At 44.7% G+C, this 144,179-nt stretch overlaps 2 protein-coding genes and 1 long non-coding RNA gene across 3 annotated transcripts; 1 reads left to right on the top strand and 2 right to left on the bottom strand.

Moving 5' to 3' along the window:
* Nucleotides 1-46,474: 46,474 nt before the first annotated feature.
* On the bottom strand, nucleotides 46,475-74,631 carry Mmd (monocyte to macrophage differentiation-associated). The gene is given in 7 exon segments (NM_001007673.1): nucleotides 46,475-48,413; nucleotides 57,490-57,559; nucleotides 58,921-59,022; nucleotides 60,520-60,594; nucleotides 64,854-65,014; nucleotides 67,046-67,127; nucleotides 74,417-74,631. Coding segments are annotated over 7 exon segments (717 nt in total). The 5' UTR covers nucleotides 74,443-74,631; the 3' UTR covers nucleotides 46,475-48,212.
* On the top strand, nucleotides 67,060-72,859 carry LOC148003039 (uncharacterized). Its single transcript, XR_015631278.1, has 3 exons — nucleotides 67,060-67,448; nucleotides 68,525-68,649; nucleotides 71,273-72,859. It is a non-coding gene; the product is annotated as an uncharacterized LOC148003039 (long non-coding RNA).
* Nucleotides 74,632-139,870: 65,239 nt separating the features above from the next.
* On the bottom strand, nucleotides 139,871-140,416 carry Smim36 (small integral membrane protein 36). The gene is given in 1 exon segment (NM_001447385.1): nucleotides 139,871-140,416. A coding segment is annotated over 1 exon segment (282 nt). The 5' UTR covers nucleotides 140,325-140,416; the 3' UTR covers nucleotides 139,871-140,042.
* Between the last annotated feature and the right edge of the window lie 3,763 nt (nucleotides 140,417-144,179).

Here is a 144,179-nt window from a genome sequence, read left to right as displayed (position 1 = left end):
AACCAAACAACCAACCAACCAACCAAACAACCAAACAACCAAACAAACAAAGTAGGTTAGACCTAAGGAACAACAGCTGAAGTTACCTGCTAATCTCTAAATCCATTCATACACATGTGCTTGTATACATGTGAACACACACACACACACACACACACACACAAACACACACACGAAACACAACAACAAACTTGGAAAAGAATCTAATCTTAGAGCACAGTTAGTTATGGACACCTTCTTGGCATGTATAGCCTAACCCTAATGAAACATCTCCTCAAGGGATCACACGTAGTAGGTGCCTACCAAGGATCACACTTAGTAGGTGCACACCAAAGGCTGGTGGTAGGATGGGTCAGCCCTGAGTATAGGTTGTAAGAAGCCTATTATTCAGAAGTGATTTATGGTTCATTCTGTCTTGTTGAAATAGGATTTCATATATCCCAGACTGGCTCTTAACTGACTGTGTAGCTCATCATGACACCAAGTTCTTCATAGTCCTGCATCCACATTCCAAGAGCTGGGAGTACAGGAGTATGTCACCATGCACAACTGGAAGTGATCTGAAATGAGATAATTTTTTATTATTATCCAACCGTCTCATCTTTTTTTTCTCAGAATAAATTTATCTAAGTATTTGCAGAATACAATCGGAATTATGACATGTCTACTGAAGGTATTTTAGTGGAAAATTTTAGTTGTCAAAACTTGGAATGCTGCTAGACTAGACCCCAAAGGAAAACAGAGACATCAGGAGTGTTGTAATTTGGAGGACTCTCCTGGGAAATGGGATTTTTAAAAATGAATCACTATTGATCGTGGAGACACATGATTATTCAAATTCTCTTTGGAAAATTCCTATTTGTAAACCTGTTGCTTTAGGTGAAAGAAAATTTTTAGAAATTAGTTTATTGAACATTCTCCAATTGCTCACACATGGAGAGAGCTTGTGAAAAAAGCCATCCTGGCCATCAACTGAATACCCTAAAAAGTGTGATTTTGACAGCCAATAATTAACACATTTACCAATATTAAAGTATAAACATAAATCTATAATAACATGGTTTTGAAACAGGACGGTATGCAAGTGTGAGTTTTTCCCTTTAAAAATAGACTGAGAGATTGGGAAGCTGAATCAGTAATGTGCACGCTGTGCGAGCTGTGTGAGCATCAGGACCTGAGTGCTTTCCCCGTGTCCATTAAAGCGCAAGTGTTGGGGTGTGCATCTGTGATCTTAGCAATGGGGAAACAGACAGGAGGACCTTTGGGTTCAATGGTCAGCCAGCCTCATCAGTGAGCCCCCAGTACCAGTGAGAGGCTGTCTCAAAAACCAAGGTGTTTGGTTCCTGAGGAATGAATGGTACTGAACGTAGGCCTCTGGCCATGCCATATGCACCCATATGTCTACAAACATAGTAACACATACATACAAAATACACTGATAAGAAAGTTCTGGTAGTATCACATGCCTGTAATCTCGGTTCCCCAAGAGTCTGAGGCAAAAGGATCATGAAGAATTCCAACCACCATCTGCCTTAAATACAATGAACAAATAAAAATTAATGAAAATTTAAAAAACACGACTTTTCTTTTTTCTGATTTATTATATTTATTTATTTTACTGCCCTGACTTTTTAGATGACATTTGCTAGAAGAAGCAAATCATGGTTTTCTAGCCAATAATAATACTTTTTAAAAGTTGCATCATTACTAGAAATAATTACACAAGACAGAGGAGAGGTTGAAAGCTAGCTGCTTCCCATACAACGCTGGGTACTCCCCTGCTGTCGGATCCACTTTTCGACAAGAGCTCCAACACCCCCACAGAAGTTTGGAAACAAAGTTCAAATAAGGCCATATCTCTGGCAAGGAGGTGTATTGCTTGAGGCTTTTTATTAAATTTTAAGTTCACTAGCTCTGGTCCTCATCCATTTTTCCTGAGTCTGAAATGAGAGAGACATTTTCTGTGCTTAGAATTTCCTGTCACACGGGAGACGATGTCTCCACGTTGACACTATTGACATTTCAGGCCAAACCAATTTATTAGGAAGACTGCCTTGAGCGTCATAGAATGTTCAGTTACATCCCTGGTGTTTACCCACTAAATACCGGTAGTGCTTCCCCATGTCTGTGACAATAGGATTTCCCACCAATCACCCAGTTGAAACCCACTATATGAAACTGAGTTCTAGCATTGTTTTGCTGACATGGTTTTTTTCCACATTGTTGAAGTTGGCTGGTGTTCCAACCGTGGCTGAGCACTCCCTCTGCTCTATCCCTTCATTCTCCAGAGTCCCCCAAACTAGAAATAACTACTTCTATTCTGATTCGATATAAAGTTCACAAAAGATAACACACATGGAGAGGGCGTAAGGTTAGTATGACAGACACTAGGTCAAGAATTGTGTGTAACCACTCAGTTGTGGGAGCAAATGACTCTCTTCCGACTACCTATGCTTGGTTTCCTCTTTATTTCAGTCTCTCAAAACTTAATTGTCCAATTATAGGTATTTTCTTCCTTTCTAAATTAAAATAGGTTCTTCCGGTCAACACAGTCCCCCTGAAGATCAACTCAAAAGACAAATGTTCGTGATCTTTCCCTCTCCTCAGCTTCTTTCTCAAGGTTGTATAATGGGGTCAGATGTAACTTGTCAGTCCTACGGTAGTGAGGGGTGGAGTTTCAAGGCACATATTGGCCTGAGGGCTGTGCTAATTTCTGGGATATTTGAGGCCGAGTTCATGGTGTTCATCTGTTCCTTGGATTTTCATGGATCTTCCCAGACGTGGTCTCTGGGAGTAGGCTCTCTGCATCCTGAAGTCACCTTATTGATCACCCAGCCTGTTCTTGTCCTTCACTTCCTCCAGCTTCTGTGTTCCCCTTTATCAGCTGGTATCTGTACCTGTTAGCATACAGGGCTTCAAGCCAACTTATCTGGATGGCTTCCAGCCCTCAGCCTGCTGCCTTGGAGCTTTCTTGTTGGTTAACCTGGATGGACCAAGGACCCTCTTTAGCTCAGGTATAAGTGATTCTACTTCCTTACCCATGTGGTCCCCATTCATCATTATTTCTCCCTTCCCGTTTGGAACAATCTAGTTGTTCTAAACCTCCCCAGAACTACATACACCACCATCACCCCTTTCCCTGTTGGGGAAATATAAAGCAATAGGGAATTGTTTTATATTTTTATTCTGAGAGGTCTCCCTGTACAGACCTGGATGACCTTGAACTCACGATGCTCCTGCCTCTACCTCCCAAATGCTGGAAACACAGCACCATGCAGCACCATGTTTTTCTCTCTATTCTACTCTCTCTCTCTCTCTCTCTCTCTCTCTCTCTCTCTCTCTCTCTCTCTCTCTCTTTGTTGTGATAAAACACTCTAACCAAGAACAATTTAGGGAAGGAAAGAGTTTATTTGGCTTATACTTCTTGGTCTTGGTACATGATTGAGAAATTTGGAGCAGAACTCAAGCAGGAACTTGAGGCAGAAACCATTGGAGAAATACTGCTTGCTGGTTCATGCCACCCACTTGTTGGCTAGTTTTTCTGATTATAACCCAGGATGACATGCCTAAGGAATGGGGCTGTTCACAGTGGGCTGGGCTCCCCTACACCTGTCAAAAAATCAAGATAATCCTTCACAGGCCAATCTGATCTGGGCACTCCCTCAGCTGAGACGCCTCTCTTAGGTGATTCTAGGCTATGTAAAGTTGATACCTGTAGTATTAAGTAGGACACTCCCTCAACTGTTTATCTAATGTACGTAACTTTTCCCTCCTTTCCAGTGGCAATATGGTGGAAGGGATACCAGATTTAACAAAACATTGATGTCCATTTCAAAAACACTCATAGAGTCAGAGCAAGGGTTCATGGTCAGGTGATGGGAAGAATTCTGTGAAAATAAAAAGCATGTTCCAAATTATCTTTAGACTTCCGCCAACTGTCCTCCCACACGGAAATAATCTGTTGCCCTTGAAAAGCCAAACCCACCCTCAGAGAGAATGTGGCTTGAGCTTTGAAAAATGCCTTGATTTTCTGAGTTGTCCTTTCTCTTCTTTCTCTCCTTATTCCATGTCATCAGCCTTCTCTCTGGATTGGTTCCCTGTGTGGAAGGAAGCCCTTGGGTGAGCAGAGGGCTTGCTGACTGCCTTCCATCTTTTCTGGGGAAGCCAGACTGATACAGCTGTGCTGGCGACCAGCTTTTCCAAGGAGGATCGCCAAGCATGTGGGGCCTCTCCAGAGAGAGCTCAGACAGCATTCCCTCATGGAAAAACCATTCAAGTGTGTTTCTTCAGAACCACCAGAGAAGGCCAGGGCAGACTTCAGGATTCTTTTCCAGATACAGGAACCTCAAAAGCAACTCCCCAATGGCTTTGTCAGCAGTTGCTTTTTGGAAATTCAGATCCTTTAGCCTGTTCAGGGCCAACTATTCATTCCTGGTAGCACCCCAAATTTATGCTACATGCATGTGATACACACATGCATGGGCAAACCTCCCCTTGGACTTGGTTTAGAACCCTGGATTTATATAATGGAACTTCTTCTGCCACACAGACTAAAATAACTTTGGAATCCCTTTTGGGGTGGATTTTAATTAGGAAAGACATAGCACTTAAATTATGCTTATTACTTTCAGTTGCGCGTACAGGCTGCAGATTAGGAAAAGACCACAGGAGTCATGCGAACTACATTTTTTTTAATGGGATGGATCTGCTTGGGGAAACTCTCTACTTCATGCCAGAACCCTAGGTAAGGTCATCACAGTATCTTACTTAGTTAAGAGGAGAGTTTGAGCGACCAAACTAGTTGGGAAGTAAACATTTTAAGAGAGAGCAGGAGCCAGGATTCATCTGTTACGGTGCCTGGCTGTTAGCAATGCAGACAGAATGGGGCCCACGTGTAACTAAATGAATTGTGAGTGTGGTGGAGCAATTTGCAGAATCAGATGCATATGAAGTGTGTGTGTGTGTGTGTGTGTGTGTGTGTGTGTGTGTGTATGCATGCACACAAGTGGAAACGAGAGATCAACACTGGGTGTCTCCCTCAATTGCTTTCCATTTTATTATTTTTTTAATCGGGTCTCTCACGGAACACCCGGAGCTTCCTGAAGTAGCTAGACTGGCTGGCCACCAAGTCCTCGGGATCTTCCCGTCTCAGCCTCCTCAGGGCTGGAACTGCAGGTTTGTGGCCCATGCCTAGCTTTTAAATGGGTGCCCGAGGTTGGAACTCTGGTCCTCACATCTGTGGTCTGAGCACCTTACCAACTGAACTGTGTCACCAGCCCCCAACCTTGCATTTCTTTAACACTCTGTAACGATAACTGCAGCATCGGCTTGGTTCTCTAAGGATCGTAGACGGTTACACGTGCAGCCATTTTTTCCCTTCTCTGTGTTTCTGCTAAAGACCAGTGGGGCCTCAGATGTATCACATGCCCTTCGGTGTAATCACTCAGCGAGTGTTAATTAAACATCTCCTGCCAGCTAGTCTGTATTCTAGATGATAGGGAAGCTGCAGCTACTGGGCAGGACAGACAGGTAAGGTAATGAACAGGGTTGTTTCAGATTATAATAGAAACTGTGGACTGAAAGAGAGCAAGAGCTAAAGAACTATGATGGTGATGACCGATGGGGTATACAGTGGGGTCGGGGTGCGAGGGGATGTAGGTAGGCAGAAGAGCCTCTCTGGAAGAAAGTCTCTTAAACTGAGTCTTGATCATGCATACATCTGAGGAAAGAGGAGAGAGAGTTAATGATGACAGCAGGTGGAAAGACCTTTGAGGTGGGGATGGACAGGTCAGTGGGCGTCTGGGTTTGGTGGGATGTAGATGGGTCCAGGCCCACGGACACAGAGGAAAACATGCAAGTGGCTACAGGGCATGCTACGAAGCTTGGGTTTTCTTCTAAAAGCAATGAAAATAGTTGGAAAGTTTTAGCAGAGGGGAGGCTTGCTCTGGTTTGCATTTTAAAACCATCCCTCTGGCTGCCATATGGGGAAAGAGTTATAAAGAGGTATGTGTGCAAGTTAAGTGGAGTATTCCATGATGGTGGCCTCGACTACAGGTAGGGATGTTATGAAAAGGTCTGGATCCGATGGGTAGGTATGAGAACAGAAACTGGTGCTCAAGCCCACTGAACCATCTATCCCAGACCTACTATGTGCCAGTGTAACTGTGCCTAAATCCCCTTCCCCCACCAACACTGCTTTCTGCAGGGTGACCTAGTCAATAGGGACTACTAATGTCCCCCCTGGAACTAGAGACACATGGCATGAGCCATCATCATGCATCAGCATCAGTGGTATCTACTTTCCTGGAATGCTGGTCATAGAACAGGACATAGGAAGCCACCAGGCAAGCCCAGGGTGGGGGTGGGGTGGGGAAGAGGTGACTGATAGGAAAGAAGAGGCCCACTTCCGTCAAAGATCAACAATGTTGCTGGAAGTGCAAGGAAAGAGGTCGGGGACAAAAGGTGCTGGGAAGGACAAGGCCAATGGCTTAGACTTTTAGATGAACTTGGCAGAGGCAGACAGTGGGGGAAGAAGGCCAGGGGGTGTCAGGGAGCATGCCTCCTGCAGTGAGACCCTGTGGCAAAGGCCTCAAAATCCCCCTTTTCCCAACAATTTGATTAGAATTTTCAAACATTTCTAGAAGTCCTGTATTCCCCATAAGTCCTGTGGGCACCATCATCCTTCTGCCAAGGGCATCACTAATATATCATGTGGTATTATATATTACATCCTATTGGGATGCTTTCTCTGTAGGTCTGTCTTCTCCATGGGAGAATGGGCTCCTTGAAAAGGGTCTTCCTTGCTTTTGCAGCCTTGGGTCATCCCCAAGAACCTTGTTTGCAATCATCAACCCATAAAATACCACTCAGTAGTTAGCCATACAACATTCCTGAAGAGCCAAAGATTGTTCTTGGTTATTAATCTCTCTTGGTTACTGCTGCTTTCAAGAAAAACGATGATACTCAGAAACCCTTTCCTCAGGAAGAACACATGTGGAAGAGAATGTTTCCTTCCATGGATGCAGAAGAGAATGTTTCCTTCCACAGATCCCATCACTCAGAAGGCTGAGGCAGGGGATATCAAGTTTGAGACCAGCCTAGGGTGTATAGGAAGAATCTTTCTCACAATGGATGGCAATTAATGCAGAAACCCATTACTGATCAGGGTATAAAGAATATGAGACCATAGAGTGCCAACCCTAAATGGAATGTCTCCAAGACTCAGGGGTCAGCTCGGAAGAGGGAGCAGAAAGATTGAAAGATCCCAAGAGGCAGTAGATGGCTACAAGGAAAGACAGTTTTCTAGATACTACAGGACAGTTGCACGTATGAACTCAAGGTGATTGTGACAGTACACACAAGACCACTGCAACCTCAAGCCAGAAGAAATCCTGACATAGAGAGAGGAGGTGGTCACCAAGTCCCATCTCTAACTGAGCAGCATTTGATAACTGCTAGGAGAAGAAGCAACTGTTTCCTTTAAAGGTTGTGACCCCCTGGTTGGTCCATCATGCTTTAGGGCAGACCCCATATCCAAGAGTGTTTGGGGAACAAAAATTGGAATGGATAAGTTTCAAAGAAAGATAAGAGAGAAGAGAAGACAGAAAGTGAAGTTGATGGGAGGCTTAGGATCTGGTAAGAGTTGGAAATGATCAAAATACACTGTCTGAAATTCTTAAGGAATTGGTAAAGTATTATTTAAAAATAATTTCAACTTGTATTTAAAGCCTCTGTCTCCTCATACATGGACTATTTATTTACACTGTCCCAACATCTTTGAGTTCTGCTGCCTTTTGGGGTCATTTCTTTCTAAATTGTTGCTATTATGAGTCGCAGATAAGTGAACTTGTAACAGAAATTGGCAGGTTCCTTCTGTGAATAATATGATACTTAAGATAGTTCTCTTTGCTAGCAAGTCAAATTATTAAAATATGAAATGTCAAAATAATTAAATACACAGGATTTCTATGTGAGCACCTGTCCCCGTGTAGGGGGGAGCAGATGTCCACGTGTGTATGCAGGGGAAAGGCTTGGGTGCTGTGTCTCCAGTTTCACCCACCTTATTTTGAGACAAGACCTTCTCACTGGCCCTGAACTCACCATGAAGGGTAGAGTGGCTATTGATGGAGCCCCAGAGCCCACCTGCCTTCACCTCTCAAGCACTGGATTCTTACAGATTTTTTTTTCGTGAGTTCTGAGACTGAACTCAAATTCTCACGCTTACAAAGCAAGCATTTTTCCACTGAAATCTCAGACCTGTACATTATATTTTTAATCTTTCATAGCTGGCTAACATTGAATACCAAAAACCAGAAGTGACTTATTCAAAGGGTATATAAATATATATCTCTTCAGAACCCAGCTAGCCAGACCCTCCAATCCCTTCTCCCCTCTATCCTCTATGACTTCTGATCAGACTACACATATCATACTCACTGAAGATTCAAAGATAACAGTCAGAGCTCTACCAAGAACCAGTCCTTGAGCCGGTTCTTAGGCAATGACTGAGATAAGGGCTCCTACCCTGAGCTGTTGTAACCCGTCCTGTATGTCAGTCCTGGGCACGTGAGCCCAAAGGATGCTGAAGTCCTGAAAACGAGTGACTATTCACTCCCCTGTCCCTGGGAGCAAGGGCATAATGCTAAGTGTTGTATTTAAGTATTCACGCCCAACTGAGATTACTAATTTAGCTTATTTTAACCTCCTAGACACCAGCAGCTCCAAGCAGCAGCTCTGTGTCCTTGCAACAGAATTGGTTTAAGACAAGGTCCCGAGGGGAAGGAAGACTTGAATGGTCCTTCAGCCTTCCCTGGTCCAGAATAGAAGGAAGCAGATCCTATGAAGTTTATTCCACGTTCTTTCTGCTTAAGAGAGAGAGAGAGAGAGAGAGAGAGAGAGAGAGAGAGAGAGAGAGAGACAGAGACAGAGAGAGACAGAGACAGAGACAGAGAGACAGAGAGAGAGAGACAGAGAGAGAGAGAGAGACACACACACACACACACACAGAGAGAGAGGGGGGGGGGAGTGGGAGATAGAGGGAGAAGAGGATGGAGAGAGAGAGAGACAGAGAGAGAGACAGAGAGAGAGACAGAGAGAGAGACAGAGAGAGAGAGATCTCAAAGAACTGAAGATTGAAAATGAAAACGGAAGGAGGACAGAGTCTGAAAGCTGGTGGGAACGGTAAGAAGAGCACTGTTCCCTACAGCGGTGAGGTCTTTTACAGCCTGAAAGACACAGCCTCAGTTGCTCAGACTGATCGCTTGTCCTCCAGCAGCTCCGGAAATGGGCTGGGCAAAGGAGCAAAGAGACCTCTTCCAGCCATTTCCCAGTTCCCGTCTCCACTTGTTGATCGGGCACGTTTTGGTGAAGGGTCCTCAGAAGCTCAGAAGTGATACCAGCTAGGAAGTGATACCAGCCCTTGCTCATATTGGCTTGTGGGGCTTAGGAGCTGGGTGACAGCACGTGGGTTACAACGAACAATGATTCCTGTCCTTCTCCCAAATCAAATTTTACCTAGGCAATGATTCAAGATTTTTGCATCAGGGATCTTTCTTTAAAAATTAATAAAGACGATGGATTTTCTCTCTGGAATCTCCCCAGAAGCCCAGAATCCTGTCTTATGTAGAAACACGGTTCCTGAAGATATGATTTGCTAAGAAAAGGTGAAACTGAATTGGAGTGGGGTCTGAATTTGGTGGCTGCTGTCCTTGGAGGAAACGCACAGACAAAGCACCAAGAGTTCAGGGTGGAGAATCCAGGGATGATGGAGACAGAAGCTAGTGACACAGGGACAGCCCATGGGGTGCCAGGGCTTGCTGCAAAGCCACCAGAAGTCAGAAAGAGATCAGAAAGGAGCCTCAGCTTCAGAGAGTAAAGAGGACCACTTTGGAACTCTGATCTCTAGAAGGATGAGCTTTCCTTGTCTTGGGTACCAGTTGAAGTATTTTTATTCCACCAGCCCTAGGAACTTGGTATTAACTATGTCCTCTACAGACTACTCAGGGAAAACAAAGCATCCGTAGTTTTCTGAACACATCTTTGGTCCCAGGCACCACACTTTTATCCCGGGACTCCCTATCTCCTTTGTTCTAGTCCTTCTCGGGTTCAGGGCCTCCTTCACCCTTAGGCTCCCTGGTAGCTTTTGTTTGCTGGAACTTCCATGACCCCTTCTCTCCCAGGCTGGTTAAATACTCTTGCTCTATGCTCACAGAGACTTTTCCTGTATTGTCATTGTTACACTCACCTTGTCTATTGATTAAACTAGGATGCTCATGGAGGTATTCTGTCTGAGCCCCAGAGTTGATGGACTAGCTTGCTTCTACAGGACAGTTAAAACGTGACTCATAGACAACGGGCCTATTAAAGACAAGGCAGATTGCTATAGTAGGCCAGCAGTGAGAGTTCCATTGGCTGTATAGCTGGTTGTGACCAGTGCAGCACTAGGACTCATACACATGTCAATCAGATTCTGCAAAGGCCCCTAGGTGGGTCCCTATAGCTATTTCATATGTGATTTATTGACTGTGGAATGAGACCAATTTTCTCCTTCCTATCTCTTCTCCTGATCACAGCTCATGCTCTGGAACAACTGTGTTCTTCCAAAGCATTGGCCCTTGCTCTGATGGAGGTTACCCGTGTCGCCTACGCCATCTGAACATTACAACCTTACTCTTCATCTGCAGACCCAGGATCTAGAAATTGACATTGCAACCCTGAGAATCCCCTCTGTGAGGTACCACAGAGGAAACGAACAAAATGATGTGGGTGTCCTGTTAAGGTGATGTGCCTTCTCCCCACCCCCACCCAACTCTTTGAGTTCTTCCAAGCTTCTTTTTGCACCGTGACTATATGTCTACTGGTTAGAACCAAGTAGAAAGCATGGCTCCTCTCTCTTTCCTCTCGTTATTTTCTTCTTTCAAGAGGCGCTTGTCCTCAGTCCTGAACAAAAGAAAACTTGCTTTACAAAACAATAAAGGACAGCTAACTTTCCACTAAGCATTGCCATTAAGTACCAGATGTCCTGTAGGGAAAAGCAGCTGTTTGGACACTGCTCCCGAGGCCTCCCTTCTCCCGGGGCCTCATACCACATCCTGGGCCTTTGAGACTGAAGGGAGCTTCTACGCCTTTGCGTCTGGCCCTGTACTTTAAAACACCTGCTCAATGTGTGGGACCCAACAGACCCTGACGCACTCGTTTCTTATAGAAAGATTCCTTTCCCTTCTCAGGCTCTCTAGGCTTCTAGAACTCTCTCATACTCAGCCTGATTCGGCTCCGAGGTTACCTCTTCATTGCTTTTATTCTTAGATTGGCTTTTTCCTCTGTGCTCGAAGTCGAGGACAGATAACATTTGTGCGTGTTCCACGTGCTACCGTGTCTTAAGTGTCGGGACCAGGAATAGCTAGGTTTCTTCTTCCGAACTTCTCTGCCTTTATCTCGGCACCGTGAGTGAGTCATCCAACCAACCATATTTCCTTTGCTTTATTGCCTTGGATGTTCAGAAGCGCCAGAGGCGGGGGTGTCCCTGACCCCACCCTTGCATATTTACCGAATCCCGCGTAGCAATCCAAAATTCTAATCTCACCTCTACTAACCCTTCACTTGTTTTTGTCTCTGCTTTTCTTCCGTCTCGATCCTGACCATTGAATGAAATTATTTATTTGGGTGGCTTTCTCTTCGGGCCAGAAAGCTCAAATCCTGGCTTAAGGTAAACAGCATTAAACAAGTGAGATGTATAGTATATAAAACTGTAATTCTCCCAATACTTCTGCCGCCAACAAGGAAGCTGGGGCTTTGTTTGTTGTTTATTTTGTTTGATTGACCCAAACCTTGACAGTGCTGGGAAGCCCGACTCTTAATTGAGAAAAAAAAAAAAAAAAGTCTCCATAGTATTGGCCTGTAGGCAATGTCCTTAGGCCATTTTCTTAATTACTGATTGGTTAGGAGGGCCCAGCCCATTGTGGGCGTGGCCACCCTGTCAGGTGATTCGAGGGTGTTTACTGAAGCAGGCTGAGCAAGCCTTGGGGGTGCAAGCTTGTAAACAGCACTCTTCTACAGCTTCTCTATCGGCTCGTGCCTTCAGGCTCCTGCCCTGTGTGAGTTTCTGTCCTGACATCCCTTCAGGATAGAATGTGATGTGGAAAGTGTAAGCCGAAAGAAACCCTTTCCTCCCCAGTTGCTTTTAGTCACGGTGTTTTATCACGGCAATGGAAACCGTACCGGAGACAGGGGTTACCTAACATTTTTAAGACCCCCAAAGCTCACTCCAGTAGGTGTTGGCACTTACATTGTGGGAATGCTTAGTAAGAATCTGGGCTTGTGCTGAGTGTCACGTGTAGATTATCTCATTTGTCATTATCACATCACAACAACGCTGCAAAATCGAGGCTCAGAGAGACCAAACCGCTTGGGCAAGCTAACACTGATTCTGCCATGCAAACACACACGGCCTGGACTTGAATCGCCAGACTCTTTGCAGCCTTCCCAGTGTATAATAGAGATATGCTTACAGACACAAGACTCAAATGACTCATTAAGTGTCCTCTGGCTTCTTTTGAATGCCCAGCTGCATAGCTAGCTATCACCAAGTTTTATCATCTAAAAACTGCTATGGCTGTCTGGCTAGGAATAGGTATTTCTGAGTTTCACAGTTCTCCATGAAACAGATGGATTTAAAAAAAAATGTCTGTGTGCGGCACTGGATTTTCAAATGCCAGCTTGAGCACCGGCAGAGAGGAAGATCACCCAGCATCTAGGGTGAAAAAAGAAAAGCCTGGGGGAACGGCGGCTCTGCTCGTTGGCGCCACCTACCAGTGAATGTTGGTAATTGCTTGCAGAAAGAAAATAAAATTCCAAACTTCTTGGTCTTGGGTGTCGAGCGTTGCCTGCTTATCTTTTCCTCTCCTACAAATCTTCAAGGAGAGGTGCCTCTATTTTAGAAATTAGAAACCTAGAGTTCACAGGCAACTTGCCAAATAATTTGACCCCAACCTGTGCTCTTGGAACCTTTATACCAGTTCTCAAAAGTACTATTTCTTGTTATCCTGTGCCTTCTGCCTCCTCTTGCATTTGGACTCACAGATACTCCACACTTCATTAAAACTATGGTGAGACTGTAAGAAAGCTTACAGCAGTGGGGAATCCACAGGCTGGAGCTCTCTACCCCCACAGTGTTGCCCAACTCTTGGGGCTGGGCTTCTGGCTAAGGTAGAATCTTAGAAGCTCACACGGATGGATGGAGAAGTGGCAACTCCTTATGATAAGGACCATTCTTTACCGATTAGATGCTGGCCTGGAGCACACTAGAGCACTCTGAATGGGGTTAGGAGCTCCGATGAGCTGTGTGCATGTTAGCTTACCCCAATGACTAGTGCTATCCGACAGTTTGACAGCATCTAGGATCACCTGGGAGATGGGCCTCTGGGCACGTGTGTCAGGATTACCTTGATTGAGACAGTTAAGGTGGAAAGACCCATTCCCTTCAGGTGGCATGGTTTCCTGTCTGGGACCTCAGACTCGGTAAGCAGGAGGAAAGGGCTGAGCATCAGGGAGCACGCACCCATTGCTCTGTGTCTCTTGGTTGTAGACATGGTGATGAGGCGTGACCAGCTGCTTCACGCTCCTGTTGCTATGGTTTCTGTACTGGGGTGGGTTAAACCCTTGAACTGCAGGCCAGAATAAATCCGGTCCCTCTTAAGTAGATTCTATCAGTGTGTTCAACCATACCATCAGGAAAAGCAACGAGGATGTCCATCTACCTCACCCCCATTCCTCATTTTCCAACATCATGATAGCCACACAGAAGCCTCACAAAACCTCAGTGGCTTTGAAAATTGATGTCCAGCAGCCCAGGGAGAGCAGAGCACGTGTGCATCGTCACCCAGACTCTAACTGCAGGGTCTGATGCTTATTTGACCTAACTGGGAGCTCCCTTAAGAGCTCCAGGCCTAGATTATTGTCTTAAATAAAAACCAGTGGTAAGTTTAGTGTATAAATAGGTTTCATTATGATGTATATCATAATATATACCATGACGAATATATATAATGATATATACCATAATGAATATATAATGATATAGCATAATGAATATATAATGATGTATATATCACAGTATATATCATAATGAATATACGATATCATTGTTCTTTGCTCTCGTTTATGCTTCCCCCACGTTGCCCGGTCCCTTCTCCTCACTCCTCCTGGTCCTCTTCTTTTCCTAAATGGTAGCATCCTTTCTACTTCCATGGATGGATGGATGGATGGATGGACAGGTAGATATAGTATGAGTGCATATGTGTATATAGGTAAACCCAGATTTCATATCTGAGAAAATAAACCATGATATTTGCCTTTCTTTCCCCCCACTCCTCTCTTGTTCTTTCTGCCCCTCTCTCTCCATCCTCAAAGTTTTTCTTTATTTCCATGTCATATGCGGATCTGGCAGGCATTGTCATGCCACGTGTATCCGAGTATAGATTCCACGCAGGAGAGAAAGCGTGTCATATTTGTTGAGTCTGGTTTATTCTACTGAGTATCACGGCCTCCAAATCCTTCGTTTGTTTTAAAACAAATGGGGTGACTTTAGTCTTCTCAATGAAACCCTACTGTGTATATAGACTGCATTTTCCTTATCCACTCATCTGTTGGTGGACATCTAGGCTGGCCCCACAGCTTGACTACTGTGAATAGCGCAGCCACAAACCTGGCTGTGCAAGCTTCTCTGGTCTATGCTGCCTGGGGTACTTATTTTCATAGCGGCTGCCTGCCCCAGTTTGTATATCCACTGACAGTGTATGAGGGGTCATCTTTCTACATATCCTCCCTGACGTTTGCTACTGTTCGTTTCGATATGGTTTTGTGGGTTTTTAATTTTATAAATACATTTTAATATATATTAATATATAATTGCATCACTTCTTCCCTTTTCTCCCTCTAACCCTTTCTATGTATTCTCCTTTTTTCTTCTCAAATTCATGGTGTGTGTGTGTGTGTGTGTGTGTGTGTGTGACAGATAATATATATATATATATATATATATATATATATATAGAGAGAGAGAGAGAGAGAGAGAGAATACATGTATAAGTATGCAGATGAAACCCGATAAGTCCATTTAATAAGTCCATTGCTTGTATAAGATTTGAGGATTGGCCATCTGGAATTGAATAGACAATCACAAGGCTCATCCTTGGAAGTAATTTAGTCTTTAGCTGCCTACAGTTCTTTGTCTAGGGCTGGGACTTTGTGAGATTCCCCCCTTTGCACATTAGCATGTCTATGGGTGTTGCCATGGTTCAGGTCTTTTTTAGGAAGTCATATCGTTGAAATATCGTGGGTGTAGCTTCTCTCTCATTTTTTGGGAGACAATCTCACTGCAGACTTTCTGTTCCTCTAGCTCTAACACTCTTTCTGTCCCCTCTTCCTCCATGTTCCCTGACCCTAAGACTCAGGGGTTGTATTATAGATGTATTCGTTGGGTCTGGCACCCTCTGATGATAAGTTATCTTTGCATTATGGCCAGTTGTGAGGGTTTTTCTAATGGTCTTCATTCACTGCAAAGAGACTCTCCTTTAGTGAGGGGTGAGAGCTGTGCTTATCTGTGGGTCTGAGGGTGCATTTTGGAATATGCTTGGGCACCTAGTAAAGTGGAGGTAGTAGTGGTTCTCTTCTAAGATCCTTGACCTCCCTGTGCAGCTTTCTGTTGCATTTGCCTTACAACAAAGGAGAGCAAACAGTTTTTCAAGTATTTATTAGCAATTTGCAAGACCTCCTAGAACTGTCGGTTCCATCCATTTTCTCACTTTGGGATTGGATGACTCATCTGAAGTCTTTAAAGATTCTATGCATTACCCTGTCAGACGAATAGTTGGCTAATGTTGTAGCCCATTCCCCGGGCTGCCTCTTCACTCTGCTGATTGTTTCCTTTGGCATGCAGAAGCCTTCTTTGGGTTTCCGTCCTTGCTATTATTCTGTGAGCTATAGGGACTCCTTTCCCCACAGTCCTTACGTGTGCCTGTGTGCTGGGGAGCCAGAGTTCACACGGTTCGCTCTTACTCAGAATTCTGTTGCTAGGAAAAGTGTGGGGCATCTGTTGGAAACAATCATGAGCAATGTTTAAAACTGAGGCTGCTTAAAGCAGAGGTCACCTTTGGGAAAGAGAAGACACTGAGAAGATCTAATAGGAAAAACCCAAGACTAATGTGCTCATGGGAGAGTTTGAAAAACTGGAGCATCTTTATAGAGACCCAGAAGGCCGTGCTTGTGTGCAAAGGCCTAAGGATGTCCCGACTTCTTACCTTGACCTCCAGGCTTCACGTTAACAGGAGGTAAAGGCTAAAAAGACAGAGTTGTAAACTCTGCCAGGGCAGCGAAGGCAGACTACAAACCCCACAGAGAGATCCTTGACTAAATTAATGAGTTTGTTAGTTTACCGGATTTAAGATCATTTCTATTTAGTCATTAGCAGACTGACCACTGAGTGGACACTTCTCAGAAACAGTGCTAGAGAAGCAAACAATGACTCAATGATAACAAAGTCTCAAGAGCTGGTCACATCTGATTTCCATGCTTGCCCTATTGTACCAGGTAAATCATCCTGTTTTCAACAACATCAATAGCTTGGTAGGCATGGAAATGCAGAGCACGCCCTGTGTTCAGAGGACGAAGGGTTCCACGGAAACTGCCTGTGAGGAAACAGACTCCAAATCCATTATCATTTCTATTCCCAAAGAAGGGAAATCCTAAGAACAAGGCTGGCCGCATGAAGACTCTTAATACAGGGCCAGAGGTCAGAAGGAAGGATCAATCGGGAGTTGTAGAGTTGAGAAGGATATAATAATGAATGGACAGAGAAGCCTGCAACACAGGAGAGCTGGAGAGTGGGTCGACTGTGCTTATGTAGTCTGGGGGGAAGAAAATAACTAAGATAAACAGAGAGCATCAGAGACCCGTGAGACATCACCAAGCACACAACATGAATATATGTATGTATGCATATATGTGTATATATCAATAATGATATATCTAAAAGGAGAGGGGAGGAGATGCGCATATATATGTGTACATATGTATATATGTATGTATGTATGTATGTGTGTATATATGAATAGTGACATATCTAAAAGGAGAGGGGAGGACTGTTGTTGTAAAATTATAAAAATGGGCTGTCGTTTACCCCACACACACACTAGGTCTGGCACCGCAGTGCTCCAAGATATCTGATAGATACCTTAATTTCAGTCAGCAAAGCCTCTCACCCGCTCTGCTCCGTCCCATATCACACTGCCAATGGCCTCTCTCTGAGCCTGGCAACAATCTCTCTATCCATCCATGCCAGATCTATACATCTCAATTCCATGGCGGCTTAGTGACCCAGCTGCCACATACTCTCTCAAACTTAATTCACCACAAGAAAGAACACACAACCCAATAACCTCTGATCCAACTGACAAGATATAAAAGCCCTGTACACATCCATCCCTTAAGAACGTTCATAACAACCTGTAAATACACAGAGTGGAATCTTAATGTCAGCCTCCTTGTTCTTTCTGCGGCTTCCTCTGCCTCCCTGCTCCAGTCTCCTCCTCTTCCCTCAACCTTTTCTCCCGCCCATCCTTCCTTCTCGTCCAATGACAGGCCTTGTTCTACCTTGTACCTGCCTTCCCTTGTGTAACGACAGCATCCCACAGAGGACAAAGGAAACTTTGAAGAACTAGTAACGGACGAATAAAGGTATGTCTCGGTCATAAAGCATGTGGTGACAAACATCTAAAATTTAATGATAAATACCGAGCCAGGTGCAGAGAGTCCTGCCTACAATCCCGGCCCTTAGGAGGCGGAGGCCGTAAGACGCTGTGTTTATCATGGTCGCCGCACAAGCTACTGTGCTAGTTACTTTCTCACGGTTGGAACAAAGCACTTGAAATTAATGACGCATTGATGTCCTTTCCTTGGAGTCCTGGGGGTTGAATTTAGGGCCCTGCGTGTGCTAGACAAGTCCTCTACTACTGAGTCATAACCCCACCCGACCTCACAAAGCGACTTAAAAGGAAGAACGGTTTGTCTTTCCCGATTGAATGGGTATCAGTGGCTCTCCTCACTGTCTGCCCCTTCCCTCAGCAGCCATCCCATACCCGTGGCCTCTCTGTATCGTCACTGCTGCCTCATACCTTGTGCTATCAGGGGCTGTCTGCAGGGATCTTATCCCCATCACACTCTGTCTGACCTTATGTCTGTGAGTCAAAAGGTGACCTGTCAGTTCTCCTACTGGTGGGAAAAGCTTAAGGATTGTCTTTCTGTCTACATTTGTAAAAATAAACAGACAAAACCAAAACAACAGTCCATAAAAATCACTGCTTCAGTTGGGGACCGGGAAACCGCCAGTAGTACTGACAGAAAGCAAACCGAATGACCGTAAGCCCGCAGTGACTTTTGTTTTTAGAGAAAACTTAGGGAAGGAGCTTTATTGGACCTGGATGACCTGGTAAGGTTTGTTTAGTATGAGGCAGTCGATTCGAGGTTAGGTCCATCATCAGAGGGAGAAGGATAATCATGCCTGTCACACCTGCCACATGAGGGTCTCTGCAGTTGTAAGGAGACAGGTTATGCTTGACATTCAGTGTCTGTCTACTTTTCTTGTATCCAGTCTCTGACGGGTATAGCTATCACTAAGTAAGCATTTATTAAACAACAAAATAAACTGGAGTCTGGAATCTGAGATATTTAGGGGATAAACTGCAGGGATGTTATTATGCGAAAAGCCTGCCTGTGGTCATGTCAACAGATACCTTTTGGCTAAAGTATGGAAACATGCTCGGATTTTTGGAGTAGGATTAAATATGGATGATTTGCCCAAGTAGGCAAAGAAGTTTAGAATCTACAGAACACCGAGTCTAAGAGGTTTGAAGTCCAGTGTGAGTTTGAGTCTCACTTTACTACACTTGCATGTGTGTGTGCATGAGTACATGTGTGTGCGCATGTGTGCGTGCATGCTCCTATTTGTGTCATGCATGCATGCATGTACATGTGTGTATGTATGTGTGGGTATGTGTAGGATTGGATTTGAAGCCTACTTTTAGTAAGGGTTCTCAAATGCTTCTACTCCCTTCTAGCCCTCTGTCCAGAGGTAGGCAATAAAAGATGGACAAGGGAGTATGGACCCGTTTAGAAGTAATTTCTTGGGGGGCAACTGAATCTCTGTTTGTCAGGATCCCAGCAGTCCAGGTCAGTAATGTCAGGGTAGCTAACAAGAATCAGCAGTGGTGCCATTATCCAGCAGAAACAGCCAGGCCTCCTCCGAATCAGCACAGGTCAACAGGAACAAACAGGACCAGCCAGGATGCCAGGAGGAGGTCTCTGCTTTGCCGCTGTCAATGAAGTGAAGAACTGTGAAGATGAAAATTTGAGACCACTGAAGCCTTGCAAAGCTAGCTATGTAAGCCCAGCATCAGTGTCCATGGAGTCCTATTTATACTCTCTCCAAACACCATGTGTCCTCCTGTGGGACTTGTCTTGGCAAAACACCACTGAGTCTATCTTAGCCAAACACCATTGAGTCCTTATCATCTGACATATCCAGAAACTTCCACTTGAGGCATGTGGTATCCCACACACACACACTGTCATTTAATGTTAGCTTACCAATGATGCTCCCATCGTTCATTCCTTCCTCCCTTTGTTCTAACTCTGCATAGGTGCATGACGCTTGTCATCTACCCCTCCTCTTTCTCACAGAAGCTAGAATACCCTTGCAGAACGAGTTACTGTACTCGCTGGTTTTTTTGTGTCAACTTGACACAAGCTAGAGTTATCAAGAAAAGAGCCTCCCTTGAGGAAATGCCTCCATGAGATCCAGCTGTAAGGCATTTTCTCACTAGTGATCAAGGGTGGGAGGACCCAGCCCATTGTGGGTGGTGCCGTCCCTGGGCTGGTAGCCTTGTGTTCTATAAGAGAGCAAACTGAGCAAGCCAGGGAAGTAAGCCAGTAACTAACATCCCTCCATGGCCTCTGCATCAGCTCCTGCTTCCTGACCTGGGTGAGTTCCAGTCCTGACTTCCTTTGGTGATGAACAGCAATGTGGAAGTGTAAGCTGAATAAACCCTTTCCTCCCCAACCTGCTTCTTTGGTCGTGATGTTTGTGCAGGAATAGGAACCCTGACTGAGAGAGTTGCTTTCCAGGTCCACACTAGCCAGTGACCTCACATATAGAGCAGGGTCAACCAAGATGGTCCTTGGAGAGTGAGAGGCAGATGTGATTGGAATCAATGACAAGAATCGAGATTAATGCCATAGATCAAATTCCAATTCCGAGGCTGCTCTAGCACCGGGAAATGGACAGAACCTTAAGGAAGGTCAGGATAAAAGAAACACAGGAGAGGCTGTGACTGAGCGATGACACCCGTGACAGCTGGGGTGCAGGTGCTCTGTCACAATCTGCTCCATCTTCCTTCCCCACAGTCATCCTGTCCTCAGGTCCTCAGCATCTCTGTGATCATTTGGGGTCATTGTATTGTTTATAAAATTGTGTCCCATGGAGATGTGCCCAAGAATGTTTTTTTTTTCCAACATTTGATTCAGTTTTTCAAAACTGCTATGTTCTAGCATGTCAGAAGGCAACAGGGGTCACAGTGGGTGGAAAGTCAGGTTTCCTACTCTTGTTTCAGCCAGAAGGAAGACTTCATTTCCAATTCTCTTAACTATTACAGGCTTCTAACGTTCAGATGTATGACGAGTGTCTGCTTTAACAGTGTTCGCACCAGCCTATAGCAACCTTTCCTGGGGCAGCCCTCAGCTGGCTAGCCTTCTGTCCTCCGCTGTAAGCCGTGCCAAATGCCTCCTTCATTACGTTTGCCTCTCTCTGCTCCAACGTATCTTGTTGTCTTTCTTTAAGCATTGTTTGTCCACAGGTCAAAGTCTTATCTCTGGGGGCTACTTCAGTCAGAATGAAAGAAACAGGCCAAGGTGTTAGGCTGTTTAGAATCTCCTCAGTACACAGACTACCATTCAACGAATGAACACCGATGTAGTAGAGCCTATTCCTCCTTAAAGGCACCGTTGGCTTTCTCCAGCTCATGGAGAAAGAGAACAGTACCTCACAAATTGAAAAGATGTGATTCCTTCGTATGCTAACTTTCTAGTTGGGGAACATTGCCCGGTGATTTTGGGAAAGGTCACGATCACCTATTCTCCTGTGTGTAAAACTGGAAGGTGAGAGTTAGAAAAACGACGTCTATGTCCACCTTCTGTTGTCTGTTCAGACTTCCCTCTGGTTAGTCTAGCCATTTTGTGGCTGGGATGGCTTAGAAACCCTTGAGCCCTTCAACACTGCACGTGGGGCCATGTGCCCCCTTGTGGTAATCGGTAGCCATGCAGATGTTTCCAAAGTAGCCAGGGCAGTGATGCCCAATCCCGAGCTCTGAGCTAGCCATTTCTCCTAGTTTAGCTCATTCATTCTCATACAATCCCATAACAGGCAAGCTGGCTGCTATTAGTTTAACAACTCATCAAGCAGCGTAGATAGTGAACTGCAGAAGAGGTGTCCGAATCCAGGTAGGTTAGGCTGGGATTCGGGCCTGTGACTCCTATAATATACCATGGTCTGCCTATAACGATGAATTTAGAGGCAGCATCTTTAGAATTATGGCACATAAAGGTTGGTGGGGAGTCCTCTAAGAGAAGCAACGACTGAACTAGGCATAGTTATCTGTGTGTCTGGAAAATATGTAAGCAGTGGTTCTCAACCTGTAGGCCAAAGGGGTCATATATCAGATATCTACACTACAATTCATAACAGCAGCCAAATTACAGTCATCAAGTGGTAATGAACTAATTTTGTGGCTGGGGGTCACCACGACATGAGGAACTGTATTAAAGAGTCATATCGCTGTGAGGACTGAGAACCACTGCTATATATTATAGAGCGAAGGTAGGGCATTCATTCCAGACGATATATAACATCTCAATAATAAGGATACTTGTGTCTTCACGTTCTGTACTACAAAGCAGATGAGGTGAAGCCTCTCCCCCAATCTGAAGCTATGGATTCACCTCTGGAGAGGCAGAGTCCATTTCCCACCAAATCCAAAGTCTCCCTCTGCAGGACTCCTAGTCTATACAGGCAGGTCAGGGACTTCTTACACAGCCACCAACAACAGAAAGAGCTCATGAGCTGTGTGTCCCTGAGGGCTCGGAAGCACTGTCAAGCTTCCCCCACTAGGAGCAGCCAGCGCAGGGTATGAGGCAGGTTTCAGATGTTCTCCATTGCGTCCACTGATTCAGTGACATGAAATGGAAACTTGATGGCACAAAGGGCTTAACCACAACGTCTGATCCCAAGCCGCCTGGACAATCAACTGTTCTGAGTCAAGAATAATACTAGGAAGCTAGACTGAGAAGTCACAGCCATCCCTCACAGCTTGGAAAACCATGTGCATGTCCGAGGCTGCAACCTGATAAGGGGAGTCGGAGGGAACCATGAAACAATGACTTCCTGGTTGTATATGGGAGAAAAGTAGTAAGGCTGTCCGCATTATGATAATAGCCTTCATATCATACGGCCTAAGGTCATCAAACATACAGACTTTGGCTAGTTAGTTTCATTTGGTTAAAAGTCAAAATTAAGGAGAAAACTTTCAAGCGGCAGCTTTAAAGGCTTCCTACTGTTAAACTAGGCTGCAAAGTCTCTTCAGCTTAGCTGCTAAACTAACCAGTGACCAAGGGGATAACCACCCCTGGGAGAGCAGGGTCCAGAGTTACTATAGTGAATTATCCCATTTGTCCAGTTCACAAGAAAGAACTGAGGCATTCACAGAATGGAAACGTGACCTGTATGTTCACACACACACACACACACACACTCCCCAAACCAAAAACCCCAAACCAACAATCAAACAAAAACACAATGAGAAGCAGGCACCCAGAACTTGCTTGGGGAGGGCCTGAGGTACACTTCATAGACAAAAAATTCACAGTAGCTGCTTTGGTGTTCAAAACCTGAAGGAAAACTTGCACAGAGAAGAGGAGGAGGAGTGATGAACATTGCACCGGGTCCATAATATCAGCAAAGAGGCAGACATCATTTCCCAGCGAAACAGGATACTTCTGGAGAGAGGCTCCATAGCAGAAGAGAGTTGGTAAAAGAAAGAAAGAATTAGGTAGCAGGTTGATAGAATGATTGATAGAGATTAATTATGCAATGGGATAGAAAGAAAATAAAGTCACCCCCAGTGACAGGTAGGGCCATCAAATACACCAATGGGAGCAACAAAAGGTATACAGAGAAAGGGACAGGGAGACACTGGAAGAAATAATACATAAAATGCCCAACATTTGATACAAAGCATCAATCTACACATTTCTGAGATCAGTGAACACCAAGACAGGGAAAGGCACAAAGATCTGCACTCACACACATCCTATTCAAATGTCAATGAAATGATGGAGAACCCTGGAAGCAGAAAGGGAAAAAGACTAGGGTAAAATTTTCAGAGGAAGTAAAGTAATGGAGGCTAGAATTCAGGAAGAAAAAACATTCAATACATTCAAAGCATTACAAAGGAATACGAAGTATCACAAAGAAATTACCAAGAATACAAAATGATACAATTATTTTGGAAAACCCACTTGGCAGATGCTCAAAAAAGCTAAACACAGTGTATTGCCACGTCACCCAGGAACTCCACTCCTAAGAAAACTCTAAGCTTACACAAAAATGTAATCCTGATGTTTTCAGCACCACTGTTTATGTAGCTAAGAAGCAGAGACACTGCAAATGCCCACCACTGGATGAACGAATCAACAGCACACACATGGACTAGCATTTGGCAATAAAAAGGAATGGAGTGCAGTCATGTTTGGATGTGTTCTGAGAACTGCATCCTTGGGTGACTTTCATCACTATACGAGCATCGTAGAATGCGTGTGCTTAACAAACCTACAGGTACAGAGGAAGCCGTTGCTCTTTATGTAGTCGAGAGATTCAGCAATCATGAGATGCATAGGGCTTAGGCTGGTCTGGTAGGGCATAGTCCCTTACACCAAGCATTAAAAAACAAAAAACAAAAATCAAAAAAGCCTCACAGGTGTACACTCTAGAAGCACAACCAAAGCATAGCACATTAACAGGAGCACCGTCCCTTACTATCAACCAATTGCTATTGTATGGTTGCGAATTGCATGCGCTGTATTTGCACACAATTGGTAGCACGTGGCTTTGAGTACATCCATGTTATCACAGACACACTGGTAACATGGCGCGCCACTACAACTCCACCACTAGTTGGAAGGCATTGTTCAAATTCTGGGACTACTGACTTACATGGAGTCTCTTGACTGAAATACCTGATTCAGCTCTATTGAAGATGCATGATACAACATGGATGGAAGAAACTTAAACAGACAAAACTAATGGGCGCAGGCTCCTGTTGATCTTGAAGACCTGAGTTGGATCCCCAGAACCCACTTGGTTGAAGAAGAGAACCAACTCAAGAAGGCCGTCCTTTGACCTTCATGGCGCTCCTTGGCATGTATGCTCACCCCCACAACAAAACGAATGTAAAAAACTCGCTCAGTGAAAGGAACCCACTCATAAGAGGTCACAAAGCACACAAATCTATTACAGAAAATGACCAGAACAGGGAACTCTGTAGAGACTGGAAAGAGACTAGTGGTTGCCTTGGGGATAGAGTGGTGTAGGCCGCGGCAATGGTTTCTAAGGGGCATGAGATTTGTTTTCGGGGGAAAACAAATGCCTCAGAGTTAGATCATGGTGGGGGAGTTGTATGGTGCTTGAGTCCTATTTCTATGAAGCTGCGTTTTTAGGATGAATTAGACAGGCTTTTGGTCCTTGGGAAGTTTCCAAGAAGAGTGTGCCTTCAGCAGTCTTTGTGAATTAGACTAGAAATCAAGGCAGAAACCAGCATGATTTCTCCAGGGGAAGTATTAAGCATTAGGAATTCCAAGCCCCCGATAAACTCTCAGAACACGGTCCTCTCTTAATTGAGAGTGGATTGTATGTCGAATTGAAAAGTATCCTTAGGGTCTGCATTGAGACCAGTTCAGAGAAAGAGGCTTTGGGGTAAAGAGGAGACTGTTCAATTTGTGAGGAAAGTAAGGACAAAATAGAAGCAAAGGCAAGAGAGAGGCTGGTCCCGCTAGAGCCTGACAGATCAGCATAGAATACGGATAACTTCATAAGACACAGGCCAAGGGAGCTCAACGACTGAGGGCTTCTGTGGAGTTGAGCAATTGCTGGTAAGATGGGTCTCAAAGTGAGAACTGCAAAATCACGACTTGGGAAGGAGTATGGGTCTGTGAGGAGGGCAACACCCAGTGTGTGTGTGTGTGTGTGTGTGTGTGTGTGTGTGTGTGTGTGTGTGTGTGTGTGTAGATGTGCTGGGTGGGAGTAAGGAGGTCAGTGAGTTCACAACACCCAGTGTGTGTGTGTGTGTGTGTGTGTGTGTGTGTGTGTGTGTGTGTGTGTAGATGTGCTGGGTGAGAGTAAGGAGGTCAGTGAGTTCACAACACCCAATGTGTGTGTGTGTGTGTGTGTGTGTGTGTGTGTGTGTGTGTGTGTGTGTAGATGAGCTGGGTGGGAGTAAGGAGGTCAGTGAGTTCATAATGCCCGGATGTTGGGTAGGCAGCTGGCGTCCTTCGAAGCTATCAGGATGTGTACTTGCAGGAGACAAAGATCACATAGCAGGCCTTACGTTCTTCACTCAAAGAGGGGAAAGTGATCGGTGAAGGGAGAGAAAGGTGCCATAAACCAGCCTGGAAGAAGTTGTGTTTGTAATAGCCGTGTGCTGTTGTTTCAGCTTGGCTTTAACAGGAATAACTGGAAGAAGCAGTGAGGTACGGGCCACGGCAGATGACACTCAGGCCACGGCAGATGACACTCAGGCCACGGCAGATGACACTCAGGCCATGGCAGATGACACAGTTATCTCGAGTCTCACCAAAGGAAAGAGGTGCAGCAAATGCTCAAAGTACGTCTGGGAACGTAGGTGAGTTTGCTAATCTCGTAGTTGATTCTTGGGGACAAAGTGGTATGGGCTGAAAGGAAGGCTGTAAGAACTAGTTAGACGAGGGGAATATTATATAGATATTTGCCTTTGGGTGTGTGTGTGTATGTATGTATGTATGTATGTATGTATGTATGTAGTGTATGCATGTGAACCTGCACATGGGTGCTTGTTGTGTGTGGAGACTACAGGTCAATATTAGATGTCTTGTTCTCAATCCCCACCTTATCTTTAGAGACAGGGTTTTCAGCAAGATTGGACTAAATTAGCTGTCCAGTGGGCTCTGGTGGTCTGCTTGCTTCTGTCCCCTGAGGCTGGGATTCCAAACATGTATCACTGGTTTTGCATGTGTGCCAAATTCATGCTTATACAGCAGGTCCTTTACCAAGAGAGCCATCTCTCAAACAGCACCAAAATACCTGGCACGTAATTTAATATAAGGAGATTCGTGGCGGCCAAACATTTATACGCACACAAAACATTCTCTGCGTCCTTTAATAAAACAACTGCAGAGAATCCCAGGGGTATCTGATTTGGTTTTATTTTTAGCCTCTTTAAATGGCTTCCTTTGTTCTTTTAGATATGTTGGGTCCTCCTTGGTGGTTTGTGGCTTTGATTCTGTGCAGCTCAGCTGGAAAATAAACCATTAGGAAATGCATTTGGGCCTCTTTGTGTGCCCAGCAGCAACCCAGAAAGAATACGGATTTCATTAGCACACCAGGACGTGGGGAGAAGTGAGAAATATCTGGAAACGAAAGCACGGATGTCTAGGAGAGATGTCAGGCAAGCTCCACAAATTTAATTTTGCTTTTTATCCAGACCTCACAGAAATCAAAGCTGCCAGACTAGATAAGGTAGGCTGCATGCTGAGGTGGATTTTCAGATAAAGGCAGCAGGAGAGGGATCTTCTTCCTCTGGTGGGAAAGGGTTTTGTTTGGTGCAAAATAGCACACGAAACAAAGGACGTGCTGGGCTCCCAGAGAAAATGAGAACAGGAGAAGGCCATAGAGTGGTGGTTCCCAACCTGTGGGTCGTGACCCTTTTGACAAGCCAGTCTCCAAAAATATTTACATTATGATTTATAACGGTAGCAGAATTGCAATTATGGGGAAGCAACAAAAGTTAATTTTCTGGTTGGGGGTCACCACAACATGAGGAACTATATTAAAGGGTCGAAGCATCGGGAAGATTGAGAACCACTGCTCTAGAGAAAATTGGACCCACACAGAAGCTGTGCCTGTCCACCTGGGGCTGGCTGCCATTAGTGAAGTCAGAACCGGGTCTAGCCACCACTGCTCTGCAAACAAGACTATTGGCTGTATGTGATAGTCTAGTTTAGCATGTTTGTATGTACGCATGTTTGTGGATAGTCACATGGGGGATGCATGTGCACACGTGTGCAATTGCATGGGAGGCCTGAACTTGACATCCAGTGTCTACTTCAATTTCCTCTCTGTCCTCTTTATTTGTGTAGGGATGTGTGTGTGTGTGTGTGTGTGTGTGTGTGTGTGTGTGTGTGTGTGTGTGTCTTAGTCAGAGTTTCAAGTTGGGAGGTTTATTCAGCTTACACTTCCACATTGCTGTTCATCGCCAAAGGAAGTCAGGACTGGAACTCAAGCAGGGCAGGAAGCAGGAGCTGATGCAGAGGCCATGGAGGGATGCTGCTTACTGGCTTGTTTTCCCTGGCTTGCTCAGCTTGCTCTCTTATAGAACCCACGACTACCAGCCCAGGGACAGCACCACCCACAATGGGGTGGGCCTTCCCCCACCTTGATCACTAGTTGGATAATACCTTATAGCTGGGTCTCATGGAGGTGTTTCCACAAGGGAGGCTCCTTTCTCTGTGATAACTCCAGCTTGTATCAAGTTGACACATAAAACCAGCCAGTACATTGTGTGTGTGTGTGTGCGTGTGTGTGTGTGTGTGTGTGTGTGTGTGTGTGTGTGTGTACTTGTGTCTTTGTGTGATCTCTTTCTCTCTCCTCTGTGTGTATGTTTGGTGAATGCAAATGAGTGTGACAATATGGCCCCCATATAGGGGCCAGAGCATGACTTTGAGTGTCCTTTTCCATCACTCTCTGTCTTATTATGTTGAGACAAGCTCTGTCACTGAACTGGAAGTTCACCTTCTCAGGTAGGCTGGCAGGTCAGCAGGCTCTTGAGATCTGCCCATCTCCAGGCCCCAATGCTGGGACTAGAGGCACATGTGGTCTGGGTCCTGAGTATTTGAACTCTGGCCTAATGCTGGGAAGCAAATTTCTTATCTACTGAGCCATCTCTTCAGTCCTCACCATCTTCTATTTTAACACAAAATCTCCAGCTGAAACTACAGTTGGCCAATTTGGCTGGCAAGACAGCCCATGAGCCTCAAGGATCCTTCTGTCTCTGTCTCTTTTGCACCAGGAGTGTATACATGTACTGCCTGTCTGGATTTTTATATTGGTCCTGAAGATGAAACTCAGGTCCCTGTCCTTGTGCGGCAAGAACTTTGCCAATGGAGCCATGCCCCTGGCTTTTGATCAGCTCAGCAGAAAGAAAGAAAGAAAGAAAGAAAGAAAGAAAGGAAGGAAGGAAGGAAGGAAGAAGGAAGGAAGGAAGGAAGGAAGGAAGGAAGGAAGGAAGGAAGCACTTGAGCTAAGAGGGACCAAGCTCATGTTAAGAAGCACTTACAAGGCCATTCATTGGAGCCTTATTTAAAGGTATTACATTACTCATTTAAATAAGATGATGTATCTATTCTACCAAAAAGGAAGGCTATTTTCTTTCCATTTCAGTTATATTTTTATGATAACAATGAAGCAGTGTATTACATAAATTGTTCTGATATACAGTTCTTTTCTCTCCTGAGTTCTAACATTGTAATTCTTTACAATGGAAATTGCCTTTTTCAAAAAACACTCACCATCCAGGAAAGAAACATCTTCATCTCTTCATCTACAAAATGACCTCATAGCAATAATGACACTTATTCTCAGGGTGGTTCTGCTGGCCAGTCTGGTGCCGTGCATGACCCACACTATCTCCATGTCCCAACAAGCCTTTGTGACAGTGACAGGCCCTCAATTTATAGACTTGGAACCTGGGGAAGCCTCTGCTACTTAGCCAAGCCCACTTTATTAGCGATCAAAGTCACAAAGGAAAGTTTTGCTTACGTCACTCTGAGACACTGGCAAAGCCTAGGTCACTGTTGGTCGATTCCTAACAAGGATTTTTGAATCCCTGCAAAATGACGAACTCGTTCTCTGGCAGTGTGATCAAACACGAGCGGCATCCCATTAAAAACACCAAGTATAAATTCAAACCTAGTTTGTTTTTCTTGAATGTTGAAGATCTTTCATAGAACCGAGATGTCATTTTGTTATCTGCGTGTGTGTGTGTGTGTGTGTGTGCATGTGTGTGTGTGTATGTGTGTGTGTGTTAGATGTGCATGCGAGTGTGCAGCTCCATAGGAACATGTGACTTCATGAGAGGAACGGAGGAAGAGTTCCTCCTCCATTGCCCTCCACCTTATTCTCTTGAGACTTTGGACCCACAGCTGGCTGTTTCGGCGAGGCTGGCCGACCATCAAGCTCCCGGAATCCATCCATCCTTAACCTCCAACGCTGAAGTGGCATACGTGGCTGTGCCCAGGCTTTTCTGTGAACACAGGAAACTGAACTCAGAACTTACATCCTTACACTTTGTACAGCAAGCTCCTTTACCCACTGAGCCATCTCCCCAGGCACAAACGAGGCTTCTTGAACTATGAGAACCTGTCCTTTGATTCATTCTCTTGCTGTCTCCCACTGTCTCTCTGGGCAATTTCACTTGCATTAAAGTTGGCTGGGATGACCAAAGATACCCGAGTAGCCTCGGAATTGTTAATTATTCTTCAATCTCTATTCAATTGCCCATCAGATAGGTTCCCTCGGAGGTTCTAAAAGCCATCAAAGCCACAGATATCTGGAATGCTTCATCTCTTTTTGTCCCAAATAAACTTGCTCTGTGTCTTCCTAGGTGACAAGAGCAGGTCCCTGGAAATTTTCAGACTTTCCCTTCTGCTTTTCTTGATATAGTCTATCAGTCCCCAAGTCCTGGACAGGAGAGTCCCCAGAGTCTCCTGATGGCCACTAGCAGCAGCATGAGGAAGGCCATCAGAAATAAAAGTACTCGAGCCTCATGCTGATTCTCTTGATCGAAATCTCTGGTACAGGACCCTGAGATTTATATTTTAATAAACACTCCAGGTGATTCTGGGGCATGCTCTAAATCCGCCTTCCTTTACATCTCTTTAAATATCCTGTCCCAGGGGCTGCTCTTTGGACACACATTCACTGTTTCACTTCAGAACTGCTACAATTACTTCTCAACTATTGTGTCATGAGCTCGCTGCCTCCTACACCACACATACACACACACACACACACACATACACACACACTATACATATACACACATATATACACCACGTATACACATACACCATACATATATACTACACATGTACACATACATATCATACACACACACACATGCACACACACACTATACATCCATACACATATACACCACACATACACATACACCATACATATATACTATACATGTACACATACATACCACACACACACACTACTACATATACACACATATACACCACACACACACAATACACATATACACACATATACACCACACACACAATACACATATACACACATATACACCACACACACAATACACATATACACACATATACACCACACACACATTACCACACATACAATACATCATACATATATACCACACATGTACACATACATACCATATATACACATATACCACACACACATACACACACATATACACACACACATACATAATATAAATATACCTGAAACTACACACACACCCACATACAAAAATACCACAGATTCACACATATAACATACATACACATACCACACATACCACACCACACATATATATACACATCACACAGACCACACACCACACCACACACACACACACACACTCGACCACCACCAGCAGCAGCAGCAACAAAACTGAAAAATTATCATATATATAGCCAAGAAGTGCAAAGAAGACACAAAGACAAATGTAACATGGTATCCTAGATACCTGGAGCCCATAAAGGAAATCATGTAAAATACAAGGAAATATGAACAAGGCATAATCTTTACTTAGTAATAATTTATTGATTTTGGTGCAGTAACCGTGACTAATATACCATCCTGCTAGCTAAGATATCAATAATAGGGCAAACTGCACACGGGGTTATGTGGGAAGTCTGTATTACCATCACAGCTATTCTGTAAAGCTACAAAAAAATGTATAACAAAAATAAAATAAAATTTAAAAGCAAAGGTGAATTATAAAATGGAAAAAGCTCACAATTTGCTAGGAGTCTTTATAAGAACAAACACACAAACTGTGGCCGTGGTATGGATGTGCATATACATTGCCATGGTTGGTTTTAATGCCAACTTACCACAGGTTAGAAGTGAACTGATTGCCCTGTTTGATGTGAGAAGACCCACCCAGATGTGAGCTCAACAGAAGGAAGAGCATCTTGCCTTTCCCTCCTGCGGCCTTCTCTCTTGCTACTGAGTCAATCTGCTCTCCTGTGGCTGCCATTGATTCCTTCCCTTCGATAAGACCAGCATTTCCAAGCTTCCTTGGTAGACTAGGGACTACCAGGCTTCCAGGAAATCTGGCTTCTGGCACCATGTTGAATACTATGGCCTCCCCAAGCCTTACAGACCGAGTAACCACCAGATTGTTAGCTCTCTGTTCTACTGTCACACATATCTTTTATGTTTTGCTCTTCTGGAGAACTCTGTCAAATACATGTATGTTTGTGCATGTTCATGTGTGTGAGTATGGACATATACATGCCAGTGAGGAGACCAGAGGACACCTTGGTGGAGTGTTGGTACCTGGCTTCCTCCTCATTTGAGAAGGAGTCTGCTGTTCGTTGTTGAACACGTCAGGATAGTGTCCCCCAAACCTCTGGATTCTCTTGACTCCATCTCCCATCTCTCTTCAGGAGAACTGATCTTAGAGACAGAAGCTCTGCATCCAGCCTTACAAGGGTCCTCTGGAACTCAGATCCTCTTCAGCGATGAGTCGTGTTCCCAGGGTGCTATCCCAGTCTTTAACCCTCTGTCCCATGAGTCCGTTGGGTTTGCAATCAGCTTTGGTGGAACTAATGTGGCTCTGGGTCTTGAAACATATATGTGACCTCACAGTGCCTGGAGGATTCCAGAGACGTTTCCACTCATTTAGCTTCGTTCCTCTAGGAAGCACATAAGTCATTGCTTTTTTTTTTTTTTTTTTAAAGGCACATCTAGAGCGTGAATATCAACGGTACCATCCCATTTATTTACAGCGTTCAGAAAAGTGTGGAAGGCATATCTTTCAGTGTTGCTTAAGTGCCGTGCTGACTTAATCTTGCCAACCTAAACCTTTCTCATTTGATTTCTTCACCCATAGGATGAAGACAAAATGTTCCCATGAGTAGTACAAGGTTAAGGTTAAGTTATACAAAATCTGTGGAAGCTTTCTGTGACCTAGAAAGGACTCTGCAGTCTTATTTTGAAATGTCTTGGGGGAGATGAGGACCTCCTTCAGTTTTTCTCCTTTTAATCAGCCCTGTGACTTGTTCACTCAGTTCAGTCTGTCAGACATCTGACAAGTGTCGCCGCGACGCTAGGTACATTAAGGAGCTCCTCAGACAGTTAAAGTGGCATCCCTGGAAATGTAAGGAGACAAACTGGGTCTTTTTAGATTCTCATGGCAAGAACACTAAGTGGCTGGATGGGTAAAGTACTCGGGGAGGGAACGCTAACCCACGAGAGACCTAAATTAGCAGCAGCGTTTCTGGCTGCTGGGGACTGAAAACCCAAATCAAAATGGCCTGAAGAAACTGTTCATGAAACAAATGGAAAGACCTCAGTATCAGTGAGCTTCAAGGTTCAACAGTCATTGCCTCAATCATAGCATCAAGGAACCAAGTCAAAAGCACTTTGTTATCTATGCTGATGGTTTGCTCTCCATTTAACTTTCCCAGAGTGCTGGGATGGCTGCCAGGAGCAAGCAACCTTCCTTGGTCCCAGTGGATATAACCGGGTGGATAATTCCAAAAACTCAAGTCATGACCCTTGACCTTCACCACATTGAATTAATTACCCTGTAGTCCAAGTCTTCTGTCTGACCCTAACTTTAGATTGTTTCCATCTGAAATAGTTATTATTTATTTTATTTACTATCAGTTTTATCTTTTCTTGTTCCTAATCATCTCTCCCTCTGGACAGTAATGTTCTATGAGGTCTTGTGTTTTCTCTTGGTCATTGCTGGCCCTTAAACCCCCTCCTAAGGAGACTGTGTCTCTCCATAGCCCACAGGAGAGAATTTGCACCTTTTATGAGGGCTCTCTCTTCTCTGCTCTTCATATGTTCACACGGCTTCTTGTTTGGGTTCTCCGTGCTAACCTGGGGTCCTGCCAATCAAGAATATTCCTGAGTAAGAAAAAGTTAGGTGTCCTTTGGGGAAGGTCTAGCTAAACTGAGTATGGGTGGGCATTGTGTGGGAATCAAAACCAGGCCCTGGGACTGGAGGAGCCTGGGCAGAAGTGGGAAAAGCAACTTGTTGGAAAGATTGTCTCTGAAGACAGAGGGAAAACAAGATGGTAACAAGGCGAGTGGTGAAGTAGGCAGAAAACAAAACAAAACAAAGCAGAAGGCCGGGTAGAAGCTGAATGGAAGGTGTGCACTGGGGAATGCCCGCTGGGTACGTTCTTGAGCACCTTTAACGTTGGGGCTCCAAGAACCCTGAATTCTTGGAGTATTATTAGTAATAGTTCTTCCGACTTTAAGAGCACTGTGTAACTTAATGAGCATGATCTTCAATATCTATTCATCATTTGGCTGTCAGAGCTTCTCTAAAGGTTTGTTAAGCTGTAATAAGACACAAGGCCTTGGTGTGCCTTCCCTAACACTACCCAGTGTGGGACCGTTAAAGGTAGTGTGGTTCTGGGTTGAGCTAAGGCAAAAAGCCCCGAAGACCTTGAAGGGATAGTAGGAGCTTTGCCTGTTCCCAGGTACCAGGGCCCTATCACTGGCCACAGCACCCCATAGATTTGTGGCCATCAGCCAAGCCCATCCACAGGTAGAGGACGTGACCCCAGGTCACATAGGCTCAAGACAGATCTCCATTATAATGAGGTACCTAAAGGCCTGGAGGCTTAGCCAATCACCTTTCCTTCTCAAACACTCCTCCCTGCAAAAGGTATTCAATCTCAGGCTCACTCTGTGAATAGGGGTATGGTTTACACATCCACTTTCTGCCATGACAAAGAAGGTTTTAAAACCACGGACTGTCTTTTTTTCATGGGGATTCACTGTGGGAAGCCATGGAGAAGGACTTTGCCTATAGAGCCGCTGTCTAGTCTCTTGTAGAAGGCCTCTCTGTACTCCCAACCACATCAAGCCAAGCTCAAGCCCACTATCATCAAGACAAGAATTCTCCCCTCGGGGAGAGTGTTCCCCCCTCCTCCCATGCCAGCCCTAGGCTCAATCCAGTCCTCAGGTCCCTACTTTGTTCTCAGCTCTTACATGGCTTCCAGCAGTGCCTGGGTGTCCAAGAGCCTGAGAACCAGGCAGCCTGGCCTCGTCACAGGCCCAGGGACCTCCAAGTCAGCTCTGGTTGTCCCGGGTCTCAGACTGTGCTACCCCACCCCGGAGTGGTGTCCTGAGGCTTCCCTAAAGCCGGACACCCATGGGGTAAGGGCAGCGACAGCATGGGGTAAAGGCAGTCAACTCCTGTGTCTACCTCTCTGAGTGGAGTGCCCTGTGGTGGAGTGGATGGAGGACCCACAACCCTACAGCCTAGGTCGGAGCAGGGAAAGCTGGATCAACACGTTCTTCTTCAACTCTCAAGTTCACTCTACCTTAGAGCAGCTGGAAAATGTGAGCATGTCTTGAGATAGTAACAGGTTCATAATCTCTGCAGGCTAGGTTTTCTATTTAAACTTGACTTGTTGCGAGTTCCTGTATACTTATAATGTTTTCTTATAACTCAAACTTTAAACCATTTTTAAAAGACCGAAGTTGAGTCATTTGGTCAGCTCCTGCAGAATGCAACAAGGAGAGGTCAGGTCCATGACAGTCAGGGGATGAAAGGCTTGAGTTTTAGGGCTTTACAAATTAACTTTTGAAAGGAAAAGGAACATTTGGGAATACAGAAATATACATAAAGGAAATCACATGCATGTCCAAGCAGCTGCAAAAATAAGAAAAGAAAACGGCACAATGGAATGACTTACTCCCCCTGGAGTTTCATATTCTCCTGCCAGATCCTTTAATTATATTTCTATTCTTTTTACCTAAATTTAATTTTACCCCAGACTTCAATAAAGAATAGATGATGTCTCATAGAGGACTTGGTTGAATAACGTTTCCTAAGTTATTGTACCTAAGCACAAGTCCTGGCCAGTTTTCCAACTCTCTGTGTGTCCATGGGTTATTAAACTCCTAAGAGGGTCTGCCTCTCGGCTGTAACATAGAATTTAAGATGTTTGCCAAGCAGTGGCCTCCGGAAAAACTGAAGAGGAGCTAGAGTGACAGGCATGAAGGTACTGAACAAATTTCCAAAGAGAGACGTCTTAGTATGGGAGACATTATCATTCCTGTACTGCCCCAAATCCCCTGGGTTGTGGTTGTTATAATTCAGGGGTCTCGGCTTCCCAAGAGTACAAAGATTTGAGACATTTCTTTCCCTTGCCATTAATTATGGAAATGGGTGGGTGAGATGCCGTGCAATTCATGACTTGCCTAATGAAATGCAGTAGGAGAATGTGATGGAGGAGCAGATTCTAAGCCTAGTGGTCAGACCAGCTTCAAGAAGGCGAGCCTTGACTCCAGAATGCAAAAGGTTCATCCGGGCTCCATGCTCTTACTATAGATGCCAGTGAGATCACCAAGGGATAATGAGTAGCTAGTGGAAAGAGGCTCACGGGAAGATTCAAGAGTCAGGAGAACAGGAGGAAGCAGTAAGAGATTTAGAACAAGAGGTCCGAAATGAACATGGGAAGAAAAATGGCAGGAAGAGCAGAGACAAAGGGGGATGTAAGATAGTGGGAGATGGCTCAGTGTGTCAAGTGCTTTTTGGTGTTTAGGTGTAAGGACTGGGATTGGGAATCTCCAGCATTCCTGTAAACATTGCATGGTGGCCCACTGTAATTCCAGCCCTCAAAAGGCAAAGACAGGGCATCCCCACAGCAAGCTGGCTAGGTAGACTGTTTCTGTGAACCCTGGGTTCAACTCAGATACTCTGACTCAATGTATAAGGTGGGAAACAACAAGGAAGACTCCCGACGTCACCTTCCAATCTTTACACATGGCTACACATATGTGTGCACTGTCACACATGTGAACAGATATACATGCACACACACACACACAGAGACACACATACACATGCACACTACACAGAAATATGTGCAAAAAGTTAGAGCTCCAAAAGTATGTAGGTTTGGGGTTTTGCTTTGAGACAGGGTCTTACTATGTAACCCTAGGTGACCTAGAACTTTCTGTGAAGACCAGGCTGCCCTTGAACTCGCAAAGAGCCTCCACCTCCCAATTGCTTGGATTAAATGAATGCATCCTCATGCCCAGCCATTATGTAGGTTTTCAGAGTATATGTATAAGGAAGGCTCCAAATGGTGAGGTGGTGAGACAGTCATTCAGTATGGGCGGAGCAACTGAAGTTGTGTAACAAAGCATCTATACAGGACCAGGGTTGCTTACCATTAATATGACACAAAAGAAGCTAGATCAATGCACCTGCACTGCTCTGTCCTAATTCCCAGCCAAGGACAATTTTACAGTTGACAACGCACCTCTGATGAAAAACAAGAGGTGGAAACAGAAGTTGGCACATATTGATTGTCAGGTCCTATGCTAGACACTTCATTTAAATAACTACACCACAGCCCTTGAAGTGGGTGACATAACCTCTCCCCATCAAGAGGAAGCAATAAAGTCTCGGTGTGCTAAGTTACCCGCCCCTCTGTTTTCCCTCCGGTGGTCACCAGGCTACAATTGCCTCAGCAATGCTTCACAGAGCCTTTGATGCTCACTGACTCAGGAACACTAAAAACAGGAATGGCCAGATGCAGGATGCTTATCTCTGCCAGAGAGGCATCCAGAGAGGAATGCAGCCACAGCAGTCTGTGGCAGGGAGGTGCCACCCTCTACAGAGATTCCATCTTTCGAAGGAGCCAAGGACAGCTAGGGCGGTGCAGGGGAGGAACAGAGCAGGGAGGAGGTATCAGCCTCCTTCAGCCGATATTGCAGCTTCCTCCTCCTGAGTGTCAAAGACATCCACAGTCTCCTCCACTTCTCCAAGAAATGATGACTCTTCAGGGTGCTTGGGAATTTGTTGCCTTGCCTTTATCTTTAGTATCATCCGTTTTAGGGGGTGAAAAGATGGATCAGTCATCGAGGTGTCTGCTGCACAGGCATGAGGATTTGAGTTCAGAGCCTCAGCACCCACATAAGAATCTGGGTGCAAGGGTATACAACTGTATCCCCGGCTTCGAGAGGTGGAGACGGGTGGATAAGTCAGCTCACTAGCTGGCCAGTCTAGCTGAATTGATGAGATCTCTGTTCAGGGAGAGATTCTATCTCAAGAAAACAAAAATAAGAACAAGACCAAAAACAACGCAGAGGCTGGCAGAGAAAGACATGTGACGTCATGGCCTTCCCACCTCTCCACAGGAATGCATACATACACATGCATACACACACCCACACATACATGTACATGTATGAGAGTGCACACATCCATACACTGCACCCACAGTTTTCTTTCTTTCTCTCTTTCTTTCTCTCTTTCTTTCTCTCTTTCTCTCTCTCTCTCTCTCTCTCTCTCTCTCTCTCTCTTTCTCTTTTCTTTCTTTTTTAAAAGACTATCATTTAAGAACTTAGATCTTCCTAGTGTTAGTTCGGCTCTGTGAGACTGATGGCATTTTAGCAGGAACTGAGCTGAGACTAAGGGCTTTGTCCCCAGATCATCCATCTTCAGGAGCCAGTTCTCCATTTAGTATTCGGAATAGAGATACCGAGATGATTTTAATACCCGAAGCATGGAAGACGCCACAAGAAATGTCACAGATAATAATTATGCCACACATGTGCCTCTGGGCCTTCTGTGACCCTGTGTAGCCTGTCATTCAGAGCCACTATTAAAGGGAAAATAATTCATGACATTTCTCAAGGATGGCAAGGCAGAGTTTATCCGGTGGGACCGTAAGGATGAACTCTGAGAACAAGGACAAATGGTGACGTATAGCCTGGAAGGGATGGTGGGGAATCTCTGGATGGAAAAGTACTAAGAAGAAGCAGGGAAGGTAGGCAGATTCTTGCTGATGGCTGATTCTCAATGATGGCAAGTAGGGGCAAGGAACTCAGCCCACTATTCACAGTGGGGAAGTTTATAAAAAATGGCCCAGGAGGGCAGGAACTAGTCAGGAAGAGCCTGACTCAGCCCGGTTCAAGGCCTTTGTCACTCCACCAAGCTCATTGCCTCCTCCACAGTATTCAAGTCAGAGTTTCTCCAGCTGAGGCTTTTGCACTTCCTGTGGCCTCTGCCTAGAGCCTTTTCCCAGCAGGCCTCAGGGTTGCCAGGGTCTTTTGCTCTCTTACCTCCTTCTCCAACAGACCTTCTCTTATCTGTGGTTGAATTACTCCATCTCAGCACTCCCTATGACTCCCTCCTGACCAGTGCTTCCTCTAGAGCTCATCACCACCTGACAAACACTCTGTGTTTCCGCTTCCTCCCATCCATAATGTCTATCCCGTGAAGCAGCATCTTGTCTGTTCTGCTTTCTGCCTTCATGCAGACACCGGGGGGAAAAGCATGCAGTGCATAGGAAGGGCTCTCTTAGTTGAATTTAACGACTGGATGAAGCCTCTTATAAACAAACACCTTCAGATCTTGATTACACATGTCAGTAGGAAAGCATAAAAACTCCCAATGATGAATGACCCATGACCCCTTTTACCATGGTGGGTGTGTGTGTGTGTGTGTGTGTGTGTGTGTGTGTGTGTGTTACAATTTCAACACAGGCAATGGCTCAGATGGACCATAAAATATTTTTCTTTCATCACAGTTTTATGGAGGTCCATGATCATAGGGGGTAGTTAAAAGGCAAAGGGATTCAGAAATATCCAGACAAAAAAAATTCACTTGGCCAGAAAAGATGCACATGCTTTTAAGATAACCATCTTTGCTCTCAAAATAGATGAGTCAATTTGTACAGGAAACATGAAGAATGGGCCAGACTCATAGTGGGAGCTTAATCAGCATTAGCCATTATTACTTATTACCGTCTCCTCTTCCAGACACCCTGCAGTGTTCCTTCTTTCAAATGCACCCTATGATGCTCCCCAACCCTGACCCTGCACCCTCACACTGTCCCCTGCTTCCACATCCACACCTTCTTGCCAGTGCCTCCATCACGGTTCAAGTCTCGGCTGAGGGCTGAGATGAAACATCTTCAGGGAAAACTTCTGATTCCCCGGGCAAGTTAATCACTCGCTCCTCTGACAATAAGCCCCAGTCTAAACACTGCCTTGTAATTGCTCATTTGTTCTCTGGGCCTCCCCAGGAGACTGGAGGAGCAAAGACTTACCTTATTAAGTACTGTTTTCCCAGCCACGACCAGGAGGATGACGCTTAGGACCGGTGTGGATAATAGAGAAATAAGTGGCATTCCAGAAGCAAGGACAACATCTCAGCCCTGGCAGGTGTTTCTCAGACATCATCTCTTGCCAGGGGAAATCAACTCTACATCCAGACTGCCTGACAGACAGAAAGGGAGCTCAAGTAGAGGTCGAGTCGTTGACTTGTGAAGGTTATTCGTTTGAAGGCAGAATTCATCGAGGATCCCCTTAAGTGTGTGCTCAAAAGTAGGAACAGATTTTTATTTTTTTCCCCATCTTTATTAACTTGGGTATTTCTTATTTACACTTCGATTGTTATTCCCTTTCCCGATTTCCGGGCCAACATCCCCCTAACCCTTCCCCCTCCCCTTCTATATGGGTGTTCCCCTCCCCATCCTCCCCCCATTGCCGCCCTCCCTCAACAATCTCGTTCACTGGGGGTTCAGTCTTGGTAGGACCAAGGGCTTCCCCTTCCACTGGTGCTCTTACTAGGATATTCATTGCTACCTATGGGGACAGAGTCCAGGGTCAGTCCATGTATAGGCTTTAGGTAGTGGCTTAGTCCCTGGAAGCTCTGGTTGCTTGGCATTGTTGTTCATATGGGGTCTCGAGCCTCTTCAAGCTCTTTCAGTCCTTTCTATGATTCCTTCAACTGGGGTCCCGTTATCAGTTCAGTGGTTTGCTGATGGCATTCGCCTATGTGTTTGCCATATCCTGGCTGTGTCCTCTCAGGAGAGATCTACATCCGGTTCCTGTCAGCCTGCACTTCTTTGCTTCATCCATCTAATCTAGTTTGGTGGCAGTATATGTATGGGCCACATGTGGGGCAGGCTCTGAATGGGCGTTCCTTCAGCCTCTGTTCTAAACTTTACCTCCCTATTTCCTCCCGAGGGTATTCTTGTTCCCCTTTTAAAGAAGGAGTGAAGCATTCGCATTTTGGTCATCCTTCTTGAGTTTCATGAGGAACAGATTTTTAAACTGGTAATTTGCACTCAGTCTAGTAGATCAACAAATGTGTGGGACCAAGCAAGGCCCCTGCATTGAGAATCTAGGTACGCTGGGATTTCTTGCTCTTTGCCTATTTTGTTTTGTTTAATGGCCGCTCTTGTGGAGTCAGCAAACAGATTGTCAAAAGCTCACTCGGACACCCAATACGGACTACAGAGTGAGGTGAGGCAGGATGCAGCTACATCAGGCTGGATCCTGGCCTTTTGCTATTATTATTCTAGCATCCCAATGCCTTGACCAGAGTCTTTGGCACACAGTTGACACCCAATAAATATCTGTCTAATGAAAATGAGATATATCACTGAGAGAGAGACCAGAGAGACCATTCACTCCATTACAGCACTAAGGCTGGAAGTCGTTCCCTTAAGAAACCACTGGTCTATGAGTCTACAAGAGGCAGGCTCAAGTAACAACAGACTTCACTAAGGGTCTGATATGTTACCAACCATACAAACCCACCTGGGCACAAGATAACCCACTCAGCTCCCTCTGTGAATACACGGGCTCTTGCCTGGAGAAGTGTTGAACATTTAAAGAGCAACAGATTTTTTTTCAACTATGCAAAAATCTTTAGAAGCATGGAGTATTAAAAAAAAGTTTGCATGTGCACCCATATGCATGAGGGAGCCCATGAAGCCCAGAAGAGGATCCAGGAGAACTGGAGTTAAAGAAAGTTCTGAGGCATCAGACGTGGATGCTGGGAACTGAACTCTGGTCCTCCTCAAGAGCAGCCCATGCGCTTAACGGATAAGCCATCTCTCCGGGCCCCATGGTTATTTTTAAGAGTTAAAAAAAATGCACAAACATTTAAAAAAGTGTTCCTTAAGGCTCCTTCTGCATGGAAAATCTCCCCAGGTGGGTTCTAGCTCGCATTGCAAACGCTTGGCCATACTGCAAGGGAGCATTTGAATATTTTATCTAGTGCCGACAATATCCCAGGATGCAATGTATTTTTCCCCCTTGTGACTGAACTGAGAGAAGCAGATAAACCCCGTTAACAGATAGGGGTTGAAGTTCAGTGTAACTTGCCTAAGCTGGCCCAGCCAATTTGTTCTGATTCTAGGCTGCCCTGATATCTCACTCACCAATAGGATTCAGAAAACACTAACACAGTCTTACAAAAACCATATACTTGTGATGGAAATTGGCCTGACCTTTCCCTTGGCTGAAATCAACTAAGTACATCGAGAATACTCTAGGATCCATGACTACAGCTGCGTATGTAGCAGAGGATGGCATTGTCTGGCATCAATAGGAGGAGAAGCCCTTGGTCTTGTGAAGGCTCATTTCCCCAGTGTTGGTGGACAGGAGTGGGAGCATCATCATAGAAGCAGGGGGAGAGAGAGGGGGAATGGGAGAGGAGGGGAAAGGGGATAACATTTGAAATGTAAATACATAAAATATCCAATAAAAAAATAAAAAAGAATGCTCTAGAACAGCAACCTCTCCTTGGAGATAGTGTAAGACTCCAAAGCCGAGTCCTCCAAACTCCCTCACCTACTCGAACTATTCTGACTTAATGTTTTCTGGCGGCAGACAGAGGAGAATAGCTTCACTCCCGTGCAAAGCAGTTAGAAGAGTGCACGGTTGCAGCATTTCTTGGAAAACTACCGCCACTGACACGCTGCAGGCATGTAGGTGGGAACGGCACAGGGTGTGAGAACATATCGGCACTGTCTATTTAAAACAGCAAGAACAGTAGAAAGACAGGAAAGCAGTAATCCTAGTCTTGTTCAGCTAAAAACACTGCCCAAGTCCTCTGGGGAACCTTACTTTGCTTCATCAAGACAGGGAAGATACTTCTTCGGTCTCAGAGTCATTTCCCCAGTCAACTCTCCAAATACTCAGGCAGATGACGGGAGCTGTGACCCAAAGACACCAAACACACACAAGAACGGGGAGATGGAGAGCAAACCGTATCTCTAAAGTATCTTCCTGTTGGCAAACCTATCGGTGAAACGTTGACCTAGAGGTTAAGCTGACGCTAGGCTTCCTGGCTTCCAGGCATCACCACTTACTCAGGGCAAAAACTCACGTTCTGTGTTACTTCCTCCTGTGTAAAATGGAGACAAGATAAACTAACAATTTTTTGATGGATTGAATGGGATAAGTAAGGTAAACCAGAACAGTACTTAACACATAAGAGAGTGTTAACACACTTAACACATTGAGTACTTAACACATTGAGAGGCTGGAGAGGTGGCTCAGTGAATAAGAGCATTGGCTGCTCTTCCAGAGGACCCGGGTTCTATTCCCGGCACCCATGTAGTAGCTCACTGTCCAAACTTTTGCTCCAGGAGAACCTAACACTCTTCTGGCCTCCCTCGGTGCCGTGTGAATGTGGTGCACGGACATACATGTTGATCACACACTCATGCATATAAAATGAACCCAGTTGCTTACTGCCTTTAAACCCGAATCATAAACACAAGCAGAGCCTTAGGTTCCTTGCATCTGTGTTTATAATGATAAAATATTGAAAAAGGAACCTACAAATCCCAAAATGAGCAAAATTTTTTACTTCCGGGAAAAAAAATGGTAGAGCCACTGAAAATTCTGGCTACGTTGCTCAACATGCATGAGATCATTGCCTAAAATTCCCAGTATGGCATCAGAAAGAAAAGAATATTCTCCCTACTAAAATGATGTGAAGCATTTAGTGTGTGTGTGTGTGTGTGTGTGTGTGTGTGTGTGTGTGCGTGCACGCACGTGCGTGTTGAACATGTGCTACAACACATACATGGAGGTCAGAGGAGGGTTTTGGGGAGCTGGTTTTCTACTCCTGCTGCATAGGTCTTAGCAGTGGAACTTGGGTGACCAGGTGACCGGGTTTGGCAGCAAATGCCAGGACCTGTGGAGCTGTCTCACCAGCTGAGAGCTATATACTATTTTTAAACAGGTATGGCAAGACAGTGTGGAAAATGCAGTGACATACAAAGGTTCTAAAAGGATTTGTTTTTATCACAGTGTTTAATTCTGTATATGTGTATCTATGTCTGTGGCACACGAACGAAGGGCCAAAGGCATTGGGTTCCCCTGGGGCTGCAGTTACAGGGCTCTCTCTCTCTCTCTCTCTGCAAGGGCCATATGTGCTCTTAAGCACCGAGCCATCTCTCCAGCCCCTACAATTTTTAAGTAGGAGACAGACAGCTGCATAAAACAAAATCCTATAAATATGGGAAAGAAGACTGACTAGAATATGGTGTATTCAAATGAGTAAACTCAGGGATTTAATTTTTTTCTATATTTCAAGAGCTGTGCACTTGCATGATGTGGGGATAAAGTATATGATATATCAGTAAGTATTTTAGAGTTACTGCTTTTTAGAATACTCCGCAGTAAGGCTCCAGGGATGTAGCCCCAAGCGCTGATTCTGTTCATTTTATTATTAAGTCAGAAAAGAAGGAAGGACCACAGGGAAATAAGGAAGGCAAGAATCATTTCCCAAGCTCGTAAACTGTCGCTGGGTTTTATGAAAGCATCGATAAACAAGTGTTGTTTCTCTTTATTTAGGACAGGATAGTGTCTCACGTTTACACCCCAGACCCACAGCTTCCCCGAACTTTCTGAAACTCAAAGTTAGGTTCCAACCAGTTGAGAGAAGCCTACCTCTGAGATTTAAACCATACCTTCCCTATTTACCCCTGAACTCCTTTTCACCCAAGAACCTTGAGCCCAGTGCCATACTAGAAGCTGAGAACAGAGGTAGTTGGGACCTCAAGGACTGGTGGCTGCTCATCTGAAAGACCTAGTCTTTAAATCAGCTTTAGATGGGAGACATTAAGGGGGCATCACTAGGTGGGTGGGTACAGGTACTCTAGAAATACGTACTAGAATCTTGGAGCTAGAGGACAGAATTCCTGGAAATAACACTTCAAAGTTCCATGGAAGGATCGTTTGGTCCTTACCAAGGCCCTTCACCATATGGAAATCATTCTCTTTCCTATGTCCACGCTTGGTGAACGTCCAGCTCAAGTTCTTTGATTTTGCTGGCTCTAATGCAGTGGCTCATGGCAAAGGCGCGGCCGTGGAGGTGAGCAGACCTAGATCTCGTCCTCAACTTAGAATGTAGCAGTCGTTTCTCTTACTGCCCAAAGTACAGAGAGGGGTTAAGGGAGTAGCTCAGAGATGAAACACTTGTCCAGCATGTAGGTATGAAGCTCGATCCCCAGAGTCAAGAATGAGTTCTATCTAACAGTGAATCTGTGGCTAGGGTTATAAGAGTTAAATATAACCTAGTCAGTGGGCATAAGGAAGCTTTTAATCTGAACCCACAATGGATTACACGAGATAAGCGAAAGTTCCCCCAGGTAAAGATATAATACACACACACACACACACACACACACACACACACACACACACACAGCCTTCAGACCTTGAGATGGGAGGAAGAACATGGCACTGAAGATGTTTTGGTATACTGCACACCTTTAATCTCAGTACTTAATCATATATATATGTATATATATATATATATATATATATGTGTGTGTGTGTGTGTGTGAATTTGAATATATTTGTATATGTAAATATATGTATATATGTGTGTGTATACACACATATATGCATATACATATCTTGAAGAGTGAACATTGGGGGGGTGTCTTTGTGTGTGGTTTTTTTTTTTTTTAAAGATTTATGGAGCTGACTTCAGACACACCAGAAGAGGGCATCAGATCTCATTCACAGATGGTTGTGAGCCACCATGTGGTTGCTGGGATTTGACCTTAGGACCTTAGCAACCAGGGTTCTTAAACGCTGAGCAATCTCTCCAGCCCCAGACAGGGGGATCTTAAAGGAAAGACACAGCTTCTCTATAAACCTGGAGAGAAGCTACATTTAAGACTGAAAATGAGGAGCGAGCTAGAGAGACAGAGAGAAGGAGCATTCAGGAGTGTAGCGCCTTGAGAGGGTCGAGGGGAGAAGGCCAGAAGAGGCTCTTCAGAGAGTAATCTTCAGAGCACCTCCTTGAACAAATCCCCCGTGTAATGTCCAGACCACTCTCTGAACAAAGGAAAACCGGACTTTTATAACCTTTAAGGGGAAGTTTCACATCAAGTGATTTAGTTCAGTAGCATACGTGACAAAGAGCTTGGAGGAGCCAGGTGCTGACTGGGACCATAAATGGGGGCTACACTTAGACCACAGCACAGACAGTTTCTTCTTTATTCGAGAGAGCTGCAGGGAGACATGGAGTGACCTCTTTAAGCTGTGGGGCTTGGGCCTTTTAAAAGTGACTACTGTTATTTGGTTACACACACACACACACACACACACACACACACACACACACAAAATCAGATTCATCTATCTATCTATCTATCTATCTATCTATCTATCTATCTATCTATCTATCTATCTATCTATCTGATAGAATGTCTCCTGGGATTAGCTGGGACTGGCCTCAAACTTACTGTGTAGCCCATGCTCCTCTCAAATTCACGAGCCTCCTGGCTCAGTGTCCTCGCTGAGCTGAGATGACATATCACATCAGGACTCCCTACTACCAGAAACCTGGCAAGGCGCTGAATGAAGCTTCAGTTAGCTCTGGCAGGTCAGTATTTACAAGGCAGATTAGAAAGCTAAAAATGAAAGGACCAGTTTGTTTGCCTCTGCATCCTGATTTCTGGAAGACTGCTTCGCAAATTCCGAATCTGAGATTCGCTTGAGCTCGCAAACACACAGCGTTAACTTTTCAGCCATATGCTGCAGACAATGGAGTCAACCCAAGTAACAACTTTATTCTAATCTACAGCACACGTTCTTACATACATTTTAGTGGTTTTGACAGTGTTGCGTATGAGCAGACTTTAAATGAATCCACAAAAAGTTAATATATTTAAAGTAAAATATACACAGTAAAATAACAGGCACCTAAATGTTCAGAACCATGCATCTAGAGTGGCCTGGCTGGTGTTGTCCTTGGGTTCCCTTGACCACTGAACAAATTCCCAGAAGTCCGCTCTTCCATTGTTCCTTCACAATTTACCAAAATCAGAGCTTCAACAGACATACAAAATAAGTCTTCTTTTAAACTTACAGCTGTACAGAGTTTCAATTAATAAAGCATATCTTTAATCTGACAGTTCCACTGAGCGGGCCTATTCCTAGACAAATAGGTGATATTAACATCTGATCTAAAGGCAAGGTGACGTCACTTCTCTTAAACGCCAAGAAAGATTAACCAACAATGCAACTAATACATCAATCTTAATATAAGACATTGAGAGGGAACTAGAAATAATATATAAGTATCACTCCACTGAGTTGGCATAAAACCCACAGACTATTGACACGAGTTTCTACCTGTCAATCAATGCTGTATTTACGGTGTGGGAAAAAAAAAACCATAGTATATTGAGAAATGCAGAGGAAAAGGCAGAAATGTGAGTTTCTGTGTCTAGTCCCACAATTAAAACGAATATCAAACTGATACAGTAAATTGAAGTGGCTTAATTAACCACGATGACTGAACCATTCGTTGGGCACCAAAGTGGCAATAGGATTTCACCATTAATTCAGAAAGCTCAGGAGGAGCGTCTGGCAGATGGGCAACCCAACAATACTATCATAATCCAGACAGGATCCTCCTCCACCGCGGAGAGAGACCCTGGAGAAAAAGTGGCAAAGGCAGACAGCAAAGTTATGTCTTCTGAAAAAGTTGATGATATCAAAACACTGTCTTAGCCCTGGTGGCCCACACCAGGTCAAGGACGTCAGCCCAGAGCAGCACAGAATTCAGGGTCAGAGATTGGCAGAAAAGTTTGGAAAAAAACTGCAGTTTTTCTAGAAAATTGGCAAGTTCTCCATACTTAATAAAACCGTCAGAAGAGGTATAATGTTTGTTTGTGGAATGTTGACCGCTTGCTGCAAAACTTCGCACGAATGAGGAACCGTGGTGGTGGGGGGCAGGTGCGCTTTTCAATGGGAGAGTTTCTCTTAAAAATTTACAAAAGAACCGAAGCCTCCTTTTAAAAAAGAACCATGTTATGTCAAGATGAAACATGGTAAAGAGTAGTGTTAAGTTTCCATGATTCTTTACACAGTGAACGGGAAACGTGATAGAAACGGCGCTTGTTTTTCTTAAAAAGGAAGTTGTATTGTTGCACTGACTTTGACAACCTGACCTACTGATTTAGAAAAAATCATCGTAGTTAAAATCTGTAAAACAGAAAAAAAAAATACAAAATTCTGGTTTGTAAACATCAGCTGGCCATGTCTATCCCGAGTCCTTCATGATAGTGGAATGGAATGAAGAATTAATTCGCTACCTTATCTGTTGCCTGTGAAGAGGAGAACTCCAAGGCGCAGCTTTTATACTTTCACAGTAATTATATTAAAAAAAAATTAAACGAAGTCAGTGCAAGTTGCTTACTCTTCTGTGCGCAGGGCTCAGCTCTTACCCCACTCAAGTGCCTCAACTGTGATAATACTGATTTGAAAGCCTAGCAGAGACGGGTCACAAATGCCGAATAAAGTCCGTGGGACTTCGGTAAAGATACTTCCAAATGGCATAGTAGTGTACGGCGGCGGCTGTGGCCACGAACAGGTGCCAGATGGCATGGGCGAATGGAATGATGCCATCGCTCTTGAAGAACACGACTCCCAGGCAGTAGATCAGGCCCCCACAGGCAAGCTCTTGAAGTCCGTCAGTGTTATTCTGTCAACAGAGGCAGGGGAGGGGGAGAAAGGGTGATGTTACTCTGATGTGACAACCAAGGTTAAGAGTCACTGTCCTTGCCCCCAAAGCTCCTGGTTTCTCTGCACGGTAAAAAAGCATGGTGTGAACGACACCCTTATCTGGAGACAAAAGGCAACTGTAAAATGCCTTGCCCGCTTGACCTGGGATGCCCCATGGATCTGCAGGCAGGATCTGACCATTGGACTCATAGGCTCCACAGGACGAGGCAGTAATTCTGCTCGTTTAACTGCGCCCAAGCAGAATGTTATCACGGTCAGCCGTGGTGACGTGCCTACAAAGGCCGAGTGACCTTTGTTTCCCAGACTACCCTTTGGAAGCTTCCTTCCACGTGTGGCAGGTCCAAGGAACTGGTTTATAGCCTATATCTCAGCCAGGCCGGTCGCGTGCCTTTGACCTCTCTTGCACCATCTGTACTGATTTTGTTTTGTTTGTTTTGGTTTATTTCCCCAATCTTGGCGGCCTGTATGAATTGAGGGCGTCTTTCCTGCTGACATAGGACACATTACACAGTCTTAGGGATTTCCTAATTTACCCCATGCTTCCGGGTGTTAGAACTACATCCTGTATGTTTTAAGTCAAAAGCAAGGCTTTTTAAGGCCGTCTTAAAAGAGAGATTCAGAGACCCATCCGTAAGGAGTCAACTATAGAGAGACTTGAAGGCAGGAGGTTGTAAGGGAGGTGGTGCCGCAGAGGAAGGGGAGCGGGTCGGAGAAGCAGAAGGCAAGCGAGAGGGTGGCCAGCCCTTTGAAGGGAACGAGAATGTAGACAGCTGGGTCCTAATAAAGGCAACCTTGGAGCAAGTCCATGTGGCCCAATGGTCCCAACGGTCAAGTCAGGCAACAGCAAGAGGAAATTTCAGCTCAGCCGCCTGCTAGGAAGGAGTCCACAGGCCTTGCCAGAAGCAAAAAGAGTGTGTGAAGGCCGGTAGGACGCAGGGCTAGGAGTGATGATCAACCCTATTTCCAACATTCCCCTGAACTTCAGGGCTTTGTGGGAGTAAAAAATTAGGAAGGAGGGGATTTGAAATGTCCCAGAGCAGATTTTCTTTTCTTGGTAAGAAGAGACATGCTCAGCTACACATCAATTAAAATGTTAAAAAAATAAATCTAAAACCAAACCCCTCAAGCCAGTAATCATACACTTGCATTGCTTCGTATGGGTTCCAGGGCTACCAGTCCCGATCGTACTACATCCTTGTATATGCATCAGGAGCCCTGTTCTAGACGGACAAAGGTTGTCATAGACTCTTACCGGGCAGCAGGAACCCCAAGTGGAAGTGTCACTTGTGTAATAGCCTCCTGATTTGGAGGATAGGAGGCTAAGAGGCAGCCCGACAGAGTCATGTGTCTGGGCACTGCTTCCGTCTGTCCTCAGAGTAATCTGGTTTCTGCCTTGGTTTTGATAGACTCCAATCTTCTTTGTCCAAAGAGGTAGAGACCGGAACAAGTACACCAGTCAGTTTTTAAACAATCTGTCAAGGGGCAGCTCCTTAAAACCCTTCTACCTCGTCAGACTCTCAAAGACAGGAACAGACTTGACTCTAAAGCAGGCCAAATGCGTTCTTAGATATTGCTGGTGTCTGGTAGACGCCATGAAGCCCTCCTGTGTATTTGGGTATGTAAATCTTCACCATCCTAACTTGGGGACCATTCCTTATCAACAGCACCGATTAACAAGAAATGGAGAGGTTAGGTACTTTTCTCAAGGCCAGGAAGTCTCCTAGTGTCAGAATTGGGACCTGAAGTGAAATGGTCTGATGTCTGAACTTTCATTTGGCACTGGGGAAATGGGCGTCTTCAAAACGGGGGTTCACGTGTTTTGTGAGGTGTACAGATGAGAACGAAAGGTGGAACAGAAGGAGCTTGATTACAGTGATTACATCTGTTGTGTTATATACAAGAGAAAGGGGAGCGCTGGATATGTTTGGTAGAGGCTTGTTATGGCGTGGGGAACTGGGTGCCTCTGTGGGCCTATGCTGAGGTATCCGTTCCCTCAGAGGTACCAGTCATACACGGATATAGGATGGAATAGAGTTTATTTAGGTCATGGGGAGGGGAGTTGAGTGGGTAATAGAGACAGAGAGGGGGGAGGGAGGGAGGGAGGGAGAGAGAGAGAGAGAGAGAGAGAGAGAGAGAGAGAGAGAGAGAGAGAGAGAGAGGTGTGAGTAGATGCTATAAGCATGTGGAGAGATGGGGGAGGGGAATGGGGAGAAGGGACAGAGAGGGAAGGGAGGGAAGAGAGCAAGAGAGAGCTGCTCCTTTTACAGTGAGTCAGGCATACCTGGCTCTCACCAGGTAACTGTGGGGTGGGGCCTAGAAGAAATGCTAACGACATCCATCCAAATGCTTCTGTAAAGTTCTTTGGCATCTCAGTCCCAGTCAATTCTGGACCCCTCCAGCCACCAAGGCAAGCGCTGTTCTTAACACGACCATCACGTACAGGACCACCCACTCTAGAACTTCAGATGAACGGAATTAAACTGCTTATTTTCTGGGAGCCACGTAAATCCAAGCACATATTTCCAATGCTCTTTATCTTTGTTTGCTTTCTTTAGGGTTTTGCATTTGTCGTTGCTGTTGCTCTGCTTGGTCGTTCCCTCATTACCACAGTTTATGAATTCTCGCTCTCTTGGGAACCGCAATGATGGAGCCTGATGTTTAACTTGGTGACTCTTTTTGCGACATACATTTCCATTTCTGTTCAAGAAAACCACCAAGTCCCAGAATGCACACTGAATTTTATTAGAAACTAAAAGTGTAAAAAAAAAACTAAACTTTTGGAGGCAGGCCCTATCATTTTATACATTATGCTGGTGGGACCCATCCTAGTCTCCAATCATCACTGCTCTTTTGGGTATGTAGGGGCCACTGGCTGGGGCTTTAATTTCTATTTTCCTGACCACTAGTTATATCCACATGTTTTCAGAGTTATATCCAAAATCCATGGGTTTTCTTTTTCTTTGCAAGTTTTTGTACCCATCTTTTAAAGGGCTTTAGGTGTGATCTGAAGGACTGCAGACCAGGCAAACATTTAACAGGTGGCTACGTTTAGGATGCCTATCCTTCATCACAGACACAGCAAGTATTTCCTTCAGGACTGTGACCGTCTGTGCGTTTTCCTCATAGACGCAAAGCTTTAATTCTGGAACTTTCCCCAACTGACTTTTTCTTCTCTCATGGTCTTTATTTCTGCGGCTCCCAAACCTGTGCCTATCCAAAAACAATTGTGATGACAAGAGGTTCCAGGTTTCCTAATGTTTGTGTTTCCAAGGAATCTTCAGCTCCTTGCTTCATAGCTAAGCCTATACTCCAAATGGGGTTTCTGCGTGACACAAAAGTGACATTCAAATGCTCTAAACGCTTCTCTTGAAAACACTTCCCTTCTTCCATTGAGTTGTATTTATATATAAATGGCACTGCTTCCTAAATAAACTATTCACATAAAAGGTCCACAGACTCATTTCTTCCTGGACATTCCCATGGCCCAGTCCCAACAGACATGACACAGCCCTCTGCGGGCTCCAATCTTCTTCAGTCATCCTAGGTCCCCACAGGAGTTGTGGTCTAGACCATTGGTCAGAATCTAGCTGTATTCTCCCCCCTTCTCCCAGATGAAGATCCTGACTGGGATGTTCTACTGGCCTGGATTCTGCATAACGGTATCACATGTTCCCATCCTCCCAGAGGTCTCCAGTCCTCTTGGTGTCTGCTTTCGGTATCACCACACAAACCTATCTTCTTCCCACACCCTTAAGAGCAGTGGTGGCTATTTTCTGCATCCTGCTCACAGATGCATGGAGTACTCACAGTGTGCCTTAACTTCTCGGGGATCACCAGAGACAGGCCAGTGGCACAAACAGGTCTCCTGAGGAAGGATGTCGCTACTTTTAATGTTGTAGCCAACTGTGCTGCTGAACTCATTCTTAAGGTCTAGAACTTTTCTGCAGATCCTGGTTTCTATGAGGTGATGAAGGTCGTCTACACATGAAGTCTGTTTCCTGTTCCTCTCCACTGGCTTGCTTTTGTTTCTCTTATCTCTTGTTGTGTCCATAGCACATCGGTTACATGCTGACTAGAAGCAGTGAGGACATACAACATTGTGTTCTTACCAATCACTGTCTTTCAGCAAAAAAATACGATTATTTGCTTGTGGTGTTTCCTTAATTATCTTTTTATCCGATCTGTAAAGTTTCTAAGTTTGTTTTGACTCTTAAAATGATGGCTGAAGGCTGAAATCTCGTCAGAAGCTTTTCCTTCATCAGGTGAGAGAACTACTCTTTCTCATTGATTCTCACAATGTGGCAAATTTCTAAGTGACTTACCAATGGCTCCGGGGAAACCTGACCTGATTATGATTCGTTTTGCATCCTCATGAAACTAGATCTGTTGATATTCTGTTGGAGCCCTTTGGAGCCTTTTCTGCCTCATGGGTACTGGTTTGCAGTGTTCCTGCAATGTGTGTTTGATTCTCAGGGTAATCTTGGCTTTATCAAAGGAAGTGCTTCTTTCCATCTAGTTATGTTTGCCTGATTGATTATTAACTTCTTGCTCTCAGGTAGTCTTGGCTGGCCTTGAACTCTTGATCTTCCCAGGTACTGGAATGGCAAGCACGGCCCACCTCACCAAGCTCAACTCTACCGTTGGAAGTCTGTATAGAACTATTACTATTCTGACCCTAAGTATAAAATTTGCTATAATGTCTGATTGAAACCTTTTCAAAGAAACAGCTTTGGTTTCATGAATTTTTTTTTCTAGTTGTTGAGTTCATGTTCTCCCCACCCCCACCCCTGTGTGTGTGTGTGTGTGTGTGTGTGTGTGTGTTTTCAATACTAGGAATTGAACCCACTGCCTCTGACATGCCCAGTAAAGTCTACATCACTAAGCCATATCCACAGCCCTCTAATTATTTCCATACTGTTAGTTACTGCAGACTAGATTTACTTTTTCCATCTGAAGTAGATGTTTACATCACTAATTTTAAAATGTTCTTCTTTTTAATAGTGTTACTCAGAAGTCTTCAAAGAAACAGAAACACAGGAACTGAGCCTGGAGCGAAAGCGTATTACCACAGGCACAGGCATGTAGAAGACGCCAGTGCCTTGGCCTCAAGAGATGGCCAAGCATCCCTCTGGTTCAAATACTAGTGTTCACCAATGCCTGACCTACAGGAATGTGCAAAAGCTAGCACCTGCAGCATCTTCCTCACAGATGACTGTACTCTTGAGACTGCTCCCCTCTGAGACCTTCCAAGGCTAGCTAACGCCTATCCTAACTCATGCTTGTACATGACAAACTCCCTCAGGTTTTAGGTTGCATCATTGGTGTCCCTCCGTCAGAATGATTCCAGACTTCCTGTACACGTGTTTGTTCTTTCTTCATTATCTTATCACCCTAGTCAGGGTTCCAGACTACCCTGTGCAGTATTAGGTGCAGAGTTCAAAAGATGGATGTGTATGTCTGCACGCAGCACGTGTGTGCATGCGTGTGTGTACACACTGATAGATTTTAAGACACTGACTTGTGTAATCACGGAGCAGCAAGTCTGAATTCTGCAGGGGGCTGGCAGACAGTGGTCCAGGCAATGCTGTTACTGTGGCTGACATCCAAAGTGGCTGACATGCAAAGGCAGGGGAGGATCCTCACTAGGAAGGCCTCAGTCCTTTATCTTAAAGCCCTCCGGTGACTGGTTGAGGCCCACCCACATGACAGGGAATGCACTGTGTCTCCTGAGTTGAATGCTAATGTTACTGAAGAAGCGCCTTCACAATCAGGCTGTTAATGGACAGACATCTAGGTACCCCAGCCTAGTCAGGATGAGTCATCAAAGCAACCTGCACACTCACAGAGGCATCTAAAGCACCGCACCTCTTTCCCAACACTGCTTGGGCTGCAGCCCACAAACCACCAGCTTACAGATTCATCACTAGTCAATTCAAAGTCGCAGGAATTTATATAGAAGTGAGCTGTTTAATCTTTAAACATTTGGGATGTCTCTCTCTTTTTGTGGCACAGTTCTAATTCTTCAGTACCAAAGATCCCTTTATTGTCTAGTTCTGTTGTCTGTTTTAATCAGAAGAATTTTGTATACTGACCTATTTCAAGGTGGGGCCTTATGGGAGGCAGCAGGTTAGTGGGGGCCATGCCTCTCAAGGGCTTCGCTTGCCCCTGGCTCCTTCTTAGCTATCTCTCTGTCTGCTGTGAGGTACTCCACCCTGCTTCACCATATGCTCCCTGCACAGCGTGCCTCTCCTTGCAAGAACCAGCAACCGTCAAGTAACTACAGGCTGAAGCCTCCAAACACTCTGAGAGAGAATAAATCCTTCCCTCCTTCCTTTTTTGTGTTTTGTTGTTGCTGTTTGTTTGGTTTGTTTTTTGAGCTTCTTTGTCACCGTGATAAAAACACACAGGGGCAGAGGGACTCTGTGCCCAAAGTGATCCTGGTCACCCGAAAGCCAGAGATGTTTGATGTTCGGTGTGGTTTTACCACTTCTGATGGTGGGGGCTCCACTACTCCCCCTGAATCCAGTGCGTCTGAAATCGCTGTTTAGCCCCTCACCTTCAGAGGGTTATGCCTCAGCCAGGGCTTCCAGAACTTTGCCCTGCACAGATGCAGCTTGAGGCTTGGCCAAGCATAATCCTTTGTAGATTCCTGGAGGTTTGTCCTAGCAGCTCTGTTCTCCCTAGGTCCCTGCCCCATCAACTGTCCCTCAGTCTGATTTCTAGGAAGACAGCTGCTCTCGCTCTCTCTTTCAATTGCTATTTGGAAAGTCTTCAGGAAGACAATGGGGGAAGGCTGTAGGACCCAAAGCTCAGCTCTCTGCTTCTCTTCCTTCAAGCATCGAGTTCCTGCATTATCTGTGCTGGATGCCTGAGAAGCCAGGGACTTTGACTCATTATCTATGGCTCTTTGTGGCAGAAGGGTGAGGTCTGAGATTCACGCTCGGCTCCTCAGCTCAGCGTTCACTCTTACATAACCCTTTGGATCCCGACCCTGTCTATGCCCCCAGATTATTATCAGCTCTCCAAAGACGGTGGTGCCCTCCCCAGGCATCTGTCTCCTCTGTTGGTAACACCTGCCTCACTCTGACCGCTTCCTGGTTTCTACTTGTCTTTCTGAATCAGCTTACCTATCAGTTATTTTAGTACTTCAACCTCATGTTCCCATAGCAACCTGAGTCTCCCTCCCCCCTATCCCCCAGCACCCCCTGCCATCGGGAACATTATAAAATTTTATTGCAGTCTCCCTACTGAACAGAGACAGTGTCTGTCTGTTGGACCCCAAGTTCTGTGGCAGCAGTGTGTGAATTATCCTGCTTCATTTTCATAAACATTAGTCACTGGCTATTATAGCACCTAGGAAAAGGCCGATTACAGATTCGGGCTAGCAAAAATACTGGATAAACCTGCTTTTACGACAGCCAGAGGGAACTGACTTGAAACTCTGCTAATAATTAGTAACCAATCCACACAGACTTTGCTATTATGGCTCTGGCTGTCCCCAACTGCCCTCTAACGATGTAATAGCCGTGGCCCATTTTTCTCACTTCAGTCACACGCCTGCCTCCCTCTTCTCATCCTTCTCTGCTGCCTCTGCCAAGAGAACCGTATACATCTATGTATGTGCACACATAGACATTGATATATGTATTTATCTGTGCAGTGAAGCTAGGTAATTACTAAAAATATCATCAAACTCCTATCTCAAGGAAATGTAATTCTTGACATTTTCATAAGCAATGGTTTCCTGAAAACTCAGCATCAAGTTTCAGCTCCAAGGGGCATTCTTTTGAGGCGGCCGGCCATGGAGGAGTGGGAGGAGAGGCAGGCACTGGGGAGAGGGAGGCGGGCACTGGGGAGTGGAATTACATTCTCACATTGTATTGTAGAAACTCAGTAATGAAATCTCAGGTACAATCCTGACTGGACAACTGAGAATAAATAAATGAGTCAAAACTAAACAAGATGCTGTTCTTTAATTAGCATGGTGGTTAATGGCCAGTGTCGAGCACAAGACACGGGAGAAAGCAAGCCAGTAGCAAGCAGTGCTGGATGAGACTGTCATGTACAGTTGTGACTCAAAGTGACAGAGGCACATGGACCTCTACATGATAAGTCAACTGGGAAGAGAACTTAGAACACACCGTCCACAAGGATCCTCTAAGGGCAATGCAACACTTTTATACTGAAGTCCCCAACTTATTCTCAAGCAAAGTCAAAAGTAAAATAACAGATTTAAAAAAAAAAGCCACCTTCCTTTCCTAGAGAGACAAAACTACTTCAAAGCAAATGAAGGAAAAAAATGAAGTAAAAGGAACTGAAAACTACTAGCAGGAGGCTGGGGCAAATGCTGGGCTTGTTCTTCTGACTTCAAACTTACAGTTTTCCCTCCTCAGATGGGTAGGGCCACCACAGCCTTCAAAGATCCTCCTAATTCTTAAGATTTTATGTCAGTAACTCACGTTCTCTTCACTATAACAGATCTCCAGAGAGCCTCTTCCAGAGAGTCAGGCCTAAGCAGCCCCATTAACTACCCTGAAACAGCCATTTCTAGTCATTTTAGATGAGTCTCTGAAAGAAGATGGATGAGATTGTGTGTGTGTGTGTGTGTGTGTGTGTGTGAGAGAGAGAGAGAGAGAGAGAGAGAGAGAGAGAGAGAGAGAATGTGTGTGTGTGAGAGAGAGGGAGAAAGGGAGAGAGGGAGAGAGGGAGAGGGAGAGAGGGAGAGAGGGAGAGAGGGAGAGAGGGAGAGAGAGAGAGAGAGAGAGAGAGAGAGAGAGAGAGAGAGAGAGAGACTAGACCCACCATCTAGAACAAAAAAGGACAGAACAAACCCTATATATACACAGCTTTGCCAAGCCGTGGAGGGTAGCTAGAGTACCTCAGACAGGCCGCATTATCTACGTTATGGTTCTCTCTCAAGTCTATACTTAATGGATGTATCACAGCTCCAAAAGGGATAATGGCACATCTATCATTACATCAGAGTATCAGGGATTCAGGAAGGAAGCAACAAAAATTCTAAAGCCACAGCTCACCATTGATGTCACCACCAAGGCTGGAGAAAATCCCATCGTGAGATAGAAGAAAAGTTCCACCACTTTGTACCTGCAGGGACACAGATGTTAGACTCACACTGGGGGACTGCTTAGACCATGCACATGCCGGCTTCCCCTTTCTTTATGTTGGAGGAGAAACATAAGCTTTGAAACTACTCAAAGGAGCTGCACTGCCCAGTAGGAGACCACCGAGCCTCTCCCTAACGTGCAGAACTGAGGAACCATGAGGCAAAGTTTCTCTTAGGATGAAAAAGGCAGAAATTGACCCAGGCTGCCTAGAACAGGTCTGCTGTGAAAACTAGTTGTAATCCAGCCCGGAACACTATTTTTCTCTTGCTCACCTCCTGTTGGCCCATCACCAGTTCCATCCAGAGTTAAAAGGACCTTGACAGAGGGAGGGGAGGTAGAAACCCAGCTTTCTTCAGGGGTGGGCAGCAGCCAGGGCCCAGGATGTGTGTTCTGTTTGTCTCTTCATTTTTGCATGCCTATTTCCTGTGTCATCCCACTAGGCTGCAGGCTATCTGAGAACTGTAGCCCCAGTGGAGGAAGAATGGGCTGCAGACCTTGGTTTACCAGAAAGGCCTGTCTTTACTTGCTACGCTGTCTGGAGGCTATAATCCAGAGGCCTGAACCCAAGAAGCGCAGGTGCCCTTAGACTGATAGGCATTACGTAATATTCTTGGCACTTGTTGCATTCAAAGGGTAATTGGAGTCACGTGCCTCCGATAAGCTCAGGATCGATATGTCTATTGGTGTTCTCTTCGTTCAAATCTTGTTGTGAACTTCATGGGTACAGCTTCTAACTTTCTGGGGAGACAATCTCACAGCAAAAGGTCATTTCCTTCCGGCCCTTGTGTTCCTAATTTTTATGCCTGCAGCTGAAGATGGTGACCTGGAGGGTCTCCTTTGGACCCGAAAGGTACACTTTCCATATGCCTTTGTTTACACCCACACTCTGTTTATGCTCACACTTTTGACCATAGCCCCGAGTAGGAGGAGAGCTGTGTCCAGTGCTAGCTAGCGTCTCTCCTCAAACACAGACTTCTATCTAGGTGAGTGCGCCACAGTAACCCTTAGTGTCCTTACCCTCCATCTCCATGGAAACTGGAAGAGGGCTAGTCTCCATTTAAGGCATCTGTGAGAGCTTGCCTCTGGATAAGAGAAAAAGGTCCCTACGGCTCTAAAATGTCCTTCGACCCCAGCGTGTCACATTTATGCCTTCCCACCCCAGCCTGTCCAGCGGCAGTGAATACCGAAAGGCATTAGAGATTTTCTAAAAAGCAATACATTTTCTCTTTATGTATTTCTACTCTTGTGAAGCACATGCACAGAGTGGAACTGCGCCATAACACAAGGCTATTTTAGGCAGTTAATTGCTAAACTATCGAACGGAAGTGATCTTTCTCTTACTTTTCATGGTAGAGAAATACGTAAATGGTTCCTCCAGCTGCCATGAGCCAGATAAACCAACGCATGTGAGATGCCAGGGGTCCGAGTTCACGGAGATTTAACCTACAAACGGAAACGACAATAAAAGGGGTGAGTGAATGACAGGAATCCGGAGCCCACGTTCTCCTAGTGACAGCAAACAGCAGACAACAAGAGGACAGAAAGATACGGCCCTCAGCATAGCAAGGAGGCTCTGGCCAGCCTGGGTGAAACTAATCATTCAAGGAAAAGATTGTTGGTCGAATTTTAGTATTCAGAATTACACGTGGTTTAAAAATAGCACCAGCTAAAAAGAGACATGTCACTGTGCCTGTCACGTCTGACTTTCCCCAGCAGGGACGCGCTGAAGCAAGGGCTACTGGCGCTTTTATTTCTGACTGCACATTTGGGATGCTGACAAGGCTTCTCGAGAACCCGGAATAAAAACCAGGATCACATACCCACGGCAGACACCCCAACGTACATGTCTCCGTTAGCAACCTCTCTGCCAAGGCAGAACGCCGAGAACCCCTTCAGCATGTGCTATGGAACGTGTTCTGTCACAGCTCAACATGCCACAACGTCATGTGTATTCAAAACAAGTACGGAAAAAAGAAATGTCCGGTTTGGTTATAACTATAAAACTAATATTCGAAAGAGGAAAACTAACTATTGACATGTCTACAACTACACGGGAACAGATTGCCTACTCTACCCGTGACCCTTGAGTTCATACTTAATCTTTTTTCTACATATTTACTCACTCGAAACTGCTTCACAAAGGCTTTTGAGCATGCTTGCTTGTATGTGAATCAGACCTATAATTTAGTAAGAGGTACCAGAGAGGCCTTGGACATTTTTTTTTTAATTTAAACCGATCACCTTGGACTTTTTTGTTTTTTTTTAATTTGAACAGATAATTACATTTCTTTTGAGTGACTGAGCCTGCATGAGACAGGTTCTATGGACTACAGCAGTGGGTAGTCCACTCACTGGGAAGGTCTGAGTATTCAAAACCGGGCCAGGTCTAGGGGGAAAACTAAAGCTTCTTTCATTTTTGGCTTTTGAAGCAACAAGAGGCTGCATTTGATCTGTGTCAGAAGGGCAGTGAGGTCGAGGGAAGTGCACAGGGGGTTAGAGGTTTTAACTGGTTAACTAGTTCTGTTAGTTATCGGAGGAAACGAGAAACGTGTGGATAGACAGTTGCTACCAGGCTATTGAGTGGGCAAAACAGCAAACAGTATACATTTCTAAAGGAAGCTTGCTTTTCCTCAGATGCATTTACAGCATTCCCCAAATTCACCAAATTCAATTTTCATGGATGCTGAAAAGCAGCAAGAGGTCTATGGAAAGAAGATGGAGGGGGTAAGGGGGCCTGCTAGTCACACCCAAGTCCATAGCACCCTCTCTAAAATAATCTCGTCCTTCCAAGTCAGGAGTAACGTAACCAAGTAGATAAGTGTGTCTACACTGTGGGAGGGGCAGAGTGCATGCAGGAGGACTGTGGGAGGGGTGGAGAGGAAGGGAGGAAGGAGCTCTAATGGTGAAGCTGCTTCTCCGGGGTACAGGGGTCTACCTTACCATGGGGCGTAGGAAGCGGCAATGAAGAAGTAGATGACCATCCGATCACACATGTGGAAACAATGCTCCACTGTTCTGTGAGGAGGAAGTCAAAGGGCAGGGGGAACTCGTCAAAACCTTCAGACAGGAAGTATGGGCTATCACTCAACGAGGCTACAACCACCTTGTTTCATTTTCCCACAGCGTCCGCAGCTCGCCTTTCAAAGCCGCAGCTCTTCTCTTTAATGGCAGGAAGCCGCAGTAAAAGCTTTATATTTTTTAGGTCATGTACACAACCAGACATGAGACGAGAGAGCCCCGCAACAGTCAGGTGACATGAGTCTCTTCCGAGGTTTTTCCTTTTCTTTTGGAAAATGAAATTCTGTGAGGGCAGACCACTGCCCGGTGCCTAGCACAGCCCCAATGCCCAGTTAACATGCCCTGAAAATCCTTTCTTTGCTTTAAACTCTTTTTTTTAACCATTTCATATATATACATAACACATTCTGTCACAGTCACCCCTCCACAGTCTCTTACTGGCCCCTACTTCCCTTCCATCCTGTACAATAGTGGTTCTCGACCTTCCTTATGCTAAGACCCTTTAATACAGTTCTTGAGGTGACCCCCCCCAACCATAAAATTATTTTAATTGCTGCTTTTGCTACTCAGCTTTTTGCTGTTATGAATCATCTTGTAAATATCTGATACGCAACCCATGGAAAAGAGTCCTGCAATCTCGAAGGGGTCACCCACCCAGAGGTTGAGAACCACTTAGACTATTGTTTGCTGAGTTCACATTCTTGTTTTTTTTTTTTGCCCCCACACATCTTCAAGCAAGCTTTCCCTTTAAACATGCCAGGGTAAACATTAAGTGGTAACAAGGGGAGATCAGCAGTTGAGGGCCAGCAGCAGCATACATAAATATGGCGTTATTTGTTATAAAAGGATGGTGACTGCAGTTTTAAGTCGATCCACAATCAAAATCGTGAAGTGTACGTACAAAAGCTTGACTCACAGAACGCATGCTAGGGAGCCTGTGCTTTCCTGAGGTCATCTAAAATTATAAATGCAGGGGGGCTGGAGAGATGGGTCAGCAGTTAAAGAGTGCTTAGTGGGGTTGGGGATTTAGCTCAGTGGTAGAGCGCTTGCCTAGTGAGCGCAAGGCCCTGGGTTCGGTCCCCAGCTCCGGAAAAAAAAAAAAAAAAGAATGCTTAGTGCTCTTCCAAAGGACCTGTACTTGGTTCTCAGCACCCACGTCAGGCAGTTTACACCCATGGGTGACACCAGCATCAGAGAATCTGATGCCCTCCTCTGATACACACACACACACACACACACACACACAACACAACACACACGTACACACACACACACACCACACAACACACAAATACACACAGATGCACATACACACATATAAATACTAAAAACTATAAATAAATTGATAAAGGTGTAAACCCAGAGGATGGTCCGCTATGAGCTGAGGCTAGGCTTGAACTCCTGATCCTCTGGCTTTCATGTCTCACACTGTTGGGATGACAGGCAGGAGCCATCTGCCACCTCCAGAGTGCTGTTCTGAATCTAGTTTTGGTCTCTAAGGTATAAAAGCTACCATTTTGTAGGGCTTGGGCCCTTGTCCTTGCCTTGCTGTACACATAGGCCGTTGGGGACGCGGATCGACAGGGGCAAGAGAGCAAATAAGCAAAAATCAGATCCGTGTGAAAGAATGGTGCAGAAGCTACAGTTTAGCCTGAGCTAACTTAGTTACAGGTTTAAAGGCGCAAACACCCGATCAAAGCGCCATGTCCGAGAACCGCCGGGGACTAAAAGTAGCCACAGACTCACGGGTGCAACATTCTGCTTTCAGGAAGCGGGGGATACAGGGCAGAGGGAGAAAGTGAAGAATTCTAATCTCTTGTCTTGAACCCCCGAGATAATTTTGATTCCTAGCAAGGCTTGAGGGCTTTCTCTAACTCTGCTTTCTAGACTTTGTTAGGCACAGTCAGACCTAGAATCTTACTGGTGATCTGCCACCAGCTGGCCCTTGCCGCACTGGCCTGTGGTCCCAGCTCCTGAGGCTGAGACGATGTTAATTACCTGGGAGGTACAATGGGTTCAAGGCTAGAGCTTGAACTAGAGCCAGACCTGTTCTCCAAATAGAAAGCAGAGAGAGGTCTGGGGATGTAGCTCAGTGGCAGGGCACTGGCCTGGCATACGTGAGATCCTAGAGGCAATCCCCAAAGCCACTTTCCCATAAACCGAAAATGCTCTACAAGCCACCTCTCCGGTCCCACTCTCTCATAAAGGGGCGGCCAACCTGAGCACGCAGAACATTACATGTGGCAGTGTCGGCTATGTTCTCAAGACACCGCCCAGCGCAGTCAGAAACTGGGACTTTCCTCCTCTCTCCTAATTCTGGCTTTGTTAGGCATTTTTTTAAAAAAAAAAAAAAGATGTGATTTGAGCTTGACCTGGGCTTCCCACACACATGTAGCAGATGTGCAGCTTGGTCTTCATGCGAGTCCTGAACAACAGTAACAGGGGCTGTCCCAAAAGCTGTTGCCTCTCCCAGCATACGATCTTCTCGCTGGCTGGCCTGCCTTGTCTGGTCTCATTTGGAAAGGAAGTGCCTAGCTTTGCAGAGACTTAAAAGTGCCAGGGTGGGCAGGCAGATACCTGGGGGGTGGGGAGGGGGTATGGGGAGAGGATTGTGGGAAGAGGTGATTAAGAGTAGGGCAGTGAGTGGGATGCAAAGTGAATAAGTAAGAAAGATTAAAAACTTAGAAAAAAATGGTGTGATTGAAGGCTAAGCAAGGGGAAAAAATTTAGTCGTAGCTTGTGATTCTAGCAATACTCTTTCACGGTTCAAGAGAGTCTCGTTTCTATTGTACCTTCATCGCCAGCCTCTGCCAGGGAGGCCCCGAATACAGAAGCAGGCATCTACAACTCTTTATTGATTCAGAAATCTAGACATCGGAGCCAAGTGTGCTGAGACAACCACAGTTGGCAGGCCATGCCAAGAAGATAATGAAGTGTCCTCCTCCCAGGCGGGCCTCTGGGTCCTGTGACTGACCACCCTGGGGGTTCAATGCTGCGGTTTTATTTTAATCTGAGGGAAATGTTACCTTATAGAAAGGGTGGCAGAATGCAAGCTTCGGGCAGAACTGTTAAAGGATTTGGTGAAATGGGGATGAGGAGAGCCCCCTCCCAAAGCCTGCCTCCCCACTAGTGACATTTTTTTCTGGCTTGTTTGTTTTGTAGAGACAGGGTCTCACTCCGAAGTTCACTGGAACCCACTCTGTAATCTAAGGTGACCTCAAATGCATGAGGATCCTAGCGTCTCAGGCTCCCAAGTACTGGGATTACAAGTAGAGTGTTGTCATGCTTGGGACTTTTGTTTTGACGATTTATGAAACCAAAATGTCTTTTCTTACGTCTCTGATTAGAAGCACGGTCTCGTTTACAGAACTGGTGCTGGCCCCACACTGCTGGCCCCACACTTCTGTTTCCTGCATGCCCTGACTATAGGCATGTGCCACCATGCCCAGCTCTATGTCCATGCCCCTCTATACCCGTGATCCTCTGTTCCAAGGCTTCCAGGTTTTCTTGAGAACTGTTTTCCTCTCTGGGGTTTAATCATTTAATCTTAAGTGATTTAAGGTTTTATTTGGTAAGCACCCATTTCCACACAAATGATGCTCCACCTTTCAGTCTAATTCTGATAAATATAAACACGTTTACATCCCAATGACCAGGCCAAGGACCTTGGTATCGTTTGGAAAGTACCTCAGAGTTAATCTTCACTGGGATGGATCTCACGGTCGCCTTGTCCCCCATTTTATACCTTTCAGATTATTTTCTTATCATCTTATTTACCATATTGCATCGCAATAACCCCATGACGCAGAATAACCGTCCTTTCATAACAAGGCAACTAGGGCTCTCTGTATGAGGTGGAATTGCTCACGGCTAAACACAGGAGGACTGGGCTGCAAAGTTCAATGGCCTTTCCTTGTTAGGTCACAGCTACGGCTCTCTTTCTCATCGCATCCTTGGCGTACAAGAGAGAACTGGAAAGTTCTCTGAATTTTAGCTGTCAGATTCAAAAGCCAACCCCAGTACTGCTTTCTTCAACGCATACAGGGCAGTTGGGTCTTCAAACCTCTACCCAACCCAAAGAGTATGTCTTGAATTAAGGGGTAGCTGAAAGCCTGTGGGGGAAGGAAAAGGCCTTATTCTTCATCCCATCAAAACCTTAACGGCTTGGGACCTGAAGACCTGCTTAGTCAACTAGGACGGTGTGCATAGGAAGTGCCCCGCCCACTGGCCCCGCCCACTGGCCCCGCCCACTGTACCTTAAGTGGCTCTTCTTCCATGATACAATGTGAAACACTGTGGAGACGATGAAGAGGGCACAAAGGCCCATCCCGTAGATCCATGCTGTTATCTTTTCCCAGCAGTCGTCGGACAGCCGATGGAGGAGGGCGCTGCCCACAATGGCTGGAACGATGAGGAACTGGGAGGAAGGCAGAGAGAAATGAGCAAGTCCCCTGGTGTTTGCAGCATCGAGACTTTTGCTTAAAACACACACACACACACACACACACACACACACACACACACACAAAACAAAACACAGAGTTTTGCCAGTTACAAAAAAGCATGTCTTAAGCAAACAGTTGTCTTCCTTGGATAATCAAAACGAGAGGCGGAAGAAGTTAGCTGCTGCCCTGGAAGCAGGTGTTCCTGGTTCAGGGAACTGGGCCAGCCAGTGGGTGCAAGAACAAGCAGAGAGACAACATTGCCCAACTGTTGCAAAACAGTCGTTCTTTATCCTAATTTCATTAAACAAGCGTGAATTCCATTCTACTCTGTAATGTGATATAGAGGAGGTATTTAAAATATCCCAACGTCAGGCACATGCCAGCATTCCCAGAGAGGTCCTGATTTCCAAGCATCTCACCCTGCCTGCAACCTACTATGTAAGTAAAGGGTACGTGAGTGAATACATTCCTAGTATATTGTATAAATCACCACGCACACCCCAAGTCACGTGGAGAGTTAGTCTGTCCCGGGTTTTATTTTGAACTTGTTCATTTTTACCCATTTGGGAGAGCCTGCAGAACCAAGGGGTTTGGGGATGTCATCATTTTTAGTAGTGCACGTTGAACAATCTCTCTCTGAAGCCCAAAGTTTGAGGAAAGTAGACTCTTAGAATTCTGATTGCCACTTCCTCCCTCCCTCCATTTCTTTCCTTTCCAACTAAGCAGGTAAGGAACCTGAGCTCTGGATCCCCCTTCTCTACCTCCTAAGTGATGGGATTACTGCCCCATGCCACCACAGTTGGCTTCTGTGTTGTTATACGTTACACCATAGACCCCGGTTTCAATATCAAGGGTCAGTTTTTGGTGGTGTAGAACAAGACAAGAGCAGTAACTATAATAACATTTTTTTCCATAAAGAAAAACTTACTTGTCTGGAAAAAAAAATCCCCCTAGAGATTCCATCCCTTTACGCCTGTTGTGGGAAAGCATCTGCTCTGGTTACCTGGTTTGTGGTTGTGTTGTGTTTTGAGATAGGCTGGCACGATCCTCGCTAGCCTTCAAATGTAGGGCATGTGTCACTGCACCTGATAATATTTTCTCTTTAAAGACGTGGTGGTGGTGGATATGCCTCCTAGCTTTAGAAATCTCATGAGTCTACAATACTCCCAAACATGCCTTTATTTAATAAGAACACACACTCTGCTCTAAAACATTACCATAGAGATATGTGTCACTTCGGTTTAAGCACTGTTCTGTTACTTGTGACACATTGAGACGTAAGGAGTGTTCAGGCGCGTCCTGGACAAATGTTATCTCTGAAGGTGGGCTGGGTCTCTGCATAGGAAAGCCATCACAGCGGCCCCACCTCATCTGTAACTTACGGCCTTGCCTAATCCTCATCACTGCAGAGCAAATCTGTCATCGCCCCTCCTTCTGGTTCTCAGGGTATCTCAGGCACTGTTTCTCCCCAGAAGTCTCACAAAAGGAAACTCTCAAGGAGAATAAAAAGTAAACGAAACGAAACAAAACAAAAACCAACAAAGATAAAGGAAATGTAGCACGGCAAAAGAAAATGTAAGGACCTCTGTGCTGGTGAGATTTAGCCTCCCTGTCTTAGAGAATCATTTGGTAAAGCCAAGCAAACCAAATCAAACCCAACAACGACAACGACAAGACGGCGATGACGACGACACCCTCCCTTCCAACACACCCTGACTTGCCCTAGCCACGTATATCCAATATCTGTCTAGAAAAAGCAGTTATCTTTCATTCAAGTTCCCGCAGCATCCATAAGCAAGCTCCGTTGCTGCCCCGCTCACTAGGGTTCTTACTTCCCACTACCCTTCTGAAGATTTACTGAGGCACACGAATCCGAGAGAGTGTGGGCTACAGGTTAGAGTGTCCAGTGCTCTCTCCACAACTTATGCTTTCGGGTTCTGAAACCCAGCACTGACAGTCAGGTACTCAAGGTCGCCAGGCTGTGACGGGAAGGTCGTACTCACTGCGTGTGTGTAGCAGTTCGCAGCATGCTCGTAGCAAGTTGGTTTGTAGCGGCCATTGGCTGGGGCCCGATGGTTCATGAAACTGTGGGAACAGAAAAGCCAACGTGAGGCACACTCTCACCTGACCTGCGGGAAGCCCGCAGGGGCCACTCAGTCCCTTTTTCAAGGAAAAAGTTGCTGTTATCAACGAGAAAACTGAAGTCATTTAAAGAGGTGTCAACTTGGCCTGGCCGGGCAGCGCCTGGATCTAAAGCAAACATCTCGTTTATTTGATGAAACAGCCTTCGAGTTTGCTCAATAGATAAACTTCGGCCAAGTAAAAGCAAACAGGAGCTCCATCAAATTCAGCAGCACCGCTCGGATGACAGGGGTGCTGCACAACCAAGTTTTAAATCTTAAAGAGGTAAGGGTTTCTGCTGCTCCCCGCCCCCCACACCCGAATTTTGTTACCATCATTAAACAAAAAGGCACACGCCGCATTTGCAAGGTTTCTGCTTTCTCACTCAGATCGCGTAAAGCCTCATGCAGATCTGTACGGCCTGCATCCCACAGTAAAGGGCCTGTCAGACTAGTTTTCTCGTATTGTATTACCTGTTCTGGCACTAGGCAGCATATTCAATACCTGGCTACCTCCAGGCCACCTAAACAAGGAGGCACGATTTCACCTCCGTTCTTCCTGAGTGAAGAAAAGTTTGCTTCAGACACCACACCCATGATCAACATTTTACACTGTGGCTCTAAAACTCACACATCTACACAGCGGGGATGCTCACGGATCAGGCTTCCGTCCCAGCTAACCTTCCCGGAACCAGCAGGATGAAAACTGCACAGGTCGGGCTGCTTCGGTTCCCTTCTAGCAAGAGGGCGAAGACAGCCCTGCCTAGACCTGAGCTCCGCTCATGCCTGGATCACACTGATGTGGACGTTCATACACAGGGGGCGGAGGTGGGGCATGCGCTGAATTAAAGAGCAAAAAGCAGCGAGCTCAGAGAAACAACTGGGTAAAAGCCTGGACGGCTTTGAGATCCCAGAGCTCCACCTGTCAACTCGCTCAGTACCAAACAAAAATCAAAACGGAAACAACAAGCCACACCCCCTCCCCCTTTTAAATTCTAGATAGCCCAAAGGTAGTTTGTGTTTGTTTGTCAGTAACCACTCTCCATTCACAGGATGGGAAACAGCACCAGATGGACCCAAAGGGGGGGGGGTGTCAAATCGCCCAAATCAAAGAACAGATAATTCCTATAAAGTCCATCCACTGCAGGCTGGGCATGGGGACGGTGAAGACATTTCACTGGCCTAGATGTTTAGCTGGACCCTAAATGAATAGGTTGAAGGTGGAGGCCAGCCAGCTTGGAGAACAAAAACCCGCCCAGTAGCTTCTTAATGCATGCAGCTATCCTCAGGTACAGATATGCAAGCCCAAACCTTGTCTCTTCTCCCCTGGAGATCCCCTAAGTGATATCACTCATTTCCTAGGGGATGAGAATGCTACCGTCCGTACAGCTCTTATTGGGGAAAAAGAAAAATAATTACACCCTGGGGAGGAATGCTTTCCTCCTGCTCCAAGGAGCCAAGGATCCACCACATCCTCACCCCGACAGGTAGGTAACAGCTGAGCTCTGTGGCTCATACCCACGCTGGGAATTTCAAAGGGTGGGGAACAGAGCTTCCAAAATGGCTGAGGCTGGATGGAACGGAAAGCACTCCATATAGGGTGAAGTGGGAGCCGTCTACCCACCATCAGGCTGCAGACTGAAATAGCAACTTCTATCCCAAGCAGCCCAGTCTAAAAATAGTCAAGACCATTACACAGCATGGGGGGTGGGAGGCGTTGGGGGTGGGGGTGGGGGTGGGGGTGGGGGATAGACTTTCACATTTTCTCCTGCAACCCAAGAAGCTGGGTGGCCGTGTCTGCTAGTCTCTGCCCTGCAGAAATAATTCAGGTTAAAAATAAAGCGGAATGGAAGGGAGATGGCTTAGTGGGTGAACTACTTGCGGTGCAAGCGAGAGGACAAGTTCAAGCCCCGGTGTGCATGTTTCAAAAAGGAAAAAAAATTAACCCAAAAAACAAACGGTGCTTCTACTTGTGATTCCAGTGCTATATAAAGATGGTGACAGGTAAAATCCCCGTGACTGATCACTTAGCCCTCCGGATTCAGTGAGATGCTCAGTCTCAAAATGTATGGGGATGACTGAAGGAGACACCTGTTATTAGCCTCTAAGGGCATGCATATAATAACACGCATGCCCATGACCACATAGGCACACATCTATGCATACAGTTGGGGAGGAGAGGAGAAACCATAGAGAAAGATATTCCTCTCTCGGGGACCATATTCCTTGCCCTGGTGGATGGGTAAGTTGGATAGCATTAACAAAGGTAGAAAGCAACTATTCTGGGAGCACTTTACTGTCTGGAGCTCAGTGAGAAAGACAGCATGATTGTCCTGCTGGGAAGTAAGAAGACAATTTTTCAATTTCTCTCAGTCTGTCAGGCTGCAATCATGCCTCCTCCTCCCGTTTCTGAAGAAATCATTCCCAAGACCTAAATGGAAAAGCAGATGCAAGATGCAAATAAACTCCCACACTCTGAGCCTAGTCTCTCCTACCCGCCTCCCAAAAGAATGAGAAAAGCTCATGTGTCTGAGAGGAAAAAAGGTCCCCATTTATGGAAATCCTCTCCACTGAACAGGAAGCAACCTAATGGTTACTCAGTGCCCTGGGCAAAGTAGCTGGCGGACATGGGTCTCCAACCCTTTGACACTGTGACATGATACTGTCGTCTAGAAATATTTTAGGCCTCACTCACAGCTATCGTGAGACGTAGGTGGGCCAGGGTTGGAGAGACACACCCACAAGGGCTCTGATTAGGGCCTGAGTGTGTCAATCACGTTTAGCAAGATACTTAGGGAAGCAGGGCTTATTCACTTTCCATTGCAATAGTCTCTTTTGCCTCCAACCTTTGGGTTACTCTCATGTGTTTGTCGCCCCACAGCAGAACTCCAAAACTAAGGAGGGAAAGAACAGTTAGGCGTTGACCTTTATACATCAGTGCGCTAAATCCAGACCAAAGGACTGGGCTCTCAGAGAGTGGACAAGGCTGCAACTCTTCCAGCAGAGTTCATAGGCATAGATCAAACCACACAGGCTATGTCTCCTGGGTTCCCAACTCCCCAAGTCCAAATATTGACATCACCATCAAAGCATATTCCAAATCGGCTCCTCACTACACTCCTCGGCATCCAAGAAACCAAGACCAGCACACACTATCTCCAACTGTGCAACTTGGAGCCTCACAACCAGCCTTGCTACCTGTCCCTGTAGAGACTCTTCTTCCTGTGACAGCCATAACTGTCTATTAAAAACAGATCACATCACATACCTCTTAAACTATTTCTCGGCTTCCCAAAAATGCTTAAGGTGACACTCTGATGCATCCCTGACCCACAAGCCTCCGGCCGCTCCCCACACTCTAGGTGCTACCCTCCTGCCCATCTGTGCTCGCCAACCACCTCCTTACAGTTCCTTTGACCCAGGAAGGTCTTACCCACCCGAGGGCACTGGCTCTTTATTTCTCCCTAGAACATTCAACTCGCGTCTCTTCTTTCAAGCTTGAGATCTGCCAGACATCACGGATTAAAGTATCTCTTTGTCCTTCCTAACCCAAGTAGACAAGTAGAATCCTTACCATAATTAGTAAGAATTCGGTTCCTAAACTTTAAAAAAAAATTTCCATCTTTCCATATTGTGGACTGGTTCTAATTCTACTTGTGTTAATTTGGCTCCCAAAATTACATGGGAACCTCTGTATGTAAGATGCTGGGTGTTGGGTGTGTGGGGAGGTCCCTGCCCCTAGTTGGTTTTGATTGGTGAAGAAAGTTGCTGGTGGCCATGAGCTGAGGAAGAGCAGCCCCAAGGGCCCACCATTGGGTCAAGGGTAGCAAAGACGGAATATTCAGTAAGTAATAATTCTGGAGTATCGGAGGGGAGGAGTTAGCGATGTGGACGTTTGGGAGAAGCCCAGCAATCGAGCTAATTAGGGCATATTAAATATAAGGCCGTGTGTGTATGTCTTTCATTTGAGAATCTACAACATTGGGTGGTAGAGAGGAGCTCACGCTGCTGCCGACGGAGGTTAAAGTGGATTAATCAACTATCCCCACGTTCCCACCCTGTAATACGAGTCCAAGAAGGTGGTCTTTACTGTTTTGTTTCCACTGTTAGGCACAGTGCTCATCTTCTGCTGGAGTTGAATTAGTTATTAAACGAGTGGACGACAATCTCTCCGTACCCTCCCGTGCACAGAGATAAGCCACAGTCAATTCGTCTTTGCTGGAGACTGCACAGGTTCCATACAGAAGAGCAACGGGCAGCCTTGGAGCCAAGAGAACCCTAGGTCTTAGGAACAGAAAACTCAAAGGCCAAGACAATGGTTATCCTCAGGGTCTCTTCAACATTGCAGACCGCTGAAGCTTCAGCTGGTCCCTCTGTACAGCACCCTGCAACCAAGGACTGAGCGCGCCATGTGTTTAGTCAGTCAGTCAAGGATGACACTTAGAAATTAATAGAGGGAGAAGGAAGACAAAAGACTATCTTATTCATGGCTCAACACTTCAAGGACCGGTCCAAAGAGACAGCAGACAGCCACCCCTACCCCCGCCCCAAAGAGTTTCTAAATGCTTCAGATTTCAAAAAAGATGCTCTTCCATGAGCTCGATTTAGAATCTCATCAGTAGGGTAGTCCCAGCTTGGGCTGTGGCAGAAAAATCCTTTTCCGGCTGAGAGACAGAAAGGGTTAACAGCTCAGCTAGCTTGCAAGAGATGTGAAACTGAACTCCAAGGTCTGCCCCTTCCTACCTGTAGTTCTCTGGGCAAGGACTTTGTTACTCTCTAAACTTATCTGCTCTTCAGTTGCTTGTAAGTTGAAAAATATGCAAGGACTCAGCCAGTAGCTGGCACAGACAGGCAGTAACTGAATGCTAACAGCTATTATCACCCCTCGGAGAGGTTAGAGGTAAAAATGTGTGTGTGTGTTTGCTTAGGTGTCTTCAGACTGAGAGATAAAGCAAGGTAGAAAATATGCTGCAGCCCTGAGGATTTTTTTTCCATCCTTAGTTTTTTTGTTTGTTTGTTTGTTAGTTTTTGTTTGCTTGTTTTTGTTTTTTGTTTGCTTTCTTTTTTTGAGGCTTTAACTGTTCCCTTACAGCCTTCCTCCGTATAAATGGCAGAAGTCTGGAAGGTGATCCAAAGCCACAGTGACCGCTGAGGTTCCACTTTGAGTGGATCTGCAAGGTGTTCTTTTATTTAGACAGAGCTATAAACCACTGGCTAAGGAACTGTTTCTCGACTGGGTACCAGCATATCTGTCAGGGAAAAGAACATACTAGTTCAGAGACAGCGTGTGCCTCCCGTATGATCTGCCCACATGTGACTATAGCGATGCACACACCAAAATGTTAAATATAAAAAGGTGGGGAAGACTACTTTCAACATTTTAATGTGTGGATCATAAAACTCAGGACTTTCCTGATATTACTTGGTATTTGCAGACTTATTTTCAAGTTCAGATTGATGCCTTCCAAACTAGACTATACTAGAGAAAGAGGTGATCAGGGATTACATCAATCAAAATCAAAGGAGACCCAGGGATCACCAAGAAAGATGCAACTGACATTTGGGAGTACAGTAATATATACCTACTCAAAAAATTACATTCTGTGATACCCTGAAAGATAATCCCCGTGTAATGGGTTAAGACTCCAAAATAGGATGAAAGTGAATTCTGTCCATCAAAAAGATTGCTCAATCAGCTGAAGTGGTTTTTATTTTTTCCATTTTAGAGCGGTCTGAATGTTGGTACCACAAACAAAAACAGGCATTCTCCTCCTTTTTATAGAATTCAAAGGGATAGAATAGAGACACAAACTCTTTGTCAAATAGGGAAGGGGTAATTCTGCAGAACCTAGCTACTGTCCTCTGAAAGCAGGAAGCCTACAGGCACGCAAAGGAAAGACTCAAACAAACAACACACACACACACACACACACACACACACACACACACACACACACACACACGGGGCATGGGGTTCACACATGCTACAGTCTTTCTTAAATCTGTGAGGTTCTAAACGGGAAAGACCAAGGTTTCTTTCTGCCTTTGACATAGATATCGTTCTCCAAGAACAGTGCCAGACTTTCAGCCACCAAGTAATAAGCAATATTCAGAAAGCAATCCAAATCTTCAAGCTGATCTCCTGAGCCCCACTGATAGCAAAGACCACCCTCCTCCTGTGTATGTTGTACTAGCTCTTTTACCCTTTGAGACTGGAGGAAATGAAAAAAGCATTAATGAGTGAATGAGGGGAAAGAAGGGAAAGGAAAACTAAACTGTAGGTTTACATTTTAAAATACAAAGAAGGACCACTTCAAACTCGATGGCCTGCTCAGAAGATTTCACGCATTTCTGCTTTCCAATTCTCTGGTACATCATACTCACTCAGCTAGCCTGTTGGTGGTGAAGGGCTGGGAAGGGGTATGGCTGCCAGGCTCAGACAAAGGGATGGAGAGTTACCAGAAACCCGATGGGTGAACTTTCATCCACTTAGAAACATTAAAGCCCAGCGCTTTCTGTGGGAACAATAGGTCAGCAGCCTTCATCATTCCTTCCAGGCAGGTATGCACTCGGAGAGAAGGGCCACCATGTCCCTCTGGTCGGGGAACCCTACCACCTCTTCAGTGTAGAGCAGACAACCCGCCTTCCGGTGGCGCCTCCTCTGTTCTTTCTCCCCATTTCCTAAAACCAGGCTTCTCAAAGGCAAGACTCTCCACCTGAATGCTAACTTGATCCTGCCCCCAGCCCCCCAAAACCCCAAAGAGCACACTGTTGGGTTCTTAGCCTGAGAAGCCCCCGAACCAGACACCATCAGACAAAGCTGGACCCAAGGAAGCGTGCCTCAGTTTCCCTGTCTCTAGGGCCAACCACCGACAAAATACCCCAAAAGGCTCAGGCCAGACTCCCTACCCCGCTATAAGACAAACATCGCCACAGGGTGCAGAAGCAGCCCCAAGAGACCTCACGCTGGGGTTTGTACAAGGGTGGAGGCCCTGAGTGGAGACGCGAGGAGGGGGCTCTGAGGCTAGAATAGTCTGCTAGGATCTAGCAGCAGCCGAGTCTGCATGGGGATCTCAAGGGCCAAGCTGGGTTTGCAAGCGGATGGAGGAGGCAAAGCAGACACGGGGTCCCGGGGCACAGATCTCAAGCTGCCCAGAGGAAGGGAGTCGCAGGACTGGGAGTGTTCCCGGGAGCCGGTCCTTGTCAGGGCTCGGGATCCCCCAGGACGGAGCACGCGCCCCGCAGAGCTCTCACCGCTGGAATCGATTCCTGAACTGCATTGATCCTCCGCTCCACCGCGGGGGCCGGGAGCTCCGTCTCTTCTGCACCGGCGGCAGGGCGCGCCGGCCTCATGGGCTTGAACTGCTCCCGAGGCCGCCGGCGTGCCAGGCGGGAGCCACGCAACTGGGCAGAGCCGGAGTGGGCCACGCCGGGGGTCGGTCAGCACAGGGCCCGGGCCAGAGCAGGCGCCTGGGGGCGGGAGGGAGGCCGCTTAAACGGCCCCGGCGCCTCCCGCCTCCCGCCTCCCCGGCTCCTCCGCCCCCGGGTGCCTGCGCCCCGCCCCGGAGCCCAGCTCCGCCCCTGCTCGCTCCTCTCGCTGCGTGCGCCCGCAGCCACCTGCGCGTCACCGCGCCCAGTGGCCAATCAGTGCCCGGAGCGGCGCACGGTTCTGCTGCCATTCATTTCCCTTAAAATTCGGAGGTGGGGTGGAACCTCCTAGCTGAGGGGCGTGGTTAGCCGAAAGGGGAGGGGCTCTGGGAGGGCGGTGCACTGCATTAAAGCTTTGAATGTGCGAGCTGCAACAGAGAGGAAGAAACGACGGTGTGTAGGAAAGGAGATGGCCCACGGTCTTAAAAGCGGCTGTGCCGGAAGTGGCAGCGAGCAAGGACCTATCTCCGCCTTCTAATTTTAGCCCCATGTCGTTTATTCGGCCTCCATTCATTTCTGCGTCCTTCCTTTCATTTATTCCTTCACCATTTACGCTCTGTAAAGACAGATTATGAACACATCTGATCGATAAAGAACAGATTGGAGTTTCTCCAGGGGGATTCTTCTGGAGAGAAGAATCATCCTTTTTTATTTTCTATTTTTTTAACCCAAGAAATTTCCAAGGAAAGAGTAGACTTGAATCGGCCCCTTTTGCTAAACCTCTGTAAAGCTAAAAGGACTTGCCAGCAGAGCAGATCATAGGGAGAGAAGAGGTAAGAGGCAGTGAACACACTCAGGAATACTGAGAAGAAAGTCATTGACATTTGCCGAGCCTGTCAGGACAGCTCTGAAATCCAGGTGTGTTCCCCTCCAGGAAGTCTGCCCACACCCATCCCCCACTCCTCAAACTACACCTTCTTGAGGGACTTAGGGCCAGCTTCATAGGAGCATTTACTCTACTTGAAATGAATGAAACGTGTCTGGAAGCTGGGGAATAAATGGTTTCATCCACAATTCTAGTGTACTTCTCTTTAAGTGCCCAGGGGTACTTTCCACAACAATTGCTTTGATCTTGGCAGGAATCCTTAGGATCAAAAGCTTGTTACTCATTTCACAGGTATGGAGGCCAAAGCTTTGAAAGGTGACATTATTTACAACAGCCAAGATAATGTGTTAGCCTAGGTGCCTACCAAAGGACGTAGGAAGAATGTGTGGTGTGTGTACGTATAGAGACAGCATGGAAAATTAGTCAGCCATAAGGAAAGACTGAAGATGTGGGAGTGATCTTTCCGCTCCAAAGCTGCACACTTGGTTTAAAAGGACAATCGTCTCCAATAGAACATCATTCTTCAATCAAGGATACTAATGACCACATTTCTGGGAAAGGACTTCCAAACAGGCTCTCAGGGAGAATAATATCATGTCCTCAGCAGCAAATGGATGGAACTAGATATCATCATATGAAGTGAAATAAATAAACCAGACTCAGAAATACAAATATTAAATGTTTTCTCTTATAGGTTAAATGTAGAGAAAGGAAAAAAAAGTCATCAATGTAAAAGGGGATGGGGGGATTTAAAGAGAGGATGAATCTGCTCAAAGTACACAATAGGCACCTGTTCTATTTTCATATTTGTCGCTGTGCTAACATATCCTTAAAAAAAAAAAGCGGGGTTGGGGATTTAGCTCAGTGGTAGAGCGTTTGCCTAGCAAGCACAAGGCCCTGGGTTCAGTCCCCAGTTCCGAAAAAAAAGGAGGAAAAAAAAAAAAAAAGCAACTATGGGAAGAGAAAGGAATTTATTTGGCTTGCAGTTCCAAGTTGTAGGCAGTAGTAGGCAGGAGTCCAGACAAGAATTTCAAACAGCTATTCACATCACATCCACAGTCAAGAGGAGGGCAAAACATGAATGCATGCATGTTCCCCTAATTGTTTGCTTTTGCTGGGCTCAGGTTCTCTTCTAATACACTCCAGGACCCCTTGCCTAGGGAATGGTGCTGCCCGAAGTGGACTGGGTCTTCCCATGTCAATTAATTTCATTAAGACAATCCTCCACAGGCCAATTGAGAATCTCTTCCCAGATGAATCTAGGCTATGTGGAGTTGAAAAGGCCAGCTATCATGTCATATGTAGAAACGTCACAGCGAAACCTATTGTTGTGTACAACAAGCACGTGCTGAGTGAAAAGGAAACTTGTTTGATGCAAAACAGATCCCTATGTAGCTTCCTCTAACACGAAGCCACAGACACCCTTCCATATGCCAACTGCCTCTGCCTAAGTACGAAAAGGGTGTAGTTCCTAAAACATGCACGTGACTCCTTTTGTGCTCACAGTAAAGCCTGACCATTAGCATGGCTTGAAAATCTACCAATTGACCTACGACATTCCCCTTTTAAAGGATCAGTGGTTCAGGGGTGGCAACAGAGGGAGTAACTAGAAAAGATAATTGAAAATTAGTCATGTGAAATGATGACCTAAGGGATAGGAAGAAGGAATGGTAATCACGACAAATGTACCACTTCCTTGGGGAATTCAGGGGACGCTATTATGTGAGAGGTCAGGAGAAGAAGTCTGTACTTTCTTTTCAGTCTTGCTCTGAACCTCAAGTTGTTAAAATGATTTGCTTTCTTTTTTTTTTTTTGAGAAAGAAATAAATACTTATGTATAGTTCGGCATGAACGGACTTTGAGAACCATATGTGAAATGAAAGAAACCAATTACAAAGAAAGGGTCACATATTGTACAGCTGTAGAGCCGGCCCGCCTAAGTTCAGGGGGAGACCCTGTTTCAAAAGGTAAGGTGGAAAAGGGAAACACCTGATGTTCACCTCTGGCCTTCATACAGATGTGTGCATGTGAACAAATGCACCTACTTGCACACATACCCACACAGTCATGTACATGCAACATATACATGGGAAATAAGGTGTCCTTCCACATCCGTCTATGAGGAGAAATCCAAAACATATTTGCAGAAAGGAAGTCCTGGCTTCAATTTAGAAGCGGAGATTGCAATGGTGGGAGCAGATGAGAATGGGAAGTTTTTGTTTTGTGTTGTTTATTTTTGGTTATTGGTCGTATGTTTTCTTTTGTTTGTTCTGCATTAACAGAACATAATGTTCTTATTAGGTTTGGGGATATGGATCTTGCTATAAAACTGCAGACATATTTACAAAAAAAACAACCTGTTCCTTACGGGAAGGGATTTGTCATTGCACAGACACCAGATGCTGAAGCAGCTTTTGGGGGAACACCTGCTCTGCTGACAGAGGTACATGGGCTCCCCAGACGGGATGCTGATGAGACCAGAGTGCACCTGGGCCCTGCCTCCCTGACAGTGATGGACCAGTCAGAACAGAATAGACTCACTCACACTTTGACTTGAGTTGCCCTGGGAGGATTAAATGAACTTTTCATTCAGATCTGCTACTGGGTTTTGGTGCGTATCTCTACAAATGACAGAGTAAGGTGACTACTGTAACTAAAGCCTCCCAGCTTCCCTCCTTTCTTCAGAGGAGGGATGCTGCCTTTTTCTGTTCTGGGAAGACGCTTTGTCTCCAGATGCTCAGTCCACAGGCTCTCCTGATGTAAGCAGCCGGAGAAAACAATGGGAAATAAAAGAATTATGATCTGGGCAAATGGGAGAGACTCAAATACTAACTGCTATTGTCAACTTGACTGGATTCATAATCTCCGAGCAGGCACCTCTCTCTTGTGTCTTTGGTGGAACTTCTGGGAAGGTTTAACCAGGAATCATCCCGTGTGCAGGATGCCAGGTTGAGTAAGAAGTTGGGAATGAGAAAGAAAGTTGAGCACCAACGTTTATTTCTCTGCTCAGGTTGGTTGATGGCGTGACAGCCACCTCTCAGTCCTGCGGTCATTCACTCCTTGTCATGATGGACTGTATCTTTCAAACCATGAGCTAAAGAAAACCTTCCTCCCATAGCCTTTTAGTTATTTCCTTGCAGCAATAAAAAAAACGGTAACTAATACAGGTATGTAGTCTATGCCGATCTTTCTAGTGAGGATGAGTAAAGAGAAAAAAATAAAACAGTCCATAATCCAGAGGCTGGTGCTTAAGATGTTTCAAGAGTTGGGGGTGGGGGGATTCAGCAAATACAAAGGTTTGTAGACACATAACAAGGGAGAAGAACAACTAAAGTAGAAAAAAAAAGATTATGAAAAGTTTTCCTTAGCATATTTCCCAACAAATAAAATTTAGAGACCCATTTAAAAATTATTATCATTTATCTGTTTGTTAGTATTGGGTTTAGAAAATGTCCCTCTTAGAGACGGATCACATGGAACAATTTGGTTAAGTGGCTACCCAGGTTAACTTTTTTAACAACTACATTTGCATGCATTGTTTCTTTCATTCTTTTTTTTTCCCCCCTTAAAACCATCCTGCCAAAGCCAGGCAAAGTTTCAGGAGCTTGTGAGTCTGTACTGTCAGTTACTCAGATGACGCAGGAGGATCGTTGTGTTTAAGCCAAGAAGTTGGACATCAACCTAGGCAGCAGAGTAAGACCTCAACCTCACAAAATAATCGTGATCCGGCAAGAAAATTTCGTGTCTATTTTATAAATGAAGAAGTGAAAGCACCAGGGGGACTTTGCGAGTTGGTCAGATGTGTAAATGTCAGGGGAAAGTTAAGAGTACAGTCTTTCTTGCCCCAAGCCCGTGGTCTGGCCCTCTAAACTTCATCACGTGTATGTGTTATTCTTCCCTGCATCAAACATTATTCCACTCTCAACAGAAAGCCAACATATGACCTTGTACTGTCTGCAGTGTTTGTCTTCCCCAATCCAACTGCACCAGATTCCTGTAGGCTTACTCTGATAGTCTCATGACGTTCTTGCTGAACATGGAAGGTTTGGGATAGTTAGCGACAATGTCTGTCACCATGTGGTTCTGAAGCCACAAGAGGATACCAAGGACTTTCACACTGGTTTGTATAAAACCATTGTCTGTGCTTTTTTTTTTTTTTTAAGCCTAGCTGACAGAACAAAAAATAATTTTTTGAATAAAAATAAAGTTTTTAAAAATCTGGATGTCCTTGGATTTGGATGATATAGCTGTTTAACTCAACACCTCTTGCTTTTGTAGATAGGGGGATTAGGATGTCGGCAGGGCCAAAGTCAACCACAGAGAAATGGGCTTGAGAGAAACTTCATAACTTCATGTGTCTTGGGTAGTCCTGCTGCTTCCGGCAAAGACAAAACCTAACTTCTCTTGAAGAGAGAATAATCTAGATTGTTGGTGGAGTTGTTCAAGAGTATTTCTCCACGTCCACACATCACAGGAGCCGCTCTGAGACCCTAACCTCCTGAGAAGATTCAGACACTACTCCCATCACCATTTGTACTTCCTGTCCAGCAGGACCTTCTTGAACAACCCACAGAGGCTTCCTGACACACCTCTCTGCACTTGATGTTCTGTGTCCATTGGCTGGGCATCTGTACACACAACCAACTGTAGAGTGGAACAATTTCAGAGAATTCGAGAGAGTAAAACTTTGCATTTCTTATGCAGCAAGAACTACACTGAATCCTTGTGAGTGATGTGGCCTTTGGGCATTGCATTGGGATTTAGATGTAGGTTAGAGATGACAAAGTACACAAAAGGATGTACCCGATTATGTGCGAACTGCATGTATGTAAGTGTGTATGTATGAATGTATGTATGTGTGCACCTATCATGTACCACAATATTGGAGGAAGAGACTGTTAAACCCTTTCCTAATGGTTAGGACTTATTCCTAGGAGCTAGAAATGTCATTCTCCTTGTGAACTAACCATAGAATTCTGTTGCATAAATATTAAACATTACTGGTTTCATTTCACATGTTTTTCATGCACACACCAAGACTTGAACCCCTATCCCAAGTTTGCCTCTTAGCTAAATATAGAATTATAGAGTTTCCTCTGTATGTATGTATGTATGTATGTATGTATGTATGTGTATATGTATATTTGGTATCTTTGTGGGTCCTGGGACCAAATCCCATGAATATTAAGAAGAAACATAAAATTAAATGATAATTTAAAATTATAGTTAGTGGTACTAATTGTTACCAGTTTTTATGAACACAAAAAGGGAAATATTTCTTCTGTCATACAAGTTTTCCATGAGCACTTTCTGCAAGCAATCTAAGAAGTACACTGCTAGGTGCTAGGTGGAAAATTTGGTAAGATAATTCATGGAGGAGATAAACCTCTGACATTAAATAACACCTCGGTGCGTGATGCTCTAGTGGGACATTGCTTGGGATGTTCTAAAGCCAATGGGACAGAGTGGGGTAACTTTGAACAGCGGGTGAAAGATTTAGCAAATTAGTCAAGAGAGGAAGGCGAGCAAGTCAAGCTCCAAGGGAAGACTAAGGAATGCACAATGGCCTGATATATTTGAAATAATTCTGCGTGATGTAGGCTAGAACCCTTTGTAGAGAAGGATCCAGGATCATAGAGATGGTGAGTATGCAGGCTTCATAGTAAAGAAGGATGGAGGTATTAAATAAAGTTTGGGGTTCATATTGCAAAACTGTAACACCCAGGTGAAGTGATCATATAGAAAGATGTATGGAGCTGGAGAGATGGCTCAGCGGTTAAGAGCACTGACTGCTCTTCCAGAGGACCTGAGTTCAATTCCCAGCAACCACATGGTGGCTCACAAACATCTGTAATGGGATCTGATGCCCTCTTCTGGTGTATACAGCTACAGTGTACTCACTTACATAAAATAAACCTTTAAAAAAAAAAAAAAAGAAAGATGTATGGAAAACATCTGGGAGGGGCACAGTTGAGAGTCTTGGTGATTGACAGTAACTCTAGCCAGTAGAATGTCGAGTGAGGATTGGAATGACCTAAATCTATGCTGTCACCCTTGCCTATTGAGAACCTTAGAGGTGCTCTGAGGAGTGTGATGTTTGCTGTTACTGAATTTTAACTTAATACATTTAATTTAAATAGCTATACATGGCTTCCACATTGCACAGTGAACACAGGGCTATTTTCATTGTATGAATAGAAACTCCAGTTTTTAGCAATCTAAGAAGAACACATGACTGCCCAGAATAAAGACTGTGTTTTCCAGCTTATTTGGCAGCTACCGTGGTCATATGGCTGAGTTCTAGACAGTTCCATGGGAGCTACAGTGTAATTTCCGGGTCATACCTTTAAAGTTAAGGCCTCTGCTTGCTCAGCCCCCTCCATAGGTTGGGACATGGACACAGTAGATGGACAGGGTGACTCTGGCGTGACAGAACAGCAAGATGATAAGCCTGAGTTCGATTACGTGAGCAGAGCTGCAGTATGAGTTCATAAGGTTAATTAAATTTCCATCTCGCTCACGTTGCTTTTATCTGGAGTTTCTCCTACATTTACACTATCCCAGCAAATGCTGTATAAGAAATTGACAAACCGATTACAACAGTCCAGGCAAGGCACAGTACATGTGCATGTACATGTATGTGTGTGTACCTCTATGTGTGTTTATGTGTGTGCATATGTATGTGTGTGTATGTTTGTGTATGTATGGGTGTGTTGATGTGTGTATATGGGTGTGTATGCATATGGGTGGCATCAGTACATGGGTTGGCATGTGTGTATGTGTCAGTGTGTGTGTGTTTGTGTGTGCATGTGTGTTCATAAAAAGCTCCTTGATTGTTCTGAACTTAGTCATAAAAATGTTTCAATAGAGGGGCTGGTGATATGGCCCAGTAAAGTGCTTGCTACACAGGTATGAGGACCTGAGTTCAGAGCCTCAGCACCCATGTGAAAGCCAGGCAAGGAGTGAACATCTAGTGGGCATTAGGAGTGTGGACATGGGTGGGTCTCTGGGCACCCTGCCTGGTCAGTAAGGCTAGTTATCTTTGTGAGAAACTCAAAAACAAACAAACAAACAACCCCAGATAGTATTAGTTTAAGCATAGCCAGTATCACCCTCTGGGTCCCACATTTGTAGTACACACACACACACACACACACACACACACACACACACACACACGTACAATTGTTTTCGCTAGATATATTTGACTATGTGAGACCTTGCAGTACTTTGAGTAACTAAATAACTGACTTTTCTTTTTTGAAGATAGAGTCTTCTCCCTGTGTTGCTCAGAATTGTCTCAAATTTCTGGGCTCAGGAGATCTTCCAGCTTTGGCCTCCCAAGTAGCCACAACTACAGGTATGCGGCTCTTAAGCATGAATGATGCAAGTGGACATGACAAGAACTGCTGAGGTCAGAGCTGCACCTAAGAACCTGTCTAGAGCTTGGTGTAGTGACGCACGCCTGTGATCCCAGAAGTTTGGAAGTAGAAACAAGAGGATCACGAATTTAAGCCAATCTTGGCTGCATGATGCCTTTGAGGTCAACTGGGAGAGATAAGACTTCACCTCAAAAATACAACAAGAAAAACAAACAGTAAACAAACAAAACTCATGAAATAATGGTACTACTGTTATGGGAGTAACTAATCTATTTCTAATTAGATTTGATTCTTTATGGAAGAGAATCCATGCCTGATGCTATAAACTTGGTCAAAAAGTCATGATGAAGGAGGTCAAGGGCCCTAGTAGGGAGCTGGATAATACCGGTTAGCTAAGCTGACATAATATCAAGTTATCTTCTAAGTATCTGTGCCTATCTTCACGGACAATGCTCAGCCTTAATCAGAGAAATCTTTCTCCCCGGCTAACAGTAAGCAAGATCATAGTTGTACACGGTGTTCAGAGCGCATGACAGATGAGGTCTCAGGTCTCATTCATATATCTATACTATGTTCTCTAATGTACAAGCCAGAAGAAAGGGAGGACGACTACAAAATACCATCTTCTGGATGGATCCACCATTGTGATCACAAACTCTCAGCGTCTGTGGATTTCTACACTAGGTCTATGATAAGAGTAGGCTCACTAATTGCCAGGAACAAGTGGAGAAAAGATTGGGAGGACTACATGTACACACACACACACACACACACACACACACACACACACACACACACACACACACTCATTGCTCATCTGTTTGCTACTGATAGATTCAGAGAGAGGGGGAACTATTGTCGCTAGTCGCTAGTCGTTTTCTCACTACTGACCCCACCAGATCCCAGTGGTTAGACTCAATCCAATAGTCACAGGGATGGCCCTGGTTAAAGCGAATAGATCACAAATACAACCAAAGCTATGAAGTGCCCAGGTGAAGGGGAGAGCGATCAACACATGCACATACATTACGAAATTGTCAAGAAACAAAATTAACTTTAAAAGAGAAGTATTTTGCAAAGACTTATCTAAACCTAAACCTTGGACTAAGATTGGACCAAACCGAAGATAAATTTCAGCAGTCTAAGGTGGCATTCCCAGATCAATTCAGCCCCCTTTTGAGTTGAAAGCTATCAGAAAAGTTGACTGTTGTAGCCAAGAGTTGACCATGTAAGTCTCTGACTTTCCTGACTTGGAGCAGTATAAAAGGGGCTCGAAGTGGGGAGTCCTTTGAGATTTATAGGACCTCCCATAACTCAGGGACATCTTTCTCAAATGTCTGAAAACCTTCTATGGCAAAGTCATCACAAGGAAGGAAGGATGTGGCCAGGGACTCTGGGGAAGGTAGCATAGTGACTTCCCACAGTTTGCAGAGAGAACTGACCTAAGCACATTTGCATGGGTCAGCCCTCTGTGACTTTTCACTTCCATGGCTCTGCTGGAACTCAGTGTGTTCCTGTGCCTGTCTCCTCTTCCTTTTAAAACAACAGTCCCTGAAATCAGAACGCTGGCCTTTCCCTTGTCCTCAGCAGCTACCAACGAAAGTCCCTTCTCCTTTATAAGTGACATCCAGCTTTAGTTATCTGTGATGGAGGCCTGGGCCAGGTCATCCACTAGCTGCATAATTCTTACTTTGAAGATGAAGAAATTGATCCACCAGGAGATTAAATACCTTACCTAGCAGTACTGTCTCAGTTCATTAGTATTTGAGTCACTGAATTGCAAAGCGACTGAGTTGTAAAACACCCTTGGGTTTGTTCAGCCCTTAGGAATCTGAGGGCTGGAGAATCTAAATGCTACCTGCTACAAGAATTATAACTCGACCCCTTAATAAAGTTGCCATATTCAAATAAAAATACAGGATACCCCAGGAAATTTGAATTTCAATTACCATTATTTTTGTTTAGTATAAAAGTCTGCCCCCATCACCTTGTGCAATATTACTTGTCAATTAATTAGTTCTCTAAATAATACTTTTACCCAGCATCTGCACTTGGTATTTCAATTCCACCTCAGGGCAACCCTTTCCCAGGTTCCTTTGCACTTAGCTATCTCTCAACTTGTTTGTGTGAGGTTCTAGTCATGTGCTTGTGAGAGGGAGATTGGGATCAGTGAGTTTTGCAATTTTGTCACGGCCTGTAACAATTTCAAAGTCAAAAACAACCCCAGGTAATATTTATAAGACAGGCATGGTTCATTCTCAAATATATCCTCCACAAAACTCAATTAAATGTGACCCCTTCGTGTCTGTATTCTTAACTACATATGAGCAAATTATAAAGTTGGCTGAACCCTTACACTGATAGCTATCTGTCCCACTGCCCTGCAGCCAACCCAATTTCTCTTCCAACCACCTACCTGTTAAATGTTGAGCATGTGGGGGTGGCATACAGAAGGGAGGGAAGTAAAATTTGGCCAAATCAAAGCCCAGCAAGAATAAGAACCAGTAGAGTAAACAACCAACCTAGGAAGAATGCTGTCGATACTAAGGAAGCAGGGCTGTGGAAAAATAGGCTGCTCTCACTGATAAAGAGCCGGGTGCCCGCAGAGCTGACAGTGAGAACAAAGGGATGCAGGTATTTTCTGGCAATATCAGTGACTTTGGAAACAGAGCCACAAGAGTGAAGTGAAACCCAGAGAGGTAAAATTACCTTCTTTTCTGAACAGCTCAGCCCAGTCGGTAACACGGTCTCTACCACACAAATCCTAAGTAATGCTATACCAAAAAACAAAAAACAAAACAAAAAACGAATGACAACAGAAAAGAGCCTGAAAAACAAAAAAAAAAAAAAACAGAAACAAAACAGAAACAAGGGAAAGAAAGGAAGAAAGAAAGAAAGAAAGGAAGGAAGAAAGCAAGAAAGAAAGACAGACAGACAGACAGAAAGAAGGGAGGGTGCACATTTGGTATCTTATCTTAGCTGCAGCCTCAACTCTTTGCTGTAGATGCCTTGAACCTTAGTAGCCGTTCTCTCCCTGCCTCAGTCATTTTGTAAGTGAACCTGTGGAAGGTCCCAACACATTAAGGAACAGACAATCCCGTGAACCCGGTAGAACGTCCATAAAGCTTAATCTAAATAAGGGATCTTCCCAGTGTGTGACAGTTTGCAGTCTGGCCTGAGGAGTGGACTGGGTAGTGTGCATGTGCTTTTTGTTGCTGTGCTAAAGCAGTGGCCAAAGCTCTTGGGAGGGAAAAGGTTATTTGGCTTAGTCATTTAGATCACAATCTACGATCAAGGGAAGTTAAGGCAGGGACTGAAGCAGGCAGGAACTTGTGGGTGGGAACTGAACCAGAGTCCACAGAGGAACACTTGTTGTTTACTGGCTAGCTCAACTAGCTGTTAAACAAAACAAAACAAAACAAAACAAAACACAACCCTAGAACCATCAGGCCAGAGTGGCACGGCCCCCAGTGAATTGAGCCGCTCGAACATCAATCATGAAGCAGGAAAATCCCCCCAGAGACTTGCCTATAGGTTATTTGATGAAGGCCTTTTTCCACTCCTCATACCACCCTAGCGTGTGTCAAGTTGACGAGGGACTAAAGAGCACATAGACCATGAGATGTGGATGATTTCTGAGTCCACGGAAGCCCCACCACGTACATGACATAAAGGTCAACCGGGGTCTACAAATTCTAAGACAGGAAACAGTATTGCCAAACCTGGGGATTCCCCAGCTGATGAGACTTAAGGGCTCTGGGTTGTTTTCCTCTGCTACTTGGTACTTCATTTATTGTTCTCCCTGGTATTTCTGATGTTTTCTCACCAGGCTGACATGTCTGCAACCCTTAACAGAGTGCCCTGATTAGAATCTGTAGGACATTTCTTCTTCCCTGTTCTTCCTAGAGATTCCCATTTGGAAGTAGACATACTATCAAATTCAGAAAAGATATAGTAATGACAAGGACTGAGTGTGACGCCTGGCTGAGCAATTTCTCTATGTTCCAGGTTCCTCATCTGTGAAATGGGCTCACCTATAGCTTCATAGGACCAACAAGAACTTTCCCTCTTGCCACTGTGGATTTGATAATTGAGTTAGTTAGACTGAACTAGCGGTACATAGATAGGCATCAGAAAATGTGTGCAAATTATGTGTACAATGATATCCCTGGAGGGTGAAGACCCAGCAACCCAGTGAGTCTTAGAAGCATTTATACCCTCATCAGGGAATATGGAGAATGGGAGAGGTGGGGGAGATAAAGGCAATTTGGAGGGGGGAAGAAATCAGTTTTAGGGACATGGATGGGTGTGAAGAATAGAAAATAAGTCTGAGATCCAGGTCATCGGGGCTCTGAAATGACATCAACCCAAGTCTCTTCCTTTCAGCCACTTACCTTCTGGAGGATCTGCCTCTAGGCAAACAGAGAGAATTTAAACAAAGCCTCCCTCTTGAGCCTCAGGGGCTGAAAAGGGTGAGAGACAGGGTGTGCTAGAGAGGGGCAGTCAAATCTTGAAATTCATTAAAATACTCAACAGGCCGATGGTGTTTTCTCATAGTTTGTGTTCTTGTTTTCTGGCCTTTTAGTAGCTTCAACCTCCCAGGAAAATTCGAGAAATGAAGATAATGCTTTGAAATATTCAGTACAGTGGCTGGCCGTAGTGTGTGCTCAACAGACACTGCTGCTCTCAGTGTTGCTCTTGTTAGAGCAACTCTGGGGTTTGTGGCTCCTGGCTGAGGATTCCCAGGTCTCTGTTGGAAGTTTGGGGTGGGAGGGTTCTGTTGGCAGAGCTCCTCTTGTCTTGCTAGGCCAGCAGTAACTGGCTTCCCGTAAATGGGCTGTCCTGATACCATTTAGGTTAAGCCGGAGATGTGTTGGAATAAACATCACCCACCATCTTTATCATGGGAGGCTGAGAGGGGACTTGTTCTAGAAGGGAACAGTGAATGGCAAGTAACTGAAAATTGATTAATACTAAGTGTATATTAGAATTTATTCTCACAGATTAATCATCTCGTTTAATAAGTACTCACAGTATCTAGGAAGCAGTCATTTGCTTGCCACATTCAGGCTGGATAGACCATTTCCAAATCTCTATACCGATTATGTACTTCCCTGTACCCTCAAGGTTCCCATGCCAACCCAGGGTTATCAACTTCGCATAGCATGTGAGGTACTGTCACATAACTGCGGATATTGGGAAGGAGGGATGAAGGGAATTCAGCCCGAAGAGGAGATATAAGGATAAATAAGGAGCAACTTTTATCTTTCAAGGCACTTCAGATCTAGGGGTGGAGATCCCAAAATAACTGTAAACAAGAGGGGTGTATAAAAAGTGAAGTAATGGGGTTGGGGATTAGCTCAGTGGTAGAGCACTTGCCTAGCAAGCGCAAGGCCCTGGGTTCGGTCCCCAGCTCCGAAAAAAAAAAAAAAAAAGTGAAGTAACATAGGCTTAGGGCGGTAAGGGGCCAGAAACAAGGGAGGTGGTTTCTGTCAAGTGTTGTTGGAAGAAAGTCTTTATGAAAAGGTCATTTGGCCTGGATAGTGAAGGTTTGGAAAGACATTGACCATCAAAAACGAGTAAAACTTTTTTACATCTATAGTGAGTAAATGCCATAAAGTGTTCAGAGTTTTGAAAGAATGGAGTCTAGTAGGGCTATGGCAAGTAACCTTCTTTGGTGCAAGTACATGCTATTCTCTCAATAGAGAGGAACATACATATATACATACATACATACATACATAATAGAGAACATACGTGTGTGTATAAACACATATAACATATTAGATACATATATGAATAAACTACTACATATAAGTACATATGTATTTTTTCTCCTAACAATTCAAACTTAAGTCTTGCACATGCTAGGCAAGTGTTACCACAGGGGGTGACCTCTCTAGCTACTCACGAAGGACTTTGATAGCCAAGTGATAAGCTGGTGACAGACTTCACAAAAGCAGTCTATTTTTAAGAGGCAATAGAATGTGCTCATCTGGGCTTCACCTTATGTCCCTGTTGTGTTGGCCACTGTGTTGTAAGACAGTGTCCATGCAAGTGCGCCTTTCTCCCAGCTCCTGGACACTAGGAAGTTATATTCAGTAAACACGGCTGAAACCGCTCGTTTCCTGCTTCCTACTAGTCTAAATACATTACGTGTCTCATGTTCCCTTAGTAGCCCTTGGGGGCACAATTGTTCTTGTTTTCCCAAGGCTGGCACTTTGCCTGAGTCACCTATCTAAGGTCACTACTTGCAATGCAGTCAAACTAATAATGGCTAAGCCCAACGCTGTGTCACTATACGGTCATAAGATGTCTTTGCCACACCACTACATAGCAATTTGTCTCATAGCGATCCTGGGCTTCAGGAATATGGTTCACTGTAAGTTTTGCAGGAGATGGTGTTTTTGACAATCACAATGACACGGGTCGAGGGGACACCTAGTTCTTATATCTTACTGACTCATGGTCTGTCTCTGGATGTGGGAGATCAAAAAAAAATCATCCCTTATCTAGAGAGATGGGTGATATGTACTCCAATCAAATTTCAGGGAGCAATTCCCTGCAGGACTTGAAGCCCTGAATAATTTATACAGTGATTCATTCCCTTCTTATAAGAGGCTTTTTACTTTCAAACGAAAGCTCAGATGTGTTCTTAGAATCCTAACGTCTTAGGATTGGAAAACCTTAGACTGTTGCCCACTACAGCATGACTGCTCCACATTCTACGTTTGTGTTATGGTGGCCACAATGCTTGCCAGAAACAACATAAAGGGAGAGAGATTCCTGCTTAAAAGACTCAGGCTTTTAAAGATTTTTCACTCCTTTGTGGCAGGGAAGCCAGAGCCGAGCAGAGTAGAGCTCAGATGATGGCAGCATGTGACATGCACAGGTGACAGTGGCAGATTCTTCAATGGACAAGATGAGAGTTTGCAGGTTGTGTGCAGGTCATGGTACCTTTCTCTATCACCCCTCCTTTTCCTTCCAGAGTGACAGCCACACATACACACATGACCGTCACAAGTTCAAACAGAAGGAGAAGCTCTGAGAAGGGCAAGTGGAGACAAAGGCCCAGCCCTAAACAAGAAGCTGTAATCGATACGCCCGGTAAAGAGAAAATCAGCTTTCTACACTGGGCCTCAGGGTGTATTGACCACACTCCAAAGAAAGTCCCACCTGTGTACAGGATCAACACAAAACAAACTCCATATTTGTTTGTCGTCTGCATGTATCGAAGAGGTTTTGTTTGTTTCGTTTGGGTATTTTTTATTTGTTTGTTTTGATTTTTCTTTTCGTTATTTTTTTTTAGTTGTTTCAGAGAGGGGGAGAGAGGGGAAAGAGAGAGGATGGGGGAATAGTACGTTTGAAGGGGAGACTATGAGAGGAGTTGGGAGGAGGGAAAGAATATGTTTAAAATATATGAAAACATTTTAAATAAAAATTTATTAAAGGGACCATAATAAAGATAAAGTAGTAGAAAGAAGGACAGCTGTTATGTAAACAACCTTTATTTATGTTAAGTATATTTTTGCAATCATGTACTGGCAAAGGTTGGCCCTTTGATTATTATTACCCCAAATCACTAATAATTCTCTGGCTGTTCTTGATGCATGTGGAGTTTTTTAATGCAAAGTGCTGACTTCCCCCATGATAGAGATTCTCCACACTGGTAATTCCCTGTAGCTAATGTCAGCCCAGGGCAGTGTGCAGTTCTTACTGTCAGCAAATTCCTCTTTTTATTCAGTTAAAAATGTCTCTGACTGCAGCTGGCCCTCCACGGCCCTGGGAAGCGCGTTTGTGCCCCTCTCTGTGTCTTCCCCTGGTATTCATAGAACTGCTTTTAAACGTTGCAACTCCCTTGATGTCTTTCACTTTAATTTTGGGAGCCATGTTTAGCCACCGACCCCTCCCTTGCTGAGAAGATTTTCTGGCTGGCAAATCTTTCACATGAAAGAGTTGGTATGGATTCCCCTAATTCTAGATTGCATTTATAACTGTTAATCTTTTTTGTCAACTTGATAAGATTTGACATAATCTCCAGGGTATATCTCCGGTCATTTCTGTGAGGTTCCCCCGCCCCAGAGATGTTTAATTGAGGAAGACCCACCTTGAACGTGGAGCGATGATACAGACTGGTATCTCCAAGTGTCTGTAGAGGAGAAGGGAAATCCATTTGAACGTTCATTCACCTCTCTCAGCTTTGTCTCGGGATGCAATGTGCTCAGCCGCCTGACACCCCTGCTCTCATTGCCTCCTCCAGAACAAGGGGCCTTCAAACATATGAAGTTCACAACTTAAGATCGCTTAAGTTGCTTTTTGTTGGGTGTTTAGTCACAGAAGTGTGAAAAGGAACGAAGAGAGATAATTAGTGCCAGGAGTGAGGTAATTTCTGGATCCGATGGCTTGCAAGTCTTTGGGGCTGGTTTATAGGAGGAATGGGGGAAGAATTTGATCCGTGGGTTAGATAAATATTAGAATGCCATCAACATAACTTAATGGATCATTATGGGGGGGGGAGTTGGCTAGTGCTCTAAAGGCAAGACCACACCCTTCATGGGCCACTGGATCTGCTATAGATGTAGTGGTAGGGGTGGTTAGACCTAGAGATAGTAACGGAATTGGTACCATCCCCCATGTACTGCTGAAGAGGGTCAGAGAGGCTTGCAGCAATGTTCCAGAAAGCCTTCCAAGCCACGTGATGTGGGAAAGGGCTGAATTTCCCACAAGGAAGTCCTAAGAACCATTCATTGCATGAAGCTGTAAAGGTGCAGCCCAAGTGGCAAGGGAGACATCAGGAGTTGGAGATGCCAGGACTGTGGGATGTTCACTCAAGAAAGCCAGAGTTGAGCTGGTCCAAGAGAAAGGTTATATGCAGTGCAGGAAACTTGACTGACTTTGGAGTCACCTGGAAGACACACTCCCTGGGCATACTTGTGAAGATGTTTCCAGAGAGCATTAGCCAAAGAGAAACAAGTCGATGCGAATGTAGATGGGAAATCCTGTAGACTAGCATCTCAGACTGAAGGAAAGGTCTTTAGAGGGAGTCTTGCCAGAGAATTCTGTATGAAGATACCTTGTAAAATACATCTTTTTTTTTCTTTTTTTTTTTTTTCAGAGCTGGGGACCGAACTCAGGGCCTTGTGCTTGCTAGGCAAGCGCTCTACCACTGAGCTAAATCCCCAACCTCGTAAAATACATCTCATCTTATGCTTTATCTACTCACATAGCTTAATTAAGTTTGCAGATTTGGGCATTTTTTTCTTTTGAGTGGTGATACCCAGCCAAGAAAGCATCTCTGGATTTTCCTTAGGAAAAAGGAGGGGGGATACGAACTGTGTCTTTTGCCACATAATCTTCTTGTATCCACCCACCAGGGTCATCTGTCAAAGTGAGCCTGTTGTTTTTAAGTTTCTAACACAATTAATTCTGGGTATATTCTCAGAGGAACAGATGGGTTGGCACAAGTCTGCCCTTTGAGTCATGTTCAGACACAAGCAGATGCCTTATGTCGTTCAAATGATGTTGCAGAATTCTTTGACTAATGCAATATTGTGGAGTCTTTACTGGAAAAACAGGATGACATAAATCAAGAAGATGAGATCCAGTGCCTAGCAACCAAGACTTCCTCTGGTTATCCCCTCCAAGATAAGAAAGTTTGCTTTCTTCTACCCTCTCTATACCCTCTAAGTCAGCATGACTGCATCTTTTAAAGACTGTATATCCTTATATTAATGAACCACTGGCTTCCTATCAGTTTGACCTAAGAAGGAGAGAATGGATCTGGTTGGCCTATGCAGCACATCTTTGCAAGACAGCCTGCAGAGCCCTATGCTGGCTTCCCTCTGTTGCCACAGAACAAAAATGCCCACCAGCTATAGTTGATCTTGACGTGAGACCTATACAGTATTGCTCCTCAAACTCATAGGCACTAGAAGTTACTAGAGAGCATTGTTAAGTTGCAGAATCTGATTGTGTGTTTTGAGCCTAGGGTCTGAGATTTGGCCTCTGTAGCACAGTTCAACGATACAGATGATCTGTGGAACCAAGCCATTAAAATAGTGGTCAAGAATAGGAGTTGGCTACGTGAGGCTGATGGCCTAGTGCAGTCCCTGTCTTCTCTGTAGCTTGAGTCTGATTGGAAGACGGAGCATTCACTCACCTAATGCATTGTCTGTGGCTGCTCTCTTGCTACATCTGCAAAATTGTAGGATTAAGACACAGACTATGTGGCCTGCTGGTCTTAAATTCTTTCCTGTTTGCCTCATTACAGAAAAAGCTCTCAATGTTTTTTCAAGAGTAGTCCAGTCAGCCTACACTAGCATCTCAGGAAGATTTAGTTAGAAATGCTCATTCCCAGTGTCCCCCCGAGATGTGCTTGTAGGTAGGGCTGGGAAAGTCCACACTTGGATGACGCGGAGCCACCATATAGCGATGAAAAAAGCCACATTGTGTACTGCTGAAGTAATGAGGCATTCGTGGGAAGAGCATGTGTCTGTCATGCATGTATCTTTTTAAAGAGATCATTCACATATCTAGGCCAAAGCCTGAGTCTCCTGGAAGCGCCCTGAGTCCCTCATACCTGCCTTCCCTGCTGTTCAAAATCAGGATAAGTTGGTATCAGATGAACCTTGGAGAATGTGTTTGCAGAGGACTTCATAGGAAATGCTCTCAAACTGGTGGCCATGGAAAGGAAGGAGTAAGGATAGGAAAGAGGAAAGAAAATGAAGAGAAGAGAAGAGAGGAGAGGAGAGGAGGGAGAGGAGAAGAGAGGAGAGGAGAGGAGAGGAGAGGAGAGGAGAGGAGGGAGAGGAGAGGAGAGGAGAGGAGAGGAGAGGAGAGGAGAGGGGAGAAGAGGAGAGGAGAGGAGAGGAGAGGAGAGGAGAGGAGAGGAGAGGTTGTCTCAGGGGACCCTCTAGTGTTCTATGGAAACCTCAGAAGCTAAAAACATCCGTTGTGACTTCTGCAGACAGGGTGAAGGGGCCAGGCTGTAACAATTCTTGCTCCCCACTATCCCCACAGCTGCTCTAAGGATAGGGCTTGCCCTCAGGAGGGGTGGACGGAATGAAATGGTTTCTTCTGGCAGCATTCCCAGCAGACAAGGAACCAAGTCCTCTTCATCCCAGAAGTGGGATCTAGGAGCACCTTCCAGATGCCACTGCATAGGATGCCAGTTTTGTTCACAACCATTTCCCCTTCCTGGACTCTGCATCTAGCACCAGGCAATCTGTTTTCTTATTTCACCCTTGCGATACTCTCACGAAATCAGAACTCTGAGCTCAGCCTTTGAAGACGGCCAGGCAGAGTGGGAGGTTTAGTAAGCCAGAGATCAGGTGGAGAGTTCGGTGAGGGTTTGATGACTCCAAAAGTCACCATTTTCCATTGTGTCAGTATTTCCCAACATTCCTCAGAACAGATGTTGATTGTGTTACGTAAGAGAAGGGGAGAAAAATCTTGTGCAGTCTAGTGAGTTTTCAGAAATCTTTCTGTAAACATGAGCAGGATTCCTTTGGCTGACTTCCTCTGTGCTTTAGCACACTAAAGCCACAGGGAGACTTTGCAAGAGGGGAGGGAATGGGTGGCCCCGACCCCATTTCAAAATGGAATTGTTAGTGCTTAAGGCACTGACTGCTCTTCCAGAGGACCTGAGCTCAATTCCCAGCACCTATGTGGTGGCTCACAACCATCTGTAACTCCAGTTCCGGGGGATCTTGTCCTCTTCTGGTCTCCATAGGTACCTGGCATGCAAGTGATGCTGATATACATGCAGGCAAAATATCCATACACATACATTTATAAAAATGAATAGTTTTGAAGTAGCACATGAAAGTCTAGGTCATGATATAAACCCCAATCTGGTGTGTGTGTGTGTGTGTGTGTGTGTGTGTGTGTGTGTGTAAATGGCTCAGTTAGTAAGAGCTTTGGCTTGACTCCCAGCTTCCAACATGGCGGCTCAAAATCATCTGTAACTTCAGTACCAGGACATCCAATGCTTTTTTTTCTGGTCTCCACAGGCAGTGCATGTACACAGTGCGTAGACTTATATGCAGAAAAAGCACTAATACATACAAAAATAAATAATCAAATAAGCCTTAAAAAAAATCTCCCAACTCCTAACCTGTCCCCTTTGGAAATCTTTCCAGAGGAAGATGGGGGAATTTTCGCTTAAACTCTGGGGCGCAGAAGCAGCTGTCACCAGCTCCTTTTCGCCAAGTGGGGGATTTTCACAGGGCTTTCTTACACAAAGAATGGAATGTACAGCTTACACTCTGTTGCCTTTGGTCCTGGTTTAGAAATCCCGGGGCAGGATGTCCTGAAGGAAGATGGGGGTGTGGTCTGCCTCAGAGCAAAGCTTGGCCACTGTTCAGCCAGGGAAAGGACTGTCTTCCACATCTCCATTCAAGTTGGCCAGGGGGTGGGTCCCAGTGTCTCAGAGCTGCTGTCTCTGGTGATGAGGACTCAGCACCCCTCATCCACACCCCCACCCTGGCCAACACACACAATCCTGGAGAGCTTGGGTGTAGAACTATGTACTGGCATTTCCATGTGTCATATATCCTCAAAAGTAACAATACTAATGTCAGTTAAAAGGAAGAGAAGAGGTTAGTGTTGAAAAGAACGTTCAGGTCAAGATGGCAAAGTGTGGGATCCTGAGGGAGAGGACTAAGGTTGTCTGTAGCTGGGTAACAACTAAGTCATCTGCTGACAGGAAGTATGGGCTTTGGGAAAAAGCCAGTGTCCATGGGGTTTGGCTGGCTGCCATGAATCCCCTCTACCCTTATGAACATAGGCAAGATTGTTGCCCTTCTACATATTCTCACTTCCAAAGCAGCAGACTGTAGCAGGCTCAATTGTGAGTCTCTGCAATGCCTTCCCTTACCCAGTCTGCCCCAGAGACCAGGAGGTAAACATGAGGTGGTTGAGCAAAACTACAGCTAGAACCAGATAGCTGCAGGGAGAATTGACTCCCCATAAACGGTAAGCGGAAAAGGACCGTGGTCAAAACTACAAGCTGGCCACACGAAAGAGAGCCCTAAAGCCCAAGGTCAGAGAACAGCAACATTCACAAGGTCAGCCAAGAACAAAGCCAGTCAGAGCTAAGGTTGAGCACCGCAGATGAGCCAAGGTCAAGATGGGGGAGGAAAGAGGGAAACTTCAAGGCCCTAATTGGGTATCTCCTGAATAGCAGGTGATTATCTTCCTGGTTGGTATTGGTCTGGAAGAACTCGGTGCAAAAAGCATGCGCACCCTAATTGTCTTGGGATTGCCCTGTGCTCACCCATCTCAATAGATGTTACCGCAGTCTTTGCCCATTTGCTGCCTTAAGTCTTAGAAAAAGCCAGGACAACATAGTTCCATGGGTTCTCCCCCACCCCCGAGCGCTTCCCCTACCCACGTCTATGTGGGAGTGACTCCACCCTTTCCTGGGACCCTCCCTTCTGTCTTCTTCAGAGCCCCGATTGCTTTCTGGAGCTCTGCCTTTTGTAAGAGAACTTTAAATATTTCTCCATCAATCTCTTTCTCTATAACAAAAACTCCTTCAACTTGCCCTTCATCCTTGAGGAAACTCATTCACTTGTCTCATTTGTACATGAGACAAAGACACAGAGATGCCAACACCCGGGTTCCTGAGTTCAACTTACCAGAGACTGAGAAATAGTGTTTACTTTTAAGGACACTGTTTTTCCTGTTCCATTATTTTAACACTGGCAGTCTGGTGTGTGTGTGTGGGGGGGTGGGTGTGTGGGTGTGTGGGTGTGGGGGGTGGGTGTGGGGAGGGTGGGTGTGGGGAGGTGGGGGTGGGTGTGCGTGTGCGCACGCGCGGTTGCCAGCATGGAAGTCAGAGCAAATCCTCAGCTGTCGGTTCTCTTGTTGTCCCTTGTTTGAGACAGGGTCTCCTGTCTTCCACTACACGTGGCAGGCTGCTGTTATTTGCGAAGTCTCATGTTTCTGTCTCTCCTCATCTTGCCATAGAAGTGCTGGGATTTCTGACACCTAGTAGTGTATCTAGCTGGGGGTCTGAGCTCTGGTCTTTGTGCTCTTTACTTACTGAGCCATCTCCCCAGTCCTAGAAAAATATATTTAGTAATTTAGTTTTCTCTCTAAAATAAATGTGAAACTGAACAACAGGACAAAAATGCAAAGTTGCTCAAGCAAGTAAGTGAGCAAGCAAGAAAGCAAGAAGACATGTTTCCTTTGTGAGAGCATGCCAAGAAGCTTTTGCCAAACACAGGCAAAGGCAGCCAAGCAGATGAGAGTTCAGTCACTGGTTTGCAGCCATCATTCCTCAGCTCAGGGAGGTCTTACACAGAGAGCAGTCTGTCTTAGGGCAAACCTCCACCTGAAATACATAATCCTAAACCAACAAGGGATTTTCGGACCTCAACTTAGCAGTTTGCTTTCCATGATTTAGTCAGAGAACTAGAATCTGTGCTAATTCTCAACATTCCAGTCATAGGCCATGATGACTCATGTTGCCTTCAAGGGGAAAACTTGCTGCTCAGTCCAGTTTTGGAGACAAAACAGACTTTAGCCGGATGCTTGTGCCACCCTTACCAACCTTGCTAGACTGTGGGTACTTTAAGGTATGTGATGAATTTTGTAAGCCTAGAGCAATAGGACTCTCAGGAGGTAAAGAAAGAGAGCTGGCCATGCCATGCCTATTGATCATTTCTAGTCCAAGGAGTGGACTAGCTCCTGCCCCTGCCCCTCACAGTTGTCATCTGCCTTACACATGTGAGAATCCACACATACTGTTTGAATCTCCAATCTCCTGCTTGAGGTCACAGGAGAATCTTTGCGCCTGGGCACTTGGATCTTAGGTAAACAGAGTCCCAAGAGCCCCAGGCTCAAAGCAGACCACGGATCAATAAGAACCACACTACCATATGGGGGAGATGATTAAGCTACTGCTAAGAAATCTTCTTTAAAACTTTTCATAATTAAACAAAGTTGGTCCTGAAACTGATGTGCAGGTAAGTCTATAAGTTAGAAAGATCCCTTTCATTTGTGTGGCCTCTTCATTTCGCAGGAGAAGGACCAAGAGTCTAGCTTCTCTGGTCCACCAGATTCACCTGAGAGACTCAGTCTCAAAAAAAACCCCAAAATGTGGATGATTGGATGGTGCCTTAGGATGGACGCTTGAAGTTGTAATCTGCCTTACGTATGTGAGAATTCACACACAAGAACCTATACATGCACATGCACACACACACACACACACACACACACACACACACAGATTGAGGAAAGAGAGGGTAGGGGTAGGGAGAGAGAGTCTCAGAAGAGAAGTAAACACAGGCGTCTTTGTCTTGGAGTGATTCACAGCAACAGTGGAACAAACATCAGGCTAAAATTGCATGACAGCTTCCTTATCCTAGTGTCAAGACAGAGCGACTCGTCCCCTAAATTAGAACTTAACAATATTCTGGCAGGATTGAGGTCATTTTGTGACAGAACTTTCTGCGATGTGGAGTGTTAGCAATTGTCGTGGCCGTGGTTGTGAGCTGGAACGGAGAAAGCTCCCATCCTATGGGCTAGGAGCACACTGCACTCACAAACCAAGAATTCAGGTGGGATTTCTCATTTGATCCTTGCACTGCATGCCAGAGTTTTAATATTCTGTGTGAATGAAGTTTTCTGTCCCAGGCCCGACAAATGCTAGCTTTGAAATCACCTCACGTTTTCTCACCGGGAAATGTGAATGACTGACTGAATATTTTGAATGGCAATCCAAAACAGCCAGGAATGAATGCTCGAACCACTGTGTGACCAAGGGCAAGCTTCATAGCTTCCTCATCAAGAAAGTGCGACGGACATTAAATGAACTGCTCATACAGAGTTAGACCATTGCCTAGGGTAATCCCATGGCTTCCTTATACATTACCATCATTAGTACCAGAGAAAGACCCAGCGTTTAATATTTCTTAAGTATCCAAAAATGGTACCAATATCTTTGTACATGATGGCGATAGCTGTTGAGGAGAGACCCCAAGTAAAATGGACTGAATCCCTGGACCTAGAAGCCAGCCCCAATAAAATATTGTTCTTATAGCAATTGCCTTGGTCATGGTGTCTGTTCACAGCAGTAAAACCCTAAGACAGTTAGTGATGAGGATAGGGAGGACTGAGAGGAGGAAAAGAGTGTAATAGGGGGTGTATGTGATCAAAATATACAATATACACACTTGTAAACATGTAAAATATGATACATGTATATAAATGGAACTCATTATTATGTATACTTAATATATGCTAATACAAACTTCTTTAAAATTTTTCTTTTCATTCTTTGTGAATTTCACATCAGGCATCCTAACCCCTATCACCTCCCTGTCCCTCCATATCTGCCCTCCACCCTTGTAACGTCCCTGCCTAAGGAAAACAGAAATTTCACCATGGAAGCTGTGCTGTGTCCCACAGTATACCCCTTGGCCCCATCAGCTTTACTTGTGAATGTTTAGTGCGATAAGTCATTGGTCTGTTTCAAGGCCTCCACTACACCATCAATGGGACTCCTCTCAGCTATCTTCGTGTTGCCCTGAGTCATGAAGATTCTGCACCTGGGTCCCTTTACCTGCGCCGCAGTTCATACGTGGTGTAGATGTTGGGGTGGGCCAACTCAGAGCTCTGGAGCTGGGCCTGGGTGGTAGCCAAATTGGCCGGCATGCCAATTCTATTACATCCATGTCATCAAGGCTAGCTCTCCCACCCTAATACCCTTGGGGGAGGCTCATCTACACCCCCTTCAGCAGGGTCAGCTCTATTGTGCTGTCCAGGTGAGGTGTGAGCCTGCTCTTCCAGAGTTCTGCAGCCTGCTAAGGGTAGAGTATCCTCGACTCGACTCTCACACCCTGAGGCCAGTTCTCCCACTCTGCCCAGGAAGAGGGGGAACCAGCTCATCAAAGCTCACCCAAATCCATGCCATCTGGGACAACTCTATAATGATGCCAGGCAGGGGCAGATCACTCTCCTGAGTGCTGCCGACAGCAGGGGCGGGGCCATCTCTGCTTAGCCCTGTGATGGCCCCAGGTGGCATCCCAGGCCAGGGCCCGCTACATGGCTTTTGGTGGTAATGTAGTCCACGGGCATTGACACAGATCCCTACAGCGGTAGGGTCATCGACCCAGACATGGCCCTCAGCCTTTCCAGAGCAGCCTTTGGCCTCAGGGTGTAGCACAGGCTACTCACATCGGGCTGCTCCTCACTACCAGTTCCACCTTTCTGTACAGTGTGCAAACCATTCTGCTTCCTTCTCTCCTGTCTCTCCACGTACTTTCTCTTCAGTGGGGTCCACATGTGCATCTACAATGACATCTCCTTTTGAAAGGTAGGGTGGTTAAATGTTTGTGGAATCCAAAGATTCCAAAAGAAGTAAATCTCTGGCCAAAGTTAAAGACAACACAGAATAACTCTAATTCAACACAGAGGCGTTTAGTCTCAGGATTGAACCACCACATTGACCAACCAGAGAGAGCAGCAGATAGGTCAATGATGAGAAGCAAACGGAGCGGGACGTCAGTCAGTTGTGGGTCCACTCTGCAGGTCCTGTTCTTCTTCATGGGCTAGGATGTGTGCGGCAGTGGATTGTGTCATCAGACAGAAAAACTGATAAGGTCAAGCACATTAAGGAATCCCAGCAATTCTCACAACAGAATGCTAGGTGTTTAAATCTAGTCCCGACCAGACTCCTGTCTTGGAGCACGTGACCATGATACCTCACTACGAGGACCTTGACAACTGGTCACATAGCAGAGAAACCCAGAGTTCTCCATACTAATGAGGTATCTAGAGAGGCCCAGAGTGTCTAGCCAATGAGCTTCCCTTCCTGGGCATCCCTTCCTGCAAAAGTTATCTAAGCTCTGGTTCACCCTAAGTCACATGGATCTCTTCTGCCATAAATAAAGCAGTTTCAACAAGCAAAGCCTGTCTCTCTCATCAAGGACTTCCACTGGGGGAAGGCCTTCATTGTACAGAGACATGTCTAAGTCTCAATCAGAAGCCCCTCCATACTCCCAGCTCTCACCCTGAGCTAAGCCAGAGTCCCCTGCTGTGGGCTCAGACTGGCAGGCCCCAGTCTCAACTGTTCTCAGTTCCCAGCAACGTTTGGGTGCCCAGGAGTTTACTAGCCACCACTGTGTCTCCCAACGAGAAACATGGCCTGGGGTCCCTATTTTAGGCTGCATTTAGTCTCTCCTGAGTGGCATGGCAGTGTCCTAAAAACTGCACCCTAGCGGCGAGAAAGGAATGCAGCCTAGTAGTGCCCCTGTGTTTCACCTCCCCGAGCCATGTCTCACTTTGATCCCACACCCCATTAGGGAAGTGAAATACAGGACCACAAGGATGCAGCTGTGGGAGTCACGGCCACACCCACGGTGGCCAGTTTGCTCAAAGGAAGAAGGAATAGGCCCACTGGCGCTTGAGTGTGTTCATGGCTCTCTTGATGGAGAGTGTAATCCAGCATTTCCCAAAGAGCGAGAACAGCAACTGCCTTTCTGCCTCCAGTTCTGCCTCTCTTCATGGAGCACAAACCGCCAGGCTTCTCTTCCTCTTCCACCGCTCCAGCACACACCCAGCCCAGCCAGGGAAAGGGGAGGCCAGAGGTATTATCCCGGCCCTTCCACCTGCCTACCACAAACTTTTTCAAAAGCTCACGTGACAACAGAATGCTATAGCTTACTGACATGGAAAGTTCTAAGGTCTTGGCTTCAAAGAACCACTGCACTTAGCATCCACTAACGCTGCTTTTGCAGGCATTAGGAGCCCTGTTCGGTTTTCATTTGGTTCTTAATTGTTTTTCAAGTTCAGAGGGGGAGCCAGGGGACAGAGCAGCTGACGAGGCCACCGGCAGAAGGGAGTCCTGAGGATGTGGTCAGACGATGCTCAGTGAGTCACAGGTTAGCTGTCCTCCCTCTGAAAAACAACCCTGGGTCAGGAAATTGGCTCACTTTGAGTCACTGTCGTTGCCCGGTGCACAGGATGTTATTATTGATGACGAGACTCCCTAATATCATCAACTATTTATTTAATTGACGTATGCTTGTGTGAGTGCATGCACGTGAGCATTGTTCGTCTACCTCAACTGCTCTCTTCTCTCCAGGCTCAGTCTTATTGAGCCTGGAGCCCCCCAGTTCCTCTAAGCTAGGTGCCCAGTTGAACCCAGGGCCCTTCTCCCTCTGCCTTCCCAGTATTCCAGGTGCATGCTTCTGTGCATGGCGTCTTTTTTTTTTTTTTTAACATTGGTGCTGTGGATCGAACTTAGCTTCTCATGGTTTTGTAGCCAATGTTTTACAGCAGAAGTAAAACTGTCACCTTATCTCCCCCATAACAAGGGTTAGGTTCAAACCCAGTCTCCTTCTCCTAATGGTTACATGCTCCACCAGGTAAATACCACAGTTCCCAGACCCATTCATTTGATTAATACATGCAACGACAAACCTCCAAGTTTAGCCGTTTTCAAATGTGGGCAATGCCGTACACCTATGACTACTGTCAATTTTCAGAGCTAGTTCATAATCCTGAGGGATACTCTACCCATGTCATGGGTACTCCCATTTCCCTGTCTCTCAACTATAGCTGCTTCCTGTCCGTGTTGATTTCTCTTCTGGAAAAGTCATATAAACATGGCTGCCTGGTACCTGTGCTTAGTGTCTGGTTTCCTTCCCTGACTCTAATGTCAGTAGAGTCGTCAGCATTGTGGCATGTGGCATGTGGCATGTGGCATGTGGCCTGGGGCATGATTTTATTAGTTTTTTCCTGTTAAGTGTTATCTGTGTATGTACACACCATATTTTCTTTATACAATCATCTGACAATGGATATTTCAATTGCTTCCACCTCTTAGCTGCACAGGATTTAAGAGTGAGGGGACCTTTCCTAGCCCAAGGATCTTAGATGCCAGACATTTGTGATCATCCAAGTATGACCTTTTTTTTTCCCCCGGAGCTGGGGACCGAACCCAGGGCCTTGCGCTTGCTAGGCAAGCGCTCTACCACTGAGCTAAATCCCCAACCCTTGGGGCAGTGGTTCTAAGTTTGTTGTCTCACCATAAAAATTAAAGATGTAGCTTCTTGTTGGAATAAGCAATATTGAAGCATTTTTTGTTAAAAAATTATTATAGCAAATCAGTCCAGGGTGATGTCTTAGCAGCTTAGAGGTTATTCCCAAGGGTACTGCCTGGGTTTGGCTTCCCTGACCTACATGGTGGAAAGGAAACAATCAATTCCAACAAGTTGTCCTCTGACCTCTATGTGTGTACAAACACATAAACACATACTCTCTCTCTCTCTCTCTCTCTCTCTCTCTCTCTCTCTCTCCATCTCTCTCTCTCTTTCTCTCTCTCTCTCTCTCTCTCTCTCTCTCTCTCTCTCTCTCTCTCTCACACACACACACACACACACACACGCCACATACTCTTAATGAAAGATTTGAAAAAGAATTATTACTGAAAAGGGAGAAGTTGAGGAGATGCGAGAAATGAAGTAAAATTGAGAAACGAGAGTTGGGAGCGGTTTCAAGGAGGGGAAAAAGGCATTGTGTTTCCTTAGTCTGGAGGTTTTATAAAGCCTGGGGGTAATCTGTATTATGATTGACCAGTTCTCTGGGCTATCTTGGGTTGAGCCATGGGAGGCCCCACATAGTCTATGTGTGTCCCTCTATCCCAACACATGAGCTGCCCCTTCAGTTAGAGAGGTGAAGCCTCTTGCTGGTCACCTCTGATCCCAGCTTTGACCTTGACTGTGTGCTGACTCTTAGTCCCTCAGCCAGTATCACTACCCTCTGACCTTACAGGGGTCTCAAGTGCTGTTAATTATCCTACACTCTCCTCATTGTCACGTTTACATGATCAGCTTGTTACTTTAGCAGGGCAAGAGGTTAACTGTCTCTGACGCCAAGACAGCTTTCTGGGTTATATCAGACTTAGCTCTTTGTCTTAGGTAGTAGATAGATAATAGATGGATGGATGGATAGATAGACAGACAGACAGAATGATACCTTATGCTTACAAGTTCCTCCAAGGCGTTGGGAGACCAGAAAACCTGCTATTACAGGCCCAAAGCTCTGTCCTGAAGTGGGAAGTCAGTAGTGTTAGATGGTGCTTTGCTGGGACCGGCTCATGAAGAAACGTTGCACTGAAGCAGACACAGGTGAAAGGCTAAGACAGACTCACGAAGAAAAGTTTCTCTGAAGCAGACACAGGTGAAAGGATGTTCTGCTAGAGCAAGCACATGAAAGGACCCGTGATGAAGGATTCTTCGCTAACAACATCCATGTATTGGTTTGCCTTACATTGCATAGTTGAGCTCCATTTGTTGGGACTCTATAGAAAAAAATATACCAAAAATAAATGTTATGGCTTTCTTGCAGCTTCCTCGGACTCGGGCTGATTGACGGAGTGATGTCAGCTGAGACAAGACCCATGGAAGACATGTTTGGAGGGAGTATATATATAGGACTTGACAGGACATGAAGGAGGCAAGCCTGGTTTGCTGATAGAGCTAGGCCGAGGCCTGGCTGTCTCCACTAGGTAGTGCCACCATTGCTGACTCATGTTTGCTATCCAGACTCTACCGAACTGGACTGCTGGTGTATCCATTAAGTGTTTGCGAGTGCACTGAGCTGCTGCTGCTGACCTGTGGACCACACTGCTGATTTCCTGACAACACAGAGGAGAGTTGCTCCAAAGAACCATTTTTAAACAGGTCCACTTCCCCCATATCTTCTCTTTTTCACTACCTCTGGTGGGTGATGGGCTGGCAGCGAGCTTAAAATGTTTAAGAACCATCATTAAAAATCGGATTAAAAAAAATTAAAGTTACACGGTCCCTCCTCTTCTCTTGGTTATCTCCTCTCCAGTTTAGCTTGGTTAACCCATGTACAGTTAGCTGCAAGCCCTCCTATTCTTTAGTGTCTAAGCAAGATTTGAACTTTGATAGTTGAGTACCTTGTATATATTCAGCCTTTCTGTAAGTACTTTAGCCTCATAAGTCTGTGAGCTAGACATTATAATTCCCCTTTATAGGTATGGAGGCAAGAGAGCCCTCGGTAGATATCTGCTGGGACACTGGGACTGCCTTTGAACTTCAGCCGATTCTTTTACTAGAACGTGCATGAACACTTGGTAGTTTTCACGATGGGCGCAGTTCCTTTACTAACTACAGAGAGCCATCTTCTGCCTGCATAACTTTAAGGGGGATTATAATAATTATTTCAGAGTTATGAGGATGCAGTAATTACAGAAAGCATACGAAGTGCTCAACTGTCAAAGTGCAAATACTGCTTTGAAGGCTTAAGGAAGGGAATGTGATTACGAAGGCGAGATAATTCTTTTCCTTTTCCCTGTTTCTTTTGATTTCTTTGTTAGGCTCTCCACAATGCACACCATAGCCCCGACAATGATGCGTGAAGGGAAATTTTTCTGTAGATCAATAGGAGAGTTTGGGGATCCGAGTAGAAGATAGAAACAGATATCCAGTTTCCATATGTTGCTGGGTCAAAGACTCTTTGTTAGCCGAAAGATCTACTTTTTCCAAAACAGCGATAGAGCTTAGAGCGAAGATAAAGATCTTTGAAACTTGATTCTCCTCGTTGCAAAAGCCTCGAGTGTTCAGATCTGGGCCAGTGGAACTGGAAAATGAAGATTCGTGTCTCTTTTCAATCCCTTTCTTCTTTCCAGGGCAGAAGATCCTGCCTTCCTTCCAAATTCAGAAGGGCAGGGCAAAAAGCTGTATTTTTTCCCCCTACAACTTAAAAGCAGTATCTCAAAGGCTCTTGAGGACAAAGAATCTATTTAATCTTTAGCTCTTCCTGTGGAAGCTAAGCAGCACAGGGCTTCTAGAAACATCTTCTGAGCGCTTCCCTTTGGGAAGAGAATGCAGAGTCAGCTGGAGGATTACTGCCTAGCCAGGGTCTTAAAAAAAAGAGGTTAGTGTAAAGTAGGAACTGAATACTTTACCTCTAGCTGGGAGCCTTTTGTTGCTTTTTAAGTCAGCTGGTGTCCGGGTGACTTTCCAAATTGAATTGTAAGGAAGATAACTGACACACCCTTATTAAAAGGATTTCCAGAAGTTTCCATTGGGAGCCCCACTCATTACAAGGTTCTAAACTGGGTACCGCCAAGGAAAAGAGAAGGGAACAAAATCAAACCGACTGGGGACCCAGGAGAGAAGAAGAAAGAAGACTGAAAATAGCGTCGTCGTGAGGGGTTACTTAGGGTAAGACTGTAACCGGTACATGTGGTCTCTGTCACTTAAGAGACATACATCTGTATTCCAGTGCCCAGAAAACGTCAGTGTTACTCTGTGTAGTGGCAGATTGAGGAACATGATGCTTCCAATAACAAATGAAGTGAGTCAGAGAAGCATCGATGATGGGAACTGATCATAGATGGTCCAGAGGGACTCTGATGCAATCCCAAGGGTCATAGCAGAAAGGCAGGAGAGGCTTAGGAGAGAACGGGATGGGAGAAGTATGCTCAGAGAGGTTACAAGTAAACTGAGGTGGCCCCAAGATGAGACACTCCTAAAGCTCTCAGAACTGGGAAGAGATAAGAGCCTTCAGAGAGAAGGTCACTCCATCAGCTCCATCTGCACAGATGTCGGAATGGTCAGCTACGTCAAGTTAGAGCCCGACGCCTTCCTCTTTTTTTCTGGCAGAAGGGTTCATCCCTGCAGCTGTTGCCAGATGCAGAAGTTACTTTTTAAGGGATCTGACATTGAGCATTTGGCGAGAATCTTTGTAACAGTCCTATTCAATAAGATGGTTTTGCAGAGGTTCTTAACCTGTGGGTCACAACCCCTTTGGGGATTGGATGACCCTTGAAGAGGGATCACCTAAGGCCATCATAAAATGTAAACATTTGCAGTTCAATTCATTGCAGTAGCAAAATTGCAGTTATGGGTATAATTTTATGGTTAGAGGGGCATTACCCAACATAAGGAACTGTGTTAAAGGGTTGTAGCATTCAGAAGGTTGGGAGCCACTGGTTTAGGGATTAGGGAGACAGCTTAGACATTGAGAGCTTATATTGCTCTTTCAGAGGATCCAACTTTGGTTCTTAGCACTTAGCCACTCATGTGGCTAACAGAAACCTGTGACTGCAGATCCAGGAAATCTGACGCCCTCGTATGTGTGAACTGGACCCTCACATAGAAACTTCACACACACACACACACACACACACACACACACACACACACACACACACACTTTTCAGTCTCTGAAACTGAGTCAAAGAAATGTCTCATCTTTTCAAACTTGACTTTTCTCAAATCTTGCTACAGTGATGGAAAACTGACTAACAGTTGAATCTAAAAGTTTCCACAATCTACTTTGCGATAACTATGCTTCCATACTAGATACTTACCAACTGCTGTCTTTCTACCATGAAAAGGTAACGCAATTCATTGAATCTGTCTATGTGTGTAAATATAAGGTGATTTCTAGTCATTTGTTACTGGAACAAAGCCTGCAATAGGTTGCTTAGAGAGAAATCTCCGTGAACATTCTTTGGAATAAGTTGCTAGGTGAAGACACGGTCAGTCAAAAGCTGTGACTTTTGGAAAGCACTTTGATACTGAGTTCCAAATCATTCTTTGGAAAGACAGTATAGATACACCTGTGGCTGTTATGATGACTGCCAAAACCATGTAGTAGGGACATTGAAATAAGACTTTCAGGGGATTTATGCTATGTTATATGTGGTTTAGGTCCCTATATTGTGAGATGGTTTTTCATTCTTTTTTTTTCAACAGTGTCATGGTGTGTCCTTAAGGCTTTACACATGCAGTTGTCCCCATTGAATTCAGTAATTCCTAGTTTCATCTTCCTTTTGCACAACTGTTTTCCAACAGTGTGGTAGTTGTAGTCGCAGTCTGGAATGAGTGAGCTCACTTAGTATACAGAGAACAAAATTAAAAGAGCAAGTGGCAAGTGGCAGTGGGTGGATATCAAAATGTCACCAAATCAGGCCCTGCAGACATGCAGTAGAGACAACCGGAGTAGCCGCATTGAGAGAGCAAAGAAAAGGTAACACTTTTTAGACTCAGGACTTCACAAATGCCATCAGGAAGGACTGGGGAGCCCCCATTGATGCAACCACCTGGAGTTCCTAGTGGAGAAGGCCTGGGGTGGAGCAGAGTGCTCTGGTGGGTGAGGCTTCCTAGGGAAGAATGAATCCCAGCGCACGGACACCATCATCAAACTGGGTGCTTACAATCATGGCGACTGGGGAAGATGGGATGAAAAAAGTCACAGTGGGGGGTTCCAGCTGGAGTGCCTCAGGCAGAGCAGAGTCATTCCCCTCCTAGATCAGCTCCAGGCCACTCTCTCATAGACAAGAGTTCTATCGTGGGATAAACAATTGCAAAGCTTGTTGAAAACGGTGGTTGCCCTTCTAGCTGTTCTCAAGGGCACGATGGTATTACTACTCTAGGATTGTTTTATTTTCTTTCCTTTCTCCCTGTTACAGAGTTGGGGGTTGATCTAGGTCAAGGGGTTTTGTAGAACACTTGGCATAAACATATCCCGGCTTGAAGTAGGGGGAGGGGACAATCCCATTTCCAGAGCTGGCTTCCCAGTGAGCTCAAAACTGCCTGTGACAATCACCAATGGATTGTACATTATACCGCTTACAGCCACGTCAGTTCACCCTCAGCCTTCCCTGGGACAACTTGACACCTGTCATCTGCTACTTTTCGAATGTGGGATCCCTCACCAAGTCTTTATGACAGCAACTGAATGGAGGCTTCCTCTCCTCTCATGTAATTCCTCCGTCGGCACTGTCTTACTCTATTCCCTGTCACATCCATACTTGGCCCCAGAGTGAAGGCTGCGGTGCCTGTTTTATTTCGTCCTACATATGGAGCCAGTCATTCTTCTTCACCATGTCTTGGCTTTCTCACTGAGGAAGGCTGACTGAGAACCAATGAGATTTAAGCACCACTTCGTCTTTAACAGCACAGTGAGGCTTTGTATATGGGTCACTCTACCACCACAACCACAATCTTTGAATCTCCTAGGGTCACAGTTATATTCGAGAATCTGATAAAGTCTTTTGGCCCTATACCTCCCCAAAGGTGGACTTAGAGATATAGATATCTAATAACGATGTGGTTAATGATTTATGTTGGAAACTTAAGTTTAAAAATTTAGTTGTTCAAGCATTGGTTGTAGATAGGAGGGCCCATATATCTATCACTATCTCTGACTGTCTGTCTGTCAATCTAATCTCTATCATCTATCAATCAATCTATCTCTAATCTATGTATCTGTCATCTATGTCTGTCTGTTTATCTATCTATCTATCTATCTATCTATCTATCTATCTATCTATCTATCTATCTATCTATATCTATCTATGTATCTATCTATCTATCTATGTATCTATCTACATCTATCTATCTATCTATCTATCTATCTATCTATCTATCATCTATCTAATCCCTATCATCTATCCATCATCTATTAATCAATCAATCAATCAATCTAATATCTATCTATCTATCTACTATCTATCTATCATCTATCTAATCCCTATCATCTATCCATCATCTATTAATCAATCTATCTAATATCTATCATCTATCAGTCTATTCATCTATCTATCTATCTACTATCTACTATCTATCATCTATCTAATCCCTATCATCTATCCATCATCTATTAATCAATCAATCTATCTAATATCTATCATCTATCTGTCTATCTATCTATCTATCTATCTATCTATCTATCTATCTATCTATCTATCTATGGTAAATTGTGTTCAACCAGGAGGTGAAGAGATTAGCAACAGGTTCTGCAGGTTTACTCTGGAACTTCAGAATAGTTGACCATACCCTCTAGCTGCCTCCGCTATTAAGTCTCTATTCATAGTAACACTTGGAAAGATGATTGAAAGGCTTTCAAAGCTATCCTGGAAGCAGACCCCGGCCTTTAGTCCTTTAAGGACCATTAAACATTAGGTGCTTCTTGCTGAATCTGCCCTAGAAGCTTGTGATTTGAGATTTCTTCTGCACATGGTTGAGCGGTCGTGATATGCCTGTCATTTCTCAAAACAAGGACACGGATGTTTAAGATACTAATTCCTGGCAGAGGAGCACATTTGGTGAGGATAAACTGGGCCATTTTCAAATAAGACTGCATTGTTAGAGAACACATACATCGTTTCTAAATGGCGGAGAGCAGGTTTTACAGATGTTTCTATTTAAAACATTTCAACTCTCAATAAAATTGCCAGCTCTTAGCATTTATATATGGCAGTTTTCCTGAAGGGGAAAGGATTTGTACCTGTCATCACCCCTCAGGATGATGCTGCTTTTTGGAGACTATTGGAAGCAAGAGCTAGGATTTGCCTTCAATTTAAACAACCACATGCACATATGCACTCTTTGCTTTTATTTGCTATTTATTTTTTCTAATTGAATTTATTCATAGGTTCTCTAGTATGTGCATTGGCGCACGTGTCTATTTTTAATTTATTTTTATTCGTCAATAGTTTGATAAGCACATTTAATACAATACAGTCATGTCCACCCCCTCCAATTCCCCCATATGTCTCCCAACTTCTTTACATTTTCCTCCTCCTCCTCCTCCTCCTCCTCCTCCTCCTCCTCCTCCTCCTCCTCCACCTCCTCCTCCACCTCCTCCTCCTCCTCCTTTTCCTCCTCCTCCATCCACTAAATCTAATTAGTACTGCCCCTTGTACATGGGCACAGGACCATCCACCCGGTGCTCCCTGACTGGGGATTTTTCATTTTCTCCCCTGTATCTGCTACTTCATATCGAAGGGAAATTAATGCAGCACATGGCACTTACTGTGAAGACTCTGACGCTGTATCTGCATCTGAATTATTCTCCTTTAAGGCCAATATATGAAGCAATTTGGTAGTAAACCTAAGGAAGCTGACTGAATCCTTTTGCCTGACATTATACGCCTTAATGTCTCTAATGTCTCCTCCACATGAGCAAATAGACAGGCTCACAGCCGTAATACTCAGCGAGGAGAACATAATTCATAATTTTGTTGTTGTTGGTTCTGGTAACGCTGCTGTAACGTTGGATGGCTTCCACTTGTGCGGAGTAAGGAGCTGACTCAAGCTATCAACGATCAGATTTAAGTGGTCTCTGTAGCTCTCAGCCATCTCGGGCTCACTCAGGTTTGAATCATCTCTCTGGAGCAGTCACTGGGTCTAATTTCATGAAGGACAGTTTTGGACTTACTTGGCTCCAATTTCTTCTGCTGAAAAAACGAAGAAGTAACCTCATTTGGGATAGGCCTGACACTCGTGGCTTAAATTGACCTGCCGTGAACCTGGATTTAAGGGACAGTGGCTTGCCTTAATTAAGTGTCTCTGCCTCAGAGAACCTAACCTTAGTTTCAGGTCAAGGTTGGTACCTCCTGATGGAAATTCTCATTTGGATCATTTCTGTGAAATTTTATATTTGCAAACCTTTCACTAGGGATCACGTTTCCAAGGACACTTAATCTGTTTCTAGCTTTCCTTTTAGTGAGAAGCAGGTTAATTTTGTGACCAAAAGGGTATGTCCATGCTAACTCAACTGTGCCAAGAACAAGATGTTCATTTTCTACTCCCTCCGTCTCTCCCCTCCCTCCACCCTCTCCCCCTTCTCTTTTCTCCTCCTTCTGTTTCTTCTCCTCTCTCTCCCTTTCTTTCTCCCCTCTGCCCTCCATTATTCTTCCCCCTTTCTTCTTCTCATACTCTTTCTCACTCACTCTAAAAACATCTTCATCTAGAATACATAATTACCCACATGAAGTCATATAGACCATACAGTGTTTGTTGTTGTTTGCCTTGTTCTAGAGAAGGTCGACTCACAGCCACAGACATCAGGTCATGGAGGCCAAGCACTGGTGCTGGGGAAGAAGTACTAGTGATAAATGTTTGCAACAAAGGAGGCACTCTCAATTATGGTGGTGCTCGCACAGCTGTGTCACTTGTCTGGGGCTTCCAGACTGAAGCTTAATCAACAAAAATTCACTACTTGGCTATTGTGGAGGTTGAAACCTCAGGTGCTGTGGGTACTCTAAGACCTCTCTTTCTTTCTTGTGGAGGGCTGTGTTCTCACTGTGTCTGTGTGTAGCCTTCGTTCTGTGCACACCACCATTGGTATCTTTTCCTCTTTTGTAGAGGGCACGAGGTCCACATGCTTATACATGGCAGTAGAGAAACCAGAGGATCTGTGTTTCTTTTTGGTCTCTCCATGGATTATTTCACTGTCAACCTTAGTGCTTGCAGGGACACCTATACACTGTCTTTGAAGTCATCATAGTACTGGGTCAGGACTCCTTCCTTTATGACTCTGTTAAACTTAATTACCTCCTGTAAGGTCCTATCTCTAAATACAGTCGTGTACTACATAATGGTGGTGTAGAAAACATATTTAGGGTGGTCCCATAAAATGATGTCACCTAGTCTCACCATGGCAACTCAGTTCATAAAAATAGGTTATAGTGTCCACACACCGACAAGAGTCTCTGATGAAGTATCATTCAGGACATATCAGTGCTGTGAGGGATTACAGGGCTGCTGTACAGTCATTGGGATTGACATCTTCCACATGGCAATTTGGAGCCCATACAATTTAGACCATAACAACCATATCATTACAATATGTAGAGTTGCATATCTGAAAACAATGTATCTACTTTATGTGTATAATACCTTAATAGGGAAAGGAAGCATCCGTCATCATGGAAAAATTGCTATGTACTTTAAAACAGAAAACACCCTCCTGCAATGACCCAGAAAAACACAGTTTGTTTGTTTTTATGACAGCAATTTTTTAAATGAAAAATAATAAAAACAGGAGGAAAGAAGGAAGAATCGCAAGCCACTTCCATTTGGTGCTGAATGAATTACATACTCTTCCCAAGTAATATTGCTTTTGACTTTGTAATGTGATTAGTAAGCAGAGCAATTTAGGGCAGAGCATTCTTGTGGAAGAAATCTGCAATGTAGGTTAACATTAGAAATCCATTGAGCTGGGCTTGTCTGGAGAAGCAGATGGGAAAGTTTGTTGCTATGGATCATAGCCAAGTTCAGTTATTTTCTAGGTACCTTGTTTGGGAGAATGTTGAGATCAAGGTCGAAATAATTTGGGATGGCTTTTAGGGCAACTGGCCTAATGTAGAGAGTGTAAGATGTTGGCTTACATCTTGGATGTAGATGAATCGAATTGAAGAGCCTCTCCCTCTGGATCGCCATTCTCTCACCTGGAGGGGGGGCACATAAAAGCTGGCATGCAGTGTTATAGTGAAGACTTGACAGCATTGTTATCTTATTGTGTGAGGGTGTTTTGCCTGCATTGATAGCTGTACACTCTATCCATGTAGTATCTGTGGAGGCCAGAAGAAGGTGTTGGATGTCCTGGAACTGGAGTTACAGAAGGTTGTGAGTTGCCATGGAGGTGCTGGGAATTGAGCCCATTTTCTCAACCACTGAGCCACCACTCCACCCTCCGCATGGAAAGGCATCCTTAATTTTGGTATCAAGCATGGGTTGCACTGCAGATTTATAATGAATCAGCTACAACGACAGTGCGGGACACAGTGTTTCAGTCTCTCAGGTCAGATGCGGTCTAGCACCCTGGAGAGCTCCTCTTGAAGTTCCATTGGCTTTGTCTGGAGAATGCTGGAAGGCTTTTCTCTACTAAGACCCCAGACCTGAGGATCTCCTTTGTTGGAAATGTCTTTCTCTTACTATGATTAATTTGGTTTCCAAGAAGCTGGGGATGTCACTATTCATCCAAGAACATTTGGATCCTGACTCAGAAGGAAAGTTAATTCTTCTATTTTAATTGGATCTTTTACAAGATTCCCCAAGCTGAGTAGCAGTACCTCAGTTATGGAGATGAATAAAAATAACAAGGAACCATTACTATGTCCATGGCTTGGTATGATTTCTAGTGCTTTGTGTTGGAAAACTGAATTCTGCATTATTGATCTGTCTTGTTTATTGTTTTATTTTTCTGAATAGGTGACTTAAGATAAAAAGTTGCTCTTCTTTGGTTTTTAATTTTTTGATTATATGAAAAAAATTTGAGTTAAGAACTTGATGGTGGTGGTGGTGGTGGTGGTACTGGTGGTGGTGGTGGTGTGTGTACATCTACATGCCACAACATACATGTAGAAGTTACAGAATAACTTTCAGGAATCAGCTCTGAGGGTCAGCTCAGGTCATCTGGTTTGCGTTGCAAATGCTTTTACCCACAGAACCATCTCACCAGCCTGTGTTAAAGGACCTTTCAGGACCAGCCATCTAGAACATTGTACATTTTGAAAATGGAAATGCCATTCATCAATTGGTCTATGCGAGATTTAGCATCATATTTACTTCATGTCAAGGCCTTTGTTGTGTGCTGAAAAATTAATCAACGAGTCAGATATAGATGGACCTATAGATGGACTTGAACATTTCTTTCACCCAGGATCAATTCCTGCTCATTGATGTTTACCTAGAAGACATTTTAATTTTATATATGTCATAATTACGTTAAAACATGACACAAAAGCGGGCCTGATGGTATACACCTCTAACTCCAGTGTTTGGGAATCTGAAGTAGGATGGAGATTGTGAGTCCTAGGCTAGCCTGGGCTACCTAGTAAGGCTCTGTCTCAAAACCATAAATAAAAACAAAACAAGAAAACAAAACAAAATGAAACTAAGCAACATCAAAGCTAAGTAAGAAGCTTAGGTGTAATTAGCAGGTAAGTGCATGTTGTATATTTAAGTGCAAATCAAGTTCTCAACTCAGTTCTAAAAGGCACAGGACAAGGAACACAGTGGTAGCTCTAAGTCCACTCTGGGCGTTTCACAGTGTGGCCATCATTTATTTTCAGCTGTATTAATTTGGAATCACCTAGGAAGGACACTCCAGGATGTGTCTGTGTAGAGATTTCCAGAGAGCTGTAACTGAGGTAAGACTCACCCTGAATATAACACCATCTCATGGGCTAGGATCCTAGGCTACGTAAAAAGGAAGAAGACTTAGGATCTGGAGTTGGTGCGAGTGGGAGGTGATATCTATCTTTAAGTAGCTGAACAAATGTTATTGGGAAGAATTACTAGAATTATCATAATTAGATTCAAAGGACAAGTTCAGCCAAAAAGAGATTTTCAAAGAATGAGATAAAATAGCTTCAGTATATGACAGATTTTTTTTTGATAATTTGCATTGTTTGAAAATGGAACTCAAGCCTCCAACCAGGTAGTGATATTCATACCATAGTGAGTATTCAAGTGGCTGATGTCCATGTTTTGGGGATGGTATAGAGGGGAGCCCTGCACTGGTCACTGACCAAATAAATTTGGGTTCTTAGAACTGTACCTGAGAATTGTCTAGGGCAGCATTTTTCAACCTGTGGGTTGTGATCACTTTGTCAAACCAGTATCTCCCAAAATCCTTACATTAAGATTCATAGTGGTATCAAAATTACACTAGCAAAAATAATAATTTTATGGTTGGAGGTCACCACAACATGAGGAACTGTATTAAAGGATTGCAGCTTTAGGAAGGTTGAGAACCACTGATCGAGAAGCTGAGCACAGGAATTGCTACTGGGCAAACACCTCAGCTTGTCATGATAAAATCAGTGTCTGGGTAAGCTGTTTAGCTCCAGTGGGTCTGGAGGGGCTCCTTTCACCTGTATTAGGCAAAGACTGAACTCTAATGAGAAAAGGCTTCAGGCAGAGGCATGGAAACAAGCAAGGAAGGCTGAGGATGGGGCTCCATTCCTGAAGCTTACCTGGCAAGCAGGAGTTCTGAATTTGATACCCAGCACTACATAACCTGGATGTGGCCCATGCCTTGATCCAGCACACAGAGTATGGAGGTTAGAGGATCTGCTGTTCAAAGTCAAGGTCACCCTGAGCTACAGGCTGGTCTGAAAGATACCAAGTCACACGAGACCTCATCCTATTAAAAGAGAAGGGAAATTAAAGGAGAAAATACAAGTGGCAGGCAAATTTTGGGGTTAAGTAGTTGGAATGGAGCTGTTGGGTTAAGGAACGCAATAAGAAGGCAAGGCCAGTGTGTGGAGAGCTTCAAGGGCTGCTGAGAGGATGGTCAGGTCACCCAGTCAGGTTTTTGGGATGAATGAAGCCATGAACAGAGAATCTCTTTGTGGAAGGATGAATAAAAGCAATTGCAGACATAACACTTCTTCCTTCTCTACTGTGGTTTGATGTTAAAAAGTCCCCCATGGTATTTTATATTATTTGGGACTATTATGAAGGGTGTCGTTTCCCTAATTTCTTTCTTGGCTTGTTTTCCTTTTGTGTAGAGGAAGGCTATTGATTTATTTGAGTTAATTTTATACTCAGCCACTTTGCTGAAGGTGTTTATCAGGTTTAGTAGTTCTCTGGTGGAACTTTTGGGATCACTTAAATATACTGTCATATCATCTGCAAATAGTGATATTTTGACTTCTTCTTTTCTGATCTGTATCCCCTTGACCTCCTTTTGTTGTCTGATTGCTCTGGCTAGAACTTCAAGAACTACATTGAATAAGTAGGGAGAGAGTGGGCAGCCTTGTCTAGTCCCTGATTTTAGTGGGATTGCTTCAAGTTTCTCTCCATTTAGTTTAATGTTAGCTACTGGTTTGCTGTATATGGCTTTTACTATGTTTAGGTACTTTAACCAAGCAAGTGAAAGATCTGTATGATAAGAACTTCAAGCCTCTGAAGAAAGAAATTGAAGAGGATCTCAAAAGATGGAAAGGTCTCCCTTGCTCATGGATTGGCAGGATTAATATAGTAAAAATGGCCATTTTACCAAAAGTGATCTACAGATTCAATGCAATCCCCATCAAAATACCAACCCAATTCTTCAGAGAGTTAGAAAGAACAATTTGCAAATTCATCTGGAATAACAAAAAACCCAGGACAGCTAAAACTATCCTCAACAATAAAAAGACTTCCAGGGGAATCACTATCCCTGAACTCAAGCAGTATTACAGAGCAATAGTGATAAAAACTGCATGGTATTGGTACAGAGACAGACAGATAGACCAATGGAACAGAATTGAAGACCCAGAAATGAACCCATACACCTATGGTCACTTGATTTTTGACAAAGGAGCCAAAACCATCCCATGGAAAAAAGATAGCATTTTCAGCAAATGGTGCTGGTTCAACTGGAGGTCAGCATGTAGAAGAATGCAGATCGATCCATGCTTATCACCCTGTACAAAGCTTAAGTCCAAGTGGATCAAGGACCTCCACATCAAACCAGACACACTCAAACTAATAGAAGAAAAAGTGGGGAAGCATCTCGAACACATGGACACTAGAGAAAATTTCCTGAACAAAACACCAATGGTTTATGCTCTAAGATCAAGAATCGAGAAATGGGATCTTATAAAAGTGCAAAGCTTCTGTAAGGCAAAGGACACTGTTGTTAGGACAAAACGGCAACCAACAGATTGGGGAAAGATCTTTACCAATCCTACAACTGATAGAGGGCTTATATCCAAAATATACAAAGAATTCAAGAAGTTAGGCTGCAGGGAGACAAATAACCCTATTAAAAAATGGGGTTCAGAGCTGAACAAAGAATTCACAGCTGAGGAATGCCGAATTGCTGAGAAACACCTAAAGAAATGTTCAACATCTTTAGTCATAAGGGAAATGCAAATCAAAACAACCCTGAGATTTCACCTCACACCAGTCAGAATGGCTAAGATCAAAAACTCAGGTAACAGCAAATGCTGGCGAGGATGTGAAGAAAGAGGAACACTCCTCCATTGTTGGTGGGATTGTAGACTGGTACAACCATTCTGGAAATCAGTCTGGAGGTTCCTCAGAAAATTGGACTTTGAACTACCTGAGGATCCAGCTATACCTCTCTTGGGCATATACCCAAAAGATGCCCCAACATATAAAAAGGACACGTGATCCACTATGTTCATAGCAGCCTTATTTATAATAGCCAGAAGCTGGAAAGAACCCAGATGCCCTTCAACAGAGGAATGGATACAGAAAATGTGGTACATCTACACAATGGAATATTACTCAGCTATCGAAAACAATGACTTTATGAAATTCATAGGCAAATGGATGGAACTGGAAAATATCATCCTGAGTGAGGTAACCTGATCACAGAAAGACATACATGGTATGTACTCATTGATAAGTGGCTATTAGTCCAAATGCTCAAATTACCCTAGATGCACAGAACACATAAAAATGATGAAGAATGACCAAAATGTGAATGCTTCACTACTTCTTTAAAAGGGGAACAAGAATACCCTTGGAAGGGAATAGGGAGGCAAAGTTAGAACAGAGGTAGAAGGAACACCCATTCAGAGCCTGCCCCACATGTGGCCCTCCACACAGCCACCAAACTAGATAAGATGGATGAAGCAAAGAAGTGCAGGCTGACAGGAACCAGATGTAGATCTCTCCTGAGAGACACAGCCAAAATACAGCAAATACATAGGCGAATTCCATCATTCAACCACTGAACTGAGAATGGGACCCCCGTTGAGGGAATCTTAGAAATGACTGAAAGAGCTTGAAGGGGCTTGAGACCCCATATGAACAACAGTCCAACCAACCAGAGCTTCCAGGGACTAAGCCACTGCCCAAAGATTATACATGGACTGACCCTGGGCTCCAACCTCATAGGTAGCAATGAATAGCCTAGTAAGAGCACCAGTGGAAGGGGAAGCCCTTGGTCCTGCCAAGACTGAACCCCCAGTGAACGTGATTGTTGGGGGGAGGGAGGCAATGGGGGGAGAATGGGGAGGGGAACAACCATAGAGAAGGGGAGGGGGAAGGGCTGGAGGGATGTTGGCCCAGAAACCGGGAAAGGGAATAATAATCGAATAAATAAGAAATACCCAAATTAATAAAGATGGAAAAAAAAGTCCCCCACGGGTTTCTGTGTTGACTACTTGGTCCTCAGATGGTGGTAGCGTTTTCGGAGGTTGTGTAACTTAGATAAGATAGGCCTTAGCTGGAAAAAGTGGGTGAGTGCTGTGTGTGAGAATGGGGGTGAGGTTTGTAGCTGGGTCCCACTTCCCTTTCCATCTCGGCTTCCTGATTCTCCAGGATGTGAGCAACCCTTGCTTCCTGCCTTCCCAGCCACTGTGGACTGTATTCCTTTAAACTGTGAGATGAACTTAATGTTTCTGCCCTTAGCCCATTTAAGGTAGGTATTTTATCACAGTGTAGGACAAACGAGTGATGCTCTCAGTGTACTCAAGCCCGGGATCTGGACCTCTTCACCATGCCAGTGTTATGCTTAATTATACAATGTGTGGCAAATGGCCCATAAACTTAATGTTCCCTTCTATTCACAGCATACAGGAAGATATCTATCCCCAGTTGACACAGGAAGCACTTAGAGGTCCCTTCAACACAAAGGGACAAATCACAGGACAAGAAGCCAATTGTCAAAGTTTTCTCTTAAATGACAAGCTTTTTTTTTTTTTTTTTTTTCCGTCTATGGCCAACCCAGCTTCTGGCAAGTCAGCACTTTTGTGTTTTGTCCCAAGGCAATCCTTAAGTTAATTAGCTGCAATGATTAGCCCTGCTGCAGTAGAATGCACAGTAACAGAGGAAGGAAATGAAGACACCAGGGAGAAGCAGTTGGATGTTCCGTTAATGGCTAATGGTCACACTGGTCAATTAAGCCCCTCCAAAACCCGAAGCAACACTGACCCCAGAACACAGAGAACAAAGGACAATTTGAAGTGAAAAATGTATACTTACACAGTGTTCTCTTGGGTTTCCTCCCACATTCTGGGGCAATGATACGTCCCAGAAGATGGATTCCTGTGGGAATAAATCACAGCAGGCAGAAAGAACAATGAGGCTTGTTAGAGGCTGTACTCAGAAGGCTTCTTCTCTTACTAGATGTGTGAGTTGGGGCCAATCGGTTCCATTACCATAGAACTGAAGATATTGACACCAACATCACTGGATATAGGAGTCTTCTATGTGAAGCACCCGTGGTCCCATATTCTGAATTAGATTCATGAGTCTACGTTCCTGGCTGTCCTCCTGGTAACCTGATTCTCCTGTCAGGCTAATAGCTTGATGACCTAACACTGCCTTCATGAAGACGCCAACTTTATGTCTCCGATTCTAATACTACTGCCAGTCAAATCTGTCTAATTTTATCCAATTTTACAAGACACTATTATGTCTATAAATGTTTAGAAGCTGTTTTAGTTTCCTATAGCTACCCCAAGAAGGTACCAAAAACTGGGTGGCCAGAAACAGAAATCTATTGTCTCATACTTCTAGAAGCCAGAGTCTGAACAGGAAGTGTTGGTAGGGTCATGTTTTCTGACTTTACTAGGGGGGACCCCTTCTTTGACTCTTTCTGGTGCTAGCATTCCATGAATGGTGCCCCCTGGTTTGTAGACATAATATCACCCCAGGATCATGAGTGGTTGTTTCCTGTATGCCCTCAGGTTATCTTTACCCTGAGTGTGAATCCCCCCCCCTTTTGTATGTTGTACTTGTCATGTTAGATTAGGACTCACTCTCAGGGGTACATCTTAACTTCTGGTGTAGGACCTACCTTCTTTCCAAGCTACCATTCCGTGGGATATTTGAAGGATCCAGATTTTAACGTTATCTTTTTGAGTGAGCTTGAGATGAAAGTTCAACCACGGACATCACTTTAGTCAATGAATTAATGTGAATATCACTAAAACTGGGACAAGATTGAATACGCTCTGACATAAAGCAGCACCTAGCAGATGGAATAACTAATGAATGAGCCATTCATATCAGCAGAGTATGTAAATACGACCCTGAACTTTAGTGGACTTCAGTGCATAAGAAATATTGACAATGGAAGAAAAGAAATCTTGAATCAAATGAACAACAAATGATGAAACAGGTTGGCAGACCACAAAGGAGGGATGGAGAAGGAGGGAGGAAGATATATATATATCTTATATATACATATATAAACATACACATACATACATATTATATACATACATATACATACACATACATACATATTATATACATACATATACATATACATACATATACATATACATACATATACATATACATACATATTATATACATACATATATACACATATATACATACATATATACATAAATACATATATATATATATATATATATAGAGAGAGAGAGAGAGAGAGAGAGAGAGAGAGAGAGACTGGGTCTATTCAGCTTGTAGGTGACAAGCTATCATTGAGGAAAGTCAGGGTAGGAACTCAAACAGGATCTTGATGGCAACCCTGTTTGCTATTCGATGTGAAATTACCTCTGACTAAGGAACCCTCACAGTCAAGGTCACATGGGAGAAACTGTGAAGGAATGCTGCTTTTGGATCCACACAGGCTTGGCCTGCCTTCCTCTACAGCCCAGGTTCATCTGAACAGGGAATGGTGCTTCCCACAGTGAGCAGGGTCCTCCTACATCCATAAACAAGCAAGAAAATGGCCTCCCCATGGACATGCCTACAACCAGTCTGGACAAGCTAATTCCTCAAGGATCTCCTCTCAGAGAATCCTAAGCTGTGTCTAGTTGACAATTAAAGCTTACTGGGACATAGCCATTGTGGGAACTGAGAACTGATTGCACATTTCAGTTCACCGTGGACTTTTTCCTCTTTCCTCCGGTGGTATCACCGCGTAGAACTTAGACAAACATCACAAAAAGGAGAGAGACATTTGTATAAAATTCCCAGTTCTCTTTTCCACGAAAAAATTATGAGACACAGGGGTGTGACTCCTCCTAGCAAACTCCCTAGAGGCGTGGGGTGGGCAGCCTTTGCTCTTCTGTAAAAAATGACTGGAAGGAGCCTAATGGTTTAGAGTCTCCACCCAAAACCAGTCTCTAGCAATGCTGCTTGCTGCCTTTGAGTTCAGCTGCTAGACAGTTCCAATGTCCCAGCAAGAGGTGAGCAGGTAGCTATGTTGACTCCTTTCCATGTCTGTCTGTCTGTCTGTCCGTCTGTCTGCCTGCCTGCCTGCCTGCCTGCTCTCCATCATTGAGGTGCTCTGGGGTTTGTTGGTTTCAATGACAAGGCCCATGTCAGACTCCCAAGTCAGTCAAGGACTCTTGTCTTGTATCTGCTGAGTTTGCACTAGAGTTTGACAAACATGCCTGCTTTGTCTTTGGAAGCTAAAAGTTCTTGTACCTTCTCTGGCTCCAGCAGAGTCATCCTGAGCCCAGGTCCTTGCTATGGAGGCTGTATTACGAAACTCTCTCCCAGTGCCCTTTGCCTCTCTTTCAAATAATTTCACAAGCACTAGAGTTTTGTGGCAGAAAAAAAATATGAAACTGTCTCTCAGTATAACTGAGAAGTTCAATATTGTGTTTGAAGTTGTTGTTCCTGCTTTTAGACACACAGAGATATGCGGATGTATACTATGATTTGGGGATTGTATTGCACAAGCTTTTCAGAAGTCCTTTAAAGTTATGTTATTAGCATATTTCAATGTTAATAAACCCAGTGCCACAATAAATACATGTTATTCTAATGTAAAGGTTCACCCCAAGTATATCAAACCATTCCCATTTTGAACACTTATTATCAGTGTTTTCTAGTTAGCCTTTTAGGGACTTCTAATACATTTATTTATCTTTTTTGTCCATAAAGAAATGTTTCCTCTTCTTCTTCTTCTTGCTCTCCTTCTTGTTCTTGTTATTCCTCCTCCTCTTCCTCCTCCTCTTCCTCCTCCTCTTCCTCCTCCTCTTCCTCCTCCTCTTCCTCCTCCTCTTCCTCCTCCTCTTCCTCCTCCTCTTCCTCCTCCTCTTCCTCCTCCTCTTCCTCCTCCTCTTCCTCCTCCTCTTCCTCCTCCTCTTCCTCCTCCTCTTCCTCCTCCTCTTCCTCCTCCTCCTCTTCCTCCTCCTCCTCTTCCTCCTCCTCCTCTTCCTCCTCCTCCTCTTCCTCTTCTTCCTCTTCCTCCTCCTCTTCCTCCTCCTCTTCCTCCTCCTCCCTCCTCCTCCTCCTCCTCTTCCTCCTCTTCCTCCTCCTCCTCTTCCTCCTCCTCCTCTTCCTCTTCCTCCTCCCTCCTTCCTTCTCTCCCTTTCTTTTTTGAGTTCCTGTCTTTTGAGACAGGGTCTCATGTAGCCCAGCTCACCTTAGAATCACTATGTATGCTTGTATATTCCGATCTTCCTGCCTCCCGCTCCTGAGTGCTACAGGCATGAACCTCCATACTGGCTGATGTGGGATAAGATAATGAACACAGGACTTTCTGTGTGCTAGGCAAGACCTTACCAACTGAGCCATATCCCCAGCCCATGCCTAGGAAGACTTTCTAAAAGTAGAATTTGTGGGCCAAATGTTTTCAAATTCGAGAAGACACACACAAACCATGTATGTGTATGCACATTTACATGTATACTCGAGCTGCCATTTAAACACATTCCATGAATGTATGACGTCAGCAACAGTATGCCCTTCTACTGTCATTATAGCTGCCATCACCACCATCATCGTCTTCATCATAGCTAATATATGACACATACTATATGATATAGTATTGCCTAGCAACTGTCTAAACACTGTATTATAACAACTTATTAAATTGTCACAATAGTGGAGTGGCAGATGTCATGAGTATTCAAAATTGCAATGGATAGTGAAACCTAAAAGCCAAGCATGAGTAAATGCAAAAATGAAAAGATTTAACCCCATCTTCAAATTCTGCTTTCAAAAGTAATCACTATTCAAAGTATTGTAATGAATTCATTCAGATGTTTATATGTATAAAGCCTGAGCGTGCAAATGCATCTGTTAGAAGCATAACAGGGCCGTATCACACTCATCATTGACCTTTTATAACCTGTTTTTCTTTTTTTTTTTATTAACTTGAGTATTTCTTATTTACATTTCGAGTGTTATTCCCTTTCCCGGTTTCCGGGCAAACATCCCCCTCCCCCCTCCCCTTTCTTATGGGTGTTCCCCTCCCCACCCTCCCCCCATTGCCGCCCTCCCCCCAACAGTCTAGTTCACTGGGGGTTCAGTCTTAGCAGGACCCAGGGCTTCCCCTTCCACTGGTGCTCTTACTAGGATATTCATTGCTACCTATGAGGTCAGAGTCCAGGGTCAGTCCATGTATAGTCTTTAGGTAGTGGCTTAGTCCCTGGAAGCTCTGGTTGCTTGGCATTGTTGTACATATGGGGTCTCTAGCCCCTTCAAGCTCTTCCAGTTCTTTCTCTGATTCCTTCAATGGGGGTCCTATTCTCAGTTCAGTGGTTTGCTGCTGGCATTCGCCTATGTATTTGCTGTATTCTAGCTGTGTCTCTCAGGAGCGATCTACATCCGGCTCCTGTCAGTCTGCACTTCTTTGCTTCATCCATCTTGTCTAATTGGGTGGCTGTATATGTATGGGCCACATGTGGGGCAGGCTCTGAATGGGTGTTCCTTCAGTCTCTGTTTTAATCTTTGCCTCTCTCTTCCCTGCCAAGGGTATTCTTGTTCCCCTTTTAAAGAAGTAGTGAAGCATTCACATTTTGATCATCCGTCTTGAGTTTCATTTGTTCTAGGCATCTAGGGTAATTCAAGCATTTGGGCTAATAGCCACTTATCAATGAGTGCATACCATGTATGTCTTTCTGTGATTGGGTTAGCTCACTCAGGATGATATTTTCCAGTTCCAACCATTTGCCCACGAATTTCATAAAGTCATTGTTTTCGATAGCTGAGTAATATTCCATTGTGTAGATGTACCACATTTTCTGTATCCATTCCTCTGTTGAAGGGCATCTGGGTTCTTTCCAGCTTCTGGCTATTATAAATAAGGCTGCGATGAACATAGTGGAGCACGTGCTTTTTTATATGTTGGGGCATCTTTTGGGTATATGCCCAAGAGAGGTATAGCTGGATCCTCAGGCAGTTCAATGTCCAATTTTCTGAGGAACCTCCAGACTGATTTCCAGAATGGTTGTACCAGTCTACAATCCCACCAACAATGGAGGAGTGTTCCTCTTTCTTCACATCCTCGCCAGCATTTGCTGTCACCTGAGTTTTTGATCTTAGCCATTCTCACTGGTGTGAGGTGAAATCTCAGGGTTGTTTTGATTTGCATTTCCCTTATGACTAAAGATGTTGAACATTTCTTTAGGTGTTTCTCAGCCATTCGGCATTCCTCAACTGTGAATTGTTTGTTTAGCTCTGAACCCCATTTTTAATAGGGTTATTTGTCTCCCTGCGGTCTAACTTCTTGAGTTCTTTGTATATTTTGGATATAAGGCCTCTATCTGTTGTAGGATTGGTAAAGATCTTTTCCCAATCTGTTGGTTGCCATTTTGTCCTAACCACAGTGTCCTTTGCCTTACAGAAGCTTTGCAGTTTTATGAGATCCCATTTGTCGATTCTTGATCTTAGAGCATAAGCCATTGGTGTTTTGTTCAGGAGATTTTTTCCAGTGCCCATGTGTTCCAGATGCTTCCCTAGTTTTTCTTCTATTAGTTTGAGTGTGTCTGGTTTGATGTGGAGGTCCTTGATCCACTTGGACTTAAGCTTTGTACAGGGTGATAAGCATGGATCGATCTGCATTCTTCTACATGTTGCCCTCCAGTTGAACCAGCACCATTTGCTGAAAATGCTATCTTTTTTCCATTGGATGGTTTTGGCTCCTTTGTAAAAAATCAAGTGACCATTTGTGTGTGGGTTCATTTCTGGGTCTTCAATTCTATTCCATTGGTCTATCTGTCTGTCTCTGTACCAATACCATGCAGTTTTTATCACTATTGCTCTGTAATACTGCTTGAGTTCAGGGATAGTGATTCCCCCTGAAGTCCTTTTATTGTTGAGGATAGTTTTAGCTATCCTGGGTTTTTTGTTATTCCAGATGAATTTGCTAATTGTTTTGTCTAACTCTTTGAAGAATTGGGTTGGTATTTTGATGGGGATTGCATTGAATCTGTAGATCACTTTTGGTAAAATGACCATTTTTACTATATTAATCCTGCCAATCCATAAGCATGGGAGATCTTTCCATCTTCTGAGGTCTTCTTCAATTTCTTTCTTCAGTGTCTTGAAGTTCTTATTGTACAAATCTTTTACTTGCTTGGTTAAAGTCACACCGAGGTACTTTATATTACTGGTCCTTTGAGCTGTGAGTCTTCACTCTCTTCTATACCTATTATCCTTAGGTTTGATCTTCTCATTGAGTCCTGGATTTCCTGTATGTTTTGGACCAGTAGCTTTTTCCGCTTTACATTATCTTTGACAGTTGAGTCAATGATTTCTATGGAATCTTCTGCTCCTGAGATTCTCTCTTCCATCTCTTGTATCTGTTGGTGAAGCTCGTATCTACAGCTCCTTATCTCTTCTTTTGGTTTTCTCTATCCAAGGTTGTTTCCATGTGTTCTTTCTTGATTGCTTCTATTTCCATCTTTAATTCCTTCAACTGTTTGATTGTGTTTTCCTGGAATTCTTTCAGGGATTTTTGTGACTCCTCTCTATGGGCTTCTACTTGTTTATTTATGATTTCCTGGAATTGTTTCAGGGATTTTTGCAATTCCTCTCTGTAGGCTTCTACTTGTTCTCTAAGGGAGTTCTTCACGTCTTTCTTGAAGTCCTCCAGCATCATGATCAAATATGATTTTGAAACTAGATCTTGCTTTTCTGGTGTGTTTGGATATTCCGTGTTTGCTTTGGTGGGAGAATTGGGCTCCGATGATGCCATGTAGTCTTGGTTTCTGTTGCTTGGGTTCCTGCGCTTGCCTCTCGCCATCAGATTATCTCTAGTGTTACTTTGTTCTGCTATTTCTGACAGTGGCTAGACTGTCCTATAAGCCTGTGTGTCAGGAGTGCTGTAGACCTGTTTTCCTGTTTTCTTTCAGCCAGTTATGGGGACAGAGTGTTGTGCTTTCGGGCGTGTAGTTTTTCCTCTCAACAGGTCTTCAGCTGTTCCTGTGGGCCTGTGTCTTGAGTTCACCAGGCAGGTAACTTGCAGCAGAAAAGTTGGTCTTTCCTGTGGTTCCAAGGCTCAAGTTTGCTCTCGGGGTGCTGCCTATGAGCTCTGCGCGGCGGCAGCAACCAGAAGATCTGTGCCGCCGTTTCAGGGAGCTTCCGTGCACCAGGGTTCCAGATGGCGTTTGGTGTTTTCCTCTGGTGTCAGAAATGTGTGCAGAGTGCAGTCTCTTCTGGTTTCCCAGGCGTGTCTGCCTCTCTGAAGGTTTAGCTCTCCCTCCCACGGGATTTGGGTGCAGAGAACTGTTTATCCGGTCTGTTTCCTTCAGGTTCCGGCGGTGTCTCAGGCGCAGGGATCCTGCCGCTCCTGGGCCCTCCCCCACGGGAACCCAGAGGCCTTATACAGTTTCCTCTTGGGCCAGAGATGTGGGCAGGGGTGGGCAGTGTTGGTGGTCTCTTCCGCTCTGCAGCCTCAGGAGTGCCCACCTGACCAGGCGGTGAGGTCTCTCTCCCATGGGGTCTGGGAGCAGAGAGCTGCTGCGGGCCGGGATCCGCGGGTGTGGGACTCCTGGTAAACACAGGATGTGCCCGGTCCTAGAGGAATTCTGCCTCTGTGTGCCCCGAGTTCACCAGGCAGGTCTCTTGCAGCAGAAAAGTTGGTCTTACCTGTGGTCCCGAGGCTCAAGTTTGCTCGCGGGGTGCTGCTCACAAGCTCTCTGCGGCGGCAGCAACCAGGAAGATCCTGGTTTTCTTTTTCTAACAATGTGCCATGGCGACCTTTTCACTGCATTCCACAAATATTTGCCTCATGAGTCTTTGCTTGTTTTGGAGGCATGTCTCACTTATGTAGCCCAGGCTAGCTTTGATCCAGTGACTATTCCTACTGCCTCTACCTCTACAGTGCTGGGATAACAGGCATTTGACACCACCTCATGGTCTTCACTTCCTTGGCTTTCTAGTGTATGGATGGACCATATAGGCCCATGTGTCTCTTGTATCATCACTCGATCTGGCTGTCAGTTTGGTAGATTTAGAGCAGAACCACAGGGCACTTAGAGGAGGTCTTAGCTCACAGCAACCGACCTGTGATGGAAAAAGGTATTCTCTTATAGAGTATATGATTTCTTAAAAACTTAGTGTAGTGAATGGAACGGCCAGTAAGAAAAAACACAGCTATACACTTCTGCTTAAATAATGCTGTGGGAAACTAGGTAAGGTTGAGTTGGAGACCCCAGGAAGTCTGACCAATTGGTAATGTTTGGGCAATCATAATAGCACAAGTTACATTAAGAAAAACACCTTGAGTGTGAACTAGGAAGGCACCATGGTGGCCTGAGTTCTGGCATTGAACAGGCCAGGTACCACGTTGACCAGAAGATAAAAAAATTCTTGTGTGTTTATGTGTACATGCATTCATGTATATGGGGACAGCTGTGCTTTTTGGGGCAGGTCATGGCACATTCATGGAGGTCAGAGAATGACTTCTGTGTCAGTCCCTGTTCTCACCTTGTTTGAGGCAGTGATTCCTCCTGTCTCTGCCTCCCATCTCACCATAGGAGAGTGGGGATCACAGGTATTGCTAGGGTGCCAAGCTCACATGACTTCTGAAGGTCATTGCCTTACCCACTGGGCCACCTCCTCAGCCTCCAAGCAGGATGCTGATTGGTCCTTTCTGTTTGCCATTGTATTCCTGGTTTGGACTGCCAGACCATGAGAGTCCTCTCTAGCCCTCTCACTGTGCAAGCCAAAGGAAAATCTGCTTCTGTGAGCCAGGTTATGGAAGTGGGCTTGGCAGCTCATGTTCCCTGAGGAACAATTTCAACTCTCGGTTTGTGCCCTTGACATTTCTTGGGGGTGGAAAAATGCACAAAGGAGAACATATGATATGGGTGCAGAATGAGAGCAATGAGTGAGCCAGCAGATCCACCATCCAGTCTCCCAGAAACGGTGCTTGAGAAAAATCAACCCATAATATGTATGGGTTCTCATCTCGGGCATGGTCCAAATAGACTTCAACCAGGATTTGGAGAGCTCTGTTTTCGGTACCCAGGGATACACTGTCTACATAGGTGAATTCACTTATATTCAGAAAGTGCAAAAACGGTGTAGTTCATAGTACACTGATTAATACTGCAGCAGAAAATGAAACAAAATAATAGAGTTGATACTGAGTATCGGGATTATGGGTGGCTGCCATCTTTTTTCTTTCTAAATTTTGCTATGTTTTTCTCAGTTCCCCAGATGAAAAAGCCATCATTTCACAATAAAAATGCAACAAAAGTAACTTCAGTGATGAATAAAAGAGAATCCAGCAATACACCACTTACTACTAGGTCAACAACACTGTGTCTATCTTTTCCTTGTCTGCACTTTTCAAGATTACCTTAACACATACATATTAATCTAGAAGAGAAAATTACAACTTGGGAGGCTGTTCATGCCAGATTCCTGTGCTCCCCTTTCCTTTTAGAAGTTTTGTTGGGAACTTCAATGTCCCTAATGAAATCTGACCTTTTCCTTCTAGATAGAGGCAACCATTTGGTTAAGGTCTGGTCAGGGAACTGTGAGAAGACCCAGCACTGGCCTGTGGAAGACTCAGCTGACCTGAGAATATTTGCCTGGACCTCGGAGTTAAAATTTGCGCCTGTAGTATCTAAATTCTAATGAGAAAGAATCTAAAGGGGTTTTGGGGGGAGGCCAAGGAGCAAAAATGGGTTACCTGAGATGTAAGGCCATCTTGGATGCTCTGGACACAGAGATTCTGAAAGTTTCCTGCCAGCATTGTGCTTCAGGAGACTACGAATGCCACCCCATGCTTCCACTGGTGCATTCTGTTCTCCTTCCTTTCTTCCTTCCTCCACTTCCCTCCTTGCTCTTCTGCCTTCTTCCCTCCCTCTTGCCTTCCCCCTCACTTTCTTCCCTCTTCCCTCCCTCCTTCCCCCTCCTTTCTTTCTGATTGTTGTTGTTTATTTGTTTTGATTTTTTGTGGTATGGGGGCTGAGCCAAAGACACTGTGCATTCTAGGAAAATACTTTACACATGAGTGGCACTCTCAACCTCTGATTCCTTATTCGTTATACCTGAGCATATTTTTTTTTCTTCTGGAGCTGGGGACCGAACCCCGGGGCCTTGAGCTTGCTAGGCAAGCACTCTACCACTGAGCTAAATCCCTAACCCCCTTTTTTAAAAAGACAAATACAACCATTTTTTTAAAGACTAGAGAAACATAAACTTCAACTCCTAACCACTGCGACTATATTTTAAAAAATGGTTTTAGTGAAAATGCAATGAAGTTTACTTAGAACGGAAATACAAGGCAATGTTCTAAAATATTAAAGATCATCTGAGGCTCCGGCGAATCTCCCATGTTTCTCATTGTCAACACTCCCTGCATGGCGATGAGCTCATTATTTTTGCATTTGGAAGCATATTTGTTAATATACCCTAGCAACTACGAAATCGGTATCCCACCATATGCCTGAGCTGAGAGCATTCGTCATGGTTTGTGTTTCCTCTAGAGAGTACAGGACGACAGACCTTGATTTGACAAATCTCCAGTCTGGGGATAGTTACTCAAAATGTCAGCTGGCAAACACACTAGCACACGGGGGTGTTTGCCACTGATCCTGTGAAAGGCAGACTCAGAATTCTGTTGATGCTTCCTGCTTCTGCTCTCTGAACAACAACGCCCCAGTTCTATGTGTTTTTTTGGGACACATCTTCCTGTCACTAGTGGATTCATTCTAGAAAGAAGAAAGGCTAAAAAAAAGGAAAGCTGGAGGAACACTCACACACACACACACACACACACACACACACACACACACACCCAGGCACCATGCACGCACACACCCCACTCCTCTCTGCTTAAGAACAGGATCCTGAACCTTCCCAGATGCCTCCCTGCTGTGTCCTGTAGTTATTGATATTTTTAAAATGGGGTAGTCATTCTCATTCGGCAAAAGAATGGAGACTGATGTGTTCGGTCCTGTATGAGGTGTGGTGTTGGGGGTTGCCGTGGGGGCTGGGTGTTACATTAGATATTCACTACACAGCCAGGAGATTCAAAGGAAAGAGTAGGATTTAACAAGTAAGAGGGAGATTAACCTTTGTATATGCGCATAGATCTCCTCCAACCTAATAATTTGCTTTCTTCCACCGACCCTCCTTTGGGAGGCAGGGTTTCTCTCTGTTTCAGGATTCGCTGTCCTGAAACTCCTCTATGGACCAGGCTGGCCTCAAACTCAGAGATCTGCCTGCCTCTGCCTCCCACGTGCTGGGATTCAAGACGGGCGCCACTATAACTAGCTTATTTATCTTCCTAAACGAACAGTTCTAGACCATGTTCTTATGCCAGATTTTCACTCCCACTGATCCAGAACGAAGCATGAGCTTGGAGACAGAGAAGGGAAACAGAGCGTTAGTTCCTTTCACATGTAGGCAAAATCAGAGGTCACATGGTGGGATGGGAGAGACGCTTAGGGTCAGACATACAAAACAACGTGTGCAGCACCTGTAAGGATGTGTGTGTCGGATGACAAATGAATACGCATACATATGCACACAGAAGAATAGCACTAGAATCGGAGTCATGGAAAGGAATGTACATCCACCTCTCTCTCCAAAGTGTTTAGCAGGCAATAGTTTAAAGAATGGACTTTACGATTCCAGTCGCCAAAATCGTGTCAACTTGGGGAAAAATGATATAACATCTCGACACCGTAGTAACAGTTCAGAGAACATATATCCTGGGATCTGGCAGCCTTTTCCTTGCTCCTTGGTAAGTTTCATGAGGTCAGAGTTCACAGCAGTTGTGGGAGCCAGTGCAGTCTGTGAGGCCAGAGTTGATCTGCTCTGCAGAAATATTTGTCAGGTAAGAGGTCTGTCTGTGTATTCGAGCTCTTTCTGTGCTGACAGTGCCTCCTTGTGTGTTGGCGCTGTACAAGTAAGCTGAGAGTGACGAGAGGCTGGTGCTAATCATCAGGTCACCCTCTGTATTCAAACAGGTAAATCGTTCACACACTTAAATAATTCATTATTGGTAACAAATGATTCCTGGCACAGTTGACAACTGATGGTGACTCAGGAGCTTGCTGTGACTCTGGCTTTTGGCCACCGAGGTAACCACAGTTTATTACACCTTTGCCCTAATCTGATTGGCTGTCTTCACAAGCCATGTTTACACAAATCACTATGAGAACAGGGCTCCTTTCCGAAACTGAAAAACAGGGGAATGACTGGGAAGATAGCAAACTTCAAGAGCAAAATGACTTAGACGGAATATCAGAAGGGGTGTGTTTGTGTGTGTGTGTGTGTGTGTGTGTGTGTGTGTGTGTGAGTATGTGTGTATGTGTGTGAGTGTGTGTGAGTGTGTGTGTATGTGTGAGTATGTGTGAGTGTGTGAGTGTGTGTGTGTGTGTGAGTATGTGTGTATGTGTGTGTGTGTGAGTGTGTGTGAGTGTGTGTGAGTGTGTGTGTGAGTATGTGTATGTGTGTGCGTGTACACATCCATGCACATATACATGCTCTTGCTCCATTTCTTAGGAGCTGTCTGTCTCCCCAACTCTGGGACTACAAATCCACACCATCACACACAGCAAACCCTATGAACTGATGAGTTCTCTCTCTCTCTCTCCAGACCAGGGAGACCTTGTCTGGATCTTCTGATTTTCCTCTAGGGCGTGATTTTTTCTTTCTTTTCTTTCTTTCTTTCTTTTTTTTTTTTCTGGAGCTGGGGACCAATCCCAGGGCCTTGTGCTTGCTAGGCAAGCGCTCTACCACTGAGCTAAATCCCCAACCCTTAGGGCGTGATTTTAATTCCATCAAAAATATCAGTCTTTCCTCCTCTTCTCCATGGCAAATAATTCTTTATTGCTAATCTGTGACAAAAGCACCACGGTCAATCTGACTGCTGCTCCAGATTCCGAATTCCACAGCCACGTTTGCTCCAAGCGTTTCCTGAACGATGATAAAAATCTCTGGAAGCAGCATGTTTTCTTTGCCCTTGGGTAGTTCAGGCTTCTGAACCAAGTCCCTCCCCCCCCCCCCGCCCCTGCCCCCATTTTTAGCTTTCTTCTCAGCTTCCTTTTGCATTCCTGCCACCATTGGATTGCACCTGAGGCCACCAAGCTGGAGATGTGCCAAATGGAGAAAGAATGAGTCCCACAGAGGCTGGGACTTAAATAGGAGGTGAGGGCAGGAGAAGACATAGATGCCGACTTCCTGCTATCTTGGGAAAAGAAGTTAACGTTGAAGAGAAATGCTACGGCCAGTTCAGATTAGCACTTCTCACTCTGTCTATTTCAAACACGAGTGGATGCGACTGTGGTTCAGTGGTAGAGAATTCCCCCAGCATAGCAATATCTTCAGCTAGGTTCCCAGCACCACACTGCACGGCTTGCACACGCGCGCGCGCACACACACACACACACTCACACACACACACACACACACACACACACACACACACAATCTTGCCACTGCTTTAACCACCAGTGGTCTTTGGGAGAGTGATGTCATGTGGAAGAAGCTATCCTTGACGTCCCTTGAGCAGCGCTGGACTCTAACCTCCATCTGGCACTAAGGAGGTACTGTCCTGATCCAGAGGATTTCTGTATTTAGTATTTCCCAAATAAAAACAGCCACTCTATTCTCATGAGTTACTCTGTTGTTTTGCAGGGATAGCGGGCAGCTTTGGCGTCATCAAGCACACTCAGGCGACAGTCAGTGTCCCCGGATTCCATCAGCCTTACCCTACCACCTCAGGGCTTCGGCACTACGCTTTGCAAATGCACCAGGGGCCTGGAGAGATGGCTCGACAGCTATGAGCACTCGTCGCTCTTGCCGATGAACCAGGTTTGATTTCTAGCGCCCAACATGGTGGCTCACGACCATCTGTAACTCTAGGGGAGCTGGAGGCTGTTCCAGGGGGTCTCACACCGCCTTCTGACCTCAGTGTTTGGGCTCCAGACATGGAATTGGTGAATATACATATGTGTAGGTGAAACATACATGTAAAATAAAATGGATGACTATAAAAACATTTGTTAAGATGATTATTCGAAGAGAACTGAATACTCCAGGGCTAATACTGGTCAATTTTTACAGCAGTGAAGTTTTCTTGCACTTGGGCTCCATAATATCTAATATTAGGGGCATTGTGTGTGTGAGTGTGCGTGTGTGTATGTGTGTGTGTGTGTGTGTGTGTGTGTGAGAGAGAGAGAGAGAGAGAGAGAGAGAGAGAGAGAGAGAGAGAGAGAGAGAGAGAGGAGGGAGGGGGGCTTGTCCCTTGCCCTGAGATTCTGACTTCTTACTGTGTCACTTCCGATAGTGTTCCGTAACTGACACTGGGAAGACTTGAACTGTAAAACACCCTCTCACATCCCAAACACTTGTTTGAATCCATCTGTTCCAGTCATTTTGACACTGACTTCATGAAGTGGAGTTGCCTGAAAAGCCACAAAAACAAAAACAAAAACAAAAACAAAAACAAAAACGAAACAACCCCCAAACGCCAGTGAATTCGTGGCCAAGCACGCGGTGAGTCTTAGTTGTGGTTCCTAGTGCGACTTCGGTGACCTTAGTGCTCATCTGTGTGGCATCTGCAGTTTCCCAGCATCCTTGGTTGTGGACACGCGGCATGTGTGTGCTCCACCGTTCACACCACCACACTGTGCAGACAGTGAGCACTTCAGCTCAGATCGGAGAGTCCGACACTATCATTATGAATGGTGGCGTTTTTTACTGTACACAGTTTTTGTTCTTATAGAAGAACAGTGATTCAGTAACAGAAAACAAAGACTTTTAGTATTTGCCTGCCATCGTTCCTCAGTGTGTATCAATTCATGTATCTCTAACTTCATAGTTAAAATGTTTGACTTTATAACTTGCTGTTTCTGTTTTTGACTTGAGTTTCACCAAAAAAAAAAAAATGCAAAATTAAATTTGACTTGGGATTGTGGTCCCATTTCTAACCACACCAGAAATGTCCCTAAAACCTGTGTATTTGTGTGAAGTTGCTGGAACCAATGACTTAAAATCAAAATATCAGAGACCTCTGAAGACTGCTGAAGAAGACACTCTTCAACTACATCCTGCCATCTCAAGTATTCAGCCAAGATTTAATTATTTATGCAAAACCAGCATATCCATTTCATTAGCATGCAAATCAGCTTGTTAATGATAACAAAATCTGTGTGCACTCACAAATGGTTTATCTTTTAACAAATGGTTTTAAAATAAATTTGTGATTTATTTTTAGTAAACACACAATGTTTACGTCTTTTTAAGGTACCCATACGGCCTTAGTCGCGTATAAATGGTTGGGATGAAAAGGCGGGACTTGCGGAGAGTTTAAGAGCCTCTAATGGTTTATGTTGGACACTGCTCATTTCCAGAGGTTGGCCGTCCAGGCTGAAGGTCTAAGCAGGGACTGCTCTCTCTGAAGGCTCTGGAAGGATGTGCTCCAGGCCTTCCTCCTGCCTCCCAGCTCTTCTGTTTGGGGTGGCACACATCTAGTCTCTAAGGAGTGGTTTCTCTGACTGTTGGCGACTGTTTCTATTAGAGTCTTGAGACAGTATCTTCCTGTGCAGTCCAGGTTAACCTCAGACTCAGAATTCTTCCCACTCAGTCCCCTAAGTGCCGGGATAACAGACACGCACTGTCGGGCCTGGGTACATTTCCTGTGTTGATAACAACAGTAGGCATATTGGATTTGGAGCACGTGTGTGTGTGAGTGTGTGTGTGTGTGTGTGTGTGTGTGTGTGTGTGTGTGGTGTGTGTGTTCCCATCCTACTTTCAGTGTGGGTTAATCTGGACCAATTTATGGCAGAAATGACTGTGTTTCAAACCAAACTCAAATTCTGAGGTACTAGGACTAAAGATTTCGACAAATAAATCGGAGAGTACATGATATTGAGAAAAATTCAATTCCTAACACTTTTCCTCTCAAATCTCCATTGTGTGTGGAGGAATGCCCCTTACCCTGAACTGACCAGAGCTTTCAAGTGACGTGATTCCTTCTTATGTCCACCCGTCTTGGTGTACTAACAATGGAACTGAAATGTTACTCTGTCAGGGACTTTACCTATGCTATTTTAAACTTTATGGATATCACGGTTACACTCATGTTTTAGTTAAAGTGGCTTGGGAAGTCACGTCAGGCATAAATGGCTTACCAGCAGGTGGTGACAGAAGGGAACTGGCGTGGGCTTGTCTGGTAGAATGCCCAGCCTTACTCCACTATCCTCTAGTGACACTAGGGGATACTGTTCTGTCCAGATCAGGACAATTAACTCATCCCCTATTGGCAACCCTGACTATAGTATTCAGCGGAGCGAATCTGGTCACTATATTACTTAATAGGCACCACTAAACCCCGGCTATTGAAAGTGATCAGTAGGTAGAAACAAAGGTGGCTATTGTCTGGGGTGGAAAAATATTACAAAGGTGAGACCAATAGAAAGAGGTTCTAGAAAGAGATGACTGGGCTAGCTACTCAGAGATCTTAAAGAAGTCATAGCTAGGGCTGTAGAGATGGCTCAGTGGTTAAGAGCAATGACTGCTCTGCCAGAGGTCCTGAGTTCAATTCCCAGCAACCACATGGTGGCTCACAACCATCTGTAAGTACAGTCCCAGGGAATTCAATGCCCTCTTCTGGGCTCTGTGAGCACTGCATGCGTGTGGTATGCCTACACACATGTAAGTCATCCCCTGAAAATAAAAATAGTGAGTAACTAAAAAAAAAAAAAAGATATTTTTCTAGGATTTGAAATGCAAACACAAACAGCTGAGGAGACGGAGGGATAGGAAGATCATACTCAGCACATGGGAGATCGAGGCAAGCAGATCTCTGAGTTCGGGCTAGCCTAGTCTGCAGAGTGTGTTCCAGGATAGCCCAGCTACACAGAGAAACTCTGCCTTGAAAAAGCAAAAACAAACAACAACAAAAAGAAAGAGTATGAGGAAGATAAAGGAGATGACGCCAGAACCATTGAACCACCCCCAGGCCAAAGAGTCCTGGAAGAACAGTTCCTCCTTGGCTCCCTTCCCTCCTGACCATGAGCGCTGTGGTTAGAGCCTGGAGGTTACCTAGGGAGGCACACGAGTTTATGTGTGAGAAATTTATCTGTGAATTTATATGTTAATGGTATGTGGAGGGTACTACCTTTGGGTAGGTACTTAGGGTTAGCTGAGAGTGGGACATTTTACCACAGAACTAGTGGCACCATAATGCAAACATAGCCATCACAACGCACAGATACTTGGAGACAGGGTTTTTTTGTTTTGTTTTGCTTTGCTTTGCTCTGTTTAGGGTTTTGTTTTGTTTTGTTTTTGGAATCTTGCATAATAATATTTGTAGTGGATTGGGTCATTGTGATCTTTGAACATGCTGGGCATATGCCGGAGCTGCTCAGGTCACTGCAATTAACACTCTAAAAGACCAAGGATTGTGATGACAAAATAAAGTTAGTTTGCTTTAGGAAAAAAAAAGAAGAGAGACCAAGGCTAGCGGTCTTGCGTCTGGCGACATCCTCTGCCATGATGTGACATCACAGCATGACCGGGACCGGATGCCAGCACCACATCGATTCTTGGATTTCGCAATCTGCAGGGCCATGAGTCAAGGGACTCTCTCCTCTTTACAATCACATGATCTACAGTACTGACTTGTAGCCACACGAAACAGACCAGCATGTCAGCAAGAGGCTTAGAGATAGATTCTTGTCATAAAATTCTTTGTGGAAAAATATCTTTAAATCCTGAAATTGGTTTTTGTTTAGAGAATACACTACTGAATACACTACTGAAGTCATATTTCCTGGGGATCAGGGGCTAAAACAATCAATACCACCCATTCCAACCTTAGCTTGCCTGGTTTCTTTTTTTTTTTTTTCCTTGTCTTCTGTCTTTGTTTTCTTTCATGGTGGTGGCTATTACTACTATTGTTATTATTGTTGTTGTTTTGTTTTCTTTTCTTTTCCTTATGTTATATTTTCTATATTTCTGTTAGTTTCCCTTAAAAAATCCATAATTTATTTGTGTGTGTGTGTGTGTGTGCATGCACGTGTGTGCACTCGTGGACATGTGTGCATGCAGCTGCTCTCTGAAGTTAGAACAGACTGTTGGATCCTCTGGGACTGAGGTCAAAAGCATTCGTAAGCCACCCAACATGGGGGTTTGGAACCGAACTCTGGCTCCACAAGCAGCAAATAACTTAAATCCCTCAGCTTTCTTTCCAGCGTCTACCCTTTTCCTTCCTGAATTGACCCAAATATGGACTTGAAACATAACTGAGAGCATTTCATGTAACTATTTTTGAGTGAATCCTTATATTGTATTCTTAATATGAAATTAATCAATACTACTGATACTCTTATTAGTTGAGTCTAACAGTTATGTCTCTCAAAAGTTAAGTTAACTAGTACTGCTAGCATTAATTTTTGGCCACTCGCTGGCTTTTCCTCCAGTGATATACTTTGCATCCACTGACAGGACAAAGAAAGAAGAATATTAGTACAGAGAGAAATTTCTAGAAGCAGTGTGTGAATTTTCTCTATCATATTTTACATTTTCATTTTAACAGTGGAGATTGATATTTGACCATGCATTCACAAAATTCTGCATATTTTCAACATAGTTTTCAGAACATGTATGTAAGGGAACCACTCTGTCTTCATAATTTTATAGCTACCTGTAAAGACAAAAATGTAAACACAGAACAGGATTCAGGGTGGAAGCTGGCTGGGCAGGCTAGGCCAGCCTAGGCCAGGCTCTCCTCTTTTCTTTTCTCTCACAGACACTGTAATTCAATTTTCACAGTTTTAGACTTCCACAATCAAGGGAGTTAATAATACGTTTTTTCTTTTTTTGCTTTTAAGCTTCATTTTTGACATTCCCTACGTACAAAATTCTATACAAAATGTTCCTATATCCCCGACACACTTTCATCCGCTAGGAAAATAGCCATTTATCTTACAAGTTGAATCGCCTTCTCTTTGAAGACCGAGTAGATGAGAGTAGCCAATTAGCACCGAGCAAATGCATCTGTATTCCTGCACCCTGTAGGAATCCTGGCAGAGCACCCACAATGCTTTCCCAACTTCGCTGTTTGGGTCTCCCTCCTCCCCCCCATTAGGCAGCAAAGGTCAGAGGGTAGAGGCTGATGGCACATTTTGAACTCCACACAGACCCTCATGGGAAGAAAGGTTCCGTAAATCGCCAAGCAGACATGTAAGGGAGAGGAGGTGTGATACTCGAATGTATGACGGAGATAATGATGTAAGCTTGTAGAAACAGATGAATGAATGAGCAGGAGAAAAAACTTTATTAGTCAACAACAAACAAAGGAGCAAGAGCATAGTGGGCACACTTTGGGGGATTAAAATAAAAAGCTCTAAGATCTCAGGTTGTTTATCAATGATTTGCAATGTTTATATTATATCAAGTCAGCTTTTGAGACTAGCTGGTAAAACTTCCTGTGTCTGTGTATGTATGCATGCATGTATGGGTATGCATGCATGTGTATGTGCATAGATAGCTTCTTCTATTGCTCTCTATTTTATTGTTTGAGACAGGATCTCTCACTGAGACTGAACCTGGAGCTCACTGATTCGGCTAGAGAAGGTGGTCACGTCCCAGGGATCCGCCTGCCTCTGAGGTTGCAGGCCCATGGTACCACCACACCCAACCTTCACATCAGTACACAGATCCTCATGTTCTTGTAGGAAGGGCTTTTCTGAATGAGCTCTCTCCAGTCACCAGAGATGAAACTTTCTGATGAGAGGGTACACACAGAAACAAGGCCGACATTCATGGGAGCAGGACTAAGTGTTAAACATTACCTCAAGTAGTTTTAGTGAAGTGATTCATTGGAAACTGAAATTTTCAGGTGACCTTATCCCTAGACCTGAGGTATGCAGAGGTTGGTCAATCCAGCCTTGGCCACACAGCTTGTATTGGAAGAGAAATTGCGTGTGATAATACCCTGAAGTCTGTGAGTGTGTGAGTCCTCAAAATAATGAAGTTGTACAGACGAGCTAGTTTCATTATTTATTAAACACCCACCCTGTCTTTTAAACCTTATGTGAAGTTCACCCCTACTGGCTTGAAGGTTCCAAAGCATCCTGGCTGAGATCTTGTATTTGGAGAACACAGTTGAAGACCATATGGGGTATCTTACCTTAAACAGTTGTTTTATTCACAAGGAGAGCAGCCAGCAGGGCAGATAGTAAGACAGAGCCTCCATTTCCTCAGCCAATCAGGACGTGCGCCTGGGAAGAGCAGGAGCCACAACAGGGACAGTTGTTTTCTGCTACATTTGTTGGTCTCTTCTCGGCATCCCTTCTGTAGTCTCACACCACCGTGCTTTTCTTCCCTATCGGAGCAGGATCCTTAAAGTGAAGGCTGGGTCCCCTTGCCCAGTGGGATCCATGAGCACTGTGCTGCGTCACCACCACTCGGATGGAAGGCTGGGCTTTCAGTGTGCTCTCCGGCGCACATTCCTTACTGGGATCTTTGCCTCGGCAGTCATACAGCACGCAGGAGATGAGGAACACCAAGAGCAAGATGACGTAGCTTGCAACAAGGATGATGAGGTTCAAGGTGACAGGGTCGATCTCCAGGTAGAACTCCATCACCTCTCCCGCAGTGGGGAAGTGCGTCTAGAGAAAGGCATTTGGGGTCGGTTTGGGCATCGCAGGGAGTAAATAGAAGGGCTACATGGACTCTGGAATAAAAATACAATAATCTCCACTGCTCCAGGAAACCTCGGGGATTAGAGCTGCTCGGTTTAATAACTTAAGCTCTTTCTGTTAATACCACAGCCACTGACGCTGGAGAGAGGAGTGTGGGAGGGAGATGGAGAGGAAATGGGGAGGAAGACAGAGAGGGGTAGGGGGAGAAGAGGAGGGGAAGGAGGGAGAAGGGGAGAGGGAGAGGAGGGAAGAAGAAAAGGAGGGGAAGGAAGGAGAGAGAGAGAGAGAGAGAGAGAGAGAGAGAGAGAGAGAGAGAGAGAGAGAGAGAGAGAGCGATTGAGCAAAACAGCTGCCAATGAGTGCACAGTTGCAAACCTGGATTACCCCGAAAGCTGTGAAGTATGTAGCATTGCTGGCCTTCGTCTCATGGAAGCTTAATGTTAGTTAGGGAATGATTTGGGCTACCAGGCCTTTGGGATTTGGATCAGCACTTTCTTTTTCAAATCAGGAGGGAAGTACTAGTACCCAATAGGTAGATTCAAACTGTGGTGGTTTGAATAAGAATGGTCCCTGTGTTTGAACACTTGGTCTCCATTTGGTAGAACTGTTTGGGAAGGATTGGGGGAGGGGTGTAGGCTTGTAGGAAGAGGTGAACCACTGTTTTGAAGTTTCAAAAGAGTCAAGATATTCCAAGTGTGCCTCTGTCTACCTCTTGCTTGTGGCTCAGGCTGTGACTTTTACCTGTCCCAGCTGCCATAGTGCTTCCTGGTGCTGACACATCACCATCATGGACTCTGATCCCCGGAAACCGTTAGCTCAATTAAATACCGTGTTTTATAATCTGTCACAGTCATGGTGTTTGCCCCAGCAATGGAAAAGGGATTTAGATAGTCACCATCCTTCATTTTTTTTTTCTTTTCACTCGTCAATCTAAATATCCTTCTCAAGCACCTCCTACGTTTCCTGGGCTTCATGAATGGAATTGCTTCACTGATGCAGTAAAAGGTAAGATAGCTCTGCAGAGAAAACAGATATCAAACAGTTCATCGCACAAAGCGCCATTTTAGGGTGATGGGGGTGGGCTGGAGTCATGGCTCAGCAGGTTAGAGCACTCGTTGCTCTTGAAGAAGAGCTGAGTTCAGTTCCCAACACCCATGCTGAGTTACTCACAATTGCCTGCAATGGAAGCTTAGGGAGATCTAGTGTCTCTGGTTCTGAGTGAGCTTGTAATAGTGTGTGCATTTTCACACACAGGCGTGCGCATGTATACATAATTCAAAATAAAATAAGGCTTAAAATTTAAAAGATGGAGGTTAGGAATAAATTTGTATGTGGATTAGAATAGTTTATCCTTTTATTTATAACCTTTTCCTACTTCACTTGTAGTCCTGCTCCATAGTGCTGAAAGACCCAGCTTCCTTTCCTTATGACTGATATAGATGAGCAAAACTCTGCCTAGGATGCTCGGCTGTTAGCATTTTGAAATTACTTGTACTGGGCTCCTGTAACAGCAAATCTTCATTATTAACCTGACTGGATTTAGAATCACCCAGTTGATTAGTGAAGCACATCTAGGGGTGTGTCTATAAGAACACTTCCAGAAAAGATTAACCCGGGAAGGAGAGCTACATTGACTATGGGTGGCATCACCCGACAGACTCGTGGTCTGGACAGAGGATAAGCAGAAAGGAACCCAATGTTAGCATTTCACCATTCTCTGCTTCCTGGACCACACCATGAACTTCTCTGCTCTGCTACATCTTCTTTGCCACGATTCACTGAACCCTTCAAATCCACCAGCCAAAACGAGTCCTTCTCTAAGTTGCTTCTGCGAGGCATTTGGGTACTATGATAGGTAGCTAATCACTACCTTCCCACAATTTATTTCCTTTCCTTGGTTTTTGTATGTGTGTATTTTTGGTCACACAGGGCTTCAGTGGCCATTTCCCCAATGATAATGGTGGTCTTTTGATGCTCCTACTTAAAGGCCGATGCATCCAGAGGTTGAGGTCGGCACGTTTCTTTTGCTTTGTTTTGATTTAGCATTATTAAGCTCTAGTAAGCAGCTTTCTGCAGCACCCATTTGTGAAGACTTCTGTCGGAACCCGAGGATTCCACAATGCTCGAGAGTAGTGCTTCTCAACCTCTGGGTCATGACCCCATTGGCCGGATATCAGATATTCTACATATCAGATATTTGCATTGCGATTCACAACCGTAGCAAAAATTACAGTTATGAAGTGGCAACATAAATAATTTTAGGATCGGGGGTCACCACAACATGAGGGTCATAGCATTAGGAAGGGTGAGAACCACCGCTTTAGAAAGTCACTCAATCTTTAGCAGATCTTTTTCCAAATAAAATGCTCTATGACTTCGTGGTCCTAGAGTCAGGAAGAGTGCTTCTCATATGGTGTAAGTTTCGGGACATCCTTCTTGGACTCTGTCGAGCTTCTTATTAACGCAGATGCTTGTATCATACCCAGGTTGATCTGGTGAAGATCTTTGAGATTTGAGTCTTGGAGTGTGCATGGATAATTTTGCTAGGTAAATATTTGGAGTCTTTGTTGAAAGCAAAGTCTATGGCCATATTGCTCTGAATGTGCCCAGTGTCATCTAGTCTTGGAAGCCAACCAGGGTTGGTCTGGTTAGAGTTCAGATGAGAGAATAAGAAAGCAGAAGGTGAGGGAACTGCTCAAAGGGACCTTGAACATCAGCCAAGAGATACCCCCAGGATGTGTTCAATACACAGTTCAACAACTGTTCAATAGATTCAGAGAATTAATTTTGTCAAGAGGAAGTCCTTTTCCTGGCAACAATTCCCATTTACCAAGCTCCTAGGAGACAGGTGTTAAAAATAGAGTGCCAATATATTGAGCTCCTGTGGCTCACTGTGGAAGGACCGTGGCTTGGCTTCCTCCTGAAGGCAGATCTTTAGGAAAATCCATTTGCAATCAGGAAGTTTCTTGGTGAATACAGGACTCCAATAAGTGGGATTGTTTTGTGTCTGTCAATCACAGGCAATGTCTTAGGCCAAGACCAGGCTTTAAAAGGCTGCAGTCTACACCAGAACCTCACCTTCTTTACCCACACTGAACTCTAGTTTCTTAACTTCCGTAGTGAACTTGCACCTCCAAGGCCCTGGTGTCTCCACGGAACAATCTGGGGCACTTTGACACCTTGAAGCAGATACACAAACAATTGTGAAAACTGAGTGTGAAAGAGGACTCCTTGTACTAGGGTCCATATTAAATCAAAGTATGTGTGGCTCCTTTGCTCTTATAAGTGGGGTTGCCCCAGAGCTTCCAGGTTCCTTTAGTGATAACCCCAAGTCATGATGGTTAATCTGGCCTGGCTTCTCTTCGTCCATCATTGCAATTGTGCCAACGTTTCTCTTGGTGTCCTATTAATATTTGAATTAAGATTATTGATTACTGCTCTTGGCCTCAGGTTTTTAGTACCACCAGCATAGAGTTTTGTTCCTGTTGTTACTGCCGAGTGACTGCTCTGTCTCTGCTTAAACTTCATTCTATGACCAGCCTTCCCCTCGTAGGTCTGCTTCTTGTAATGTCCAGGGTGAAATGAAGCCTCTCTCTTTTACCTAATCAATACAAGGATGCCTGCTTGCCTTTCTTCTTCCTTTCTCCTTCCTTCCTTCCTTCCTTCCTTCCTTCCTTCCTTCCTTCCTTCCTTCCTTCCTTCCTTCCTTCCTTCCTTCCCTCCTTCCCTCCTTCCATTGTGGCCACCCTGTCCTATGGGCTTGTCTTCTTTCATTGTCTGAAGTCTTTTCCTATT

This window comes from Rattus norvegicus, chromosome 10 (genome assembly GCF_021556685.1).
Source record: "Rattus norvegicus strain SHRSP/BbbUtx chromosome 10, alternate assembly SHRSP_T2T, whole genome shotgun sequence".
Lineage (NCBI taxonomy): Eukaryota > Metazoa > Chordata > Mammalia > Rodentia > Muridae > Rattus > Rattus norvegicus.
This window is presented reverse-complemented; position numbering and strand designations above follow the sequence as displayed.